At 39.4% G+C, this 144,179-nt stretch overlaps 2 protein-coding genes and 1 long non-coding RNA gene across 8 annotated transcripts in view; all 3 read right to left on the bottom strand.

Moving 5' to 3' along the window:
- Positions 1 to 39,988: 39,988 nt before the first annotated feature.
- On the bottom strand, positions 39,989 to 131,238 carry kif26ab (kinesin family member 26Ab). Of its 4 annotated transcripts, none has more exons than XM_028437758.1 (16): positions 131,104 to 131,238; positions 128,535 to 128,753; positions 88,302 to 88,772; positions 80,372 to 80,574; positions 58,062 to 58,245; positions 55,474 to 55,686; positions 53,185 to 53,278; positions 52,347 to 52,609; positions 51,352 to 51,535; positions 49,767 to 49,926; positions 49,338 to 49,500; positions 44,464 to 47,647; positions 43,752 to 43,945; positions 42,810 to 42,833; positions 41,940 to 42,090; positions 39,989 to 41,845 (listed from the first exon to the last, which is right to left on the bottom strand). In XM_028437758.1, exons 1-16 carry the CDS (start codon positions 131,236 to 131,238, stop codon positions 41,664 to 41,666), a joined length of 6,024 nt encoding a protein of 2,007 aa, XP_028293559.1. In that variant the 3' UTR covers positions 39,989 to 41,663. The 4 variants fall into 4 exon arrangements, with proteins under 4 accessions (XP_028293559.1, XP_028293560.1, XP_028293562.1 ...); XM_028437759.1 differs by lacking the exon at positions 131,104 to 131,238 and adding an exon at positions 128,973 to 129,194; XM_028437761.1 differs by lacking the exons at positions 80,372 to 80,574; positions 88,302 to 88,772; positions 128,535 to 128,753; positions 131,104 to 131,238 and adding an exon at positions 61,828 to 61,876.
- A 6,011-nt stretch (positions 131,239 to 137,249) lies between these two features.
- On the bottom strand, positions 137,250 to 137,917 carry LOC114456745 (uncharacterized). The gene is made up of 2 exons (XR_003672877.1): positions 137,879 to 137,917; positions 137,250 to 137,747 (listed from the first exon to the last, which is right to left on the bottom strand). It is a non-coding gene; the product is annotated as an uncharacterized LOC114456745 (long non-coding RNA).
- Positions 137,918 to 140,862: 2,945 nt separating this feature from the next.
- The window catches only part of aspg (asparaginase homolog (S. cerevisiae)), a 23,965-nt gene continuing 20,648 nt past the window's right edge, over positions 140,863 to 144,179 (bottom strand). For 2 of the 3 annotated variants that reach the window (XM_028437785.1, XM_028437784.1), the window contains 4 exons: positions 144,107 to 144,179; positions 143,446 to 143,511; positions 143,294 to 143,347; positions 140,863 to 142,207 (listed from right to left, as the gene is read on the bottom strand). The exon at positions 144,107 to 144,179 is cut by the window's right edge and continues 27 nt beyond it. In XM_028437785.1, the coding sequence (XP_028293586.1) occupies positions 142,166 to 142,207; positions 143,294 to 143,347; positions 143,446 to 143,511; positions 144,107 to 144,179 (235 nt within the window). In that variant the 3' untranslated portion in view covers positions 140,863 to 142,165. Of the gene's footprint in view, positions 142,302 to 143,293; positions 143,348 to 143,445; positions 143,512 to 144,106 lie in introns of all 3 variants that reach the window. The other variant, XM_028437786.1, reaches the window with a different exon arrangement.

Below are 144,179 nucleotides of genomic sequence, written 5' to 3'. Positions count from 1 at the left end.
CTGGACATTAAATAGTGACGTAACCATGTGACACAGCTCGTAGATCTTCTTGTTAACAGAAGAGCAGCAAGAGTTTAATTTTCCTCCAGAGAGCTGCTGAGCCTTAGCCACCAGCTTGTAAAGACCTAAAGACCTGCACGCTGCATCGCATGTGCAGTCAGATCTTTAATTAAATTAAACCTTGATTTCCCTCAGCTGAGAGCTGATTTCCTCCTGGTACTATTAGGCAGGTCCAAAGAACGTGATGGTGCGTTTGGTCACAAGCAAATGACCTTACCATTGAGCAAAGATCTCTGAGCACAGGAGTCTTTATTACTGTGATTTACATCAGGCCAGACATCCACAATGCAACCCAGGCCACAGTGATTATGCTTCATATGGTGATGGGGACTCTGCCTCATCTTTGTTTGATCTACATGGTTGACATCAGAATCAGATATACTTTATTTATCTCAGGGGGAAATTGCTTTTTTTTTATTTTATTTTTTATAGATGCATGGAAACGGAAGGAAACGAAAAGAGAATGTGCATAATTAAATAAAATACTATTAATTAAATAGGGATTAAATACAAGTGCACACCCCAAGGAAAAAAGTAATAGAATAATGCAAATGTACAAATATACAAATATAATACAGATGTTTTGGGGTATTTTTCGACTATCGGCCAGTTTGAAGTATTTACATAGATGTTAATTAAGATAGCCTAACCAAAAAAACACATGCACCATTGTAAAAACTTAAACATCTTTTAGGTAGGGATGTTCCATTTTGGTTTTTTGCTGATGTCCGATATGCCAATATTGTCCAACACAAAATTTCCTCCGAATTCTGATATTAGCCGACACCAATATCTATACATATGGACCTGCTCCCCATAACCTGATTTTAGGTCACGAGATTTATCTCGTCCCCATGGAAAAACAGGTTAAGCCAACTTTTAATGGATGTGTTCCACAAATAAAAATCATCTCTGCAAAAAAGGAATACTTGTTTAAGATTAATAATGTAATATGTTGTCACATATCGGTTTATCATCATCGGTTCAAAAATCTACACCTATGTCAACAAATATTACATTTGATAATATCGATAATATCGCCCATCTCTACTTCAAGTTGTTTGTGAAAAGCCTGATTCAGGGGTTAAAGAGTTCAGTCTCTGCTGTTTTCAAAACACACGGTCTGACCTTTAGAATGTTTTCTCAAGGATTCAGCAGTTCAAATGAATGTATTCTCAGTTTAAACTTTAGCAGTCCCACAGCTTGGATTGAATGCATAAAGTTTAATGCCAAGTTTTTATACTCAAACTTCTTTAACAGATTTCTTTACTTTTTCTTTCTTGCATTCATTCTGAGTAAACAGTGCATGGTTAGCTCCATTGCCCTACAGGTATGCAAACAAATAAGGAGAGCCTCTCTGCTGCGCCTCCCTGCAGACCTGCTGCAGAAGACGAGAGAGCGACGGGGGCCTTTCAATCAACTCCAATGTAGGAAGCTCCCATGTGTGACCAAAACCCCTTGAGACAATCTGAAACGAGTCAGGAAAAATAAGTGTTAGTCCCCTGTTTTCACCGGCACTCCTTCACAATCACTTTGCTTTCTGCTTTTGCTCCATGGCATCAGGTTGGCAACTGAAGCCTCTGTGTTATCTGCACACTGCAGCCTTGGCAGTGACAGCCAAAGCTTGGAAAAACCCAAGATTCTGTCTTAAAATACAACCTTGGACAGCAGCCTTATCAAATGCCAGTTTCTTTTCAAAAAGCTTAAAAACATGCAAAAAATAAAAATAAAAACCTTACACAGGCCACAGAAAAGCTACTCCTGAAGCTGTCCAAAAATGTGTAGTTTTTTCACCACGGCAGACGTCACTAACCTTCAACGTTGTCGGATTATTACGCCACTTAGTGGAAGTGCGTTTCATTGTCAAAACAAACCTTTCCCCAACTCCTTTAGGAAGTCTCCAAACACCTTTCCTTAACCCTGTGATGTCATCCAGAGGGTTAAAGAAAAGTGGATAGGAAAGGAGATAAGAGGGACTATTCGGACGCAGCCTTGTTTATGCTGCTATTAAGATTGTATTTTTTTTTTTTTGTGAGCGCTCAGTAACTCTTTGTTATTGGGTTTGGTATCCATCTCTAAAATTAGGCTTTCTTGAACAAATCACTGTAATGACTTTGCTCTTCCTTCCTTTTTGGTTTCTTTTGAGATTGGGATCAAAACAAAGGGGTTTCTAGCTCACTCAATTTCCTGACATCCATTGCTCAACTGAGAGAAAATTCCTCCTCCCTTTATCTTACAGGAATACGCTCTTTGTTCTGAACACGGCGCAAAGAATTTGACGGCATCAAAGAGACGCAGACTACTTCTCCTGTTGCAGCACTAATGAGGGACGACCATCCTGCACGTGTGTGATTACAGCGGCTTCATTAGAGAGTGAACTATGTGTGCGGAGCTCTGGAAGGGACGCCTTTGGGAGCTTCTCTACTGAACACAGCTCCGACTTAGTGAACATCAGCTCTGACAGTGAAAACTGAGTTAACACACTTTTCTGGTAACATTTGATCTGTAAAGAAATAAATAATGAGAGCATGCTTGGAAGATATAGCATGTGTTTGTTTGGATGTGTAGGATTCGCATAGCCCACAAAGGCTGACATAAAGTTTTATTCTCCTAAAAGTCTCCTCAGGGCAAAAAGAAGATCTGTGTATACGCTGTTTATGATGGGCTTCAAAACTCAAGAGCTTTTTCCTCAAAGAGGGAAAAGAAGCAGGGGAAGCTAAAGGGATTCCATTAACTGTACATGTCACAGAACATAAAGCCAACAAATCACCAGAAACCAACTGAGAGCAAGAAAGAAAGAAATAAGAACCACTTCCTCACCCAGAGACGCCAGTTAGAGTTTATTTCCTGCACTGCCATGCATCACAGTACCTAGCCTCTGTATTTACAACCTGGCCACCTCACACTGATATTATTATAGATTATTCTGTAAAATTGCTCTGTGTAATTTATCGGGGTTTATAGTTTGATTAATTGCTTGACCTTTTGGATCGCACGTTTGAGTGTCTGTAGAAGAGATGGAATGCGATTAAAAGCTGAAGGGATTCCTTTTGCATTTGAGAAATATCTCTAAATTTTATTAAAGTTGGGGGTGGGATTCCCTAAATAAAACCCACTGTGGCAATATTTAACCATTGAAGACGCTTCAGGCCGAAACCAGGAGTTACATTGGATCTTAAAGAGTAAGTACACCCCAAACTGACTTTTTTCTATATGTGTATTTGGGTATTGAGTAGTGCTGTTGATTGATCCTAGTCCCAGTCTTCAAATTTTATGAAAATGATTTTCATTTTGCGTATTTAGCTGTAAAATGTCCGCTATACAAGCCACTAAGGGTTGAACGCTGGCTATTACAACTGAATTTTGCTATTGCTTGAAAGGGAAGCTCTGGGAAACCCATGTGTCATCACTTTAACTGTTGGCCCAGCTTCTCCTATAAATGTGTGCGGGGATGGAGGGGAGGGGGCGGTTACTGAAAGTAGCTGGGCGTGTCTTACTGCAACAGCAATAGCCAATAATCAAGGCTATTTTTGAAATTCCCTCCTAGTGACAGCTCAGCAGAAGGCAGGGGTGTACTTGCCCTTTAAGGTACTTTGGTCGGCATCAGACTTCGTTTTCTTGGCAAAGAGCAGTGTGAAAGCAAACCAGACCAAATTAAAATGCAACAATGTTGGAGATTCACTGCCTGATCTGCACCAAGTGCACCAGACTATATATGTGAAAGCACCCTTGGAGAGCGCAAACCTCCGCCAAGCGCCAAATATCTAGGAGTGTGACGATATCTCGATACAGCGATATATCGCGATATTTTTTCGCACGATGGATTATCGATTTGCTTGCGCTTAAAAATTTTTTTTTTTCGGAACCTTTTCTGCTTTTTCACTAAAATGTTCAGGAAGGTCTTCACAGAAATTGTGTCACTGTTTGTTGAAGGAACCACTATATAGTTTACTGGAATATTGCACGATACTGGTGTCACTGGTAAGACAGAGCCTATTTTTTGTTCACACAAAGCACTATTGGAGATACTTATTCATTTACATTGATATGTTGAAACTTATTTACAGAAATGTTGCACTAAAATGGTGTCACTGTTCATATGACACTTTTTCAATTTATTGTCTTTCAGATATATAAAATAAAAATTTTATTTTTTCACTAAATCTTTTTTTTTTCTTGTTATGTCATAGATTATTGTAGATTGATTTCTGACTAATATATCGATAATCGCAGTATCGTCATATCCTGAGATCATCGTTATCGTGAGCTTTGTATCGCGTATCGTATCGTGAGGTACCCAGAGGTTCCCACCCCGACAAATATTTCTTTACCCAGATGATACATCACGCTTTTAAAGACTTGTAAGATATTTCTATCCTCATGGATAAAGATATAGTAGGTCCAAATGAATGTACACCCCCATTTTTCTAAAAATCATGATGAAAAGGTCAATCCAGAATCTTTCCAGGACAACTGACGAACCAACCTGAAATAACTGAGTCAAGTACAGTATGTCCGTTAAGTATGTTTGATGTCATCCTGCTAACAGACAAACAATAAATAAATACATACCGGTGAAAATTATACCTCTTTGGCGGAAGTGACTCCAACAATACAGTATCTTCTCTTTCTTTTGCTCTTCTAAATTATGGTCAATGATGGACGCTAAGCTCTTTGTCTAAAATGTATATTTTCCTGTTATTATCGTCAGAGATGTTTAGGGTTCTTGTTAAAAATATGCAATGTTTTATGATAACCCCTGGGGTTTGTTGGAGGATCCTGTTGCTTAGAAAGATAATTATCGCAATTATTCAGAGTCTTGTACCCAATGCTGCATCAGGCACAGACACAGTTTCCTCAGGGTCATTTATACCCACAAGTGGAAATAATAGAAATGTGGCTGTGAATAGTTTAATTAGTTCCTTTTAAAACACAATGAAGGATAAAGTCATAGTGCATTTTTATAACATATAGTGTTAATATCACACATTATATTCAGAATGAGCTTAACAAGTTATTGAGTAATTTAAATGTAGAAAGACTGAAATGTTTTTCATAATAATGAGGAAAAGCACTGTATTAATTCCAATATGCTCTCAGGCGGTTTCTAATTAAGCCGAATCCAGGGAAATCCAGGAATATTGCACAGCATGGAGACCAAACTGTACAGAAGATATAACAAAAAAAATATTGTTTTTGAAAAAAACAGCAGGAAAAACCTACTGTAAGGCATGATGCATGCATGTGCAATACCAATGCAGCATGATGGATCAGAGGCCAGTTTTGAAGCAGGCTTTCCAGTATTCCACCAAAGGCAACGCACTGGCCTGATATGATCTGGAATTCTCTTCATAATAAGTGTAGGCACAAGGGCACCGTCTCAAAGGACATCATCAATTATTCATCTGAAGACCTCATGAATTACCAATGAGATAATAGAACCATATATGTTTTACATCAAAAACAGAAACACTATTATAACCAATGTTTTTTTTTATCTGCTGGTATGATTAGACTTCTAAATAGGCAAGAGTGAAATGTATCAGAAGATTTTTTTTTAAAAAAAAGGCAAATAATGCAAGCCAAGCGAGAAATTGTGGTTCATTTTCCCATGAGACCCAGCCATCACTGTAACAACTTTTTCGATAGAAATGCATTTAAAATGGAAACGATGAAAGTGGATTATTTATTTTGAGCAATTTAATACAAAAAGAAAAAGCTTTAGTGGTATGTGTAGATATATTTTTCTAATGACATAATGTATAAACATAAATATTGTAGATAAATACACTGCTCACATGGGAGTGGGTTGAAGTAGCACTTATTATCTCCCACCCCCATTTTTCATTCAGTTTTCAAAACTTTTGTTCCTGACATTTTCAACTTTACATCCATCAATTATACATACATATATACATACACAAAGTTGATATATATTCATACTTCCACAAAATCTTTGATGACATTAAACAATAAACATGTCAGAGCTTATCGCTTTTCTTAAGCGCTATACTTTGAGTAAATAGCTTGTTTGTACATTGATTTCTTTATTTGAAATGTTTAAGTTAAAGGTGCAAAATGTGAGATTTGCAAGCATTTTCTGCTACCAGCGCACCGTTAATCTGTTTGATGGATGTTTGTTACCAGAGATTGTGTAGTTCAGTGACGGCTCTGCTGTAAATAAGCTTATACTCACCCAACCAGTGGAAAATAGGTACTACAGGTTGGCCGGGCCGGCAATATTTATTAATGTATATACTGTATATATAACTATGAGGTCTAAAAAAAAAAAAATCACATATGGCATGACAGCTAAGGACATGTTTCTTAACACTCAGATTTCTATTTTAGGTATTTAAGACATATTTAAAAGTTAACTTTTAAGTTAACATACATAAAAATCCACTTTGAATCCACAAGAAAATCAAACAATAAGAAATTAAGTTTCATTACTCACAATTTAAGGCTCACTCATATTTATTTGTTTGTTTGTGTCAGGGTTTGTTTGGTTGTGTTTGTGATTAGCCTTTTTTAACTCTTTGTATTTCCAGGAATTCCTGCTCAATGCCCATTTTCACAAAGCATCCTAAGGCTAAAAGTAGCTCTTAGTGATGTCACTCTTTGAAAAATTTTAGAATTCCTTGAATTTTAAGATTTTTCTTTGAATTTTTCCTTGTTAGGATAAAAGTAATTCACAAAGCATCTTAGGCCCTAAGAGAGCTCCTAAGGTGAAAAACTGTTACCCAGGGTTACCCAGGGTTTCCACTGGATACTGGATATATTGTTGCTGGGTTTGTTCTTTGTTTTCTTTGTTTTTTGTTTTGTGCACCAACGACCAAGACAAATTCCTTGTACTGTCCTAAAAACTGTACTTGGCCATTAAAACATTTCTGATTCGGATTCTGAGGAGCACTTTTAAGAAGCCTAAAAATGTTTTAAACAGACAGAAACAGAGAGAAAGTCAGAGAGGCAGTGATTTAATAAGACATTACCGGCTTATATTTATATTTATAATAATAATAATAATAATAATAATAATAATAATAATAACTATTATTATTATTATTATTATTATTATTATTATTATTATTATTATTATTGTGTTTTTGGTTTGGTTTTTTTTGCACCATCCACCAAGTCATATTCCTTGTATTGTTTTAAACTCTAATTGGCAATAAAACTATTCTGATTCTGACTTTTCGCAGCCTTGTGTTGCTGTGCGTTTTGTTTGCTCCCTTCTCTGCGTGCTGTAATCTCCTCCCTCGCTTAGTTTGCAGCAGGTATCAGTGCTTCACACTCGTATCTTTCACGCACACAGGGAACGACACATTGATTGTCAGGGCGATGAGCTCCCAGCTTTGCGTCTTCCCTTGTGCCGTGATACCAGAACCCAGTTTCCCTCTTAACACCCTTGTATTTCCCTTTTGAAAAGAGCTCCAGCAATCACAGTAATCACTGACAGCTGTGTCTGCGTCCACCGTTAATATCAAATACAAAAAGCCTTAAAATTACCAGCGTGGACAGTTAACAACAATAAGTAAATCAATATAATAATGTGCATGTGATGGAGGTTCAAACATTTTAAGCTGTGTACAAATTAATCAGAGTTAGATTAATTTCATGATACCACATTTCTTAATGCAGTGCAGGTATGATCATTAGGAGCACAGAGAGCTTTTATTTTTTTATTTTATTTTTTAACAACCAATCACAACTCAGGTGATGGGTTGTGAGTGATCAGCTGCCTCATGTTTTACACTCAGGTGTGGCTCGTTCCCAATCATGCCTCCCTCACTATTTAGCTGAGTGTTTGGACACAGATCATTGTTGACGTTACCCTCCGTACTGCAGTGTGTTTTGTCCCCTGCTCCCAGTTTTCCTTGTTCCTCCTCCTGTTTTTGGATGTAAGGGATTTGTTAGTTTTCTAAATAAACATGGAATGGTTTTATGAATGTTACGTTTGCCTGCTGTGTCCATTCTGTTTAGCGCTTGGGTTCTTCACCACCACACCCACTCAGAGCTACTTTTTACTTGTGTTTGAGTACAATTTCAATCAAGCAACAGTACTTCTACTTGAGTAAGATGTATCAGTACTCTTTATAGCTCTGATCCTGGAACAGTTTCAAAATGAGAAAAATTCCATATTTCTCATCATTGCTGTAATTTTAAAAATTTATATTTTGGTCCGTAAATGAGCAAACTATGAAATGTGACTCGGTTAATCTGGATTGGATCGGAATTGCGCATTTCATTGTGATTAAAAATAAAAAATAAAAAAGGGGGGAGTGCCTATATATATATATATATATATATATATATATATATATATTGTTATTTATGGGGATAGAAATTCACTGATGTAGAAAACTGCAAATATCTGCAATGAGGAAATTTGACACTTAGCAAAGGTTTGCGCTCAAAAGACGTGATGCTATAAGGAATTAAAAATAAAGGTAGATTATAGAATACATACAGACCCACCTGTTGCGAATGGAAACAGAATGTGTTGTGTAATGTTTGGCCACTTAATGAGTCGTTCTTATCTTCATATTCATCATCATTAAAGCACCCCACACAGGTGTCCATCTGTCTTTGTGCTTGTGAGGGCAGATGTCTCCCACCCTATAGACCCACCTCTCACCCTGTGAGCCTCCCACCTCTTTTAATTAAAACACTGTAGTGAAGCGTACAGTGAGTAGCACATCTCCTCGTGTCGAACCGTGCTTCGAGCTGTAAGCGAGGCAGAGCTGCTGCTGCTGCTGGAGTAGAAATGTGATAACAGTGGACATACAAGCACTTCACTCCAGGGTGGAGTGAGGACACAGATAAGGCTTGTGATACTGCTCTCCCTGCTGTTTGAAAAGAAACCATAGAACAGTTAGGAGTGTCACGTGTAATCTGTGGGTTTATATTCATTCAGGCGAGTTGCACAAATATTCTGACGATAACTGAGGTGAACATCGTAAAAGAATACATTATTTTCTGGTTTTGGATTGTTTTGTAAGAACTTTTACCAGCAAACTATTTTATGGTCAAACAAGTGTTCTAACAGGCCTGTTGGAGGATTTTAATCTGCATTAATCAGGTGTAAACATGCCAACAGTTGCAGATCATAAAGCCCTTTTTCTACTATTTATGTTTATTGAAACTATTTAGCTTACTAATCAATGACAAAACATATAGGGGAAAAAAAACAAAAAACTTCTTAATGAAGACAATTCAGTGTATAAAATATTACAGTTAAAATAATATTGAACAATTTTATGAATTAATGGGTTTGAAAGACATATCAAGCATGCATATTAAGCCGGCATGTTGACAGTTAAATAAATCTTTCCCCACACATATAAAATCTCTGTTTTCTTCCAGAATAGTCTTTTTATTAGTTTATTTATCTTAGCAGGGATTTAAAACTCCAGATTAGCCACAGGTGCAAGGAAAGGTGAAGTAGGCAGGTGACCGACTTATTGAGCAAATTGATTTATTTTTAGGTTAACAAATTGTTTTGCCATAATTGTATTTGACGTTATTGTCATTAATCAACAATACCATCAGTAAGAAATAACAATTCATTATTATAATATATTTTTTTAAAGCTATAGGGAGCCATTGCGTTAGAGTCAAAGAGCCACATGAGGCTCCAGAGGCGCAGGTTGCAGACCCCTGCTTTAGGTTAAACAGCTTGTGAGTGTAATACTAACTAAACTACATCGACTAAATTCAAAATTTGCATTAAGTCTGTCCGTATGCACAATCTGTTAATGTTAGGGTTTGTTTAAAGCCTAAAGTAAAGTATAGAACTTTTACACAAACATTTTCAGCAAATTATGACCTGGACAAACCAAATGGGGAGATGAAAATCACCTCCAGCAGATACATGTCTGAATCACTGCTTCCTACAGATTTTCATGTTGTCTTTATGCATAAACACTAGTATTTAACAAAGACTTTTAATGGAAATGAACTTGACACTTGAATCCTTTTGCAGAGAAGATGGGAAAGTGTTGCATGTTGTTGAGGAAATCTAAAATAGCTGTTTAACTCCTTGTTTCTATTTACAAGGATTAATGACATTTGTTTTCTGATGGATGCTGCATCCCCAATGTTGGTAAGCGTGAATCAACACATAAAATTATCTGTGTTTAAGAGTAAAACAACTTTTTTTTGTATCGGAACAAATGAATTCACATCTTGTGAGCGTCATTTGCTTGAAAGTCAATCCGCGAACAAATGAAATAATGTGATGATGCTTTAAATGCAAATACAATGACAACCACATGCAGAGTCGTGCTTGTTCGCCCTCAGGCTCTGTAACACTGCTTCATCAAGCATCATATCCTTGTTTAGGATGAATGAATGCCAGTAGATTTAAAGACAGCGACATACAAAAGAATTTTGATGAACAAGGATCCAAAACGACACAATTGGAAATGTTTTACTCATAGACGATGTGGTTTTACTTGCATTTACACCAATTATCAGATGAGATGTGTCATTCCTAAACGTCGCACTGAGTTGAAAAGGTGCGTAATGTGAGAATACGTTTGTATGAATTTGTTGAAATGCAAAAACCACCACTCATATAGCCTGTGTAGGTGTTACGCAGTAAAGGACAGGATGGTCGTGGATGGTTTTTCTCTAGGGAATGCAATTATGGAGCAATTTACACCCCCACATGTTTCTATGCTGCATTTACCTTTAGCAAAGTGCACTTGGGTTGAAATGAGGCATGTGGATGAGCTCTGTTTATGAAGACTATGAAAGCATGGCTGAATTGTCCTCCATATGCTCCATCATGCTCACGCTTTCCATTAAGATTGTTGTTAAATCAGGGAGAATCCATCTCTTGTGTTTCTATTTGATTTGGTCTTTCATTTAAAGCACACACAGTCACACATTGCAGCAAATTGGTGTTTTTCTTTTCCTACTGCAGAACTTCAGGAAGTGTCATGTCTTCCTTGAATGTTTCCATGATGTACTTGACTGGTTCAAAGCATATAGCTAATAGCTAACTCCTCTTCCATGGAATTGTACTGGATTTTTTATATATATTTTAACTAATGCAGCTTCTTATAAGTGACTGAAAGCGGAGGGTTGATCTCCTGAAGTGTTAATATGTCTACCACTATTTAACAAAGGCCTGATGAATATTCAGTTTTCCTGCCCAGGCAGGAAATCCCTCTCAGCCATTTTACAAAGTATAGCTTATAATTATGCCACCTCGAAAATGGAGATCCAGCACCAGGTCTCGTCTCTCGCCTCGAGCTTTTAATTAACAAAATTACTGCATAGTTCTTCTCTCTCCATTGATTAGTGCTATAGGGATTGATTATTCATATACACACACACACACACACACACACAGACACTGCAGCTGTGAACACTATGTCCAATGGATATTGAGAAACTAACGAAATGCTTTTGATGAAAAACAGCGAGTGTAATTAGGACGGTGTGTATTCTTTGGTTCTTATTACATTGCTGGACCACATTTGTAGAAACAAACAGCACACCTTGTAAATAACCACCTCTGCACAGTGCAATGAGAAAACATGACTGCTGTGAGGAGATGGTGAGGCTGTGTCCACAATGATGAAGATGGACGGCTTCAGTTGAGAAATGCAAGGTCAACCAAGAACCAAGAAATGTGGAAGAAATGTTGGCTTGAGCTTCTAGTGCAGAGGTATTGTGTTACTACTGTGTAAGAAACTAGAGTGGAGCACTGAACATACATAACATGTATTTGGCCTTGTACTACGAGTCTATACAGCAGTAATATAAGACAAAGCTGCAAACCTTTAACCAAGCTCAGCCTGAAGATGCGTTCAAAGTATCTGATGACAAAGAGATGGTTGTAGTTGTATGTTTAGCGTTTGTGGCTGGAAACTGAACATCATGTTGATATTCTAAAATCTACAGAAGGTGTATTGTCAGGGGTGGAGCAGCCATTTTAAAAGTGAGGGTGTTCAAAGGGTCGACTCCCAATTTAATTTAAGTTAATTATGATAAAGCTGTTATTAAGTCAGTGATTCTCAATATGTGGCTTTTTATGTTTTAATTTTCATTATTAATTTTCCAGAAAACCTTAAAATGGGGAAACTTTTTAATCCCTTTTTTTACATTTTTCTTCTGCCATTTGCCACTTCCTTTGCAAAATGTTTTTTTTCAGATTTTAGCTTTGTTTTGCAAATAAATATCCCTTTTTCCTCTTTTTTGTCCATTTTTGCAAGTTCTTTTATACACTTTTGTCCAATTTTTGTCAATTCTTTAACCATTTTTGCCATAAATAAGCTACATTTAGCCCAATAAATAACACAAGTTTCCTGTTTCCCTACATTTAGCCTCTTTTTGTTCTAGATTTTTGCCCTTTTTCACTATTGTTTGCCACATTTTGCTCGTTTAAGCTATACCTTTTGCAAGCATATACCACCTGTTTTGCCACTCTTGACTACCTTTTGCCCATTTTACTCACTTTTCACTCTTTTATTGCCATGTTTTTCACACATTTGGACTTTTTTTACCTTCTCAGTTACGGCGGCTTCGTCAAATGGCTGTCTGTGATTGGCTTGATCACCATTCAATCAATCTAACTGGACCAATAAGTTTTCAACAATGAATCTCTCTGTAAAAATTGAGGGGAACAAATTGTTTTTATGAAGGTGAGGGTGTCGCGTCCCCCGCGAGTGAGACCCACCTGCGTATCGTAGATGGTTTAGCAAATGGAACAAAATGATTCCTGATAAATAACTCTCATATTGTATCATCTGCACATCAAGAAAGATAATCTGACCATGGCAAGCCCCCATCTGGAATTCACAACCACTCAGTGCCCTACAATTTCAAAACGAGGAGATGTACTGTATAACAAAAGATATGCTTCACATTGCACATGTGCACAAGTCCTATTTGCATTCAATGGTTGTACTTCCGAGCTGGGCTCTACAATACCAGCATCTGCTGCTTCAAACTATAGATGTCTGCCCGGGGCCAGCTGCAGGGCTTGTGCTCTCAGAGTTACAGTAACCTCCAAAACCACACAACCATTTTATTTTTAACAATTCGAGGAAATATTGTCATTTTAGAATGATTTTTATATCATATTGCAGTCCTTGACCTTCCAAAACTCATTGCCCTTCCCTTTTCGCTTGTATCACAAGACAGATGTGCTGGTGATAATGTCCACATGCTTTCAGGCTATTATTTTAATTCAGAGGTGTAAATGTTGCAGCTGGATACATATGGCTCCTTGATGTGGTATTCAGAAAACTGTGATTAGCAGTCTCTCCATCATTCTGACATTTAGCAGCCTTGTGTCCTTATGATAGGATCTGAACCCACCCACCCAGTCCCTGACCCATTCTCATGAGGAGTCGGTAGAGCCTGCAGCTGCCACAGGCCGGCTGTCAGAACGCCACAGAAACATTTCTCTCCCTCTCCCACCCAAAGGGGTCCAGCTGACAAGTCCTGATCCTCAGAGCCAGGAAGCCGACTCCAGCACAGCAACAGGGCCTTCAGCTACTTCTGACATATTTCACAGCCCACTTCAACAGATGGAGTTTTACAGGTACCGTTTGTGCTGAATTATCCTGCCTGAGGATACAGCATCTGGTCCAACACAAATTGGATGACATACCTTTTATTTTCCTCACCTCACATCTCCAACCTTTATCCCTTTATTTCCTGTTTTTTTCCTCTTCTGTTATGTGCTATATTTTCTGGTCAAACATCCCTAAAAACATTTAATTCCAAATTCAACTTAAATCTGAATTAGATAGCTGGTTTATTCCGATTTTAATTCCAAATTAAATAATTCCCCTATCTTGTTAACATTTAATTCCGCTTTTAGTCATTTCCGGTCGTTTTGCGCATGCTGAACTGTCTTCTATGTTGTAGCCAAAAATAAAAGGTGTTTTGTGTGTTTTTTTCCCAATAGATAAGTCACGTTCGTCCCCTGTCCAGTCAGAGCCTTCCCTACCCCCAGACCTAAAGCAGAATTGAATAAGCCCGAATAAACCGGTTTTCCATTTAAACCTCAATTCGGAATTACAATTTCCATGTCAACACAAAGCAGAAGACTTTAATTCGGAATAATTTAATTCGGAATGATTCATTCTGAATTTAAAAAGCAGCCTGTATCCGTGGCCAGTGAAAGTGAATCGTTTGCAATACCATGTGCAGTCAGCTTTTGTTACTTAAACAAACTTACACATTTTCTTGTTGAGCCCAGCTGAATTACAGGCAATGACACAGTGTTAAATCTAATTTCCGCAGCAACTTGAGCCTCCTGGTCCACTCCGAGTCTCCATCACTCAAACAGCGCTCTATAACCTTGGACTCATATTTCACTGGCAGTGATTTAACGACTTGCAAAATCACATTGCGGTTGGTTGAGCCTGTGTTGGAGTGGATATCTTTACTCTTTGCTGTCCCTGAGTCCCGTTGCCCAGGTCATGTTATTTATCATGACTCGTGCCAGGACATATGAGCAACGCTCAATCGGCCATTTATCTCCTTGGTAAATAATATGTGCCAGCCTGGTTTGGGTCCCAGGAGCAAAGGTGAACTATGGGGATTCGAAAACTGTAGCATTTAAATTGCAGTCATCAATAAGTTCCTCTCAGGTTGAGCGACTGTGTGCGTAAAGGTCTGACAGGCTGTAAAAAGAAATTTACACATGCGAGACATTTAATGTGATTAAATAAGCGTGCTGCTTAATCCTGGTTGGATGTTTTAACGGAAAATGACAGAATTACTGTTGTGTGGAAGATAATGTAAATCTTTAGCTCAGCATCAGGGAGAGGCGGAGCTAGAGGCGGAGGTCATCTTTGGAGCATGATTTGCCACTTCATGATTATAAAGTCAGCACACGTCACATTAAAGAATGTAGGATGGGGCAAAGAAATTCATCAAGTGTTGTACACGTGCAGTAAAGTCTTTGTCTCCTGTAATTTAAAGATGGGAAATTTTTATTTTTTTTGTAACTTAGTTGCTGCTCCCCCAGGTCTCCCTTAAATAAGTAAGATAACTCCCAATAGAACCCACTTGGTTAAATAAAGGATATAAATACTGTACATAAAAATTGGTGAGCTGACAAACGGTAACAAAGGTTGTAAACCAAAGATAGCCTGAAGCTACATAGCACTAGATTAATAGGATAATATGGGCAAACCAGATCATTGTGAGTGTTGTCAAATTATTTAAACCAGCTCATTGCCAAATAACTATAAAAGAAACTTAAAATAAATTTCTATCAGCCCTTTGGTAACCAACTGGTATAAAAATCTTGCTTTGATGCTAAAGTAAAGTAAAGTTACTTTACATTTTGAACAGGATCAGGATCAATACTTCTCAAATTGAAAGATACATGTGTTCAATTTGTGTTAAATCTATTTCATGTTTGTTTTTTATTGCATAGTGATGATGCATTCCATCTTTTGATTTCACTGTTTTGACGTTGATTCTGTCATGAGTTTGAGACAGAAATAAAAAGAAAATATACTGATTTCAAAATTCAAAATATCTCAGTTCTTATTAGATTGATCTTTATCAAATTTGACTACGTTTTGTAGGGTTGGTTCCTCAAGTACCCCACCAAGTTTCATCCCGATCAAACCTAGATTACACATTTCATTGCAATTTTGCAACAAAAAAAACTGGGGATGCCCACATATGTGGACCTACTGTTTGTTATTAATGGGGATAGACGTTTATTTCAAGCCTTTACATGTGTGAATGACCATGGTACCATATTCAGGATCACTGATTCAGATAACTTCCATTGTCTGGTAGAGTATTTTTGGCGCTTGGTGGAAGTATGCAGGCTGAGTGCTCTTGTTTTAAAACTGCTATGTATTATAGTTCACCTGGGGGGTTAAATAAGAGGTTCTCCCTCCAAAAACATAGAGAGAAAAGGGATAAAATCAATATTTGAAGAGTTTCAGTCTGTGAATTTTAAGTAGTGGATGGGAGTAAAGGCGTGCATACAGTATTTCTCCATGCCTGAATTATTAACACTTTTACCATTTGCCTGACTATTGAAAAATATTGTAAGAAACGAGAGTGGATAACTGCAACATTAGCTGCTGGCAATAACGTCCATTTAAAGCCGCAAACGTGTATGTTATTCATAGAAACCTGCGACATAAAAATATAAATACATTTACACACCTCAGGGATGCAACATTATATTTAAGGCAATGATTCTGGCAGGCGCAAACGCATTTGTTTCACTGTGGACAACAGCCCTGTTTACTGTAAATGTCAGCTTTCCTCCTTACAGACGATATCCGAGGTAACGCGTCTCACAAACGCGCTCATCATAATTCTGTGCATGTCTCACCAGGATTTTTTACTACACACTGCGCGGTGCAGGCAATTAATTCAGTGAGAGTGAGGTGCAGCAGGCAGAACACACAAACATACACATGTTATATGATCACGGTTTGCATACGCTGATACACGTTTCCTAACGGCAGATACAAAATGAACATTTAGCAGACATGTTCTGCTGAGAGAAGCAGGAAACTGCATTTTTCTTGCTATAATGAAGCTTTTTATGAGGACAAGCATAAAGTGACTGTTAAAATGAAATATTTTTTAATCATTACCAAAGCACAAGATGACATAATTTGTTACATTGCTGTTGTTGTTTTTTTTTTAAGTTTGGGCCTGATGTACATTGAACGATGCAGGATGACAGAACATGTGAACACATTTCTGTTTCTGATTAGAAGTAATAAAGAATACCTCATCTTTCCTGGGGGTATAGGGCATCCAATGACAAAGAAAATCCCGATTTGCTCATTTATATCTTTGTCCCATCTTATGAATGAAGATATGATAGACAGCACGCGGAACGAGATTAACACTGATATGACAGCAAGACAATCATGGTGGACAAATGACCAGTAATTCAATAGCTGGTGCGGGACATGTCATGTCAGTCAGTGTATTGACTCTGACAGGCTGCACGAGGTGCGGGCAGACTTCTATTGACCCAGGGCATACAAGAGTGCTGATACATCATTGTGTAAATTAGGAGGAGTCTGGTCTCCTTCACCCCTGACCAACCGCTCACCAGATTGTGCTTAAAATAAAATAAAAAAGGAGAAAAATCTCCAGCCTGATTACAAAAATGTAACATTCCTAAATAGTGCCCTGACACTTCCTAAAAAATGTTTATTTGCACTTTTTTCTGCATGATGACATGTGTACTGACGTATGTTTTATTGCTTTTTAAACTGTTATGACCTTGTGTATGAAATGCACTATAATAAACTTCCCCTGCCTTGCTTATAGAGAATAAAGTGCATGAATCGACTTTTGAAATAGTCCAAAATATAAAAAATGGCCATCACTTCTAAGCTTTATTATATGACAGTGGCCAAATATACAGTATGTACCCCTTTTACCACAGTTAGCACAGCAGATGGATTTTTTTTTTTTTTTTTTTTTAATTGTAACACTTTAGTTGAAGTTTTAAACATGCCAGAAAATTACAGTGTCATTTTCTGGCATGTTTTGGGTTAGGTGGAGGGATCTCAGTGGGGTTAGGGTTTTTTCTCTCAATAAAACTCCCTGATTGGTTCTGGACCATTCAGTTATATGAAGAGCAAAAGGCAAGGCACAGGCCAGCGCATGTTAGGGTTAGGGTAACGAATGACACTTAATCACAGCGTTCATGAGACCTTATTCATGCTAATGACAGTGTCATGTCATAATAATGACAGCGTAATTTCAGCCTTATGTATAATACATCAAGTTAAAGGTAGGGTAGGGGATTTTCGAAAGCAAACATGGTTTTTAATGTAGCTTTCCGGTTGGCTCCGCCTTCATCCTCCTCCCCCCTCCCCTCTGTGCGCCGTCCTTCACTCACGTGCACGAGCAGGGCTGCTGCTGCGCATCTAAGCTCATCGCTTGTATTGTGTAGGAACTTTGTCTTCTCATGTCTCATTCAGCAATAAGCAAACACTAAACTTTCTCATTATATATGTTATAAAACGTAGCTAAAAACTCTGTTTTAAGTCATCAGTGATGCGCTTTGAGTGCGGGCTCGCACACGCGAGGTGTTGAGAACGATCAGGGAGGCAGGAAGACGTGATTGGTTTAAAAAAACGGTTTGTTTTTTTTCCATTGGTCGAAGTTATTACAGATTTACAGCTGCTACAGTTGACAGATTTCCTTCATTCCTTTTTCAGAGCACATAATTCCTGTCAGGACATGAAGAACATTTCAACCAAAAGCTTAAAAAGTGTAACTGGAGAAAATTGCCTACCCTAGCTTTAAGTACGGCACTCAGAGAAAGCGAACCTCCTCTTTCCTAGATATTGGCAGTTATCTGCGAGTGTCAAAAAGCCAGTGATCCGGATCATGGTACAATGATCATTCGTACTTTAAAGAATCGGGAGAAATTTGTATCCCCGTTATTTAATGATAAAGTAGGTCCAAATGTTTGAAAATCGCAATTAAATGCGCAGCTGTATCTGATCCAAATGAAACTTGGTGAGTAATTTAGGACTCAAACTGACATAACTGATCCAAATTTCATAAAGTTTGGTCAACTACATACCAAGATATTAATCTTTGAAATTTCAGCAATGATGAGCAAACTTTAATGGGATCTCCCATGGCGTAAGGTCTATTTTTGTCAAAGTCCATGAAGTGCTTTTGACCAAATCCTGCTAAAAGACAAAAAAACTAATACATAAATCAAATGTAGGTCAAAATATGACCTCCTTGGTGTAGGTAATAACAAAAGCACCCTTAATCCATCCACTTCCCACTCCTCTAACAGTCCAGATGCAAACATGGCCATCAGGTCCAGATGCCATTCATTAAATAATTAAGGTCTGTCTGGAATGAAGTTTGATTTAATTGATTTGGGCAAGCCTTGTGGGTAACAATTGATGGGCCCTGGTGTTTTGGATTTGCGTTCAAACCGTGGACGAAGCTCTGTGTCTGGAGGATTTATTGAACACATTACAGCAGGACGCAGAAACCAGGGTCTACCACCGAAATGACAAACAACACGACACAAGAAAATCTGCAGTTTGTGTTAAAGCAATTACCGTTAACAATGATGGACAGAGTCAACACTAGTGATTCATGCCCCTGTTCATCTGTCTTGATGTGGAGAAGACACACAGCCCCAGTCCTTTCATTAATTTTACTGTGTATAAACCCTTTGGCTAATTAAAGCCTGTTGGGTCCATTTGTCTCTAGTGATTCTGCATGAGAAGGAATCCTGCTTGTTGATGCCCATTCTGTTACGTGTGAATGTGCACATATTGAGACGAGGCAGTGGTTGGATGAAGCACAATCACTTTTATTCTTCTTGTTTTTTTCTTTGTTCAAAGGCAGAGAAGAGACTGCAAACTGGGGAAGGCGGGGCGTACCGGTTCCAGACTTGGGGGTACGTCAGAATGGGAGAAGGCAGGGGTAGGGCAACCATTGACTCTCAATTTAGTTTATCAAATTCATTTACTACCATGTAGAAGTTGTTATTAAGTCAGTGATACTCAATATGTGGCTCTCTGGCTTCATTTTATTTATCGTTCCTCAGAAAACCATAAAAGGGGAAACTTTTTAAATGCTTTTAACGTTTTTCTATGGCCATTTTGAAACTTCCTTTGTTCCATTTTTTCCCTTTTCCAAAAAAAAAATTAACACTTTTTTCAGTTTTAAGCCTCCCTTTGTCAATAAATGTCATCTGTACCTCATTTTTGTGCTTTCTTTAACCATTCTTTTGCCACTTTTCATCCAACTAAGCTACCTTTAGCCCAATAATTAACACTTATTTCCTTTTTATCTACATTTTGCCTCTTTTTGTTCCACATTTTTGCCCTTTTTCAATATTGTTTGCCACATTTTGCTGATTACATACCACCTGTTTCCTCTTTTTGGTCAATTTTTTTTGCTACTCGACTGTTTTTGCCCCATTTTTGCCACTTTTCACTGTTTTTTGCCACGTATTTGTCATTTTTATGCCACCCATTACTCAATTTTTGTCACTTTACTTACGCTTTACTCATTGCTGTTAACTCGTTGTTTACCTTCGTGGAACGGTGGCTTTGTCAAATGGCTGGCTGTGATTGGCTTGATCACTTTTCAATCAATCTAACTGGACCAATACGTTTTCAACAATGGATCCCTCTGTAAAAAGTGAATTTTAGTTTTTAAGGGTGAAGGTAAGCGCTAATGTCTTCTCTGTAAAACATGTCAGCAGCAGGTGTTGCAGCCTCGGGGTTGGACTGTTTTGCACTTTACTGTACTCAGTTTTATTTCAGAGTTTGTATCAAAAATAACTTAAACACAGTAAAAATGCAAACATGTGCACACACAAGCACGAGCGACTGAAACGGGCTGTGGAGATGCAGACAATATTGTTGAAAGAGAGGACACAGTGTAAGAGGAAAAAAAAAAAAACTGCTGCTGCTATAAATTGGCTGATGCTGCTTCGTCTTTGCCAGATTAAATCCACAGGGCGAGGAAGACCAGGAGGGAGGGGAGGGGGTACTGTGGGGGGCTGGGTTGTGTCCTCTCTTCAAAGGGCTTTTCTTTCCTCTCTCTCGCTCAGTTTCTGTTTGAGGAAGTGCCAACTCCAGAGTGGGCAATTCTTTTTATGACTGCATGTCAAGAAGTAAAGACTGCATCGCCTCAGCTGGAAATCTCACCTGACACAAATAATAAGGCTAAATTGCAGATTTTGTGGAATATTTTGTGCATCGAAAACAGACTTCGGAGATTTGATGAGTGTTAAACCTGTTGTCTGGGTTTTTTTTTTTTTTTTTTTTAAACAGCTAAAAATGACGATGACATGTAGGAACCCCATTCTCTCCTCGCCTCATTATCCAATTTTCATCCCTTTCGCTGTGTGCTGGCCTGTGCTCATTCCAGGCCCTACAGGCAGGATGTTTTAATTCGCTGTGCCTATATGGCCTCGGGCCATGAAGCCCACCTCTGCCCTGAGAGACAGGTCTGCTGACACTCCCCTTCTCTCCATTGTGAGTCTGTCACTTCAGCCTCTCAAACCCACGGCACAGCCCTGTCTCCTCCTCCTCCCTTGAGTGGGTGTGATTACATTAAGGAGTCAAATCATGTTCAACCTCCCTCTACACCAATCCCCACCCAGTTGCATGTCTTTCTGTTAGCTTTTTTTCTGTTATCCTGACCTCAGGCAATAAAAACGACCTGTGGCCAAGGGTCTCCACAGTATCTCCAGAAACAAGACTCTGTCCATGTTTGATACAGGAGGCAAACAGAAACAAATGTTCTTTTTCTGCACATTAGGGGCCTCAGAGGAGCTAAAAAATATCTGATGAAATCTCCATTAGACACATGTAATAAAATATCTGACAACAGCACTAAGAGAGTACAAACTACCTCCAAGCGCCAACTATCGTCTATGGCGAATTTTTGCTGTCATCTGGATCAGTGATCCTGATGATAATATCATGATCATTGACATTTTAAAGGCTTGTAAGAAATGTCTTTCCCAATTATTGTCCATACAATAGGTCCAAATGTATGGGCACCTCCATCTTTTGGCAACAAAACGCGCAATCTGGATCGGTTCAGGATGAAACTCAGTGGGGTAATTGAAGAACCAACCCATAAAATTAAGAATCGACATGTGAATTTTTGAATTTATGCCAAAGATGAGAGATTTTTGGATTTTTCAAACTGATCCAGGATCAGTACATTGGTCCAGATCCGCTCCAAATTACTGAAATCTTTCATGACATAACATTTTTCAAAATTCTTTGAGTACATGCCACTAAAAATATTACCAAGGAGGGAATATACTGTATATAGTTCCATCCATTCATCCATTTTCCAACCGTTTGCTCTTTTTCATGGTTGGGGGGGTCTGCTGGTACCTATATCTCCAGCTTTCCTTGGGCGCTATAGGCAGGGGTACACCATGGACAGGGCGCCAGTCCATCACAGGGCACCACACAGACTAACAACCACTCATACACCCATTCACTCCTATGGGAAATTTAAAGATTCCAATCAACCTCACAGTCATGTTTTTGGAATGTGGGAGGAAGCCGGAGTACCCGGAGAAAACTTTTGGGGAGAACATGCAAACTCCACACAGAAAGGACCAAAGTGTTCACCCCAGGGCTCAACCCAGGACCTTCTTGATGTGAGGCGAACATGTTAACCACAACACTAGCATGCAGCCATATATACAGTAGTGTGTGTGTTTCATTTGTTTCATATAAATATTTCATGTCGTCATTATTGGCCAGGTGTGAAAAAAAAAAACCTTTGTTGAAAGACAAATCAAAGACGGAGGAGGTCGTAGAATTTGCTCTTCACAGAAAATTGTCTCATTCAGCAATCGAGGGGTTAAAGTTCACCCTCCTAATCCAATCTGCCAGTATTCACTAAGCTTGATAATGGCATTAACGCCCCAACCTGCAGTTGTAATTACATCATTCAGTTAATATCAGTATTCAGCTACTGTTAATCTCATTCGCTATGAGGAGGGCGAGTACTGCTCTAAAATCTTCTTAATTGAGTTACAGCGTATCGTTTTCAGCTAATTTGTTGGGATTTCCACAGCTTTAAAAGGATGATTTGTTCAGTGTAATGTCCCAGAGGAAATCACAGCCCGATTAGACATTAAACTTGAGGGATAAATGAGTAATTGCATCCAAAAAACACAGGATTGTGATTTCACAGCAGTGTGGCAATGTAATACAATTATGTACAAATGAGTTTGTTATTCACATTGTGGTCAAAGGGACACCAATTACGAAATAAAACAAAGAGTTTTTTTAAAAAGATGATAAATACATCGAGGCAGTGATTTTTTTATTTTTTATTTTTAATTAGAAATCTGGAGAATATAATGTGCAGTAATGTATAAGGAGAAAAAGTTATTTAATATCTGCAAAAGTGTTTCAACTGGTTTTGCTTGTAAGATTTATCCCATGAAACAGACCGAGCTTTCAACAGCATATTCAATCATTTAGAGGATTTGTGAATTATTCTCTATATCAGCTCCATTGATGAGAGCGGAATCAACATCAAGCAACCACAACTCCTTCCATCTTCTCCTGCTGAGGCAAGAAAGAAAATTCAAGCATTTCTGCACAAAGTCCAGGTTTAACCTGTATTTTTTTATACATCCAAACTTCAGAAACATGTATACACCCTTTGCTTCCGCAGGGTGAAAACAATCCATTTTGCATGGGTTTGGTACAAAGGTATAAAGTGGCATATTTGTGAAGATGGATGGCATTTTGGCGCCCCAAGAATCGACTGCAGACCCCCTGTGAGGAGCCTCTTCTGAAGTTACTTTGAGGAAAGAGGAGATCCCTGCCTCATGAAAGCCACGCTTCTTCATTTTTATGTGAGGGTTTAAAGGGGAAAGACTCAGTCATCATCAAACGCAGCAACAAAGTCAGTCAAACTCAAAGTAACTGAGTTTTTCAGTTGTGGCTAGCCTCTTTTATTCATTCACAGATACATTGTTACGGGGAAATAGAAGACTGAATATAGATCAATCCATGATAGTTTGGAAAGTGGCTCAGTAGGAGAAATGAATGAATAGAAGTTTAAAAGCAAAAGCAGAAACTATAAACAGTTGAGTTTATTGGATAAAACTGAACAAATTCCATAGATTCATGTTACACTTGAACATTTTGTTTGGCTTTTGGTCGATTCATGTCTTATTTTCCTGTTTATGGATCATTTTGACTTTTACATTTAAAAACCTAATAAAAAAAACCATCAACTCAGTTTCTATGTAGGAGGGCTGATAGTAGGACAAAACAACATTAGCTTCCAGTATTAAAGCATGTCAAACTGAACAACAAAATCATCAGCAGCTTTGGTAAAATGGACTTGTTTGGACTTTAACATGTAAAATAAGCACTTATTGTATATATGTTGTGTGGCCTCGGCTGAAAGGATGATAAACGATGACTGGTTTGTCAAAGAACTGTCAAAGGGTCGTCACAACAAGATATTTTAATATTAGAAGGTCACAAGATGTATTGTAGAAGGTACATGAGATAACAATAACAGACACTTGTGGTTTGTTTATAATTTTTATATTATTGAGTTGAAAATGTAATACCTTTGGTAAATATGTAACACAGTTAAAGTAAAATAAAAGCATGGCTATTTTTCCAAAGGCGATTTTCTTTTAATTTACTTTTCTACATCCAAATAATGCACAAATTTGATTTAACAGCAGTGTGTCAATGTAATACAAATCACTTTTTTATTCACAATGTGGTCAAAAACACACCAAGACATCAAATATTGAAGAATTCTCATTACAATCATGAAGATAAAGCACACTAATGTAAAATTAAAATGTTTTTTTTTTAATTTTTTTTTTTATATTGTCTGTTTATAATACGGTCTGAAATAAAAACGTATCTATCTTAATTAACATCTGCATTAACTTTACTTGAAGTTTATCCGTAAGGCTAAAATATAGCTGTCATTATCTGTCATTAGCATGAATAAGGTGTCATGAAGGCTGTCATTAATTGTTGTTCGCTAAATTATGATACATTTGGAGCTATGTTGACAATTTTTGGGTTAGATGGAGGGAACTGTTGGGGGTAGGGTTAGGGTTAAGGTTAGATATTTGGGTTAAGGCTAGGGCTAGGGTTAAGGTTAAAGCTAAGGTTAGGGTTAAGGCAAAAGTTAGGGTTAAGGCTCGGGCTAGGGTTAGGGTTAGGGCGAGGGTTAAGGTTAAGGTTCAGGCTAGGGTTAGTCTTCGGTAGTGTCAGAGTTGGTTAGGGTTGGGTAGGGTTAGGGGTTAGGGTAACAAACTAACGCCTCATGACATTTTATTCATGCTAATGACAGGTGTCATGTCATAATAATGACAGCATAATGTCAGCCTTTTTGTATTTAACTTCAAGTAAAATGTTACCAAATATTGTTTTGTTGTCGCAGCCCATTAATAGTATCAGAGGCTCAGTATATCGTCCCAGCCCTAGCCCTCAGTAAACTCACTTGTTGAGTTCCATTTTGCTATTTGAACACATTTTCTTTCAAGTTGCAAATGCTATTACTTTCAGAAATAAACACCAACCAACTACTCAAACTTTACAAACTATTTCATTCTTTTCTATTCTAAACTTTGCATTACAATCCCTAAAATTCTCCAAGTTGATTTTTTTTCCCCGTGCTGGACTCAGACTTTCTGCTCCATCGTTGTTGCAGCTGTGCGTGAGTGCCTGTCAACATCTCAGCCAAGATGAAGTATCAGCGTGCAACTGTATGGAGCCTCGACACATGAGACGTCTGTTAACACGGCTATACACAACCGTGGAGTCCTATAAGGACCAATCAAACGTAAAATGAGAAGTCAACCAGGAATACTCTGTTTGTTTCTGTTCTCAAAACCTATTTGCCTTCTTGACGTCGTTGGCTTGATCTGGTGCTGCCTCCTCTATCAGAGCGTTTGGAGATTTTTTTGTTTTTTTTACAACAATATGATTTATTCGGGCTTGTGGCACATTAATGATGCCAAGGAGCCTTGCTTGTCATCCATATTCATGAACAACTGTGTTTGGGGAGCTGTGGAGTTGGAAGTGGGAGGAGGGACAGCCACATTTACGCCAAAAATTTCTCTCGAGCACAAAGTCTGGATGGTGGAGCTGGCGAGGTTTGGAGATCACATGCCTGTAGGCATGAATCCCCCTGTCCTCCCCAGACTATAGCCACATTCCCAGGGAGAAGATCAATGATTGCAAATGAACAAAGAAATTTCAGCCTAAGATCTAAAAATTCGAGCCCCACCTGTCAATAGTTTCTACTTTAAACAGGCACTTGACAACAGGCGCAGCTCATTATAGTTGAACAGTGATTAATATTCCAAATGGATACAAAACGGTTCTCAAAACAACGCAGCACTGGAGCCCTTTGATAATTATTTAGAGGGGCTCTGGCAAATATGCACCTAATTAGCATTTTCTCATCACTGAGCATTTCTAAAAGCTTTTTTTTCTTTTCTTTTTGGACCATTCTCCTCACTAAACGCTGATGAAATATTGTTTAGCATAAACTGCGTTGATTTGTTTTTAGTTGGATATAATATAGTACAGTTATTTCAAAGCTTTGAGTTGACAAAAATACTCGTGCACTGGAACTAATATCAGAATCAAAATCTTAAGTAGTTTTATTGCCAAGTAATTTTTAGACAATACAAGAACATTTATGAGGAGGTGGAAAGTGTGAAAAAAAAAAACCCCAAAACAAACCAGCGCTTGACAGTATCAATGCTCCGGGCGGGGCTTCCCTCTTGAAATACCGACTATGTAAGCTTGGAGAAACGGATCGTCTTTGGCCAGGTCATGTGACCTGGAGAATGCCTGGAGAATGTTTCACTTTACCGCAGTCACGTGACCACAGACTCATTGGGCTAAGGCTTTTGCTAGTATTTTTACGCCTGTTCGACTCCTGGTCATGGCCGAGGCAAGCAAAAAGTTTAAAACTGCTTCTGAGAAGGCTAAAAAGACTGAGCCGAGACCCGGCCTCCCTGACCCCGACTGCCTCGCCGACCCCTGGCAAAGGGGGCCGACGACAGCGGCGAGGAGAGCCGAGCGCCGGGCCTCTGGCGGCGGCGAGAGGAGGGCGGCAGCTGCTCTTCAAGCCCAGCCCCGTTTCCGCAACCCAGCCTGACCGACCCAGCCCTTAGAGCCAATCCTTATCCTTACATTGTGAACAATGACTGCCTGAACCATTCCGTCCACTTTTTGTAGGCTGTGCTTCTTCTCTTTGTTCTTTCTATCCTTTTTTTAGCATTTGAGTTCATGGCACCTGATTTTCTTGGTTCCTTGTCCAATGATCGCTGAGTTTTTGTGCTGCTGGAGGTTTCTCGGAGTAAAAAAGTCACATTAAAAAAATCAGATCAAGACTTGTTGCAGACGTGTAACACAATGCAAACGCATACAAAGAGGAAAGAAAATTAATACATAAAAATTTCACTTCATAGTATATACAAATAGAACCCCTTATGAATAAATGTATATGTAAATAGTTATCTATCTATCTATCTATCTATATACTAAGTGTGGAGTGAAAGAATAATCCCTTAATTCTGTAAAGTGACTTTGAGTGCCCAAAAAAGCACTATATAAAATTGATGTATGATGATTATTATTATTTTATATATTTTTAGTAGTATCATACCAAACAAAACTATGATCAACCAATATACGTACTTATATATACACATATAAATGCTTTATCTAGTATGTGTGCTCATTCTAAGTGCTAAGTGTAATCTAAATCCTTTTTGGTGTTTTCCTCTCATCCTAGCTAACTCAGGTTAAAATGAAAAATACGTCAGACGTTTTTCCACTAACACAAAGAGAAAGGTGATCACAGGCACATTTAAAATCAATTTGCCACTTTAATTGAAATATTTCTGGACAGAGGCTGAAATAAGTCCATTACACAGGGTTTAAAACCACCCTGTGTAATGCTACACAGTGTTTGACATCACAACCAGGCAGCTGTGTTTTTGTGTTTGTTGTGGTAAAATTATTAGCCTTGTTGTTTTTCATCCTTTATCTAGTCTTTCACCTGAACCTGGAGGGTTACAGTACTGCATATTACCATCTTCTCTCCTCAGCTTGGTAAACGTCTATAGTTGTGGTGCTGCTGACAAAACACCGCCGTTCATTTTTTACCATTAATCAATTAGAAAGTCAGCCAGATTTCACGTTCTATTAGCGATGATGTTTTAATCAATGAGCTGTGCCTTAATACAGCTATTATGAGGGCAGCTCTGCGTTATCTATACCTTTTCAGGTAACCAGTGGTAATTAAAGACGAAAAAGATTTATCTTTGGAGAGCAGCTTTTATTGTGAAAATTGAATTGAGTTTTGAGTCCCAGGTGAGGCCTAATTTGCTCCTGACCAAATCAATAAAAGCATTTCATTGTGGTTGCCATGGAACAACATATAGTAAAAACACAATGAGTCACACCGTGGGGAAATGGCACCAATGGAAACTCACAGCTGCTGTTTTTAACACGATCTTATTCATCTTTGAGGGGAAAAAAGACTGAAGCTTTGCAGGGACATTATATGTCGTTCTATTCTCAGAAGAGGGTTTTATTACCGCCGTAGCAGCTCAGCTAAGTCAAATTACTTTCATCAGCCATGCTGCAAAGGGAGGGAAAAAAAACACATATTTGGCCATAAAAGCAATTCTCAGCATATGACAGCTAACCAAACAGATTTATAAAATATTCTATGACACATATCATAAAACCAATCATAAAAAACACCTGCCCTGCTCCTCACATTTTTAATACTTTTCAGGATTCTGTTCTTTCATAAAAAAAAACTGTGCAGACTAACACAATCAGCTGTTTATTTCATTAGACTGTATCAGTGGCTCTCAAACCGTTTTTGGCTCAAGTACCCCCTCTCTTTAACTTTTGAATCCAAGTACCCCCTTATGTCCGAACATTTTGCTCAGAATTCTGTGACAAAAAAACAACTATAGAGCATAATGATGGAATGAATGAGTGATAACATTTTAAAGAATCTCATTTTGTAAATAAGTGGAATGAAACAGAATTGATTGCCTCCAGAATAAATTTAATTCTGTAGTTTTTATCATTTACAGTCATCTCCTTCCTGATGTGGGACCAAAACCGACTCTTGTATTTTCAGTTCATGTTCTCATCAAGATCATTTCTATCATCATTTTGTGTGTTTTAGTGTTAATTTGTTGGTTTTTGGTGTCAATTTGTGTTTTTTGTTGTTGTTTGTCTGTTCTTTTTATTATTCAGCATATTTTCCACTTATTTGGTGTGTTTTTGTTGTAGTTTTTGTGTGTTTTTGGTGTCACTTTGTGTATTTTGTTGTTTGTCTGTTCCTTTTATTATTCTGTATATTTTTCTCTTGTGCGTTTTTAGTGTCATTTTGTCTATTTTCTTGTTGTTTTTCTGTTCTTTTTATTATTCAGTGTATTTTCCACTTATTTTGTGTGTGTTTTTGTTGTGATTTTGTGAGTTGCTGGTAATATTTAATATGCTTATTGTTTTGAACTAAAAATCAACATAAAACCCCATATTTTGAATGCTTTCATATGTTAATTTTCATCTCTCTCTCTCTCTCTCTGGACTATACTGTACCTACTTTGTTGAATTTACATGTCATACTTTTTCTATAAGTTCAGCAATCATATTGAAAATCGTTTCACCTGTCGTTGTCATCCAACCCTGCAGCGTTGTTCTAGACGCTTATATTGAAAGATTCTGTCCTCACGATGTAATGCATGCATGTATGTATTTCTGACAAGTTAAGAAGGTCAACCTGTGATTTAAACTGGATGAAAGCATAACTTTCATCAGCTCAGACTGCACATGCATGGATGCTGTTGACATGCCATACTTCTCATGCTGCGGACAAGGATCTTCATGTTTAAGTGTCAGCACGAGGGGCAAAGAGAGGAAAACATATGCCCACTGTTAATGAGCTACATACATTCTTGTCTTGTCTTTTTCAACAGGCTTAGTCTGTGTGATTCTCAATACTACATTTTTATTCAATTAAATACTGATTTGTCTCGTTTTGTGTCAACTTCACAAGTGCTGTAGCTGTACGGGATTGTTCAAACTTGTATTGACTCATTTTTGAGGTGACAATATTATTCTTATCTAATATACATAATTATTTTCATCAAAATTGTTAACTAATTTATAAATTTACCTTATCAGTGTCATTCCTAAGGCACAGCTTCCCATTTATGGATTCAACAAATCAAAAACACATAAATACAAAAAAAAAGAGGCTTCAAGTGTCCTCAAGATCCTTGAATATAGGCTGTACACCTGTGGTCAACAGATAACTTTTACTTGTCTTACCTGGTACAATGTTAAAATAAATGTAACTTAAAATAAAAATCGATATCGAAATAATTTTGACAACAACTCGCCCTGATTGTTGGTTAACCACAATGCTTACTCCTTGTTCTTTCATTGAAGGCTAAGGCGGTGGTTACCATCGAATAGTAGGATAATAGTTTTTTGATTTTTTGTAACTCACTCCTGCAAGTTTTAGCTTTTTTCTACAGTTCTATTTGTATATCAGTAAACAAGGCAGAGGTGGGAGGTCCGGCCTGTGTGGAGCTCCCAGTTACAGATAAGCAGTCAGTGTACTGTCAGTGAAAACATGAAAAAAGGCTGAAGGAAGTAAATTTGTCTAGATATTGGAAATATAATTAAATAATATCAGATTATATATAACATAATAATGTAATAATAACAATATATAATTCAATCATAATTAAATATAATTGCCAGATGGGGCAACGCAACAGTCAGAGCGCAAACCGTTGCCCCCCACCGGCGCAGAGTGGGGTTTGGGTTCTGAGCGACAAACAGCAAACCAAGTCAGAGCCTGGCAGGGGGCGGTGCACGTGGCGTGTTCATCGAGAGCATCACTTGGTGAGGTAGGCCGACTGCCTGAGGGGTGCCAAGCGGCTCCACGAAGGGGGCCGAAGCCGTCTGCAGGGGGGAAAGGGTGAGACCCGGACCCCACCGAAGGGAGTGATGAAGATGGGGGGTTTACGCGGTAACGCAAACACTTCTGGTTATTTTTCGTTGGTGTTCGGTGGATTCTTATTCCGGTTGCCAGAGGTGAAAGTAATGGATTACATATACTCACGTTACTGTAATTGAGTTGCTTTTATGGGTACTTGTACTTTTTTGAGTCATTTTACTTGTTAATAAGTACATTTTAAATGAAGGGAAATAATTTTACATTTCTACACCCAACCATTACTGAGTAAAATATATATATATTTGTTTTAAAATGATCAACGGATATTGTGTAACTACAAAAAATTAAATGACGAGACAAAAATCAAATGCATCTCATCATAGCCGACCTATCAGAATAAATTAATACATGGCACCAAAACAGCGTTTTAGAGTTCATAAATTTAGCTCTGCTTTGAGCCTGAGAATGTTTCTATTTCAAATTTAATTCATTGGTGTTGTTTTATTTAAAAATTTGTACAGATGCCTTTGTGGAAAACGTATTAAGTTCCAATTAAAGGTTCTCTCTAGTTGCATGTTGTAGAAAGATACCTTTTTTACACAAACTGACACAAACACAAAAGTGTTTCGAGTCAAAGGTTTTCTGCTACTTGATGTTTCATCAGTGTTTTTAAGCCGATTTTCACAGCTTTGTTTGATGCACAAAGGTTTCTCAGAAAGTAATCAAAGCTCTGAAATATCAAAAAGTGTCTTTAAAAAAAATACAATCTCCATCTTTCTGGGAAGAAAGAAGAAGAAACTCTATGAACATCCAAGCCAATTCCACTTTTCAATAACCATAGCAAAAAAGATCAGATGTAAAATCTGGGACAATCGGAGAAAACAGAAAAAATTTTGTATTACAAAAATCTTGTAAAGCTGTCTCCGCCTCTGACTGACTGCTTTCACAACACCCTCCCATAGTGCCATAATGTGTGACCACTTAATGTTACTAAAAAAAGGTCAAAGAGAGGATGAAAGTTTCGATTTGTAAAAAATTTGAATAAAACTGACAACAAACATGTATCTATTGTACATTCATATACACATGTACTTGTTGGCAAGGACAATAGCAATGCCGTATTAACACCAGAGATTGTTGACACCAAAGTGTTTCTATATTAGAGGTTTGCGTCAGCAGAAAATTAAGAAGAAGAAAATCACTTCAATGTAATGCACATACATTGGAGCCCATAAATAACACCCATACCCCCAAGTTCCACTGGATGCGTAACTGCGTATCCGCTGCATCACAAGAATGAAGCTGATATGTTTCCATTCTAGTCAATGTATCGATTTCCGACTCACTTTTGCTGCTTTTGTCATGGTTTTTCCACTCCAGCACCCAGTCATCCTCTGGGGTGTGTGTGTGCCTATGAACTTTTCATTTGAATCTCAATAATCTCCACAAAAATAGAAGATCTAGAGGGCAGGACCGAGTTGATTTCCTTCTGCTCCTCTTAATAGGACACAACAAACTGCTCTATGGTGTTGTGGTTCTCTTGATAGAGACTACAACTTGTTACATCGCATGATTACACTTGAATCAGTACGTATCACGGAGCAGTTGCACATTCAGTGGAAATCAGGTGTTGGGACCTGATTCAGGATTTATTGCAGTTTTTATGTCCTTAAAATAACCTCTAGTCTTCTGTGTCCCTTTATGTAGATGAGAGAAATAAGAAGAGTATTCTTGAAGAGAATTGATTGATTTGACCAAGGATTTCATGAAAAATCTCCCAGAGGAAAACACAGTTCCTCTCTTCTCACAGAAAGCTTTGGGTTGACCCTAAGGTTCCCTTGCTGTGAGGAATACATCACCTTTTCTCCAGTAAGATGTTGCTTTGATAATACTTCATCAATGTCAAAATTACTGAGCAGTTAAGTCATTCAACATTAACCTGAGCAGTGCTTAATTTGTAAATGATCAGGTCCCGGAGCAAACGCTGGGTGTTGTTCCGACACTAAGACGGAGACAAAAATGTAACGGAATACATTTTTTAAAGCCGTGTTTGCTAACTAAATGGGCCAAAAATATCACTTGAACACAAACAACCAATCAGCTTTAAAGAAGCACGGACAATCAACCGTTACAGAGCATCACCCTCGTAGCGTGGGGGCGTGGCTTGACTTTCCTCTCTCTTCTTCACATTCGGGCATTGTCTACATTAAATTTTCTGTTTATAATGAAATTTCCAGTGCTTTCAACTCAAAAAAGACACATCTGTCCAAATATAAGTTTTCAAAATTTAATTAAACACCTAAAATTGAACAAGGGGTTGGAATTTATGTTTTTATTTTCTTCATTGTTTTTAATGAGATGCTGGATCCAATCAAATAAGTGCCAGTCAAAATCTGATGGAGGTGCTGGATCCTGTTCCGGCCCACATGAAGCTCTGACCTTGAGATACCTAATATCTCCACTCAAACGATCCCAAACTCATAAAAAATCCACACACGTGAAAAAAATTTAATGTCACAAATGATGGGAAAAAAATATTCACGTTTTTTAATAACTTGCGTAAATGATCGTTTACAACCTCAACTCTATGGTTACAACTTCTCCGATCTGCCGCCACAGATGCACAAACTACTTTTCTCGTGTGAATCTGCGCTGCTTGAGTTTTGCAACACATTTCGCGAGACGTCTGTAACAATGCTCGTAGAAGTGGCCCCTCCCCTCCCCGCTCCTCTGTGTGTGGGATTGACCAATCAGAAGCAAGGGTTTGGAGACAGAGCGCTGTGTCTTTTTGATATGACCGAAACAAAGTCCTTTTTCATACGGCAGGATGCTGAAAATTGCCTCCACAGATTGTTTGAAAAAGGTTGTTGAAGTCATTTATGAACAAAAATAGTGATTCTCCTTGTTAACGCTTGTAGGTTAACGCTATGTGGAGATGAGAATCGAGAGCTGACAGCTGATGCAGTGGCTAAGCGGTTAATGCATTTTACAAAATCTTTATTTTTATGAGACAGTTCACATACATGTTCATTGTTTTATTGCTTCGTCACATTATACAAAATGTAGATTTTGTTAGATACAGCTCACATCACATTTTACAAGCTCTCACATTTTGCAACATATCTACCTTCATGGATGAGTCTCTGTTGTTCCAGTGGACCACAGAATTGCCTGGTTGTCAGTTGCTGGTTGTTGCTTTGTACCATTTTGGTGGCCACTGAAACTTATGCGTAGACAAGGCTAAGGGTTGTGAAAATATGTCCTCTGTCAAACTAATTAAAATAAGTCTTTTATTACCTCTCCGCCCGTCTGTTAACAGAACACAGGCTCTTTGGTTTCTTTGTGAAATCACCAGCTATAAATCAGCAATCTTGTTTTCACAATCAAATTATTTTTGCTTCTTCTCTGCGAGTAATGATTTTTTTACGGTCAGTAATCTCTAGAGTGCAATTCTTAGATCTTAAAAGCTCTAAAAACTTTCACATAGAGAACAGCCGGCCATTAATCTGACCATAATGTACTGCAATCTCTTCGGCAACTAATGTAATCACACATTTTATACTGTTTATTTTGTTGCTCAGCTGTATAGTGCGGTTTGTGTTTTTTTTCTTCTCCTGAATAATGAATATTCATAGAACATTAACTCCCCACATCAGTATTCTGAAAGCATTGTGAAAGCGTGTTTCCAAACAGCATCTAATGTAAATCAGTGGGTATCAACAAGCAGTGTTTTTTCAAAGGGACTACAAGACTGCCAACATAACAAGGTCAGTGCATAAGGAGAAGAAGAAAGCTCTTATCATTCTCCAACAAGGTCAGTGCATATCACACTAAGCATTTAGGGAGAAACAATTGGCAGTATATGCATAACATGCAGTTTACACCAATAGTAAAAGGTATAAACCTTGTAAAAAAAAAAAAATAATAATACAAAAATGACCAAACGCACTTAGAGAGTGCAAACCTGCGCCAAATCTCCTCTTTACCAGACATTTGCAGTTATCTGGACCACTTATCCTGTTCGTTGTACCGTGATCATTTACACTTTAAAGGCTTTTAAGAAATGTCTATCTATTTTAATAATTATACAGTAGATAAGGCAAGGCAAGGCAAATGTATTTGTATAGTGCATTTTATACACAAGGCCACTCAATGTGCTTTACATGATCAAAAAGTGCAACAGAAAACATTCAACAAATGTGTGTGCGTGTATGTGTGCGTGTATGTGTGCGTGTCTCTTGTCATAGTGAACAGGTTTAGGCATTCTAATCGAGCATTTAAATAGGATAGTCGTATTTGTATAATGTATTCTTTGATTACGTCCGCTGTGTTTGTATTTTTCACAACACTGTGACTGTGTATTGTAATATATTGTTGTGTATGTTTAGCCTTTTATAATATGCTTCTACTCCCTGCACCATGGGACTACAGATGGAAATTAGCGTTTAGCTAAATCAGGTGTATTTACAACTTGGGCTGTACATTAATACAAGCTGTCTGCCTCAAACACAAACAAACACATACATAGAATAAATAAACAGCTTAAAAATCTATAAGAACATTAAAATCAGCAGCAAAAACATTTAAAATCAGCAGCAAAAACATTTAAAATCAGCAGCAAAAACATTTAAAATCAGCAGTAAAATCATTTAAAAGTGGGTCCAAATGTATGGGCACCTCCATTTTTTCGAAAAATGCAAAATCATGATCAAAGTGGGGTAATTTAAGAACCTACCCGACATAATTAAATTAATTGAAATTTCATAATGACCAGTCAATTACAAACTAAAATATGCATTATTGAATTTTTTTTTTTAATAATTCAGAATTAGCATTTTAATCCGGATCCCCTTCAAAATGTAATGGAATCTTCAATAGCATAAAGTTTATCTTTGGCTATAAATTGATCAAACACTGTATAATAATTTGAATAAATGAATAAATAAATGATGGTGAAAATATTCTAAAAATCCCCTTTTTACTTTCGGAATATTGACGGAGCGGAGTTTCATTTTGTGCACATCACCTAAACACTCATTATCATGCCAGCTCACAAGCTGCTTGAACCCATGACCCCTCACCCCGTTACTCATTACTGCTGGACCAGGATTCAGGGAATTCACTAATGGCTGCCCAACAAAAATGATTCACATTATATGGCAGTATATTGAATTATTAACCTAATGTCATCCACGGAAACATTTATTGACACTGTCTGCCCTGATGTTCACACAGTGCAAACCATCGACGCTTTCCTAAAAAAAAAAAAAACCCATAATGAGTTGAGTCTCGCAGGATGGATTGTTTTGGTATGATTTACAGCCCGTAGCATTATCTCGGCACTGTGCCGCGTTTTTCGATTCGGATGGCCACCCAGCCTCAAATAATTTACCGTACGCTGCTGCAACGATGAGCAGCGCTCACAGGACTATTCCTCTCTAAGATATAGTTCTGAAAGCGTCCTGTTCAAAACTCCTCACACATGCAATCTGTTTTCATGATAGAGACGTCAATAGTTACGACCCCTTTGAAGCATGAGCCCAGGCCACGTGTGGGGCTCGCATCTTGCACAGACCTCAGATAATTTAAGGGCATTTCTCCATTCCAGCTTGTTTTAATTACTGTGAGTAAGTGGCAGCATGTGGTCAAGTTTATGGCTCTTCTTCAAAGAGCTAGCGTGAATTAGGCAGACCAAGGTGTGCGACTGAGCGGCTGTAAATTCAAAGTGAAGTTACTACAAACACCAACAATGCAATCGGTGCGTGCAAGCTGCCTGAAGCAACGCAAAAAAAAAAAAAAAACACATCTGTCTTTAAAGATGTTTGTCTACATTGTCCTTGCAATGTATCACTTGTAACGCAAGGATTTTTTCTTGGAATTTCCAATAATTTAATATTTTTAGGAGCAATTAAAACAGACATAAGATAAAGAAGTAACAGATTAGACATGAAGGAATTTGTCTGAAATAAGAAGAACTCTGGATTTTGGTTTGTCATTAGCAGAAGTGAAACTAATAAATTATAACTACTCACGTTACTGTAATTGTGTTGCTTTTATGGGTACTTGTACTTTTTTGAGTGTATTTCTAAATCAGTAATTTTACTTACTTAATTGTACTTGAGTATTTTTTCAAAAAAGTAAAGTCATTCATTACATTTCTACACCCAACCGTTAATGAGGAAATTATTCTTTTTTGTTTTAAAATCATCAACGGAGATTGTGAAACTACCAAAAAAAAATGAAATGACCAGACAACAATCGAATGCATCACATCATAGCCGACCAATCAGATTAAAGTAATGCACGGCTCCGAATTTTTTATTTTTTTTTTTCAATTGAATTAATTGTTATTTTATTTTTATTTTTAAAAAGAATTATACATTTTGACAAACTTTTTTATTTCATACAAATGCTTTTGTAGAAAATAATTCCAATTGTGCAAGATTTGGTCTCTTGAGATCTTTACTGTATGCAAGGGAACCATGGCAAGATTTATTACCAAAAATAAACGTGGGGGGTGAAAGTAACTACTTTTACTAGTACTATTTAATTGAGTTACTTGTACTTGAGTATTTTATATACTTGTACTTGTGTACAATTCGACTCAAGTAACAGGACTTCTACTTGAGTAGAATATATCAGTACTCTTTACACCTCTGGTCATTAGGTCTAAAAGAGAAGCCAGAGGTCCATCATAAAGTCCGTGTCACTTTGGGGTTAAGAAGTTGTGACTCCTGACTCCTCAGTGAACTCGTTTTTATGTTCACACAAAATGGATTTCCCTCCACTAATGATGAGAGGCCTGAGGCAAGAAGGCAGACGTATACTGTGGGCTGACCATGCTCAACAGCCACCAGGCGTTTGCATCAGTCTCGGACTCGGCCACGTGTTTCCACTCAGACACAGACTTCCATATGCTACAAAGTGTCGAGTTGACAGGATACACAGGGATTTGTTTACTCTAAAGGATTTATCTGATTGTCAAAACTCCATATGCAGAAATATTAGCTTTCCTGATCTAAAAAAAAAAAGAAGTTAAATAAATAAATAAAAATAAATGGATAAAAACTAAAGCTAAACACTGAAACCCATTATGTATACAGCCAAGGTCACCCACAGGATCTGATTTTATACACAGTGACCAGCTGGTCGCGCCAACCAAACCAAATAAACCTCTCGTGCTTTTGATCAAAAAACCAAATTAACTCGGAGGAGGTGAGTTGTTATTGCACAGCGGGGATGGGTTTCTAACTGATCTCCTCCACACAACTACAGTGCATCACTCAGCAGGACTTCTTGTGTCTGACTGTGCAGAGAGCTGCGTTTGTACAGGAAGTAATTAATCACAACACACCCGATCCTTGATCTTATCTCAATCCCTGCATGTGTGATTCAACATGTTTTTCTTCAGATGAATCTGGTTACGTAGAGAGAAAAAAGTGGATAAACGCCATCACTTGGCTAGTTTTTATCCAATTCAGTCAACGTGGGATTAACCAATACTGTAACTGCAAATGAGTTGCACATAATAATTGGATTTAGACAACTGTTGGATATTCTGTCAAACTGGTCGAATTTGAAAGAAAAAAATCATGCTGTGTGATTTTATTTTATGCGAGCAAACATATTTTGTTTTAAATTCAATATTTTATTTGATTCAACTTTATTCATATAAGCACTAATTACAACAATAGTCATCTCGTGGCACCCTAATAATCTGGTAAATGTAGTTGTCCATATCAGATCTAAATTGATTTTATCTTAAGGTTTATTGGGGTCAACTTTCAAATTACATGGAGAAGTTTAACAATCAAGACAGCATTACTTTTCAAAAATTGTTTCTGAAAGTTCAAACTGTTCTAAAGATTATTTGAATACTGTACTATACTATATAAATGAATCCCAAACTCATACCTAAAAGAGAATGTAATGAATTTGCCTATTTTTCGGTAAGAATGATATTTGTACGTTAATAAATAAAACATTGCTTCTTCTTTTTACAGGTGCATCTTCGTACCAATTCTTCCAATAACCTTTGTCAACCACCATGTGTAGTTTTGCTCTGATTCCAATAATTTTCTAAATGTTGTCAGCGACATTCTTGCTATAGATCCAATGCAGACCAAGCTGTTCAAAGATGTTTTCAAGGTGTTAACTGGAATAAATGTTGCATTCTTCTCACCTGAACTTTAAAAAGCTTTAGTAATAATGTATATTTTATTTTGACGTTCTTGGTTTTCTAATGTTGTTTAATGAGTAGGATGACAATTTATTTGTTTCATATTTTTCATTTATGCTGTAAACAAACGGACATACGACCAAAATAGTTTATTTTTCCATTCATTCATTAATTCATTCAAACACAAGTTAGTTTAGGTCTGAGCTGATTTAAACTTTAACATAAATATTAGCTGAACGTTTTGAGCCGATACGATATCAGCACGAGTCATACATACTTTTAGTACTTGTTTTGTAGTGTGGAATGTTAGAAAATACTTGATCAAGTGATGTCACTCAGACAGAGAACAATAGTCAGCAACAGCAGAGTCCGGAACAGACTGCTTGTATTCAAATGCAGGCCGATATAATCCCTTTAACACCCTAGCATTATTACCTCCGCCAAGCGCGAAGCGAAGCGCAGAGCGGAAGGTTATGTTTTACCCTGCGTTTGTCTGCCTGTTTTTCTTAGCAAAATAACTTGAAAAGTTATGAATGGATTTGGATGAAATTTTCAGGAAATGTTGATAATGGGACAAGGAACAGGTGATATGAATTTTGGTGACGTTCTGGGTTACCAAAAATGAGAAAATACCACTCATGTAAATTACATATCGGGTGGATGTGAGCTGTGCCTGAGCCAGCTCCTTTAAGCACAGTGGCTTATGGGTAATGTAGTAGTTTTAGGGAAGGGCATTGTGTGTATGTCCCGCCCAGTACTCGTGCTGTACTCTTTAGGTGTTTGTGACAAATCTTAAAAAAGAATAAATGTGGCACCATTTAAATAAATGAGATTTAATAAATCGCTTTGGCAGAGGTCTGCGCTCATCGAGTGCTTTTCTCGTTAAATATATTTCACTTACAAGCTAGCATTAGTTTTTTGCCCAAAAACCTATAGCTGTGCAGCCCCTGCTGATAACGTACAAAAATATATGGATGGATCTTTGGATCTACAACATAAAGCAATAGGCAGAATTTCAGTTTAAAAATGAATAGTTATTTTTTTTAATTCATGGCTTGACTTGTTGTAGGTGTTTGGCCCTAAAGGATGTAAGAAACCCTGCCATTGAAAACCTTCTCTACCTGTAACCTCTCCAGTTTACACTGGACCATAACCACAACAAATAACTGATTTAAATATCACAAAATCATTAGTAAGAAGAAACGTTTTATTCACAGGTACTGTAAAAGTGAAACACAAGCTGCCCAAATATACATTTATACACAGGGTTTTGAAAATCCTATACAAAAACAAAGACAGTAGAAAATATGAGTTTTGTTATGAAATATGACCTCACATATAACATTTTCTTGAAAAAGATCTTGGTTTGGTAATAGCCATTTCATTTATGAGCCTAACCTCACCGTAATGACAACTAAAAATCACTGTAAAAAATTCAAATGGTAAAAGTGGAGTATAAATCATTTCAAAAAATCTCATGCAGCATCTTCAGAGAGGGCCTGAGAGAATATATTTTTGTAAAAGAATGGAAACATAATATCGCCAAAGTCATAGAAATTAAAACACCAATGCAAAACCAGTCTGTATTTTCAAAACAATCTTTTCTTTTTTCTTCTTTGTTCCCGATGTTTGATTCAGAACTTTATTCTGGCAGCAACTCGCTGACCTCAGGCTTGAGTTTACTGAACAATGTCACCATTACTCGTTCTCATTTACTTAATTCTTACCTGAGAGGTACAAATAAAAGAAGCTCTCATGGAAAACCTTGTTCAGATTTTTAATAACCAGCTAAAAAAAAAAAACAGGACTGTGTACATGTTGTTGCTATTTCACCTGTTTTGAGGTCAGTAAGTGTGCTGGAATGTGTTTAGCCCAGGCTTGGAAAAGCTCTGAAAGAGTAATGATGTCACAGAGTTTGTGTCTTACAGTACAATGAAACCCTACTGTCCAAGAGCATTTTAAGGGCTAGTTTACATCAGTACAACCATTCTTTCCACTGCTGTTGTTGACACACATGGCCATAGTCTCACAGACTGAGGCACCAGAAAAGAAAAGTGGCTAAATCAAGCATACACATTCGCTTTGTGTCACAATGGCCTTCTGATTGATATGTCTTGGTTCTTTTTCAAATTTTTCATTGAGGCCAGCTGACTATCACCCTCCACACAAACACACACACACACACACACCTCAACCACCCCCCCAAGTAAAAATCTGCTGCTTGGCCTTTGTGCATCCACTTCGACTCATTACGATCAAGGCAACTGAAGGGAAATGTCTTCACTCCACCCTGCAAACTTTCACAGGCCAGCTGACAGAGGATGAGTGACAACAGCAAATGTCTTTGATACGATACCATAGTCCAGCTTAAAGATCTAGAAAAGTACAGAACCCGGAGTGCTAACATAAGGCGCAAGAGGCTGAGCGGATATGGATCAAATGCTGACTGAGGTTTGAAACAAGAGAAAAAAAGGCCAGGTTTGGGAGCGCAATAAGATCAGCTTATTGCTTTTCTGTTTTCTTTATTTTCCCCCTTAAATGATATTTGCACACACCACGTATTCATTTAAATACACTATACAATGCAATATAAAATATTTGTCTTAAAAGCAGTATGTTCAGGGGTTGTGTGGGTATGCTGATGATACCTGCACCATATGAAAAATAATGACTCGCAACAAAAGACTAAAAAAGGCACTTCCAGGTGATATTCATTGACTCTTTAGTAACTTTTTTCTCCACAGCCTCCGCCGTGATGAGGCATTGGGGGCTCGATGGTCACGATTTCATGTGCATTCAGTCAAAGATCCACTCTTGTCTGAACCGTCTCTCTTCCTTTCAGCGACGTCCATAAACTCGCTGATACATTTCGTTTACCTCTCGTCTCACTTCCTCGATTTTCCAACAGCACTTTCGTTTGTCCTCAGACTTCGACTTCACGCAGTCCCTCCTGAGTGATGGGCGTTGACATGCTGATGTCGAAGCAGGTTACCATCATCACATGGGACTTGCATAGATTGACGCAGAACTCAAGCTCTTCTGTGGCCTCTGCCAAGGCTTCCAGGTACTCAGGAGACTCTTTATCCAAACTCTGGTCAACCTCAACTGTTAAAGAGAGAAAGCCAAAACTTCATGTAACAAAAACCAGCTTACACAAATTAGATTAAATAGTGTTTAAGGAAATAAAGCAGTCACTTACACTCTCCAATCCACTTGTTGGGATCCATCATTAATCGCGCTTTTGTGTCCTCTAACTCCTCCAACAACACTTGATGCTTTGCCTTCAGTTCTCTGACTTGCTGTTGCCTTCTTTCCAGCAGCTTCAGCTTACTGTTAAAATACAGCAGGCCCTAAAGGAAAACAAATAGTTACTCATTACAGTTAACATAAAAAGATCAAAAGTGTGTAAGGAACGGATGTAGAACTTAGTAAGAAAAGATTTGTTTTGCATTTTAAGAGTAACTAAATTCCAAATGTATTTGGTTATGAAGTAGTGTTGTTGATTGATCCTGGTCCAACTCTCAACATTTTAGTCAAACCATTTCAATTTGGTATATTTTGTTGTAAAATGTCAGAGTAACTGCCCTTTATAGGTTGAAACCTGGCTATTACAATTGATTTTTGCTATTGGCTGTGAACAAGATCATGTGATGTTTTGGAACATCTTGCGTCACAAACAAGTGCTGTTTGCCCCGCCCCTTTTATTAAAAACTAGCACCTGTGGGCTCTACAATCTGTGGTGAGTAGGTTGGACTGAGAGAAGAGTGAATAGAGAGGTACATTGAGTAATGAGTAGCTAGTCAACATAGCATAGATTGTTCGTTGGAGATTTTATAGCATAGACTGGGCTTGTCTTAACTGCTCCAGGATCCCCGCCCATAATCAAGGCATTTTTTGATATTCCTTCCTAGTGGCAGGTCAGTAGAAAGCTGGGGTTTAGTTACTCTTTAAATATTTTTATTTATTTGAAGAAACTTATTTATTGTTATCTTTTTTTTAAAAAGTCTTTAATTTGTGTTAAATGTATGAAGCTTTTATTAAAATATCAGCCACTGAAAACTAAGCTTACCTTGTCAACATCTTGGAATGGTTGCTGAGGAAAAGATTGGAGAAAAGAGCAAAACAAGTTAGTCATTCACACCAGACAGGATACAGTGCGATGAGCATTAAAATGTTTATGGGAACACTGTTGATTTATATTTTTCTGCTGTTCAAATTGAAATGGTAATTCACCCAGAGAGGCAAAGTCATGAAGAAGCAATTTATTTTCCTGTAGTTCAGACCGCGATGGCAGAGAGAAAAATTGAAGACCTTTTTTTCCTAATTGAAAGTAAATCGAAGTATCACCAAGAGATGGCTTAATATCGTCTCTAAAAAATTCCTAACTGGCTGCTGTGAACATGTGGGAGCAGTTAATGATGCACCAAAGAGGAGCTGGCCATAAAAAAGGATCAGAGCGCTCGCAGTGAACTGATTTGAAAAGCTGATGGTCGTCCAGTGACGTATACATTCCCTCAGCAATCTTTTTATCACCATCTCGCACCTTTTCGCACCATCACCGCCTCTGTCAGCGGTAAGATGAGAAGTCATCACTCATTCTTGGTCCAATTAACCCTCATCAGTAATTGCCTCCTGAAGTTTTGACATTCCCAAGGAGTCCTGCTAAAATACCAGACCTTGGGAACCCTTACACAGACATTTTAACTCCAGGATTTGCCACTGAGCCCGACAGAAGGTCAGACGTCTGGGACATATCATTCCCATCAGGTTCTTTAAAAAGACACTGTGAAGACGGCGGCTAAGAAATTACCACGACCTAAGTCAGCGAGGCACATCTCAAGACCGTACAGCCTCAACAATTTGCATTGCTAAATTGCTATCTCAGATGCCACATATTTGATATAACCCTTTTAAATTTAGCAAAGGGAATTAAAAACATCTCACCCAGACAACATTTTACCAATCTGGTTCAGCAAGAAGTAGGACAAGTCATAAGAGTCCCTCTGCTCACCTCAGCGGTTTCCTCTTGATGTCGCCTCTGGAGCCGCTCCACATCGTCAATCTCATACACCTTGATTTCAAAGGGTTCCTTCAATGGCCCAGACATGGGAGGCAGGTCTACCCACTGACCTGCTGTGCCCACCTTCTTCCCTAGGGACGAAGTGTCTGGCAGCGGTACTGGGATCAGCCGTCTTCTCTGGAAACCTACAAAACAATTGTAATTCTAAAACAGTTCCCAGCTTTCTGACACTTTGTATTTCTACAAGAATCCATGAGAAAATATGTATGAGTTGCACTCTGAGGCACGAAAAATTGTTGGGCATTACACAACATCTGAGTTGTGATTGCTGCATATTTATGAGGTCATCACATCACTGCTGTATAGATATGAATTCAAATTGGTTTATTGTGGAGGATTACAAAGAGCTTGATCAGATCACTGTTTATCTGATTTGATGATTACTGAGTGCAGCAGTTTGAATCATGTTCAGAGGAATGTGTGCATGAATACCATATGCTGCTGATTCAGGAGGAAAGAAAACAAATTTCAAAACGTATTATAGATGGAATTGTAAAGTTAAAGATAACGTCCTTAGGGAATGCACTATATTTTTGTGTTAGTACATTTCAATTACTTGTATGATTTATAGCAGACTACAGCAGGAAATTGCCTTCCTTTGCATTGCAACTTATAATACCCAAAGCCCCACTGACGTTCTCACCATTTGCCCTCTTCTTGGGATACTTGGCACTCCTCACTCTGCTCAAAGATGAAATGCTGCTCTCACTCATGGAGTCATGGGCAGAGGAAGCACTGCCTGTGGCTTCACTGTCACGGATCATGCTTTCATATCCGCTGCTACCACCGCTGTGGTAGAACAGAGCTGTGCGGCCCATTGCTGGAGGTAGCTCTCCGCTCAGCACGCTGCTGTTGTCACTGCCATGACCACTGCTGTAGCGCTGAGGACGCCTGGGAGCTGTGATTTTACTGTAGGGAGATGGGAGCATGGCAATGGGGGCCTTGTCTTCATTCACATTCACACCACTGTCATTCCCACTGTCTGAATCTCCTGAACCTCGAACATTTTTGCCTGATATGTTGCCTGTTGCCAGTTCGCTCACGCGACTGTTTGCCGCCCTCATGGCTTGCTTTGTGCCCATGATAGTCCCTCTTCCAGGCTTGCTGGTGACAGCAGTAGCAGCAGTCCGTGCGGCTGATGATCGTCCCGACGGAGGAAGATTGGCATTGGTGTTTCTTGTCACAGGTGAGGCCAAAGACTTTGTGGAGGAGCTCAGACCTTTAGAGCTGCTGGCTGACAAAGAACGAGCTTTACTACCACTGATTGCACCAAATACCCGTGCATTCGAAGAGCCCTTTGTCTGGCCAGGTTTGATAAGAGTTCCTCCACTTGGGGAAGATGGACAAGTAGCTATGGGAGAACTTGATGAATTTGGAATTCCTAATCGTGTAATAGACTTGTTGGATTTGCTACTGCTGCTTCCCAGACTTGCGCCACTGTTTTCCCTACTCAGTGCAGGTCTGGAAAAGTTTTCACACCTTTCAAGTGACATCTGACTTCCATAGTGATGACCGCTCTCTCCTCTAGGCCCTCTAGATTTGAGGCTAGAACTAACTTTTGTTGTGTTGAGGCCAGAAGTTTTAAAATTGGCATGGTCCATTCTGTGACAAACATCAACCTCATCCTCTGATACAGCTCCTCTTGCTCCCGAAGGTTTTCCTGCCTCACCATAGGCTGACTTTAAGGCACTTTGGGGCAACACGGTCCTGGTCTTATGATCGAGACTTGACTTTCTCACAGGGGGAGGAGGTGGGGGAGATGTGCAGCCAGGTTTCAAGAGATTACTGGCTTTCTGTGAATTAGCCTTGCTTTGTTTCCCTAGAGAGGAGAACTTAAGGCATGTGGTGGATGAGATGATATCATGACTTCCCTTGTAGTCCGTGGATGAATGGATGACGGGCACTGTTCCCAGAGTGGTAGCACCTCGCCTCAGCTGTGGCATTTTACTGGGTGGGTTTTTACTGACTGATTTCTCACAGCCATCAACCACCCTCTGGGACGAGGTAGAGCCCTGCGCCTTGGGTGGACGAGGTGCACTGTTGCAATGGTTGGATACTTTACTGGAGAGTATGCCGCTGGGAGGGTGTCTAAGAAATTTGCTGGTGCTGCTACTGGAGTCCGAAAACTGAGGTTCAGCGTGTTTGTCAACGCGTTGCCAAGGATCCACCTGCTTGATCTCCTGCCGTGGTGAATCTTTGCTGTTGTGGCTGCTGCTACTACTGTGAGAAATAGACGAGGTAGGTTTAATCTTCCTGGGAAGACTAGAGTGGACTGTGGAGGGGGCCATGTGGCTGCTCAGGGAGTGTGCTTTAGTTATTTTGGAGGTTAATCTTAAGGACCCTTTTGCTGACTCGGGTGATGGCGGACACTTTGTCAGTGAAAGTTTGCTTGAAGCAGCACTGTCACTGTCCAGTTCAGAAAAACCAAATCCACTGTCATTTAAGGAGCTCTTTGCATCTCGTGCAGAGGAAACACAGTGAAACATGTCCAGGGAGTCAAAGTAAAATGCAGACTGAGGTCCTGTGTTTTTGGCTTGGGGAAGAAAGACATCTGTAGACTGAGCTCCTTCACTTTCCAAGGTGCAAACACTAACCTCACTCAGCCAAGAGCTGATGGATGAACCTCTGCTGTCTATGCACTCCTGAAAGGGAGTGACCACTGCAATGTTCACCTCTGCTCCTCCCTCCCCTGATGTATAAGCATCAAATTCATCATTGATGCTGCTGATAATGCTGACAGGTCGGGAGCCAGAAGCCAGGGCCTGCAGAGAGCAGTCACTGTTGAAGCTAATAATACTAGATGGCCGAACTTTATCGACAATACCGCCTATAGACAGCTCCTCAACCACAGTAAAGACTAGCTCATCCTCTCCATTTAACTCCACTGGCTGTTGCAGAGTGACAGTAGCACGAAGAATGTCTCGATCTAGATGTTGTTCTCTAAAGGTAGAGCGCACCTGGCACACCTCCATTGGAGCTCTAAGCAAAGAATGTGTGCAAGGGTCCCTCCTCTTCACAGCCTGGTGGCTCATTCCCACCGGCGGCATTCTGGTGCTGGATTTTTCTTCATTGTTTTCAGTTTGTTTGTGTTGCATAGGGGCTGGGGCTGGCTTTGGCAAAGCTTTCTTGTTGAAGTACACCTTCTCCCTTACAACTGGTTCGGAGGGTGGAGTTGGAGAAGCTGTCTGTTTGTTTGTACTAACCTGGCTTTCTGTAGCCAAAATCTTTGCGCCATCAGCGCTGGTTCTGCATACATTTTGGACATCCTCTGTTGCTGGAATAAACTGCTTGTTGGAATAGTCTGCTATACATTTAGCAGCAGTACTGCAGGATGGTTGGTTGTGCGAAGTATTTGCTACAGTCTTTGGTGAAGAAGAGCCTTGGCTCTCCTTAGAATTGTCAGTCTTGGGGCTCGCCGGATTTCGTTTGCCTTCCCCAACAAAGGCAGTGGGTTCTTCACTGCCATCTATACACTCCAGCCTTTCTTGAAGCTCAGCAAATGTGTTGCATTTAAAAAAATGGTCTCTGTCAAAAGGGCCATCTTTTGTGGTCCTTTTCTTGTTTAGGGAAGGGATGATTGGAACAAATGCTGGTGGACCCTCATTATCACTGAGCTCTCTGTCTGAAATTGCAGTTCCTCCAGGTCCCACATAAATAACTGTGTCACAAGACTGTTCACTGCTGGAGGAGTAGTCTGGATCACTGAGCAAGGAGGGCATGTCAGGGTCCAGGGCTACCGTTCGAGGATGAAAAGGTCTCAGATGTGGTGGTCGGCGGATCCTGTCTTCTTCACAAGAACTTTCACCTCCAGATGAACTGGAAGCATACTGTAAAGCAGAATTGAAACAACAATGTATTAATTTTCTGTATGATTAATATAGATATCGGCGATAAAATACAATATCGGTTGACATTGGTGTCTGTTTTTCCACAAATTGTGAAAAACTGATGTTGTTGCATGTGAGATGTTAAGAATAAATATGGCACTTTTTCCATAACTAATAATTTTATTTGTGGAATATATCCAGTAGGGTCCACATTAAAAGTAGGCTTAACATGTTATTTCCATGGAGAGATGTGACCTAAAGTTAGGTTGAGGGAGGAGGTCTGTGTATATATCGGAAAAAATTAAACTATCGGAAATTTTGTATCGGACAATGCCAAAAAGCTAGTATCGAAAATCTCTATTTGATTTTTTTTTTTTTTTTTTAGGTCCCGACTCCTGTTACTGTAGTCTAAATTAATATGATGGGTTTGATTAAACATTTCACATATGTTTTTATCTATCTTTATCTTAAATACAACAGATCAAATTGGAGTTGTTTGCATTCATACAAATGTATGTGTTAACCCTTACCAAATTAGGTCAATATCAAGGCAAATATAAATCTGTGGGATGTTACAAGTCAATATAAAGATTAAAAGTGCACACCCATAGCTAACACAGAGATGCATGTCATTAATACAAATTGCACTGCATGTTTAGAATTATAATTATGACTTGGGCCAATACCAAATACATACAAACTGTCACTCTGCCTAATTAGCCATAGCATATATTCCTCTAATACAGAGGAATTCAATGCACTCATCCCCAGGCAGTGCTATTGATTACTTGATTATGTGTTGAGGAGCAGAGAGAAGAAAACTAGTTCTAAATTACTGCACTAATAATTCATTCACAGATGCATTGAAACACTCATTTGCCTAATAGCTCTAAATTACATGAGGAAAACAAATCAAACAGCCTAAATGGCTGCAGATGTACATTAGCATTAGCATGAAGTCAAAAGTTGCTAAATATGCATTCTTTATAAAATAAAATATTAACAATAAGAGCATATATTTAATGTGTACATACTGCTGAATACATCTGTAGATTTGTAAAATTACACGATCAAAGCTGTGATCATTCTAAATCAGTGTTTCTCAAATGGGGGTACGCAATGGCACTACAGGGGGTACTTGAGAGAGAGAGAGAAAGTGGAAAATTCACAAAGAAAGTGTGAGTCTTGGTGCCACGCCAGGCATGATATGATCTTTCCACTTATTAACAAAATGATATTCTTTAAACGTGTGTTATCACTCGTTCATTCCATCATTGTACTTTATAGTTGTTTTTCATTGTTTTCATAGCAAAATGTTGTAGTCGGAGAAAGGGGGTACTTGAATTCGGAAATAAGAGAAAGGGGGGACTTGAGCCCAAAAAGTTTGAGAACCACTGTTCTAAATGCATAACTGGGTGTCGCTTGCTAGTAATTTATCAAAGTTTTTCTGAAGTTTTGGGTATTTTGGGGTAAGGTCTCACTTTTTCGTGATTTGTGCAAGAGTTCATTGTCAACCAAGTTAGAGTAAGTTGGCCTTTTTTTAACAGGCGTGTTATAATCTTAGGAATAATCTTTTTAATTTGGAATTCATCGACAAATATTTCCCTTTAACTTGTTTGAAGTACTGATGGACCACAATGTGTGTGCGATCCTCTGGTTGAACCCCATCTACTGTAACAGAGCTGTGTACCTTAGATTTCTTTTTCCTCATGCGGTGGATGCGTGATGCCAACTGGATGGTGTTGAGTGATTCAGCGTAGTTGGATGATGAATCAGAGATGTGGGCAATCATTGTTGTTCTGCAGTTGATGTTGCCAAGGGATTCCCTCAACAACATTGTCAGCTTGCTATCCCTAAAGAGGGTATAAGGATTATTATTATTTTATTATTATTATGTCCCTGCAGTCGGGGAAGCACAGTTGAATTCCCAATGACATGTTATTAATCTTTTCACACACGTAGACAACTGTATTCTTGTGAATTTCTTTATAGAGTCTTGAATCTGACTCCACAAACTAAAAAAACACAACAAACTGACAACAGGATGACAACATTTGCAGCGACGCGCCTGAAATAAACAACATATTGTAGCTAAATAAAAGTGAGGGATCTGTGTTACCTATAAGGTACATGCTTTGCTCCATTTGCCAAAGCCATGATGACATTTCCTAGTGCGTTGAGGGAGAGACACAAGCCCCCTCCTCCGTCTCGGCTCTTACTCAGGACTTTTTCGCAGCTCCCCAAGTCGATTAGGTGAAGCCTGCTCCGTCCGCCCGACACTGCACCAACACAAGAATGAGAACCAGGTGAAAAGGAGCTCAGACACTCCCTCTTTCTTGTTAGTTCCTCCTGCAGAGAGCACTGATGACAGACGAGACAGCTTTGTTTGAGCTGCCTGGGTTATTTATGAGTACTATTGTCTCGCTGTGAATGTCTCCCCAAACTCAAGGTAACAAGGTTTTGTCTCGGTTAGATGCAAATCTAAAAGAAAAAATCCAACAACTGAGAACAAATCCCACCCAGAGGAATTGGCACTCAGAAGATTTGAGGACAAACGTAAGAACCCAGACTATTGTGGCCTTAGATTTAAATGAGAATCTACTGTATGTCGATGCAACTATTAATGATCTGGACTTTTATTAGTATCTGATCCATAAAATATGACAGTTTTGATTTTCAACTCTATATTCTCTTTCTGCATTTGTTAATTACAAGGCAGGTACCGTATATGTATTGCTGTGTTGATTTCAAACAATGATATGATTTAAACTACCTGATGAACCACATAGTGGAGAAGCTAAAGGAAACAATCATGAATGGATTTCACATTTAGAAAGACTTACTTGAAAGACTGTACGTATAAAGGCAAAGGTTGCTCTTTAATTGCCTTGCTTGAATGCACTTCCTACAGGTATATCAATAGTCATTTAACTTAAACAGAGAACATCAGAATTCACAATCATCTACTGTTTCCAGATGTGATTAGGTTTGTTGCAATTCTTAATTTTCCAGATGTCGGGCTGACATAATTATATATATATATATATATATATATATATATAGAGAGAGGCTCTTCAGAAATGCACTAGGGTACCCTGGTCCTAAATTCATTGTTCTAGACTCTGATTACCATTAAATTATTGCAACTCAGATTGGTAATAGATATATATATATATATATTTGTGCATTCCTGAGGAGCCTCTGTCCAACGTGTTTAAATGCCCCCTGCTTTATTACACCTGATTCTAAAAGGTAGCTTGTTCTCAAGCATTTTGTTGCAGCTCTGTACAGTTTGAGGTGAAATTCAACCAGAAAATTAAATTTTTTCCACAATAGTTGTGTCAAAAGCAGGAAAAAAACTTAAGAGTATAACTAATGGAAGCCAAATTGTTTTGGCTGTGATAACAGCTGGATCAGATAATCCTCAAAACTGTAGCTTTGGTGTTGCTTCATTGTGTGCAGTGCTCAAGATTTATCAAAGTGGTCCAAGGAAAAGAAAGCAGTAAAGCAGCCAAAAGGGGTTGTGGGTGGCAAACACTTTCTAGGTTCACATCGGACACGTCCAGGCTTGCCCTTGTAGTTAAATATAAGAGCTTCATGTTGCTCAGTTTGCTAAAGAGATTTGTGTCAGTTGTAGTTTAAAAGTGTTGGATTGACAGTCTATCACAGTTTGTTCTGTGTGGAGTTTGTGTAGCAACACTAACTTCCACCCTTGCCACTCTTCTCCATGCGATACTGGTAGATGTGCAGCGTGAACAGCATGTGGGAATTACGCCGCTCGTCCTCATCAACATTTGCTTTACTGGTGCTCCGAGCGGCGATCGCTGCGTCCAAGAAGAAGGCGGCTTTGTCTGCAGTCGGTGCACGAAGCTCACTCTGATTCTGGAGCTACAAGAAAAAGAAAACAGACAGAGGTTTAGTGGATCCAAAGCCGACCACATAGGGCTTGAAAAAGAGGAGAGTAGAAAAAGGTGGAGGGTAAGAGACGAGCAAAGAGGAGAAGGAAGCTTTTAATTGGACTCCGACACACATTTTTTGCCCATTAGATTGGGTCTCGGGGGCAATTAGGACAGCAGATATGCACTCAGAGGAAAGAGGATTAGGTGGGGTGATAGTGAAGCAGGAGGCCGTGGCAAAGCCCTCACTCTGGTTTGATGATGGTAGTGGTGGTATACAGGGAGGGATACAGGAGGAGTTTGAAGGCAGGGGGTATCATGAATGAAGCCTAGCAATAGATGCTGAGAGGGAGAGCAGGAAGAAGCTTCACAGACACTGAACAGCCTTTGAAGTCGGAGTCTATACATATTCCCCAAAAACAACATCTGACAGCTACACCTGTGGTTTTACCCTCCCCCAGCAGTACTGGTATTGTGCTGTGGAGGCATCAGTAATAGAAGCTGATTTGTGCAGACAGAACAGCAGTTTCAAAGTTAAGAATAAAGCCATAAATACCAACGATGGGTATTGTGTAAATTTAAAACCATGATTTCTCGAAGCAAGCAGTGTGAGCCAGACGTCAAAGTCATGAAAAATGAAGACACACAAATCCACAGTCAAAGTTTACACATCTTTGGGAATAAAGCAGCTGTTAATAAAAGAAAAAAAGATTGATACACATATCAATGCTTTCTATCCCAAGGTGAGAGACTGAAAGGATATGTGGACAAAGACAAACACTGAGAGATGAAATGCATCTAACCTGCGTGCCACAGATTGGATCCTCTCTCAGGTGGATTCCCGGGGACTGGCCCTCCTGCAGGCTTCCTGTCGACACCTCGGACAACAAGTCCTTGAGCTCCTCGTCTTTACCAAATATTTCCACAGCAGACACGCGGACCGAGAACCTGGTACTCGTCTTCTCTTTACGCTCATTGATGAGCTTGAAAAGCCAGGAGATCGCACATGGCACAATGCCAAGGTTCTGAGTCGAGCTGTCTTTGCCAATCATGGTATATGTCTTGCCTGGGGGAGTGTGAAAGGGAGAGGAGGTGAAAATGAAAATATTGGCTTGTGTCTAGAGATGTGCTTTATTCACTGTATATAGGAATCATTTCACAACTTTGTCAGCAGGATGAAAGAAAAGGGGCTGACAGTTGTTTTTGACAATCTATTGTCCCTTATAGTGGCTGATGAAAAATGTGAGTAGTAATGGGTATAAAAGGTTAAATTCAGTTAATGCCAAATGAAAGTCAAACACTAACCCAAAAGCCTTTTTCCAGAGGCAGTTACTTTGGAGAGAGTTACAGCTCGTGGAAACAGCAGCATGAGGACACAAAGCCCTAGAGCCTAAGAGCACCTGCCAGGCCAATTACTGGGATTTTAATTACAGAGTGAGCCCGGAATCCTGCATGCAGTACTTTGCCCCCTTGCTCTCACTCCCACACTCACTACCAGCCTCCATTTGCCCATTCCACGACTCAACCTGATGCACAGCTAAACTAATTGTGAACATTGACGGAGGCAAAACAAAAAGCAGTGAGAGTTTTCTTTACCGAACAAAGCCACTCGTCTAATCTCCGACTGGAGCATTAGCTTACCGAGCTTGACTTGACCGAAGCAGAAGATGCAGCCGTCTGCACCGTTCACCACCGACTGAATGACCTCGGCTACTGTCCCTGAGCAAACCTCAGCCTGTAGGGAACACACAGTGAAAAACCACTTTATTTGTCTGATTAGTGATTAGAGATATAATATAAACAAAAACACAATGTGAACAAACAATCCAATATGTCCTTTCATGAAATAAAAAAGCTCTCAATTAAAATTTCATTGTAGTATTACTTCAGAATTTTCACTCATTGGTGTGTGTGCATTTGTGTATATGGTAGAGCTGAAGATTTTTGCCCGAACCCAACAGAACCCAATGGGCAGGGTCAGGTTCGGGTTGGGCTTGGTTTTAATTTCTTTCATTTTATACGGGTCTGGGCCTGGCTCAGGAGTTGCACAGTAAATGAGTAATCAGGTGATGCGTTTCCCTTCTGGAAGGAGGTTCCGGTCCAACAGGACCAGAACCTCCAGATACAAAAACAGCTTCTTTCCTTCTGCAACCAGCCTCATGAACACACCCCTGGTTCCCATCTGACCCCCCCCCCCCCCCCCCCCCCCATCACCACCTTCATAATTAGACTTGTATATTATAAATATATTTATCCTTTATTTATATTTATCATTGTAAGACATTGTAATTGTAGGAGTTATTATATTTTTTCTTCTGCAACTTGCTCTATCCTAAAACAGTGTTGCAGCACTAATGACACGTATGTCATCTTATAGGATCAATGTCAAAGTCGCGTCAAGTGTCAAAAGCCAAAATGTTCCATATCGCGACAAATATTTATCGTACAAGTTTGATGCTTACATTTATGAAAAGCTCATCTCAAGTGGAGTATTTTATTTAACTGGATCAAAGCTGTACAACCCACCAGTCAAAAGATCAGTAGGGGTCAAAGTTCATGACATCACAAAAAAAAACCTATAACGGCCACAAATTGAGATACAATGCTCAGACTGGTACCATTGAACAACATTTCCTTTCAATGTGTGACCTTGACCTTTGCTCAAGGTCATATTTAAGGCCAAGGTCAGCCTTCTGTTTTTTACTGCATTATATAACTTGTTAACCAATCAGATACAGGTTGTCATTTTTGCCAATTTTCAATTGCCAAATACGTAGTTGCCTTGCGAATACAGGTCTTGCCTAGTTATTATTATTGTTTCTGGTTTGTTTTTTGCTCTTTTTCTGTTCCTCGCACCAACTACTAAGTTAAATTCCTTGTGTTGTTTTTAAACTGTATTTGACGAATAAAAACTGATTCTGATTCAATGGATGCTGAAGAGGTGAATCAAAAGCTGGGCTTTGGTGAATGAATAAATGAAGTAAAATATGTATAACGACTGATTGTTGACAAAAGACAAAAGAGATTTTAATATGGTCAAAGGTTCAGGTTCAGGCTTACAAAAAATCAGCTTCATTTGGGTTTAAACAACTTTGGGCCAAATTCTGCTGGACTCGGGCCTTGTCGGGTCTAACTTTTAAGGCCCGGTGACAGCTCTCGCATTTTGCACCCTGTCGTACGCCCCCCCTGGAACAAGGCTTCAGCACCCATGCCTCATTTCTATGCATCACACATCAAACAAGATCATAACTAGCAGAATAGCTTTCTGTTACAGTTAGCCACCAGCATAGCACAATGTGGTGGCTCAGCTCCAGCTCTGCACATTTCGGCTGCAGCTTTCAGATTGCTCCAAGTAGGTGGTATGATAGAAGATCTGAAGATTTGCTATGGTCCAACACTTCTGATGACAGTGTCTTCTGATCTTAAAGCTATTTAGAGTTTACTGCACCATATGGAAACACATATGGCACCTAAACAATCCTTGACCTCAGATTTGAATGACTTTCTGCCCTCAGTGTGACTGCCAGATAAAGACTATCATAGACGTCTTAACATAGAGAGAAAGTAAACCCCCTCCTGGGTTACACTACAGTAAACATGTATCTGACCTTTGCCTTTGATCTCAGTGGGTGTGCTGTTGTCTGCTGCAGAGGGTTAAGATTGGATATAGCTGTACAATGAAAGCAGGGATTGGATATAGCAGGAGTACATTCAAATCATTCCTGGGAAGGTTTAAGAGGCCAGCTGTTAGACCCTCACTGGTAAGGATGACCCATGACCCAAGACGGGCATTTTCCTCTAAGCCTTTTGCCACACCCTGCCAGCATTAAGATGTCCTTTTACCCTTGAGGGACTAACTTTATAAACAATAACCCTAAAGGCTTTCTCTCCCTCCCACAAATGTACCCACACACACAAACTGGGGCTTACTTGTGAGGCATCCTGGGTAAAAACCGCATCGAAAGCAAATATCTTGGGTACCGCTACAGTGGCAGATCGTCTGTGCCCTGAGCTTGAGTGTGGGCTTGATGCAGGATCGTAGAGCGTGAGCTGCTTCTTCCTGCTGTCCACTTTTAGAAATGACTGTGATTCTGAAGAATCTCCAGCCTCCAGAGATGGACAGATTCGCATCATCACTTTCACCTAAACCAAAGAAAAAGACAAACACAAACGATCAGTTCTGAGATTGAATCAAAAACTCTTTTCTTGTATCAGACTGTACAGGAAAGATAATTGGACAACATTTAGCATAGAAGTTGCAAGTGGAGAGTGTCCTTCAGTGTTTAGCATTAACGTCACGTCCACTAGGTAAGAGTTGATGGACATTGAAGGTTACCATGGAAACTCTCCAAGAGTCAACACATTGCCTAATGGTTTTAGTAAAAGGCCGCAAGGTGAGTACTGAAAGTCGTAGCTGAAAATGGTGGAAATTGATGTGTGAGAAGTAGCCTGCTGGGGGATTATCCCACTGGAGGTTGTTTTTCTGGACCGTGAATGGATCACCAGCATGGGAGCGCAGAACTATATGCCCCCCACCACCACATTTCTCCCTCCACCTACTCATTCTCCTTCTCCCTCTCTTTTCTTTTCATCTCATTCCCCTTCCCTCCCATATTGCCTGGAAATGTGGATCCATAATAAGAAGGTAGAATTTCCCCCAGCTGAACTCTAGGCATTGATATTGGTGAAGGCAGCCCCAAGCATAGTGGAAAATAGGGTGCACCAGACATGTTGCCCGTTGCCCATTTCTAATAGGAAATGTACTATAATCAGCACAATGTCACTTGTTGCACAGTGGACAATAACATGTTGGTTTCATTTTCTCCTGTCAGTGACCACATGGAGTGGTTTATATGGTTAGATACGCAAAGCATACTATGCACTTAAGGACAATCAGAGGACAGAAACAACTCGTAGGGAACTTTTATCAATCCATGGAAAACTTGTCACATGTTCATTACATAAAGTACCGTATGTTGTTTCTATTTACCACTGAAGCAAGTGCTGGGGAATTAATCCTGAAGTATTTCCAATAATGCTGTTTAAGTACTAATACTAACCAAAGTGGCTTTAAAATAAATAAACATTATGAACCAACTCCTCTTCCTTCGGAAAGAGAAACATTTTCCCCTTCCCTGGACTCTCCAGTACCTTTCCACTCGCACAAAGTCACATTCTTCTCCAACATTTAGTAAAATATTGGTACCGATCGAAAACCCAGCCCTCTGAAAAATTGTGACTACTTTTCTCTCTGTGAAATAGTTCATACTAAACTCCACAGACCAAAGTCCAAATTCTTTTTGTGCTCCACAAGGAGCTCTTATCTTGACTGACACGTGCATGTGTTAAGTAAATTACATTTGCAGTGGCATTTAAACTGGCCTTTTGCATTACTCTCTACCAGACAGATGCAACCAGGCGAGCTAATGTCTGAGTTTTATTTATGTTGGTAGAGATCAGACACCAGAGCCACGAGGGATTGGTTGAGGCATTTTAACACCTCTGACTCTGTGCTAATGGCCCCTGTTTCCCTGTTGACCAGATCCCAACAAAATCCATTAGTGTGGCTTGGCATTTCACCCAAAATACAACTCTGACAAATGAAATGAACTAAGGTCCCATATTGTTGCATTTAAATGAAGTTAACCAAATAAATCAAATAGCAGAAAGGCAGTAAGTTACTGAGAAACTTTTAACTGAGCACCCATGGGCAAAACATCGATGTGCACAATGGGAAAAATGCTTCCCAGAAGTTTTTGTTTGCAAAAAGAAGATAAATTAGTCCTGAAAGGCTTTGGGATATTTCATATAAATACTTCCTCTTTAGACCCAGTTTGGGTGAATAGTTCATGTCAGGTGGAGGCCTGAGTGATATGTTTGTAGCACAGGTTTTTGCTTTGAGTTCTTATGCAGATCAATGAGAGATTCACAAAATCTGGCAAATATTCAATTGTCTTGATACCTGGCAACAGACATGCACTTCCTTTCCAGGTGTATGAGTCTTTTTTTTTTATCTCCAGGGACTTCTTTATAAATACAGGATGCCAGTTAAAGAGACAATACCCAATAAAGCAAAGAGGAAGGGCAGTGTGTTTATGCAGCTTTGTTTAATGACTGACCTGCTATCATTGTACGCTGCACCTTAAGTAGAGTGAGAAATCTAGCTGATGTAATCATACATTAGTGAATTACAGTTTTTGGTTTCTTTCGGTTACAAAGGGAGCGAGGAATGCTGGCCACAACAAACTAAGTGGATTCATGGCATTCCAGCAGGCTTATCTGACTGCATCTGCATGTCGTGGACCAGACAGCACGCTGCCTGCAGACAAGTCTGTCGCCACAACGCATTCATCCCTTCAAATAGAGGTCTGTCTCTTTCAGCAAGCGCGTGGATCTGAAGGATGTGTTTGTAGCCGCCACTCAATGATGGCTTGTCAGAGCTGCTTTGTATTTCAGCTCCCTGGCATCTGTGTACAGTCCATCGTTTGCAGGAAGCTGCAGTGTGCTATTTTTCTCACCTTTCCCATCCCTGGGTTCTCTTTCACTTTGGACACAGCTCGAAGCAGGCATGGGGGCGCAGGGGGAGGGGAGACCTGCAGGATGCCACTGAAGTTGGTTGGGTAGATGGAGGGCTCCTGTGGGTGGAGCAGTGAGGGCTGGTGTTTCTTGCTTTTGGAGGACAGGTTCAGCTTCTGAGCAGCCCTGTAAGAGGAATAAAACCTTGTGAAAGTGCTGCTGCATTTAGAAAACCAATGGGTCTGAAAGCTTATGTTAAACTATCCCCTGCACCACATTATTTTACAATCAACAGTGCCTTTTCCAGGTTAATAATGGCACTTTTTAATTTATTTTTTAGCTTTTGCAAGAAGTAGCATCATCTCACAGCTATAGGCACATCAGGAGACTAGATTACAAGTCAAACCTCTCAGTCTGACAAGAACCAAACTCATTCTGTCAACGAATGAAGACACAGTAAACACATACATTTGTCTTGATCAGACACAAAAAATCCTAGCCTGTCATGTTGTGACAGGCTGTTTCAACACTACCCTCTGGGATACAGATGTGTCCAACCGTATGAGAAGTGACAGGCAGAAATTCAAGGAGATGTTCAGATTTTCACAAATCGCTGCGGCAAATCGGAACTATATGATACACATTTGGACTTTTGATTACCGAATACCACCCCCACATCGGCAGAAGGAGTATGAACCCATTCTTTCTTCTACCTGATACAATTTATAGAATTATTTGGGCTTTGTATCTTAGGGTCAGAGTAAAAAAAAGCTTGATTCTTTCAATCTAAACTCCATCATTTGAAAGAACAAGTACCGTAGTAGACGATCTCACTAGTCTTTGTGTTATCAAGACAAATGGACAAAGCGCTGGCAGACAAAAATTTTTTTGCGTGTGTCAAGAAATGGCATTCCACATATTCTTCATTAAAATGCATCCCACTAAGGTCAGTTGCAGCGGAGTACAACCCATGGGGATTTAAAATGCTCTTAGAGGACTGTTGTTCAGGTGTCGGAAAAAAAAAATAAAATAAAATAAAAGCCAGTCATGGGGAAGGTACGGGTGGCATAATGAATCAGAGACGAGAGTGAAGGAATAACAGAAGAAAAATCAGTGTGTGATTTTACTGACCATAAAAACTGGACAGAATGTGAAAGGAGGAGAAAGGAGGCTGATCCACATGTGTCCCTGTGAGCAGCCTGCACTCATTAGTTGTATTTTTTTGTGGGGGGGCTCCCCTGGACAAGACTGGGTGGGTTGCTGCCAAATCTCCCTCACTGTGTGTCCCCCCCCCCCCGATACCCTTTCTCTACAGTACACCCCCTGCAGTGACAGCCCAAGAGCACAATCAGGGAACACACTGCTGGATGATGGAATAATTATTGCATCCAAGAAGGCTACAGGAGAAGTCTCTCCCCAGGGAGCTCCCCATGTGTGATAGCACGCGAGACGGATCGTGTGACTGGGGAAAAAAATGAGATGGAATTGATGAATGTAAGACGGAGGGAAAGAAAATGGGAAACTACCCTGGAGTACACGTGGCTGAGTGTATGCAAGTGTGTGTGTGTGTGTGCGCATTTATAAGAGACATCCAAGCTACATTTGTTCATGATAAATCTCCTATGGTCCCTCACTCCCTCTCTTTCACCCCATTTTCTTTCTCCTCTTTCTATAAAAGACATAAATCAAATGACGCTGGTCATCCTAAGACATGGCAGAGGGAAAGATGTTAGCACACTGATTAGTAATTCCTGACCACTGAAGGTGGGGTCAGAGCCCAAAGCTGAGCTGGTATCCTTGACGCTGAATTCATACTGCACTACGACAACCAAGGCACATGGATTCTTCAATGAAAGTCGAGAAAAAAGATAATTTTTGGGGAGTGTTTTTCTATTAAAACAAAGCACAGAGGGAAATTCATTTCTCATGACTTGCTCTACCTAATCCAAGTACCGTATGTTCAATCTATGAAAAAAGAGAGAAGCCTAATGTTCTTTTGCTCACAACAGCTTGTCCACCTGTTCACTCTCAATCTCTATGCAAATGAAACTCTTCCTCTGTGCAGCTTTCTATCAACAGTGATAGAATCAGTATTTTTCATGCACAAAAACATCAACCAACCCTGAGTTTGTTGCATGAATAACTTATTTTGTGTCAGAAATGTGTTTACTTACAGCTCTTTCCAATCCATTATCTATCATGTGCTCATAGTCAAAAAACAGGTAACTGATAAGGTTCAAAGTCACGGTCCATGTCTGTGTTGTCACTGTTCTCCATTATTTGCACATGTGATGCGTCAGCAGCAGTCAGCGAGAGCGGAGCGAGGTGTGGTCGCTCACTACTCAGGGCACGGGGGTCCTCTTTGCTCTGTATGCAATCATTGAGGTTCCACTTGATTTCACAGACGTTTGTACGAGGCAAAGGGGCCCGGGGGACAAGGAGGGAGAGGTGGAGGAGGTGTGGGCATCATTGTAACTAAAAGGATCAGGTGGTGCAGGGTGGAGGTGTGCAGGCGAGGAGGAAAAGTCGTCTGGAAAAGCAGCGGGAACACCCTGGGAGGGGAACAGGTATTCCAGAACAATTGCAGAGAAGGTCAAGACGAACTCCTTGAAAACATCGTCAACTCTTTCTACATTTCTTCACCAGCAAAACTTCAGCTCAGAGGTAAAAAAGAACCCCTGAAAAAGCTGTGAGTTTTCTACTTCCATATCTGGTCCACATGGAGCTCACCCATTCAGTAAATCCTGTAAGTATCTGCTGGAGTGAGTGTCTGCTAAGTGTCTTCATGTGAATCCTGGTGGTCCAGTGCTTTCCAGAGTCTCACAAGCAGAAAAGCAGAGAGAGGGAAAAGCGATCCTAGCTGAGCTGGGAAATTTCCTTCGATAGATGAAAACCAGGAGAATTCCTACTCTTGTTCCGCCTCTCATTCCTCCTCCTTCTATCAGAAAAACCCTGGCAGCTGTCCTGCAGTGTCTCTCTCTTTCTGGCTCTCCCTCGCTCTCTCTCACACACAGCCACTCTCCCTTCTCTCTCCCTGCTTCTCTCCTCTCCAGCTCTCTTCTTTTTTTCTCCGCCCAGCCCCTTTTCCCCTTCCACTGCCAGACGAGGTGTCAACGCTCGATTGCCGGCTGCTTGCGGCGCAATTTGCAAGTACTCCCTTTTCTTTTTTTTTTTCTAACACACTCCCTTACAAACCCACAGACATACACACACACTGTCTCTTCACATTCATGCGCGCACACACTCACGCACATGCACACACACGTAAGCACCCCACCACACGTCACATGAATACTTAATGCATACAGGAGCCCTCTCTTCTTTTAGGGTCCCACACTTCAAACAGATTTGGTTATGATGCCTACAGTGCATGAATGCATGAGCTCCAGCGGGGTACATGGGTTTCTATACGTTTGTGGGCTATCGAGTGCACACCTCTGCATATTTCTGTCATTGTGGAAGGTTGTAATTAGCCCGTGGAATGAGGTGGCTATTAATCATAGAATTGAACGGACCGATAAAGAAGGATACACTTGAGAACAGAAAGATAGATTGCTTGAATATGTGATGTTCTGACTCAATTAAAAAGCAAGGAAAGATTCAAAAAGAGAAGGTGGGAACAGGCTTGGATAGCAGAGATGACATCTTAGGAAAGCAGATTCATGCTGGAGAGTGAGATAGAAAGAGATAGATTGCAGTCAGTCAAAAGTCAGTGGTCAAGGGTAAAAAAAGGGGAATGAAAGTGGGCGAGAGGTGGGGTGAGAGTACCCTGTATTCCCTGGGCTGCCAATTTACCAGTAAGCCCTCTCAGCCGACGAGCCAGTCTCTTTTGAAAGACTGCTGCTTTGGCTGCAGAGGACCCACTACAAGATATCGACAAACAGAGTGGGTGTGAGAGTTACCAGATGAAAGTACATTCAGCACAAAGCTCACCCAGCTTCTCCTTCCGACACACTGCCCCAGATATGAACCCTGCTGGATTAAATGTGAAGGCAAAAAAAACCCCACAGAAAAATAAAACATACACAGACTTCAGATCAGAGACCACTCTGCTGCATCCAAACAAGTTGATATAGCACGTAACCTTTAGCTGCTAGCCTTTCACAGCACGCTTACTTTCCCTGTTTTTGCAGGGAGTCCAAATAAATTTAGCTGAGGTGGTTTAATTTAAAGTGCAACAGCCTTATACTGAACTGCTCCACTGCTGAATCCCAGTTGAATTCGGAGGAGCAACACTGGAATGGTGTGAGACGAAACTAATGGTGACATTGGTCACCCTGACAGTGGAACCAGTAATTAGTCTAAGGCCAATCTCTGTGCTCCTCAATGTGCTTTCACCTCTTATACATCAAAATGACAAAAATATAGTGTGCAGTCACAGTTGGAAGTATCCGGATAGGCTCTCTGCTCCATCACTGTCTCCTTATGAACAGGCCTCCGGGACAGATAATGACTGCAGTATATATGAATGAGCCAAACCAAGACAGATGTAAAGTCAAGCACCGTTTGAGACAAAAGGTTACCCAGTGGCTTTGTTAGACTAAGGATATCTAGATTTCCACCTTTTACCTACATTCTACATCAAGGAGATACAAATCCTCCTTAAACTGACCGAACTCCGAATAAAAATGGCCATTCCGAATTAAACTTAAATCCTGGTTTATTCTGTTTTTAATTCAGAATGAAATAATTCAAACAAGCTTCATTAGGGACATTGCAACAGACCACAGAGCTTCACTAATGACGCGCAGGTCGTCTGAAAATTCTCCTTTCACTCAGCGTCTTGTCTAGTGGCGATAGCGCAGCCATTGCATTAACCGTTGGTTTTGATTGACCGACGTACGGTCGTCTGCCTCCCTTCTCCTCCTCACCGGACGAAAGTAAAACAGTATGTTATTGTCGAGCTCAAAAAATAAAAGTGAAAATAGTACTCACTGTGTGGTCTTCTATGTTGTAGCCAAAAAAAAACGGTTTGTTGTGTGTTTTTCCCGCTAGACGTCACGTTCGTCAAATAATTTCATCCGTAATAATTAATTCTGAATTAAAAAACATCATGTAACCGTGGCCAATGACTCGACACGACGGAACAGAGCTGCTTTCAAAGCTTCACTTTGGCCCTCTGTCAATAATCACCCCTGCCTTTTTTTTTGTTCATCAAGCTTTGTCAAATTAACAAGAAAAATTCATCTACCCAAGAGATTCATTAGCTGGCACAATTATTAGCTTGTTTGTGCAAATATAATTCTGTTCAGAGGAGAGCCGTACAGCTCTTGAGCAACCTCTTTTTCACTGGCTAATTACCCTGTTGGCTGCGTTTACCATTTCTGACATTTACTTTGTGTCAATCATCTCTTCCCTTCACAGACAAGATAAGGCAGCTTTGGTGATTCATGCAGAGATCAGATCACTGGACATCATATCGTACTTTTTTTTTGAAACCCCTACTAATACCAACTCCCCCATGGTGAGTCTATCACTGCTGCTGATTAGCAAGCCGACACAGCTCTTCGTGAATGGAAATAGAAACGCTGGGCTCCAGCCAACCTCAACACCATGCCGTGATAATGACTGTAGCACAGTGAGTCAGGCTCAATCTCTGCTGGAGAGAGAGAACATTTCTCCTGGGCTTGGTGAAGGTGTGGGATTTCCATGGATTGGACATACATTACATCACGTTGTGTATTGTATTTGCTGCTTTGTTTCGTACATATTGTCAAATCCTGAATGGCAAATCAGCCGAGGGTTATGAGTGATGGGGCTGTAGGGATACGGACGGTCTGTCAGGTGAGGTGCTGTGCTTTTGAGTCAAAGGGTAATCATTAGAAAACCTCCCCAGAGCTAAAATCAGTACACCCTGTCTTATTGATGGGCTGCCCTTGACACGATCAAACAGTCCTCTGCCCCAAAGGTGTGGGAGAAAAAAAACATAAATCCACGACCTGTCTGAGAAACAGACACTGTCAGTTGAAAGAAGAGCACCAAACTAACTAGCGCTTGGTTATGATGTTGCTGAATATCGAGAGTTTGGTTCACCCAAATCTGCAACTTTTCTGCAGGCTACATTTGATGTGGCCTGATCCAGCTGTCACTGGTTTTCATTGGTAATGAAGCAACCATGACATCAGCTTATGAGCTCACACACACACACACACTGCACAGACAAGTTGGAATGATGTCATACTTTACCAACGCGTTCTGGCAGTAAGATGGCCCACCCAGACAAGATTTACAAGAGAGGTCAGGATGTGGATCATCAAATACGGTATGACCGTGTCATAAAGACTCTCAGAGTTTAGTCGCTGTAGCTGTATTTCAGTCAGTCAGCAACAAATGCTTGCTCAGAGTATCAGAAGCTCCCAGATGTGTACATACATTGTATGAATGAATTAATTTGCATTAGTAAGTGACAATGTATGCACTTGTTTGGGACAGAACAACCTAAGCGGGGGTCACGCGTTAACCAATAGGGAAGTACATTTATGGAAGGAGGCTTCTGCTTCCTGAAGTCTCTCTGCAATTGATGCACTTCTGCTATAAACACTAATTTAGCTTTTCTCTCTTCCTTTCTCTTATCCTAAATCACTCACAAACAGCTGCCCAAGGCCACAGCACTACAAGAACTAATCTGGGAATGAGCCTCAATGATTGTTAATTGAAGCAAAAATTAAGAAATCTACGTCAGAGAAGAAGGTAATAAAAAAAAAGGATGTCGGCTTCCTATTATTCCATGTGTTAATCCTTAAATTCAAATCTTTTGACAGAATCAAACAAGTCAGATCTTTTTTGTAGTTTTCTTCCTCTCTTTCTTGTCAGCTAGAGGTACATTAAAATGGAGGGAAGAACTTCTAGATTTATCTGGCTGTCAGATGAAGCTTATCGGCCCAAACCTCTGCGGGTGCTACTCCTCTCCCTCCTGCTTGGGCTAGATAATAGAAACGTGAAATAGCAACTAGTTCCAAGCTTACAGGCAGTGACCAAACACTGTTCGCCAAGGATTTACAGACTATCTATAAATCTCCACTAAAAGATGAACTAATCAATCATAAACAAAGCCAGGCAGGAATCAATGTGGTTGGTTTTCAATTTTTTTAAAGCATAAATTTGCCAGACAAATGTCAGACATGTTAAACTGAGGCATTATGAAAAAGCATTTGGCTTCAAGGTGTTCAACAAGCTTTTTCTTTCTCTTTTACAGTATCTGGCCTTGACCGCTGGAAATCAAATGGAGCATTATTTGTGTGCTGCTGAGAGCCCAAGGCTGCACACACCTTCACTGCACCAATCCCCAGCCAATTAGGTTAGGCCAAACGCATTCATGTAACATCTGTTAGCACAATGCACTGTCACAGAAAGGACGAAATTACCTTCAAAAACCGATGTCGCCTTGTTCAACTGACTTGTCTTATTCAAACAATATCGCCGACTTGAAATATGCCTCTTCAAGAGTGGGAGAGAGAATCGAAGCTTTCTTTCAACAAAATCCAAAATTCTACCCACAGATTTGTAAAGCCCTTCTGTCATGGTCTCCTCAGAAGTCCTTTCAAAGAGTCTGAGGACTGAAGTTTAAAAACAATAGATCCTCTGGAGAACTGCTTGAATAGCAGAGGATGATTTGAAACATTGAAAAAAAGAGCTTGTGAGAGTTAAACAGTAAAGAAAAACTGCAGTGGTTGCATCTTTAAATATCCTACCTGGGATGAATAGTCAGAAAGAGAAAGATGCAGAAGAAACTGGAAAATGAGACAGTAGAGAACCAAGCAGTAGGTTGTAGAGCCCAATCCCCACGTCAAGCAGTGGGACTGGCACCGTGCCATAGAAATGTTGTTCACGAGGGAGAAATCATTGTCGTCTTGAGAAAGAAACAGGAAAATGAGCTTGGGTTTTAATCCAAATGATAGAAATCCCCCAGTCGGCCAAGATTTAATGACACAGTTGATGGGATATTAAAGAAAGCAGGTTTATTTGCACCAGCGCATCAGACAAAACTTCAATTTCAAGAAATGGATTATATCCGATGCAAGGTAATTCTGGCCAGATGAGTTGATTTTGTGAATGAAAATGATCTGTTGCAGTGATTTTAAAGGGATACCCCATTCTATTTACGAATGTTCCCACAAATTGTCTTCTAAACATTGGCAGTTAAAGATGATGGGCACCACCTCTGCCTTTATTTCATGACAAATGTTGCATTTTATTGCAATCCCAAGGTAAAAGCGGAGCAGCCTAAACCCCTCATCAACCCACAATGCTTTGCAAGCCATTAAAGATGTCGAACAACAGCATTTACAGGATATAATGCTTAACCTTTGAGATACTAAAAAGATTTTTTTAAACATTTGGGGCACTCTTTGTTGACAGAGTGGGGAATCCCTTTAAGAGGACTACCATCTGTGTCGTTGGCCAGGACATCAAGGAGAAGGTCTGGTGCCAAATGACCCTCTGTTCTCAATGACACTAACCTGGGCCTGAGTCAGTCTGATAAACACTTTTAGTCATGCACTGTTTTGGCATTTCTCATCATCTGTCTTACAGCCACTATTTTACCAATTTGGATATAATGCTAGACTCTTCTACCAAAGTTATCGACTTAAGGATGGGTTTGGGTGAGCAAAGAAAGAATGACTGTTGTGGTAAAACCTAAGAAGACTTTTTACCTCATCTGAAGGCTTCTTTATCTCCAATCTAGTGTAACCTTTATATGCTCACACTAAAAAAACAGCTTCACAAGCTTAAATCCAATCCAGACAGTTAGTTCTAGTCTATTGTTCACAACATGTCTCTGGATTACACCCTGCTAATGGCGCTTTGAGTATGTTTAGGAAAAGGAAACAAATACAGGAATTTTCCGGACCTTTTTATTTAAAGAAAAAAACAGACCTATTTAGAGAATCATAAATACCCCTTTTGAGAGTCAACAGGTCCTGAAAAGTGACATGTTAGCATTTGAAATGAAAATTGCAGAGTTAGAGGCTAGTAGAGAAGGATAAATATACATTTCTCCACTAGTCTTCATGATTACAGAAGATATTATATAAAGCAAAAGTGAAAGGGGTTGATAATACATTTATTTCACAGCTGATGGGTGACACATGATAATGAAGACATGTTTCTCCCCGTTCGTCATACCACAGTCCCCCCACCTCCAGCACTGCTGACAAAGATTAAAAGCCTGCTTTCATCTCTTGCCGTGAGTTTCCCGTCTGCTGCTCAGACGCCGCTGCAGGTAGTCTGCTACACTGCTTTCCCAGGCTGCTGAGAATCTGGAAATGCTCCATTCTCTTGGTACACATGCTGAACTCTGATTCACCCACCCATCCCACCCAGGTCTTCCCATAAAAACCCTCAGGCTGGCTGTTTCTGCAAAAGATTCACGACTATCCTTTGGCACTGGCCTAATGAGTGGCTTTTTATGTTGTAGAAATTAGCTCAGATTACAACTGGGACAAATCAAACATTAATAAACGATGCCTCTTTATTTAAATATTATGTTCCAGGGAAATGTTTAAAAGGACCAGATTGTTGACTAGCTTAGGACCACAATGAGTGTGGAAGAGACAAGCGGTGGGGAAGCGTTAGCATACTTCTGCTCCAATTCTCAGCTTCATTAATCACCTGCTGTAAGTGTAACACACCTCCAGATTATTTATTTGCACTTATCCACACAGAGGCTATCACAACTAACAGGCCTACAGAAGGCCACGAACGTTTGGGGAGTGATTCATCAGTGGGCTGTCTAGAGACAGGACAGAGGAGAGGAAAGTTCAAACGTGTATCTATATGTCATCTATACTTGACTCAATCGACAAGTAAAAAAAACAGAAAAAATCTTAAGATGGGTTTACTTAATTTGTTCAGGCATCAATACCGGTACCTATCAGGAAGAAGACCCCTACCCTACCAGTCAGGAGCTGTGTTTGAAATGACACACTAACGTACAATACATACATACAAACTCAATTAGTAAATACTGTCTACTATATACAAAGTGTGATTAATATGATGACCGTTCCCACTGAAGTATACTTCTAAGTTTCCCAAGATGCATTTCAAACCTACAATGACAAAAACTGGAAGCACACTGAGGCTAAATATCTCAGAATCAGAAATACTTTATTCATTGTTTATGACCCCTGAAAGCATTTTAAGCAAAAAAGTGACCAAGTTGAATAACATGTGGTCATTTGACCCATAAAACTTACGTTTACGCATTTCATTCCGAGATTTCGGAGATTCTATATGCTACTGACGGAACTTCAAGTTGACTTCAAAACAACAGTCCTATTTACTAAACTAATGGAAGACAAGAAGAGATGCTTTTGTTTTGAAAAGGGGATGTTTGATTTTTAGCTTGAAGCTGGTTCCCGGACGATCGTGGGGCGGTTGAGTATGGCTAGTGTGCCCACCGTGCATACTTAAAAAATGTCCTGATTTAGTATACATCCGGGTATTTCTCGCATACTCAATCTTTTGATACTATCTAATGTGATTGCATGACATACGTAGTAATTTTGACATAAAATTTAGTATGAGTAGTACGCTACCACAGTATGCCATTTCAAACACGGCCAGGGAGATGGGTTTAAATTAACACAGCAGAAAAAAACACGAGCATTTAAAACCATATTATTCAAATTAAGCAGTTTATCCCATATCACACGCTCATAAAGTCAACCGCTGAAACACACACAGGCTCAGTCACTGGGTACATAGAGTGAAAGATTTTTAGCACATCACAGCTGGTTCTCTCTTGCTGGGCCGTGAACCGATTACAGACTGTAATCCTTTCCATTCAAAAGGAAAGCTGGACCGGAAACAGAGACGGCGATAAACCTCTTCTTGCAGCTATTAATTTGATATGGCAGTTTTGTGCGTGGTCCAGCCTTGACTGTGACTCTTACAAAAGTGGACATGAAAAGGTGGGGCGCATTGTCACACATAATAGCTCTTAATCCAAAAGAATTTCCTCAGTGAGAAGCAAATTAGAGTACAAATTTGTTTCCTAATAACTGGGATGTCTGCTTGGCATTTCAATGTAGATATGTTGGTAATAATTATGCCTTTCTACAGTAAAACCAATGCTTAGCTTTCTACAACTGCAAAAACGAAATGGTGTCAAACACATGAAGAGGGTTTTATTAGTCTCATTAGTCCTGTGAATTCTTGGTAGAAGCTTTGCATTTTTTCATATCTGAACCGTTTCCACTCCCTAGAGTGAAAATACATTTGTATTCTAAATACAATTCACGAAAAGCTGTGGACTGGTTTTCTGTTTGGTCACAAGTGGGTTACAGACTAGTCCTAATAATTCATTAAAGATGTAAGTGGGCTTTTATAATGTGATGTTTGGCTTAGATGTACATGTTACAAAATTAAATGAAAAATAAGCGTTTGGTAGGTCATGTTTAGATTCCAGTAGATAGTGTCATTACTACCAAAGGGCTTTGCTATTGGCGCTGCAGCAGGTGAGGTAAACACAAAACCACCTGTTGCGACAATGACTTTATCTCAGGGGTAATTTGAGCTCTGCAGAAAGCAGAAATACTGACGCTTTTCTGAGTCGCTATATACTGTATGTAATTTTTTTTCCCAAAAATATAGTCGTAGTGTACCGGGAAATCAACTTAGTAATGAGTAACAACGTGGCTTTGCATTGAGAAGCCGCAAAGCATGAGAAGCCGCACCAGGAACTATTTTTGTTTCTCCAGATTTCAGAGCATAAAGCAGCTCATGGGAGCTTAAGTGGGCCATCGACTCACTGCCACCACATCACACAATAGGTCATCAAATTTCTCCACACATTCTCTGCTACAACCTATTCCAGCACACTCTCCCTCAGTGCCTCCCCGACAATGCAGAAGTGATGGCAGCTATAATGACAAAGATAATAGAGTGCATTTGCATGGTACCTTCCACTGAGGGACACTAAAGAGGTTTAGATGGCCTCCCTCAGCCCCAACAGGCGTGATGCATAATATTCATTCAACAGGCTGGGGGTGAGGGGATTTCACAGTCTTAAAAGATAAGTAAACACTAATGTACTGATCGCTGTGGCCAGTGGGCAGCTATCAGAGTCGTTATCCAGTTAAATGGAGAATGCACGACGTGGGTAGACATAGAAATCTGGAAATGGTTTTGATGGTGAGGACGTGACCCTTTCTGCCCACATTCAACTAATCGCAGACAATGTTGTCCATTTTTTAGTTTTAAAATCCCCGTCCTGGGTAACAAAAAGAGCCCTGTGTTAAGTGACAGCTCTACAGGGCAAAGGCTAGTGCTCCATATTTAACTCTTTCTCCATGTGTGAGAGGAATCAGTCGTCAATGGCAGTGTTCACTCTTTTCTCTGCAGGAGCTTAGCACACGTGGGGCCAGGGCGAGCGCACAGGCTTGAGTCAGCATTTTAGCTCTTTGTCACCAGACCCTCCCAGCCAGCCCCCTGTAGGCCATGTGAGTGGGACTGACTTCCTGACTCAGGGATTTATCTGAGGAATCTGGGGGGGGGGGGGAGGCATCAGGTTATCCCTGTCAAAGGCTGCAACATTGTGTCTCTATTCATTTTTTGTCATCACTTACAACGATTTGGGACTAACAACAATTCACTACTTAAGCTTCAAGATAAGCAATGCTATGATATAATGTGTAGGGAAAATCTAGGATACGGGGAATCAGGCACTGCATTATCTTTAGTAAAGATTTTGTGCTGTAAGGTACACACACAAATAAAAATTGGGCTGATTTTCACCCTTCCTGTAATATTCCGGGGGTTTTATAGCTGGAAGTTAAGACACGGACTCCACGTGGATTTAGCTCTCTGTTTAATCCCAACTATGCACACACTTCCTTAAACCATTTTACGTAACACAAACATAATCCCAACAGATTTACCTGTAACCAAAAGAAATCACTCACTGGAATGGTTTCTGCGAACGCCAGATGATTTTGTGATATATAAGATTATCCTGTCGTCTGAGGTGTGTACAGAATGAATCTGTCCGGATAATTGGCGGCTCCTGACCCATGATCCCCTGATTTGTGACGTGGAACGGAATGTAGCCAATCAAGAGCCAAGTTGACCGAGAAACACATAATGGTGCGTTTACGGCAACAAGTTAAAAATGGAAATCTCTGAGTTCAGCTGAAGCACGTCAAAATATCTAATTTTTTCTCCGAATTTACCGAGTCGGAAGGCGTTCCAAGTCACTTTTTCAAGTAGGAGGTCGGAAAATCCAGAGTTAGGTGTTGTTAGATAACAGATAAAAATATCTCTTCACATTTACAAAATCCTTATGTGTGTACCCTGCATTAGCAATGGAACCCCAATGTGAAGATCTCAATCCACCTCCACACAGCACAAAGTGTGAGCTGCTCAGGATGAACATGATGAAATGTCGTCAATGGGTACAGGAAGATTACTTTTGTATCTTTATATTAAAAGCAATATTGTGTTCTGCCTCACAATCACATGGGTTTAGGAGTGAGAATAAAGTATTTTTTAATATTAGCAGCTATATGAAAAGGTAGACGCACTAGTGTCTACAGTAGATCCCTTTGGCGTCATAGCCAGCTGTGACTTTCATAAACACCTCAGGTTTGGCAGTCCCTCACAGGCCTGGGATGGAGTCACACCTGGATGTGTCTGCGAGCTCAGGTGGTGTTGCCACTGAGCCATTAATCACATGATTGCACAGATTATTAAAGCAAATAAATAAATAAATAAATCCGGTCATGTTTTATCCAACAGCAAACAAAAGGAAAATACCTTGAAGTAGCTCCACCATTGTGGCTACCACCCACTCAATACCTCGATGAGCCATTTGCTGCCCTTGGCATGTGTTGAACAGATTTAACAGATTGATATTAATTCATTCCATTTCCATTCATCTCACTCTGGGGGCGGAGGTTATATTAACATTTGAGCTATCTGTGGCTGTTTCCTTAAAATGCATCCAGGATCTCCTCAGCCTGTTATCCACACTATACATTCTGCTCACACTTGTGCTTTGCTGAATGGAATCCATCTCACTGTTCCTTGACAACAAAACCATTAGCGTCCCTTACTCCAGGGAACAGACAGTCCAGCTCCGACCGCACAAAACTGCACATACCACTGAATGGAAACGAGAGAGTGACAAAAAAAGACAAATTACACCAAGGAGAGAGAGGAAAGTGAGACGCATCTAAAACAAGAAAACAAATGCAGCTCACGAAAAATTTCACTCAGACGCCAAAACATTCATTTGTTACACTTAAACCACACACACACACACACACACACAGAAAGAGAAGAGTTGTTAGTGCACAACATAACATGCTTGACTCCCATTGTGGTGAATCCAATATTCTTCTCCACAGGCGCCGAGCTCTTCCCTGATGCTCACAGACAGAGGCATCAGTGTGAACACACCACCAGCATGACAAAATGTAAAAGCACATTCATCCCAGGCAGTGGCTGCAGCGCTCTGTGTCTTTATCCCTTTGCTTCGTGGGCCAGAACCACTGTTCTCACCAGAGTTCTCCACTTCCATTTGTCCATGGGGAGATCCCTGCCGTCAATCTCACACAGCTTAGTCTGGGTTATAGATCACCTCAGAGTTTGGTCCTCTTTCTCTTTTCTTCGTGTATGATGATTTCATCAAAAATTACTGTGAGTAAAATTACTGAAATGCCAACCCATACACCCATTTTGGCTGTAAAGAGTAACTCTAGCTTTCAGAAACTGGTGGAACTCCTCAGATAGAGCAAATATTAGCAGAGTTGCGGTCATTTAAATTTCAAGGTCCCTGGGAAACCCGGACAATTTCATTAATTTGTAAAATACGCCTGGACAGCGCGGACAAAACGTGAAAAAAGGACATGTCCAGTTAAAACCGGTGTCATGTGCGCACCGGAAAATGAATTTTTGATAAAAAATAACAATTAAATTTTGTTTATTTTGTTTTCAAAATGAACGGACACATGTTTTATTTGTTTATTGGATTAGGTTAGGGTTATAATCTCTGACACCGGGCATATGGTCACCCTATGTGTAATGCATGTCCATGTGCAGCTCCTAAGCCCCACCCCTCTCAAAGCTAAAGATAAAGCTAGCCTGCAAGCCAGCACAAGGAAAGTTGTTGCTAACAGTCTTGAACATGGCAGGATAAACGCAGCAAAAACGCTTGGTAAACAAGCAAGGCAAATCAAATTCTCTTAAATGGGAACATTTTGGGTTTGATGATGAAGACCTAGAGCAAAGACACATCATGTGCCAGAAGGGTTTTGTTTTGTACATACTTGATTTTAGTGTTTGAAGGATTTTATTGATGTTTAAAGAATATATTTTACATTGTTTTGTACAAAAAATAACTTTTTGGATGACAAATAATCATTTGAATAATCCTCTGTGTTACATGTTGCCTTTACAAAACCGCAGGACGAAGCAACAATAGACGTAACATGTGCATTGCTTCCACTTTGTAATTTGCGGTACTCTTTATTGAAGAGGTGCTCATCTCTCCCTCTGACTAAATCCCAGTCCAGTAGACCAGTAAGGGTTATTATTTCAACTTCCTCAGTTGCCATCCTTCCTATTCAAAGACAAATCAGTCACATTTTATCCCCACAAGCTAATGACTTGTTTCTATGGTTACTCAGAGCAGTCTCAGGGATGAAGACTAGCACGAGCTTTGCTGACAAACAGGGTTTTTGTGTGTGTGTGTGTGTGTGTGTGTGTGTGTGTGTGTGTGTGTGTGTGTGTGTGTGTGTGTGTGTGTGTGTGTGTGTGTGTGTGTGTGTGTGTGTGTGTGTGTGTGTGTGTGTGTGTGTGTGTGTGTGTGTGCGTGCGTGCGCAGGAGGAGGACAGAGGCTAAACGGCTGTGTTGCCACAATTACAGGAGGATAGTTTGTGTGCGATCACAGTCATTACCGCGTCAAAACTCACCTGCGCAGCGGCAGCTGTGAGGCAGCGAGGGATGACCATAAAAACCACTTCCTCCTGACACTCCTCCTGGGCCACATTCCTGAAAACAGCTGTCTGCCCTCCCTCTAACCGGCCTGTGTGCCACCTTGAAAGTGCACTGACTGTTGTGGTGCCAAGGTCTTGTAGAGGCTTTTTATTCTTCCCTCGCCTGAGTTTTATAATGGCTAAATCATCCATCTCCTGGGTAGAATAAGTGGTGAGTTAGCAAACTGGACCTCCTTCCCTCATTTTAAAACAAATACAAACAGGAGAGTAATAATAGAGCCGTATGCTACTATGTAGAGATGATTCCACTGGTTTAAACCACTGACTGTAAAAAGAATGGATGGGACAAGCTCCCGGGTGGAGTGAAGCTTTTATTTTTAGAGCTCCCCTGCTGACTGGCTAGGTCGTAAACCCCGCCTTGGTCAAATTGTAAAGTTAAAATACTCGTCACATAATTTTTCTCCAAACCTAAACTCTGCTGTGATCATTAGTTATTGTTATATACCATACAGTGCTCATTTTTACGTGAAGCTTGTTTTAAATAAGTTATTTGAGGTTGAAAAATGGGATTTTACGTCATATATGACGATGATAGACAACCGCTGATCTTGGGTAGCTCTCTTTGTGAATAGTAGTTACGTCGTGAAGGAAAGCTGAGATGCCATTTAACTAGATATTTGAGTTGAAATGTATTGTGATTTTGTACTAAACTCTATAATCTGAATAAGCTGTTGGTGGAATTTCCAGCGAGAAAGATACTTATTTTCTTGGCGTAGCTCTGGGCTGCATAAGTCATCAGGGCAGTACGTTAATGGGCGGGGCGTGTTACCAGGGCTCCTCCCGCTGGACCCTACTACGTAGACTGGCTCCAAATAACGTCAAATTTGCAAGATGGAAGCGAAAACAAAAACCTAGTTGTGTGCAAATTGTGCAAGAAAAAGCTTTTGTAGCCTCCACGACCACCTAATGTTAAATATGTAGCGGCTAGCACGGACAGTGCTAACTGCAACATGCTGCGAGCGCGCCGTGTCTGACAAAATAACAAACTCACTGGATAAATATTATCTGAAGAGAAAAAGCAACAAGTTTGGTGTCAGAAAAGTGTTACTGTTTATGATGTGCTAACTTATAGCACTACATATAATGTTTTATTTCATTTGTATTTTCTATTTTTTGGAGATTAACAAAGGTACACAGCAATATGACACGGAGCCCTTAGGAATAGTCTGAAATACAGCGGAACGTACCTAAATGTCTTCGCCTACATCTGTTCAAGTCTATTAAAAACAACTTTGTGGCTTTATAAAGTCAATGTTTTGATCTGCCACAATAATGCGATTTAAATGAAAATACCTCAAGTTGAGGGCGTTTCTCTGCAATTTTTACGTGCGTTAAAAAAGACATTAATTACATTAATTACAGAGCATGATTAATTAATCGCACAATTTTTTTAATCTCTTGACAGCACTAGTTTTTTTGTTAAAAAACATGATTAAAGAAAAATACTTGGAAATTGTTTGGATTGATACGATAATCGTGTGGTGAAATATTGCGATATATCGCCAAATTAATTTTTTCTAACACCCTTACTCATTAGTGTGCAATAAAAGGAGCCCAGGACGTTTCAACCGACTATCTGCATCAGCAGGTGTTAATAGCACAGAAAAGATGGGCGGAATGAATTGGAAGCCCCCACCCTGACAATCCAGCCCCTGCTGTGGCCACTGCCTGGTTTTATCTCACAATGGAGCATCAATACCCTAATCATATGCTCCGTCACAAGACAATCAGTGCTTAATGTACAAGTCAGCTGAGCACATGGTCTGAAATTCATTAAAACCCATTCGCACTAACTCACTAACTTGCACACACACACTTTAATGATATGCACAGGCACACACCAACAGCATGTAGTCCCAGTTTGACCCCTGACTCATCGCAGCTGCTTTTCACTGTATGGTCACGCTGACCATCAATGACCCAGAGGTCACTGGGGTTGCAAACTGCTTCCTTCAGTTACCAGAAACAGGAAGCAGCCGGAAAAAAGATGCCTTTACGGGGATGATCAAAGACTTTTTCTTTTTTCTTCTGAATATGGAAGCATTACAAGACATTATTCATGTTGATAGATTTAAATGGGAATGTTCAGCCAAAGGCAAAAAAAAAAAAAAAAAAAACACAGATTTTGATAAGACTGGAGTTTCACATTTGTCTACACAGCCTAGCAGCGTTTGTGTTATAAATCACATGAATCCATTTTAACAAGTGAGTAATTTACTCTCTTGAATTAATAACTAGTCCTTTAGCATTAATAATTTCTTCTCGCTTTGTATTAAAGTGTCCCCATAAATTGCATTACCAATCCGTTATTCCCTGAAGCCAATTTCAGCAATGTAGTGAACTATTTAAATTCAACGTATGCACAACAGAATTAAAAGAAATGTCCAACGGCTCCAAACGCCAAGCAGAACATTTTAACCCTTTCAGTTCTGCTCAAACAAAAGTCAAACTGGTTTAGTTTTGTTGTAGGTACACATAACTATGTTACCCTAAAGCCTGTAATTGCCAAATATTGCAGTTTTTTGTCTGCTATGTTAGTAACTTTCTATCCACAAAGACTGAATAAACACTGCTCCATATCAATAGGTGGCAGTAAGGAGCACAATAACGCAGAAGAGTCACATGACAGAGAAACAATGCACAACTAATTAATAAAGTACAGTCTTTCAAACATAAACATATTTACAGTGTATTTATACGTGCTCAGGCTGTCACTCGATTAACAAAATAATCAAGCAATTTTCTATAATTAATTGCAATTAATTGCATTTTTCAACTTAACACTGAAGCTTGTTATAGATATTATTTATTTATGGAAAATCATGTAATTAAAGGTATTGAGGAGAAAGTTTTTTTTGGATTTTATTTACAAGTGGATCATCTAGACCAGCGATTCTCAACTGGTAGGTCAAAAATAAATGAATACTTAATGTCTCTCATGTTGGACTTGTCTCTTATTTTGAAAGAAACTTTTCTTTTGGCAGGCATGCATGTTGCACAGGAAAATACATAGATTATGTGTGTGTATTTTTGAAAAACTAAATTTGGTTGGTTGAATCCTAAAAAAAAAAAGTGGGTTGCATATTAATGACCGTGGGAAAATGTGGGTCCCCGGGAGAGACCAGTTGAGAACCTCTGATCTAGACTATTGGTCCTCCTAGTTGTCAATCATGTTTACGTAATGACGTCATACGTGCTCGTGCCTGGTGCGCACCCGGTCCTTTGAAAATGGCCACTTACCGGTGGCGAGTCTGACATAGTGGGAAAACTGGGCTCGTGCACGCTAGTGTGTTGCATTTGCAGGGGGCATTTCTTTTCTAAACTGGAAAATCGTCCACTATACCTTTAATATAGAATTAATACACAAAGTATATTTAAATTCAAAGACCATTTTAATAACTTTTTTTTCAGCTTTCAAGTATAGGCCCACCACTTTGAGAATAAATGTTTCAAGAAAATAAGTTTTAAACTTGTTACATGAACAAAGGTTCAATAAATATACTGTAATATCCGCTGACGCAAATAATGACAAAATGTCACTTACGGGTTTTAATGTTTGCCCTTTCCCCAATGAGCCATCAGGCAACTTTTTAAAGTGAAACTTTCTACGCCGTGCAGTATACTACTGCTCTATGTCTCTGGGTTTGGCTGCATGGCCTGCACGCTCGACCAAAGGTTAAGGGTCAGTCAACACCAGAAATAAACAAAAGTGCATTAATTGCATTCATGTTTTTTTAACTAATTAATCATTTTTAAATTAATGTGTTCATTTTGACAGTACTAATATATACACAAACTGGGTTTCTTTTTTCAGTCAACTTCCTTGAGTCCCTGAACAGAACAGGCAGGTACAGAAGATAGTGATTCATCAAAATAGGTAAAATGATTTTCCGCTCAGTAGACATCCTTAATGAAACCAATTAAGCACCTTTTTGAATAGACAAATGATTTTCTAACTTTCTGCTCATCTTGCCTTTTTTTTTTACTTCCACCGTCGAATGACTCGCAGTAGCTTGACTTTGACTAATTGCGTTCTAATTTGAATTTGCTCTCTGAGTGAAACAGTGTTGCTGAATGTCAGACAAGTGTCTGAGGAGCCTTCTCCCATCCATCTGGGTAAAACCACTGTTTGGTTATTCTGCAGCTACATCCCAGACACTCAGGATTCACGCATGCATCCCACTAATTGTATCTTTGGAGAACTAAAAGAGAATACTAATTAGATCCTAGTTTTCAATCAAGTCCTAAACACAAATTTAAAGTTTTTTTTTTTTAATGCAGAGTCACTGCAGCAAAAACACTCTGCACAGCTCTGTTAATTAATTTGTTTGCTTTTTTTTCCCACATCGAAGAACTTTACGCAGTAATCAGCAAGTTTGTTTGAGGAAGAGCTACATTACAATGATGAGAAAGATGACGATGATGATGATGATATTCATTTTCCAGCCAAGGAAGAGGGTGGGCCTCAAATCAGCACGGTTCATCTCCATTACCAGTTTGATTTACAGGATCTGTAGAATGCAACGCTGTTTGTTTCCGTGCCATCATCCTTGTGTTTCAACGAGCCAAGTCAAACATCAGGCCTTGGCAGAGGTTTGTGTTTTGATAAAAAAAACTGAAGATGTCACCCTCTTTACATCATCCTCGCTCCCCCAGGACATGCCAGAGGGGGGAAAAGCTCAACCTGCTGATTTCACATAAAGTTGAAAGGGTGAACCTGCTTTTAATGCAGCTGTTTCAGAGCCACGGTCCAAAGAAAACAAAAACCCATCAATTATTGTCAGGTAATAAAATTGACTGGCTGTTGTTGGGGCCTTTTGTGCTCTTGACATAAAGCAAAGCTTGCAAGAAGCTGCGTCTTTAGTAAATGTTCTCTTAGTCAACAAAAAACATCATGGACCAACAGATTGGCTCTGACTGTACTGGTGGACTGAAAAGCACCAGTACAAACTCAATGTGGCTTCCATTAAGAAAAGCTGAGCTCCCTCTGGGTTTCCTGTCACACTCCAAAAGCCCCTTCACTAATTTTCTCCATCTCCTACGGAGCAGAGCTTCAATGGAGCTATGCGAGGTTCTCATCCGGCTTCCCTTTTTAACAACATTCATTGCAGTGAAGCCTCCTTCAGAGAGTGGAAGCAGCAAATTTATGCAATCATCAGTCTTCCAGGAAATCCATCAGTGACAATACGGCACATTTTACCCACAATCCACCCTCTCCTGAAGAGGACTTTGCTTTTTTCGAGAAAGAAAAAGAGATGAAATGATAGGACGGCAAAATAATACAAAAATAAAAGCCCTTTAACCAATAGATGACATGCTTTCTTGAGGTTACAAATAAATCTTATCTAACACGACACTGCAGGACAATGAGTAGCTTTAAACAAATTTTTTCTGTTAAAACACTAAAAACTTCCCATTAAAATATGTATTTCCACTACTCATTGATAGGCACTTATGCATTTACCTCACAGTTTGTTTAGTTCTAAGGAAAGATTCCTTCAAGCTTTACAAGAGCAACATCTCCATGCAAAAGTTGACCCCACATTGAGCTTTAATTCCCCTTTAATTCAGAATAAAGGTTAAATTATCTTTAAACTGACCTTATAAACACTTAAATCTGAATGAAAATGGTCATTCCAAATTAAGTTGCTGGTTTATTCTGATTTCAGTTCCAAATGGAATGATTCCTTTATCTTGTAAACGTTTAAATCCGCTTTGAATACTTCTGGTCGTTCTGCGCATGCTCATTCTGTTGCGATGACGCGCTGGTGACGACATAATCCCAGACGGCCGCCCGAAGCAAGTGTTGGACTCGAGCCATGACTATTCATTTCATAAGAGTCTTAGGAGATATGGATTTAATGAAAAGAGTGGATGGACGGAAGCTGTACTTGTCGAAAAGTGAAAACAGTTATTATTATTTAGTCTTCTATGTTGTAACTGAAAAGAAAAGATTTGTTGTGTTTTTTATGATAGCCGTGAATATTTTGTCATGTCCAATCACAACCCTTCCCAACCCCCAGACCTAAAGTAGAATTAGATAAACGCCTGTTTTCCATGTAAACTTCAAGTCGAAATTACTATTTCCATGTAAACAGGAAGCAGAACACTTTAATTCTGAATAATTCTAGACAAGTCTGTGCATATTTCCTCTTCAATCTCTCAACCCACAGCAAAGGCTGACAGCATGCAGGTGTGTGTGTAAACACCCTTTGCATCCCAACCGCTCAATCTAATCTGCCAGTGTTTTGACAGAGTCAGCCAAGCTGTCATGTGACGGCACAGGTGGGGGGGATAGGGTGGTGCTTACCTAATGAAGAAGGAAGCTGCTGCGGATGAGGAAGAAGAGGGGGAGGTGTGTGCGCTGGTCACGGGTGGTGGGAGTCCCGCTCGGCTGGAGCTCCTGAGTCTGCAGGGTGTGAGGGTGCTGCTGCTGGGTGTGCGGGTCATGGTGGTGACAGGGGCCTCCAAACATGTCACATCCCGGTCCGCTTCCCCTATCAAACCGTGGGCCTGTTGACACACACAGAGGATAGATAAAACCTCAGCCTCAGCTCACAGGTTACCTACACCCCCACCCTCCGCTCGTCCTGCCTGCCCATCTCCTTTCCACACTTTTTTCCCCCCCCCCCCCTTCTTTCCTCTGCCACAGATGGACGGGCAGCTGCTGCAGCCCGCACCGGTTAGAGGGAGTCAGCAGTATCCACAGCAGAGCTCTCCCAACAGTGCAGCGAGGATGCTACTTCATTCATTGATTTTGGCAACATTCATGAGCATGCTCGGGCTGTATCCGTCTGTAATCAAGTGATAACCCACATTTAATTAGTAATTAAATCACGAGCGATTTACCTCACTTCGCTCTCGATTATGTCTTTGCCTCTGTGGCTAATTTGGCCCTTTACTCGTCAGGAATGACAAAGTGTCATCCCTCAGGTTGAGTCACAGAATCCCAGCATCAGATGGAACCAAACAATCAACAGTTAAGAGACGACTGAGGGTTTGTTCCCATGTTTAAATGTTTATAAGGCATTTAAATGAAGCTTATGTACAGTAGGCTCACCATTGTTGGTCGGCCACATGTTTCTCACCCTCGGAGCTCTAGGGGCTCATGCCGAAGCTATGATTTCATTGCTAAAGATATAAAACTATACTTAGTGTGGCATCTGTGGCTCTACATAGTTGTTACTGAAGCAAGGTAGGTATAAACAGTTACATGTGTTGTATAGTAGTGAGGTGGATTTAGAGTACAGTAAAGTTTCATCTTGATTTCAGGGATTCGTGTTACATTCTCCCCAATAAAGAAATAAAAAAATACAAGCGATGCACAATATTCAATGCTTATTCTGTATGATTCTCTTTTATCACAGCTGTAAACAAATCATTCTTAGTATGATGTGTATTTGTAAGATTTGACAGAGCAGCAAGAAAAACGCTGAGAAGGTTTAACGTGAGCAGAGAACACAATAAGGCAAAGAATCTAAAGTGAAAGCACCGCAGCAACACCGAGGATCAACTAAAGCCTGCAGTGCTCCAGTGATTTCTCCAAGTCTGACACAAGGACTGCACAGAGCTAATTATGCTGAGTAAAAGCCAGTTTGGAGACGGCACTTTGGTTGCTCTCTCATTGGAGCCGCCAAACACAAAAAAAGAAGCTTAATCTTACTTGATCCGTTTATCTTGCAGGATAACGATCAATACCCACTGACAAGAGCCAACTGTTTTTCAAGCACCAGATTAAAGATAGAATAAAAGTTTAAGTTTCTCTGAAAACATCTGAAGCCCAAGCCCATGATGATTGTATATATTGGGCCTCTGATTTTCCATGATCGCAGAAAACAGATGTTAATAACGGAATTCACGTTGTTTTTACAACATCGCGCATTTAGATGCAATTTTTTATCGGAAAATGGGCGATTTAATGTCCAGAAGGTGTGACAAACTGAAAAATATGTCAATTCTAGTGATTTGGCGATAATTCAAGGTTTCACAAATAATGTTTTGGGAGAATATCATGTGTTTTTCATGGGATTCTTCCTGTTACATAAGTGGATGAGAGTCTAGCAGTTTTGGAAAAGTGTGAGACACGGACGTGATATGGAAATGGGTAAACCCTGAAAAGGAATTTGGGAACTTTTGAAGTGAGAAACTGGAGGTTCTATGCAAACTTCACTTTTACCTGCTCACAAGACATCATTTTTGACCAAATATGTAACATAAACAAAGTACTTGCATAATTATCACATTTGGTAATTGCGCTAGAATAATGTTTGGCAACTAAAATAACATCCTATATAATCTTCTTTATAAAGTGTGTGGCCTCACACTATCTGCCATTTGTCCACAAATGCTGACAGCTGCACTATTTATACACCAACGTGACATGTGAAAGCTTTACATCAGGATGCCAGGACATGCTCATGATCCCACATTCACTTTGGAAGCTCTGCACACTACGACTGCTGATGTTAGCTTTGTTGTTGTTGCATCAACTCAGGGATTGCTGCATTATACTTGTCCAGAAAAGCTAGCTAAATGTGTCATGTTAAGCTAATGAACAAACCGAAAATGCGATGGTTTAAAGGCTCACAAGGTTGATATGGAGTGGAATGTGTTTGTGATTTAAAGTTGAGAAATTGGGCAGTGATGGAAATAAAAATGACAGCATTTTGAAATGAGCCATGTATTTAGTAAAGATCCTCACACAACCACACTATGCTGACGTCTAGATTAAATTGGAAACTAGGCACAAACCAAGAAAGTAGATCCATTCCACATGGGCACAAACAAAAAGTGTACAGTTATCAGAATCTGGTGCAGGTTTGAAAATCAAGTATCAGTGACTTCTAGGATCCCAACAGGCTGCTGGCCACAGGTGGAGCCTGGGCGCAGACGTGTTTTGATTCCGTAATTGATTTAATTCACATGTGGGAGTGCACGTATATACACATACACAATACCTAATGAATTGTTTTCCCCTTGGACTACATAAGCTACATAGCCAAGCTGTTCTTTACAGCCTTGGACCTGGCGTGGCCCTGAATCTGAGTAAAAAGTACAATCCATTCCCTGGTCAGATAATTAGGCCATGTCAGAGGAGCCATGTGTGCTTGGCTGTTTGCTCCAAAAGTCAGTAATGAGCTGGCCTTCCACCCTGTAACCCCCCGTCCTCTCTGATCTCTTAGCCTTGGTTTTCCACTGGAAAGAAAAGACAGAACTGGGAGGGAGGGGGAGCAGCAGCAGAGGGAGATTCCCCCCATAATGGAAAAAAAGTGGAGAATCAAAAGAGTGGTAAGGCTTTGGGAGAGTGCTTGCTATGAAGTTTGAAGTGAGCCACAGAGCCAGGCTTTCTATCAGAAGGCCATCTTTCCCTGGACGAGCAGAAGTCCCCTGTGACCTTTGATCCCTGCAGTCAACAGACGATTACTGCGGAGGTGAAATAGGCCTTGTGTTAATCTGGCTGTCGTGGTTGGCTGGCCTCTGTAACTAACAGAGACCAGCTGAGGTGAAAATCGACCTCCAACAACACTGGACACCTACCATGTGAGAAAATTACCAAAGACACCACGATATTCACCCCCGCATGGCAAACAAAGTCCACAGAGCTGAGTTAACACCATGAAATGAAGGACTGGTCCTTCTGTTTTCTTCTGGCATCACTTTCTCACTTATTTTGAAGTAGGTACAGAAGATAAATGAATAACAAGTCTCCCAAAACATCTGAAACAATGGGAAACCAGAGCGCAAACCTCCGACAAGCACCAAATCTCCTCTTTGCCAGATATTGCCAGTTATCTGCATCAGTGATACTATCCATCAGTGATGGTACTATGATCATTCACACTTTAAATGCTTGGAAGGAAAGCCTAAAAGTCCACATTATTTAGTGATACAGTTGGTCAAAATGTATGGGCAGGTTCCTTGATTAACTTCTTGAGTTTGATCTGGATCAAATCCAGATATTGCATTTGATCCAGATCAAACTCAAGAAGGTAATTGAGGAACCAACCTGACATAACAGTCAAATTTCTTGGAAAGCAGTCAATTACAAACCGATAAATGATTTTTTACATTTCACCAATGATGAGAGATAGGGATTTGTCCATTTTTTAAACTGATCCAGAACCAGTATGTTGATCTGGCTCGCAAAATGTAATGGAATCTTCCATGGCGTGAGTCTATCTTTGGTTAGATAGATAGATCTTATCTAACCAAAGATAGATAAAAGTCCAAATCTGTAGACGCAATCTTGCTAACAAATAAGCAAACAAATAAATAGACTAACTCTAGTAAACAATATAACCACCTTGGCAGAGATAATAAAACTATTTTTTGTCTTATTTAAAGAAATCTCTTCTAAACCAAACAGTCGTTTGTAAAGATGGAATTAGATAGTTTTGAATCAACAAGCAACCAAATTGTAATCCAGATGTTGCCCAGAATGTTTTCCACAATGGGAGAGTGAAGGTTCTCCTTAATGGGCTGTGTGTGGGAGTGCCTGCGGGCTCCGATGTTGACACACTCTGAAAAATTTCTGTCGCACAAACTTAAAGCCCATTTCGGCTTTTTTTTTGTTTGAAGAAACCAACATGTGTTTCCCACAAAGAAACCATGAGGGAATCATAAATTACAGAACGTGCCTGTTGGCTGTGTTTTAACTTCCACCTCTCTGAAGTCCATGTGGTTTCTGTCATTCAGACAGATCCGGTTTAAATGAAAGCTTGAGAAAATGCTACAATTTGTGCCGTGATTGTAACTTAACAATGTGAAGAGGCTTTGCTCTCTGACCAAGAAAGGCCCAGCCGCAGCTACAGAGGAACTCCTAGCAGCTATAAGGAGGTCCACTAATTGCTTTTAGACACAAAGATGGACAACATGAGTCAGCCTCCTCCATCTGTGCCAGACTGTTTGATTTGCCCTAGATCCCATACAAGCAGTTAAAAGCTTTTGATCGCAACCCATAAACCATCTCCACAGGCACTTGTACACATAAAAGCAAGGAGTAAAAATCTGTCTTACATTTTTTCAAGCTAAAAGAGTGAAATCCAAGGCCAAGACCTGCACCAAAGAAACCTTTACAGAACATGAATCTGATGAAACATCTTTGAAGCTCAAAGATCAGATCCCATCGTTATATTCGTTTTTGGTCTGTTCGCCAAGAGTTTCAAATGCAGAATGTCACACAAGTTTGTCAATAACGGAGAGAGAGCAGATGTGCCTGTCATTGAGGAGTGACAGCTTTTGTTCTCTCTTGGTTCACACTCTGAGGATCCTCAGCAACACAATTTACTGTAAAACTACTGACAAAAGATCTCCTGATTGGATAAATAATGCTTTTAAAGTATCAGCAGCCTTTCTTAGTAGCAGTGTAGCAAACAGACAATAACGGATACATGTCTTCCCATCTATCGCTGCCTTTAACTGTATCACAAACGTTTGCACATCTGAAAACTAAGGGAAATTAGATACAACCAGGGTTGGGGTCAATTATAATTATTAGAATAATGGTGTAAATATAATTGTAATTGTAATTTAAAAAATCAGTTGCCGTTGTAATCGTTGTAAATAAATTGTAATTCGCTTAGATAATTGACTTTATAATTGTAATTGCCATGAAAATTCTATATAAATTGTCAATTATAATTTAATGCAAAACTGGGGAACCATGCTACAGTTCTATGTACAGTTCTACACATATGTAATTATGTTTTGTATCAAGCCTTCCCACATTGTACCATTTAAAAAAAATTTTAAATCGAGGGATATACAGACACAAAAAAGGTCACATCAAAATATTAAAACTTATATTTTAGGGCGACCGTGGATCAGGTGGTAGTGAGTCGTCTTCTGATCGAGAGGTTGGGGGTTCGATCCCAGTATCTGACTATGTGTCGAAGTGTCCTTGGGCAAGACACTGAACCCTAAGTTGCTCCCAGTGGTCGACTAGAGCCTTGCATGGCAGTCCTGTCCCATTGGTGTGTGAATGTGAGAGTGTTTGGGTGAATGAGCTGATATGTAAAGCGCTTTGGGACTGCTTCAGTGTGGTGATAAAGCGCTATATAAATCAAGTCCATTTACCATTTTACCATATTTTCATTGATTAGAAAGCCTAACAAGGTAACCAACAGATAGGAAAGAAATTAGACAACAGATAATATTTGTTTTTAGTGTATTTTACAGCTGAATAAGGAACTGTTATCATTATAGATGCTAACAGAAAGCTAACACAAGAGAATGGTTCACTTTTATTAGGTTATTTATTTCAGGCTCAGTAATTGTGATAAATTGTAATTGAATTACAGTATAGTAATTGAGAGCGTAATTGTAATTGACTTTCTGGGGATAAGAAATAATTGTAATTTAATTGTAATGGAGGAAAATGCTGGTCACTGTAACTGTAACTGAATTGTAATCAAACATAGGTAATTGAAAATGTAATTGCAACTGAAAAATGTAATTGACCCCAACCCTGGATATAACTGTAATGCATCAGTAGATATTCATAACCTAAAAGGTAAATCAGTATCAGGAGTTAAGTCATAATCGTTCATCCATACTGCCAACACTGCATTTTAATGATTGAAAGCAGCTTTTATTACACTTTTGTTACACTTTTATTACACTTTTGTTACACTTTTATTACACTTTTATTACACTTTTATTACACCAGTTGCCCATCTGATCTAAAGTCAAAGGTACAGCAGCTCCCGTGACTTCAGGGCCAAAACTCTGGACCTTTCAAGGCCTTTCAGACATCAAACAAGACACGGACTAACAACACTGAGGAGGAGTTATAGTGCAGGTTGTGGGGTGGTCATTTCAAATGGCCTTGAGGAAAAGGGTCAGCAGATTAGTGTTGGGATGACCTCTGACCTATGATCACTCAGGCTCCTTGGCTACTGAGGAATGAGAGATCAGACTCACAAAATCCCTCCAGGGCTTCGTTGTTTGGCTTTTTTTCTAAATGTCTGAAATGTAACATCTGTATTGACGACATGTGATCTGATGAGCTCCACCATGTGGTGTCTGCTCACTAAAAAGCATAAGATTGATTAAGGACCACATGGTTTAAAATACATACCAGGGGTCACGAAAGTTCAAACTCTATGTATTACAGATTTTACAACCGCATGGAATGACAATACCAAGCACTGGCTATTGTCCTGCTAATGTTTTCCTAGGGCAGCAAAGTAAACAAACACACACTCAAGAGTTTGAAGCCAAAGCTCAGAACTTTGAGGAAACAACATTACCAGCTGTTTGAAAACTACTAAATTATGTAGAGTGAAAGTAGATCCAGCTGAATAATTTATTTACATGTCCAAAAATGTAATTTTAGCTAAACATTTTAAAAAGAACATTTTAACACTAACTAAAACATGTTTTAAACAGTTATTACTGCAAAACTAAAGGCCAAAGAGCCTTTAAATGTTCAGAAAAAAAAACCTTTACACATTAATTTCTGACCGTGGCTCAGTGATAGAGTGGGTCATCCAATAACCGAAGAGTTGGGAATTCGAATCCCGCTCTATCCAAGTCACTGTCGTTGTGTCCTTGAGCAAGGCACTTTACCCACATTGCCTCGTATGAATGGGTATGAATTGTGCATGAATGTTGGTGGCGGTCAGATGGGCCGTAAGTGCAAAATGGCAACCAAGCTTCTGTCAGTCTGCTCCAGGGCAACTGTGGCTACAATGTAGCTTACCACCACCGGTAGGATTGGTGTGAATGAATAATGGTTTCTGTGAAGCGCTTTGGGTCTCTTTTTTTTCTGAAACAATTAAAACCTAAATAAACAGTAACGGGCAGTTCAGCTAACCTCTTTATTCCCAATCATCAATTCATCATCTCTTTACTATCTATTCTATAAGAATGATCCCACAGTATCATTTTAGCTCCAAAGGACCTTTATTAAAAAAGCTAAATTATTTGTTAAGAAAAAGCAAATATTATTAATTACTAAAGCAAGATCTGCTGCTAATATTGATTACCTTTAGAAAAACATCAAACTCTTTGAATGAGGTATTTCCAACTGAATGATTAAAGGGTTTATTCGTGATTAGTTGGCAATTCAACTGTCATGGGTATTTTTTCCCCCCTCTACTCATTTCTTTAATATTTACCGAATTTTCAAAGTAATAACAATCAATAAACTGCTGCATGAGGTGACCCACAATTATATTTACAGTTGAGCCCACAAGAGGACAAAACATGTACGGTATGTAAAAAAAATGATGTCATACCAGCTTTGGTTGTTGGATGAAGTTATTAACTCTGGAGATGCTCCACATGCCTTCAAGGTACTGCTGTGCCTGGATTGTGACCGTGCTCATTGATCCGCTGAGCTGCCCTCCTGCTACTGTCACTTGAACACTTGTCTTAGACCCTGATGAAGCAGCGGGGTTCTGGGTCCAGCCCGGTACCCTGTGCCGCTCCCCCAGGGGCAGAACAGATCGGGTGGTGGGTTGAGTTTTCAGCAGCTGCTTGGCGTGGATGCCGGTGGATGACGTATTGAACCTTTGGGGTTGGGGTAGTAAGGATGTGGTGGGAAAAGTGGCCATGTCTGAGCTCAAAGTGAGAACGGGAGAGTGGAGAGTCTGCAGGGCTTCCTGTCTCAGTTGGTGGAGCGGCGTGGAGCACACCTGGCAGCATCCAGGCTCATTGTTTGCAGGTGTTTGAAGCTGCTCAAACAGGAAGGATGCATATGCAGGGTCCTACAGAGGAAACACACACATGAAAGGTGCTTTACCACAATGCACAAATAAACATGCATTTATACAGACAAGGTGACTTTATTTTTAATGATAGGTAAACATCAAAAACACAAATCAATCATCGCAGTCAATACACTTCCATTTATCGGCAAGGATCATTTTTTAGGATTGTTGACTCCACATCCCAGAATGCAATGCGTGAAAATATCAACAAACTGAAGTCACACCAGCTTTGGTTGTTGGATGAAGTTATTAACTCGTAGTACCGATGGCACTACAGGGGGTACTTGAGAAAGAGAGTGGAAAATTAACAAATAAAAGCTTTAAAAATATGTAGATTTATGTTTGTTTTTAGTTCAAATTGATAATCTTAATAATGATGAATGAAATTATTTTGATTAGAACATGAACTGAAAACACAAGGGTCAATCTTGGTCCCACACCAGGTGGGAGATGACGTTGGAAATAAATCTATTCAGAAGGCACTAAATAAAGTTTAATTCTACTTATTTACAAAATGTGATTCTTTCAAATGTGTGTTACCACTTGTTCATTCCATCATAATGCTCTGTCGTTGTTTTTTATTGGTACTCCCAGCAAAATGTTGTAATAGGAAAAAAGGGAGTACTTGGATTCAGAAATAAGAGAAAGTTTGAGAATCACTGAAGTAAACAATACAGGAAGACATTTAATTTTATTTAAGAAATGGAGAAACTAGTAGAAAATCTTATCATATTGAACAATAATATTACCAGGTTGTTTAGAAAGTCTCCTTTTGGAAAGTTAAAACACAAACAAATCATCTATTGGCTTAACTTAATGACTTATTGTAAAGCCTGTGCTTTAAGGTGCAGTTATGGCCTCCCTGGGGTGTCCACCTCAGCTTGGAAAGAATGACTTTTAAAAAAAACAACAAAAACTGAGGGGACTGCAAAGCCAAAAGCTTCACAATTTACATATGATGAAGTGTTTCACAACAAACTTCAAACTGTCTTATTCCAGCAGAAAGCAGACAGCACATAATGCTTTCAGGGATAATTTAAACATGTGAGAAGGGAGCATCAATTTCTGTCTGTATAAAGGAAAATATTCACACACACACACACACACGCACACACACGCATACAGGCTTGATAGTCTCCTAAGAACCATTAAGGGGGACTGCAGGCTTTTGCCCAGTGGAGTCGTGGCCTGAGACAGGAGCTCACAGCCTCTACATAAATGTTTACGAGACCTTTGCTCTGCAGAACCACGGAGGTGATCAGGAGGAGTGAAAGAGTGGGGGTAACAACAATCCGCTGCTCTAATGCAGTGCCACTTAATACAGCTAACCCAGTGGGCCCACAGACCAGCTGAGGGACTCTAAATCTCCTTCTCATAAAGGCAGCTCAATGCTCCGACTTACAGATTACCTTTCTCTACCAACACCTAAAGTATTATGATCACACAACCTTCCAGGACACTCATTCACTTTTTTTTACTCATTTTAATTCAGGAGAAAATTACAAAGTAGTTTGATCTTAAGTGGGCCGCAGATTTTAGGTGGATAAACTAGTCATTTCAACATTAATGTCCCCAAGTTTGCACTTTACACGACATATAAATGATATAAGGCCGAGACAATTTCCATGCAGTGAGTGACTGTGACAGTCCCTACAGGATTTTTCTCTTTTTCATTGATTTGGTGACCAGTTTTCATTGAATTTGGGGAAAATTTAGTTCTTTGAACAATTATTATATTGTGGAGTCTTATTGAATTTGTGTATTTAAAAGGGATGAGATATCCACAAATGAAATATTTGGTCATTTGCACCATAATTTATGTTTTTTCTATCTATTTCACTTTCTCCTGCGGCCTGGATTGGATGATCTAAAGGGCCAGATTTTGAACCAGGGCCTCCAGTTTGACACATATGCAATACATGATACACTAACATGTTATCAGATAAATCCATAGTGTAGACCTCAAAGATCAATAAATTAAAGATTATTTGCTCAAAAAAAGGTTGAAATTGCCGCTCAAAGTTTTGTGTTGACTTCTACTATAAACACGGTTCATTGAGATTGTCAGAAAGATTTTGCGTATTGCATTGTGGGATGTGGAGTACTATACAAACATGCTTAGAAGTGTTTTTGCTTCATTTTTACTGTAATTTCTTTTGTTTGAGCCCAAAAACTCGACATTCCAACACTTTTCTGGCGTTTTCATGGACAGAAAATTGTGGCAGATATATTTATCCTTAGGATTTACACAGAAAGAAGAGAATCTGACCCAATTTGAATGTCACGTGAGGTAAGGGAATATCAGGAAATACTGGGAACAAATGGGAACATAGGTGGTATCAAGCGAATGACTGTCCACCTTTTCTGGCAAAGAAACACAAGAAATCATTGTAAGAACTAAGTAACAAAAGACTTCTATGCATTTGTCTACGGGACTCTACATCCCACAATGCAATGTGCAAAACCTTCCTATCAATATCAATAAACCTAGTGTTCACAGTGGAGATAAAAAGAAATTTCAAGCAGCATTTTCAACCTTTTACATCTGAGCAAATCTACGGTATCAATGGGGCCTTCACTATGTCTTTATCTGATGATAAAAATGGTCTCCAGCAACTTTAACTCTGCAATATTGGTTCACAATCTACTTTAGTGGCTTTAGTCAAAGGCAGGCCAGATCAGGATGCAGGCATAATGAGGTGATATGATCAGGATGAAGAAAATCCTTAAAATCTCACTAGATTTGTAAACTCGTCCAGGCTGACAGCTGGATAACAGTTGATGATGTACAGTATGCTCTAAAAGTAAATGCTGATGTATAATCCAGTAAGGAATGTCTTTAGCTATAAGAGGCTTAGGATCAATATATGATAGGAGTATGATCTTTTTAAAAACATCTGACAAAGTATAACTCTCCACTCGGACAGGGTGTTTTTAATAGATAGGACATGATGGTTCTGCTCAGGCATCTGCACTTTCATAAAAAACAAAATTCATCCCCTCAGTCATGGTAGAGGGATTCGTTGTTGAAAATGTATTAGTCCAGTTAGATTGGCTGTGATTAGCTTGATCACCATTCAATCAGTTGACGAAGCTTGCGTTGCGAGAAGGTAAACAAAGAGTTCAAATTGATGAGTAAAGTGTAAGTAAACTTACAGAAAATAAGTAAAAGGTGGCAAAAACATGGCATGAAAAGAGTGAAAAGTGACTAAAATGGGCCAAAAGCAGTCATGAGTGGCCAAAAATGGGCAAATAAAGAGAAATCAGGTGGTTTGAAAAGGAAAAGGGTAGCTTAAATGAGCAAAATGTGGCAAACAGTAGTAAAAAAAAAGTGCAAAAATGTGTAGGGAAAAAAAGGAAACAAGTGGTATTTATTGGGCAAAAGGTAGCTTATTTGGATGAAAAGTGGCAAAAATGGTTAAAGAAAGGACAAAAATTTGATAAAAGTGTCAAAACGAACTTGCTAAAATGGACAAAAAAATAGGAAAAAGGGATATCTATTGGAAAAAAGTAAAAGTGTGAAAAAACAAAAAAGTGTCAATTGTTTTGGAAACAGTCCAAAAAAGGGAAAAGGAAGTTGCAAAATGGCCAAAGAAAAAGGTAAAAAGGGGTAAAAAAGTTTCCTCTTTTAAGGTTTTCTGGCGGAATAATAAATAAAATTAAAACAAAGATACACATCTTATCACTGACTTAATAACAGCTTTATCATGGATTTGGTAAATTAATTTCATAAACTTAATTGGGAATCAATGGTTGCCCTACCCTTAGATCACCCTCACTTTTAAAAATTGCACCCCTGGTTCTGCTACAATATAAACTACCACCTTGATTGTCATGGTTGGCCTTTATGTGTTTGCATCCCCAACAGGAAATTGATGGAAAGTCATAATCAGTCAACTCCACCCGCTCACGCTTCACCCTCCAATGGCTCCTTACCCACCTCAGGACACTGGTAAGATAGTAGAAATCAATTCAGCCTCTCGCTCTCTCTCCATGCATTGTTAGGTGTTGATTTAGGAGAGCTAATAAAATGACACACAAAGCTGAGACCATCTGCTATTCAGTTTCTGGAGGTTAGAGACCAGTCTTGTCCTGTAAAGCTGTCTGTAAGCTTTTATGCCCAGCTGAGAGTATGAAGGGTCACGGCCACGAGGAGTAAGACAATGACATTATGATGAGGATGATAATGACACTTGGGCACGTAGAGTGATAAATATAGATGTGATATGGGGTCAGTAAAAGCCAAGTCATTTAAAGTAGAAAGCAGCAAAAAGCTTCATGAGAAAATTCCTACAAACACACTATTATAGAAAAATACTAGAAAAATACATTAAATGTTGTTTATGTGAGCCAATCTTTGTGTACTGCACAAAGTGGAGAACTTGAAACGCATGATGCATGAGTGCGCCCAGCCCTAAAGCTGTATTGTTGCTTTTATTATCCATTTGATCTATTACTGACAGGTGCAAGTGGGTGTGAAGAGTAGCGCAGCTTCTGTGAAGTATGTAATTCGTGGCATCGACACAATTCAAATGTTCAAAGCATTCCCGTCAGCCGAGCTCCGACTTCTTGGTCATTGTACAAGTCTGAGTTAGTTTTCAACATGAGTTTCTAAACGAGGAGAGACTTAAACTGGCAAAGAACAAAGAACATGAGAGTTTAGCTGGAGACTGTTGTCTATTAGGATATTAAGATCTCTATTAAGCTCTTATAGACTCATTGTGGTACTGTGGTGGACTGTGTGTGGAGGGAACTCTTCATAGCCATTAAAGTCCAAAGTTTGTCTTTCTGTGACACGTTTGCTGTCTTAAGCTCAGACGTATCCATTTTTATATAAAGGGGTAAACATGTGCATGATGTTCTCCTTCGGTGATGAACACAATCAGTCAAAGTCACCCCAGTAGACTTTGTTCTCAGCTCATTTACCTCGACTCCTTAGTGTATCCTTTGTGTAACCATGCAAAGCAAAGCTGCGCTCTAACCATTCTTATTATACCACCGATGTAGCCAGATAGAGCTAGCAAGCTTAAATTGAGGTCACAGTGATTTGGAACGTACGTATAGGACCTCTCACAAGCCGAGACTATCTTAGGCATGCTGAGTTAAAAGTTAAATGTTCTAGGAAACAAAACCAATTCCAGAAAAGCTGAACATTTAATCCCTTGGGATAAAATATCCCTTTACATTTTACAGCAGGACTTAGGGTGCATTCACACCGGTGTAGTCCCAGATTCTGTCCGAATGGACATAGGACAGGTGATTATTTCATTACCTTGGTTTGGCTCAGTTTGTGTTCAGAGCACAACAGCTTATCCACTCCAAACAGCCTCTGGTTGCATGAGCTAACCACTTGATGGCGCTGTTACTGGAGTGGAGATTTCTCTCGGCAGAAAAAAGAAACCAAAAGAAGAGGCTAGTCAGTGCGCAGAAACTTCTGCCTTCTCCGTTTGTTCTTTCACAACATTCAACAATGGAGCAGAAACAAGTTGGCGTACTTCACTGGCTCTAATGACCCTCCACAATGCCGTGGACTCTACGTCATTGCCGATACTGCCCGTGTTTGATCCAGTCTGAGAGCGATTGTGTTCGGACTATCCAAACGAACAAATCCTACAGTGTTTTAAACGCTCTAGGATCCGTCCGTGTGAATGCACCCTTAAAGTCAAATTCTTCCAAATATAACGTGTACATGTTGGCGCTCCTTGCCATGTCATGCTGTTACTTGTACCTTTTTACCATCACTTATGACCCAGTTTAGACAACTGGGTTGTCTTTTCAGGAGACAAAGTTCTCCTGAAAAACATCACAGCCTTGAAGGTAAATTTCAGATTGCACTGAATCTTAAGTCTGTTGTTCTACCTGTATGGAAACAATTCTCAAAATGATTCAAGATAACACCATACTGCTTTTACATTTGTTCTCCCAACAGTACCGGTCGAGTTGAAAGATCTTCATTGATCCTAAGTGTGTCCTTTTGTCATTTCTTGTAAAGTTGGACCACACAACAGCAGAAGCCAGATCCAAAGCCCTTTAAACTTTCACCCTTCTCTGCTTCCCTGTGAGAATGAGACAGAGGCATCTCTGTTTACTTGGCCTGAGACTGTGTTGACCCTTTCCACACAAGTCTAACAAAGATTGGCCCCCAATAAACCACAGGAGCGTGGTTCAGGTCCCGGGTGTTTTCCCACAGGTAGCCTGGATCACTTTGGCAGCAGTGCCGCAGAAAAACGATCGCAGCTGCTGGCCTTGCCCCGGGTGAGCACGTTAACGTAGATTACATTACCAGGATAAAGCAACACATCCAATGGTGTAATCCCCCTCTTCCTCCTGCTCCTACTAAACTAACCCCAACATCTTCACGTCTCCAAACCAGCCGACAGTGCACAGGTATCCTGAAGGACAGGAAGGAGGAAAGCCGGGATTCTGATTAGGAATCAAGTGGAGCTTTTAGTGTCACAACAGAAATGGGATCCAGACCATTAAATTTAATCACTGCCTGGTCAGAAGCAGAGAAAACAATGATGCAGGATGTCACACGAGCGTGCTATTTCACTCTGTGTGAACACCTTTAGAGGAAACGCTAAACAGGACAGTTAAACAAATCACAACAAATAGAGATCTGCTGACATGACAATCATAAATAAACCTATAAAAAAAGTCTCTTTTCCCCAAAAAGTGCATTATCATCCTGCATTGTCCATCACTACCTGATTACAGAGAGATAAACATGAAGCACAAATCGAAAAATCGACAATGATGAATTCCTTTAATATCTGTGTGGACGAAATTCTGATTCACCCGGAGTTTTTTTTTTCCCATCCGTATAAAAAGGAGACATCTCCAAAGCATCACAAGCATTCCTAATGGGAAAGTTGGTCTTTTGTCAAAGGGAGCTTACATTTACACCCTCATCCAGTTACCCAAGCTTAAGCTTCTGTGGGAGACACGGCAGAAAAAATCAATTCGGTTCATTCTTCTCAGAGGCTCCACTTTGTCTCTGACTCCAGCAATTTTAATGATCTCACCCTGCGGACTACAAAACTTCCTCAAACTTTTTTATGAGAAAAACTAAAACAAAACATACAAATAAATAATATTTATGGCCAAAGTACCATTCATCTTCGCAAATTAGCAAAATAATCATTTAATTCCAGTTGTAAAACCAGCAGACAAGCTGCTAATGTTCCCTGTCCACAAACTACGGTGACATAAAATGTCCTCTGGTAAAGACGATGCAGATTACCTCATTTAAAGATGTAGTATGTGGAGCAGATTGTTGCTTCGGTCTTCTTTTAAAATGAACATCCAAACATCTGCTCTGAAGCTGTGAGAGACTGATGTTAATCTGTCTGATGTGCTCCTTTCCTCTCTTTAACTGTCACTGAACTGCTGACACTGAATGCAAATAGGCTCGGTGACACCCCCCCACCACCCCCCACCCCACCCGACACTTGATATCACCACCTGTCCACAGTATCACACTGAAGGCACCTATGAGCAGATATGATGTGTGGATTTAAAAGGGTTTAATGAAATCTGTCCTCCATTAAGTTAAGGTGATGTATTACAGTGAGTTGAGATTAAATACAGATAATTGTACAGTGAGGCTTCCCGTGCCATGTTATTAAAACATATGTCAGTGTCTATCATCAGTAAAAAGGCTTTAGATCTCGTTGATCCTTGGGTTAAACGCAGATCGACTCAGATGTAATCAGTCAAGATTCTTTGCTGGGCAACCGTGCAAACCATTGATGACCTCCTATAATGACGTGTCACTTCTCCATATGGTCGACCCATTTATCTATCAGCGCCTGTCTTTCTACAGCCTCAATGAGATTGCACGAGTTTTTAGAAAAGGTCTAATTAAGTGAAAGGTTCACGAAGCACGCCTTTACCTAAGAAGGGGAAATAGATGATGAAGGGTGTGTGTGTGTATGTGTGTGTGTGTTTTGCGGCTCCCTGTGTGGCTGTCTCTTTACTCCACGCCAATCCATCACTCCAGCTTTTCGCCACTTGGCCAGTTAATTACCTTTTCCTGTTCACTCACGCACATAAAGAAAACAAGGCCCTTTCAGATTGTTTGGACAGACTTCATTCTTCCTCTCCCCCCCCCCTTTTTTCCAACATCTCTCTCCGTCTCCTCTGTGGACGGAGGGATAACAGCCTCTACTGTCTCGGGTCAAGATCCATCATGCTTTCATTCATCGTCTTCGGTTGGGGTCGGAGTGGTTGAGATTGCAGAATGCGATGAAATAATGACTTGATGGGACACTTTGCAGTTATTGAAAATCGTTTTAACTTCAATACAAGACTGAACAAACACACAGGCAATTTGTGTATTAAGGTTCCACCAGGTTGATTGTGCTAGCTTAGATTGAGCTATTAAGCTAGCAGAGACACACTTCTCTGTAGAAGATGATATGAATGGTAAAATATCTTCCTCTCTGCTCCCTGTATTTTGTGATTCTCTTCTTTTAAGTCTTTTAATAGCAGGGATCTTTAAAAAAAAACACACACACACATTGAGTTGCCTCTATACCTCATATACCACATTGCAAGTGTTATCACAGCGCGGGCCACGACTATGTGATTGTCTGATGCGAGGGCCACGTCATCAACATTCATGTCAGCATTTAGAGTAACGACCAATCTGAGTATCAAATACAGTGTTTTTGTCATAATTTTGTGAAATTCAAGTCATTTTTTTGTGTTTTTGTACAATTTTTTGGTGTCTTTCTGTCATTTTCTGTGTTTTAGACGTCAACTTTCTGCATATACTTTGTTGGCCGCACAACACAGGCAGAGGGCCACATGTGTCCAGTGGCCCATGTCTGCTATATACTATGGCACACTGTATTTGAGGTCATTTTTAGCAAAGATTGAGCAGTGGTTTGGCACCTTTCCCCCCCAACCCTTGGATCTCCTGTGGAAACCATTCAAACATAATGAAAAATTCAACAAGCAAGCTGGGATGCCAGAAGCCAGGTGTTACTGTAAACTGCAGGTGAAAGCAAGGACAGAAGCGGAAGGGGGGGGGGTAAAGGTGAGGGGATAGAGGGTGAGGGAGGGTTAGGAACCGTCTGGTGCTTTCAGGGAGCAGAAATTCAAAAATAGCTAGCCTGTTGTTCATGATGCCATTAAATAAAGAATATGTATTTTTAAGCTAACGTAGAATTTGGAGGGGATTTCTTTCCCATATATTAGTAGGTTTTACATTTCAAAATTCTGTTATATAATATACCTGTGTGACTTTACTGTCTTTTTCCCTATTTTAGATGAATTCACTGGCAATTTAGCATCTGAAAATGATATCAAACATGCAAAAAAACAGAGTCAACTACTATTATTACACTATATTTTAATGCTTCAGATGACTTATGGAAGCTGGGAGGGTTACGTTGAAGTCACAAAAGATTACATCGCGATAAATTTGATATTTTACACTCAGCCACCCATTTTACAGAAAATAATACCATGAAAATGTGTGATATGGTCCTAAAACATGTAAGAGAGGGTTTAACTTTAGTCTGTCATTTCACTTTTACCAAAATACCTCCAACCGGTGAATCACGCAAAAGCTTTTTACGAATCCTGAAATATTTATCTGTTTGCTGGACTTGCTAGACATTCAGTCACCCATTTTTCAGAGAAATATAGGGTGAAAATGCATGATATTGTCCCAAAACATGCATGTGAGGTATTTCCGTGTCATATTTGGGCCTGATTTCAAATAAATAAAAATAAACTGTTGACATCACTTTGAATGAATTCCGCGTTTTCCGTGATCGCAGAAAAGCCCCTACATTAGTTGAGCAGCAGGCGGAGTGACAGAAAGCAGCATTTCCAACTGAACCAAAGCCTGTTGAAAGATGTTTTTTTGTCCAAGTGTGCGTTTGGAGAGCTCCCATCAGCGAACAGATGATCCTGATACAATAGTTCTGCCCTACAGTCTTAACCACTTGTATTACAAACCCCCCTTTCAGCCACTATGCAGTGATGACAGCCACCTGCTTCTCCTCTGTCAGGCTCATCTCACTGCTGTTTGTTCAGTGAGGAGGGGACCTCCAGCTCTCCCAGCTCCCTGCAGTTTATTTAGGAAGTAAACATACTGTGCTGCTAAAAGCTTATGGCATCTAATCCCCACCATGAGACTCTTTTTGGCTGCTTTGTGGGTAAAGTGTGAAAGCGTGCAAAGATGCACGTGAGTTAATTATCAAAAGGGAGTTACTCAAGCTCACACAAAAGTAATTGCGCACGAAAACTCATCTAAACATCAACGGCGTAATTAAGATGATTCATTTTACATCAACATTTAAAGGAGTTTTTAATGCAGCATATGCTGCAACACGTGCACATGCAGGGTCCAAACGCATCTCAGTTTGCACATGGACTTTATGTTTTATATGCAGAGGAAATGCAATGACAAGCACAACCTCCTCATCATGGACATAAATTAGTAAAAATGTGATGACGGGGGTCGGGTGGGGGTGTTAAACATCCATCAGGAATCATTCTGTCCTCCTACCCCAGGGCCTGGACAGCAATTAAGCTAGCAAACTGCCACGTGGATGAATATCTAATGTTATTCTGCAGCAGAGGGTCTGTGAGTTTCCTCCCACTCTATCTTTGTGCATGATTATTTTCAGAAGTGAAATAATGGATTACAAGTACTCACGTTACTGTAACTGAGTTGGTTTAATGGGTACTACCACTACTACATTTTTGGGTATATTTCTAAATCAGTAAATGTACTGAAAGCTGCTATCCGTATTTTCTGAGAGAACGTCTCGATGTCCCGCACTCAACAGCTCTACTTCCTCCCCTGCCTCTGCCAATCCACCAGAAGCCACGCCTCTACGTTTGTGCACGCGCATTGCAAAACATAACAAAGTCGCATAACTACAAAAACTACACATTTAATGTTAGAGTGCCATAACTTTTGATTAAAACATTTTTATTACCTGTCCATGAGAAATGTCGCCAAATCCTGGTCCGTTCGGAATCCTTTTAAAAGCAGCAAGTCCCTCCCCCTTTGAAAAGCAGCTCCGAGATCAATTCTGTTGCGGTCACAAAGACGTTTATCCACAAGCTTTGTAGCCGTACTTTTCTTTTTTAGTAGAAACTTTATACCTTCATGGAATGGGGAACTGGAGTTACGGAGCGCTTCTCCATGACGATATGCTGAGTGATACCTGTTTGCTGTTGTGACGGCGCACGCGCATTCACTTTGATTGACAGTGGCCCGCTCCAGGAAGTCGAAGCCTATTGGCTGGGCAAAGCTCGGCACTTTCTTGCATTTGTGTAGGGTTCTATGGACGAAGGAGGTACTTATATACATTCATGTATATGAATGACCACCGGCAGTAGACCATAGTAAAAAACTAGTTAAGTATTTTTTTTGATACATAAACATGGATTTCTCAGAAACTCCGAACATCAGCTGTAAGTTATGGTGACCAGACGTCCCAATTTACCCGGGACAGTCCCAGTTTTCAGAGTTACGTCCTGTGTCCCGATTGATTTCCCCCAAATCATTTGTCCTGGTTTTTCACAAGCTCAGTCCCATTTATTAAGAAATGAATGTCTGTTATCGCTGACAGACCCTGAAAGCAGCAGCGCATTTCGCTTCAAAACATGATCTCTGTGAACTGTGAGCTGTCTATTACAACAGTTGCCATAGTAGCACTTGCCAATGAACCGACCAATTCAAAAGCTCAAAAGTCTTCCACGCATTTGCAACTGATCAATGGCACTGACAATATTACCCGTTCTCACGTGCTTTCTCCTTCAACATGCCTGTCAGTGCCTGATCCTTTCACAGGCCTGATTCTTTGTCATCTGTGAATGTAAACCAACCATACGACGTTTGTTAAATATTTTAACAGTACACATGTAAATATGTGACTGTTTTGTGGTGTTTTTAGTTGTTCATTTAAAAAAAGACGACGTTTGTTAAATATTTTGTTAGCACACAGGTAAATATGTGACTGTTTTGTGTTTTTTTTTAATTGTTGATTAAAAAGACAAAACCACCGCAAGACGATATATACACAATACACAGCATTGACAATCAAAAACCCAACAGAAAATAAAATAAAAACCAAAATAAATCGGAATTCACTCAAAACATAAATTTCTGATTCTTTTTAAATAGCAGGGTTTCAACCTTCTAAATAGTACACAAACTGCCTTAAAATAGGCTGACTGGATGTAGACGCGTTTGGCGCATGCGTTGAAAGGATCAGGCATGAGACATTGCCAAAAAGAAAAACAATTATTGATTATTAACTATTTTATGTTAACCTAAAATGTTGCTTTTTTTTTTTTCCATTTTTCCATATTGGTTCCAATAATACATTTCATCCAGAAGGAAGAAATAAGAAATGTAATACATGTGACCTTTTATAAATTACAAATAAAAGCATGTGTAAATAGTTTCTTTTGAAAATCTGTTGTCGTCTTTGTTTAAATGACTGTCCTGGTTTTGTGTTTTTAAAATCTGGTCATCCTAACTTAAGTATGTTTTAAAAGAAGTAATATATATATATATATATATATATATATATATATATATATATATATATATATATATATATATATATATATATGGGTTTTATTTGTGATCCTTGACTTCTCTTTCTTTGAAGCCATTGAATTTGGCACGTGCATGGAAGTGCGAGCGAGGTGCAAACAATCAAGCCAATCAGACAGAACCATGTGTGGCCCAGAGGGAGGGGGGTTTTAGGAGTAGAAAGTTTAAATTAAAAGGGTACAGCGTCAATAATTCATGTATTTGTAAAACCTATTGATCAATAAACAAAGATCTATTTTTGCTAAAAAATTTTGTTGAATTTGTAAATATTTATTGTGGGTGTTGAAATGGGCTAAAAGTGGAACTCACCCACTCGTGGACTAATGGGTTTGTTGTCTATTTAGCAGCTGTAAATGTGAGTTTGTCCTGATTTTTTGTACCTGTTGCTTGTGGAGGGGATACAATGTTTATCCTGTGTGGAACAAAAAACATGTGGCGCTATGACATTGGGTGGCTCAATCAATTTTCTAGATTTTACACTCGGGCACCTCAGCTGCTCCCTTTATGAGAACCGCCTATATCAGTGATTCTCAATGGGTGGGTCGGCACCCAAAAGTGAGTCATGGACCTGTACTGGGTGGGTCGCAAACAGCTGGTCACAAAGAAATACATACTTAATGTATCTCATGTTGGACTCGTCTTTTATTTTAAAATGATCTTTTCTTTTGATAGGCATGCTGTGAAATGCATGTTGCACAGGAATATAGATTTTTAAAAAAGAGTAAATATATGTAATATGCTAATTTTGAAAACCTATATTTGGTTGGTTGAATTCTAAAAAAAAGTGGGTCGCGATTTAATGGCCGTGGCAAAACGTGGGTCCCAGGGTGAGACCAGTTGAGAACCCCGATCTAAATCTTACATGCACCCAACTGTTACTGAGTAAATTATTATTTTTTGTGATTTTATTTCCGTTTCATGGTCTGTTTATGAGGACACAATGAACATAATCCATATTGTTTTGATCATTTCTGATCAACGCCCAGCCACTTCCTTGGGTTCATGTTGGGGTTTCTACCTATTGTGGTGTTACGCACATTTGGCATGGCACTGTTTTAGAGTTCATTAATGTAGCTACACTTAGAGCTTGAGAGTGATTATCTATTTTGAATTGAATGTATTTATTTTACAAAAAAAAAGAATTGTACATTTTAACAAACTTATTATTTTTATACAGATGCCTTTGTGGAAAATAAATTGAGTTCCAATTGTGCAAGATTTGTTCCTTCCTTGTTTATACATGAGATGTTTACTGTATGCAAGGGAACCGTGGCAAGACTTATTACCAAAAATATATGAAAGTAACTTTTACTTTGAGTACTATTTTCATGCGCTACTTTTTGCTTGTATTTGAGTATTTTATGTATGACGTACTATTGTACTAGAGTACAATTTCAACCAAATACCAGTACTTGGGATATACAGTAATATAGATGTTCTGACACTTTTTTCAGACTTTAGCTACCTTTTGCCAATAAATAGCCCATTTTTTTCTATTTTGTAAGTTTTTTTTTGACACTTTTATCCAACTTTCTTAATTATTTGGGCCACTTTTTATCCAAAAAAGCTAGAATACCAATAAATACCACTTCTTTCCTTTTTCCCCCTTCATTTTGCCTCTTTTTGTTCCACATTTTGCCTTTTTAAGCTACTCTTTTCCATTACATACCACCTATTTCCTCTTTATTTTACCATTTCTGGCCACTCTTGTCCGCTTTTGGCCCATTTTAGTCACTTTACACTCTTTTCTTGCCATGTTTTTGCCACTTCTGAAATATTTTTGGCCACCTGTTATGTCCGCCTCCACTCGCTCTTCAAAAACAAACCCACTCGGGTCAACCACCCACCAGGACGATGGCCGGTATTCCAGATGACCAATCCACCGTTGGTAGCAGCTATAAAAGCTCAGGCTGAACGTGAATGTGATGGTATTCCAGGTACTAACGGTGCTTACGTCGTACAAGGTGAGGCTGTGCTGAGCATCCGTGTCCTGTCCACCGCTAGCGTTCCCAGCGTTATCTCTGAGTGACGTTCAGCGTGTCTCACAAAGCAGCTGCTGCGTGTCAGCGTAACAATAGAGCTGCAGAGCTGTGGTGCAACAGCCACAGCACAGAGAAGGAAATACTAATTTATCATGAAAGCTGTCATTACCATGCCAATGATTTCCCTCGTGAACACAATTAACACTAATAATAGAAACTTTGCAATGGAACAGCTACTGTACGAGTTTTTGAACACCAACACCACAGAATATGTGGGACTGCTGACACACACTCAGATAAGCACTAACCACAAACTGTTTTACCCTTTTCATTTCTCGCTAATTGAGACGTCTAGACATATTCAGTTGAATCTCACGCCGATAAGGAAGTATATGCTCAACTATCTCGGAAGAGAATAGCGCACACTAATCCACTTAGAGAGGGATTTTCATTCACTATCCCAGAAAAATGCTTAGCTTATCAAAAAAAAATGCACATTTTGCTACTTTGTTTTTTAGGAACAATTGTTTTCGAGGAATCGTCTTCGTGTGCCCTGCAACACGAAGCTACTCAACCAATTACCCTCGTATTCATTTGTGTATCCACAATATTACAAATGTACACGTGTAGAAAATAGTTGTTCAAATTTAAATTTTTTTTATTTTTATTCAGAATCACGCAACACAGAAAGTACTTTATATGAGGTTCAGCATTTTTCATCCAGTATGTACAAAAATGCAATACAATAATTGGGAGCAGAAAAATTGAACAAGTAACTATATAAATAGGGAAATGAACCAAAATAAGCAACAACAAAAAACTAAACAAATCAAAACAGTAAGATAGAGGGAAGGATGCGTACAAGTAGTTTAGATAAGGAAATAGTTTTTGTTCTTATTATTGGCTTTTTTTTTTTTTTTAAACACAGCAGTAATGATCCCCAAAATACTTAAATGTCATCATTCATTATATTTACTTTTTAACATTATGCAAAACAGTTTTAATTAGTGGCAGGCTCCCGATATATAGCCTTTGCATTGCGACCTATGAATGTGAATGCTCTCCATTAATGGAGAGGCTGATTATCCCAGACTAAAAATTAATATTCATATTCATGAATATCCTAGAACAGAAAAAACACCTTCTTACAATTTTTTTTTTTTTAAAAAAAAAAAAAAAAAAAAAAGCAGAGCTGAACACTTTCTCACCTTTTCTTCACATGAAAATTTAAAATAAGTAACATTGGAAAGCAGCTCCTATTAGGGCCAATGAAGACATTATTGCCAACGCTCTATATCAGTGGTTCTCAAACTGTTATGGCTCTCGTACCCCTTTCTCTAACTATTGAATCCAAGTACCCCCTTTGTCCAAATAATACATTTTGCTCATAATTCTGTGAAAAATTAACTATAGAGCGTAATGATGGATGAACGAGTGATAACAGACATTTTAAAGAATCTCATTTTGTAAATAAGTGGAATAAAACAGTATGTAGTGCTTCCTGAATACATTTATTCCTATTGTTTTTATCATTTATGGTCATTTCCGGCATGGCGTGGAACCAAGACTGACCCTAGTATTGATGTTTCTGTTCTTTTTAGTATTCAGTATATATTTTTCTCTTATTGTATGTTTTTGTTGTCGTTTTTGTATGTTGTCAGTATTATTTAAATTATTTGCTGTGTTTTTGGTGTAATTTTTGTAACGTTTCTTATGTTTTGTATGTTACTATATTATTTTGTGTATTTTGGAGTGATCTTGTGTATTTTTTCTCATATGTTGTCATTTTGTGTGTTGCTGGTAATAGTAAGTATTTTTCTCTCGTAGTCTCTTTTTTGGTGTCATTTTGTGTATTTTGGTTATTTTCTGAGTTGCTGGGAATATTTAGTATGATTATCATTTGTTAACTAAAAATAAACATTATAAAACCCCATATTTTTAATGCTTTCATTTCTCTATCTCTCAAGTACCCCCTGTAGTGCCATTGCGTACCCCTAGGGGTACAAGTACCTCCATTTAAGAAACATGGCTCTACTTCATGAAAAAAAAAAATCGTCTAATCCTTGTGTCTGTGAAAGTGCTGTTGAATCCCAATTCCTTATTTAAAATGATGGCTATTTTTGGGACTTGGTAAAACATTTTAAAACAAAGCAACTTAATAAGGAACCATGAGAAACAAACACAGGTTCATGATCACATGCTCTGTCTAAAGTGAGAAGATAGAACTTGTAATCAGATCCGTCCTTTGTGGCCCAAGGGTATGACAGCACTTATCTTAAAGTGTCAATCTGTCTGTGAAAGCTCAGTGTGACACTCTCAGGCTGCTTTAAAGACTGGAAAACACAGTTAAGTGCAGTTTGTCAAAGTGTAGAACAGAATGACCACACAAGACGTACGTTGTCCAGTCTACAGATACAGAGTAATGGGGTTTTAAATATTTTTATGACTTGAAGTTAGAAAATAGTCAAAGACGTCTTTAGGTTTACATCATTAATGTTTATCTATGTTTGAATCTATTTATTTTATGATGCACAATAAAAAAAAAAGCAGTTACTGAATCAGACAGGATTATGTGTTTTTTCCATGCACACACACAGGCATTTAGGACTGGACTGGCCATCTGGCATACCGGGCATCATCCCGGTGAGCCGTTGACCCAAAGTGGGCTGGTCCGGTTTGCTACTTTTTCTTTTTTTGACGAGCGAGTGGAGGCAGACATGCTAACGGTTGGCCAAAAATGATCCAAAAGTGGCAAAAACTTTGCAAGAAGAGAGTGTAAAGTGACTAAAATGGGACAAAAGCAGTCAAAAGTGCCCAAAAATGGCCAAATAAAAAGGAAGCAGGTGGTAAAGAATGGCAAAGAGTAGCTTAAAAGGGCAAAATGTGGCAAACAATAGTGAAAAAGGGCAAAAACGTGGAACACAAAGAAGCAAATGTCGAGTAAAAAGAAAACAAGTGGTATTTATTGGGCAAAAGGCAAAAAAATGTAAGAAATGACAAAAAATTTATAAAAGTGTCAAAATGAACTTGCAAAAATGGACAAAAAATAGGAAAAAAACGATATTTATTGGGAAAAGGAGCTGAAATCTGATATTTTTAGGTTTTAAAAGGTTTTCTGGGGGAATAATTAAAATGAAGACATAAAGAGCCACATGTTGAGAATAATTGACTTAATAACGGCTCCTACTTGGTATCAGCTGATAATATAGTGGGCTGGTCTGGACACAAAATGCGAGGGCTGAATTTTAGACCCAGTTAACCCCCGTACGCACCGCGCACACACGCGCACACACACACACACACACACACACACACTCCAATGTAAATAGGGTCTTGGGATGCAGAAGCATGCTCAAGCTACGCTCAGGGTTTGATTGTGCATGGAAGGGGTCAAAGGGTAACTAATTGTGTAACTCATGGAGGTCAGCATCATCGTGGCCTTCTGCCAAAGCAGTGAAACACCACCTGAAGGAAGACTAATGACCTCTGACCTTCTGGCTGATGACATCAGCTTCGGTCAACCAGCACGCGCCACATCTTAATCCCGGTCATGGAGGCTGAAGCAGAACGCCACTGCTGATCTGGACGCTACGTGCTGGAGGAGTTATCACTGATGTTTACTGAGCCAGGCCCAAACTAAAGGAAAGAAAAATGTCTCTGCTTCTAAAACGCTTCCACGCTTCTATTATTTCTTGCCAATAAAGAAGAAGAAGAAGAAAAACGTTCTGAAATACTTTCTGTACGTGCTTTATCCTTTCAGTATCAGGTCCATCACAGTGGCCAAACACAGACAGGCAATAACATTTACACACGTACACTTTCTCCTGCGACCATTTAGAGATCCAATTCTACAATTCTATGATTTCATTTAGCAAACGCTTTTATCCAAAGCAACGTACAACGAGCAGTAAGGATTAAGGGACCAATTGGCGAAACATTCAAGATTAGTAACTGTTGAAGGCAACCATAGAGCCCAGTGAACACATGCAAAGCCAATACAAGGGTCTTACTTTAAAGCAAAAAAGCTAACAATACAATACTGTAATGAAAACAACTGCCTCATTGCTTTAAAGCAGACATGGGCAACTGGCAGTCCTAGGTATGATTTTGTGCAGCCCTTAAAGTAAGAATGGAGTGGTGGCCTAGTGGTTAAGGAAGCGGGCTTGTAATCGGAGGGTCGCCAGTTTGAATCTCAACCGGGCCATCACTGTGGGAGGTTGAGCAAGTCCCTTAACCCCAATCCAACTGCTCCCTGGGTGCCTGCAGTTGGCAGCCCACTGCTACCCCTCAGGGTAAAATGCAGAGAAGAATTTCACCACGGTGATGAAGAAAGTATACATTAATATTATTATAAATAGACAAAGAAATGTCTTCAAAAAAGAAAAAATTACAAAAAATGTACAAAGACAACCAAAAAATACCTACATTTATTCCCAAAAAAGCCATGTGACAACTACAAATACACAAAAAAGCAAAGCTATACAAACTTTGCATCAAAAAACACAAAATGACAACAAAAATACACAAACACACAAACCCTTTGTTCTTTCCTGTACTAATGCTCAGATCAGGAGTATTGATAATGTGGCCCTCAAATCAGTCAATCACATTTTTGTGGCCCCCACTGTGATAAAAGTTGCCCATTTTTGCTTTAAAGCTTCACTTTGTAGGTAAGGAACAAGAAAGCATGTTTTACATAGTTAAGATGATCCATTCGGAAGTTGAAGCCAAAATAACATCGTCCACAATCCCTTTAAAGTCTGGTTAGTGTCATAAACTGTCCCAATAGCCCTGCATCTCAGCTCCTAGAAAATCTCAAACTGTCTTAGTTTTTTTGCTGATTATTAATGAATTAATGTTCAAGGCCATCGCTCCATGCCTTCTTATTTTAATCTTTTCCCTCTCACATCTTAAGCATTGATCCTGTTCCTTTAACACAAGGATAGCGGAGTCCCGTGTCTGAAATGTGCTCACAGTTGTTCCCCATAAATAGGCAATTTGCAGCTCTACTGCTTCTCCGCGTGTGTCATTCCATTGTAGAAGAAGAATTAACAAACATGCGTGATGGATGGATGAAATCACTTTGCAGCTCCAGCCCGACGGAAAAGGGCATTGTGATGGAGGTCTGGGGATCATCCAAAGAAAAGGAGTGTTGGGCTTTTATGATTAACAAACTGTCAAAGAGGATTTCCTTTCCTAAACAGAATCTGAAGGTGGCAGCTAAAGCCAGATAGGACGCCTCCCTCTCTCCTCCTCTGTTTTGCAGACAAAAATGACCCAGACTTGTGTCAACAGCTGGAAAAAAGCATCCTTTTAAAAGTGATAAAAATAACACCATGAAGTACTATCCCACTGTGGGTTACGCCCAGAACGGGCCTGTTTTTCCTGGCCGGGAGGGTCACTCTCAGAACTGGACCTCCAGCCAACAACACACATCAAGGCAGCACTTTCCAAGCCTCCATTTTGGCCTTTCTCTTTTCCTGTTTTGACAGGAAACGAGAGACGATAACAAAGTCACACAAACAAGCAGAGGCTGCCTGCAACCTTCTGCTGTGCTGTCTATGTGCAGCGAGTGATGGTCTCGTGTCCAAACAGACAAAAACATAAATCACAAGTTAAAAATAATTAACGAGAGAAACAGGCAGAAGAAAAAATGCTTATTTGCTCGACATAAAACATAACATTCAAGTTACCTCAATAGTTTCTCAACAATACTCACAAAACAAATATATATATATACATATATTCACATACATATACAACATTTAACGTAATAAGTTGATTAATTACTAAATTATGAGATAATATCTCAGGTGACCGTGACAAAAGCTTGTGCACGCACACGTTCACAGTTGAAACAACTCTTGCAACTCTCCCCACGAGAATCTAAAAGTGAGCTTTATGAGACTAATGTGTATTTGTCCATGACAATGCAGTGAAAAAATGTGAATTGTGTTTTTTATACACGCTATAATCAGTCACATCATTTGCAAGGAAGACCTTAGACCTCTTAGATAGTATCTCATAATTATGACTTAGTATCTAAGCCTGGGCAATCTATCAAGATTGAAGATATATTGAGTTTTCTATTTTGGCAATGTAGAAAATAACAATATCACCTATATATATATATATATATATATATATATATATATATATATATACACATATATTTATAGCTTATTTTGCTTTAAAACATGGAGTTGTTGTTTTCTCTACGTCTCAGAACAGCATTAAAAGCAAAGTTAGGTGGATTCGTGTGTTCAAACCCAGACCTTCCCCTAAACATCCATACTACAGCACTCACTCACATGTGCTGTCTCTTATAGGAGAAAAAGCCGAAAGTGTCACATTTTGTGTAACTGTTTGTTAATAAATATGCCTGTGTGGCATTTTGTGGTCAGACTTTGAGTTAGAAATATCAAGATTTATATCATATATCGTCATTTTCAGAAAACATTGAGATATGAGTTTTGGTCGATATTGCCCAGTTCTATTAGTATCTCATAGTTATAACTTAGTATCTCATAATTATGACTTTACTTATAGCTTTGGGGTTTTTTACTGGTGGGAATGGGCTTCCATACACACATGACACAACTGTTATCAAAATAAGCCTGAATAACTTTTCCATAGCACGGCGCAGGCTCCAGTGTGTGACGCATTGAGGCCCCCTGCAGCGTGGCAGCACAGCATCACACAAAGAAACGCAATAAAAACAGACCACCAAAGTCACGGACACAAGACAAGATGAAAGCTGCGCTGGTCGCCGCGGGGAACCAAGCATACATCGGGTGGGTGAGCCAAAGAGCAAAGTCAAGGCAGAGGCAGAGGGAGAGGTTGAGCCGTAAGTGGCAGCGGCGTCAGAAGGGCAGCTTTGAAAGCCGAAAGGAGGTGTGGATGGCTCTTGTCCGTGACTCTTTTTGGAATGTGAGTCTTTTATGTTGTCAGGAAGCACACCGTGGTGAGACACAACAAGTGGAGTGACGGGGCCATTAGGGAAGGCTTTGTTGACGATAGGAAAAGCTCAAAGGGATGGGCCACTTTGATTGCCCTTTCTGATCCACCACCCCCCCACAAGCCTTTGTTTATGAGCTAATTAAGCATTGTTCAGCTACTGCAGAAGCTGAGAACATCCCTACAGCACCGAGATGACTTTGAATGGCTACTGTAGGGCTTTTACTGCACCCGCCATAACTTCACAACAGCACTAATCACTTTCCCAACTCTGTGCGAACAAAACAAGCAATATCCTCAGATCGTCCATGAGTGTGTGTGTGTGTGAGCGTCAATACTTTTGTATTAAAAAGTGGGGAAAAATGCATAAAAGAGACTCTAGCACAAACAGGGGGTTTAACAGGTCAAATTCAGTTCAAATGTGGTCTCCCGTGACCGTGTCTGAGGGAGTTCAAGTGTGCCCTGCTTTCCACCTACGCTCGATGCAGCAGCACAATCAGCTGCCCTTTTCACAAAGAGATAGAGACATAAATGCTCAGCGTGGGACGAAGGAAGGATGAGGGGTCAGTGGATGGACACAGAGTGGAGGAGGGGGGCAATGTCTCCAATCATGGATGTGGTAATGACCGTGTAACGGTGCTCAATAAAAAGGGGGTCGAGGGTTCCTCACATGGCACATTGACCAAAAAAGTGTGTATTCTGATTGTACACAGATGAGAAGGTGAAACCAAGAGGAAAGTTATTGAAAGCAGTACTTAATGGTTTAAATGTGACACTTCATGAAAGTCTTGCGTCAGGAAACCATAGTTTCTATAGCTAGAAACTCAGCTCTTTCTTACACAGGCGACCCCGTGAGTTTGGACTTTTATGACCTCAGATGCTCCTCCTGACCGTCACATGGAGGGTGTGGGGGGTGGTGGGGTGAAAGCAGGACAGACCAAAAGGTCAAACTATTGCAGACACCATCCACTGGAGCGGCCAACAGTAAAGACGCCAATACAGGTGTGCACCAAGTATCTGAGCCTGTACGTGCCGCACGGACTTGTTCAGAAGCATTCCTGTAATGTTTTGGTTTGGTGAATGATTTTAAAGAGGTAAACAACTGGTTCAATCATTTCAGTTGATTTAAAAGTGTCTTAAAAGAGCCAAAAAAGGTAGAACCATAACGAACAGCATGTGGCGTTTCTATATGTAAAACAAACAATTCAAACAGACAACGAAGTAGCAACATAATGATATTTCATCTCTATGCTGGGTTTTCCTGACTCAGCTAGCTACAAGAGTTGGGTCTGACCCGTCTACCATTATATTTTAAGTTATTTAAAACAATTCTCGTTAGTTGAAGACATTTGTCAAGGTTTGAGATTTCTTGCATCTTGTGCTTTGAACGAGTTGCACACACATTGTTCTTGTCTGTCAAATGTATTTAAAAAAAAAAAAATTAAAATTAAAGAGATAATTCTCTTTGTCATGGTTTTCAAAATAGATTTTTATGTTCTTGGTCTTGACTTGATCTTGACTCCCAAAAGTCTTAGTCCCGTCTTGGTCCTGGTGCATTCAGGAATATGGTGGATAAATTAAGAATAGCTCTATATTAGACTTACTTAAGTTGAGACATAAAAGTTGCTGCTGATCTGAGCAGCCGAGGACATAAACCAGCAAGTAGTGCTGCTCGGTTTGGCGATTAATTCACGTTTCAAATGGCATCACAGTTTAGTCGTTCTTGTAATATCCCAGGGTTTTTTTATGAGGCTGGAAAGAGAGGACACGGACTCCACGTGGATTCAGCTCTTACATTTAACGGTGCAATCCGCGACTTTCAGAAGGGGTGGGGTCTGTGAGCAACAGCTGTCAGACAGCCCATCAAACACAATCCTGGCTCTGATTGGTTCTTTTTGCTCGGTTGCGGTGCACTCTGGCAATCTGCCAAAGTCAGCAGGCGCAGCAGGCAGAGACTCAATGAGCCTGTTTTTTTCAAACAAATTACTAGTTTGATGTAAAACTGTCCGTACATAGTGACAACTTTAGCAAATATGACAAAATCACTTTTATAAGAGTTACAGACTGCACCTTTAATTCGAGCATAATACAACTGCGCACACACACTTTTGCAAATCGCGTAAGGTATGCACTTTACGGTAACATAAATAATGCTAACAGATTTACCTCTAACCATAAGAAATAATAATGATTCACTGGGATGATTTCTGCATGTTGACATAATGTAATAATATAACAATATATTAGAGTTCTTGGCATTCTTGTGTGGCCGAACAGTTTCCAGCGTCAACGTTTGCGTACTCGGTTACAGCAGCTTGCATAGACTCTAAAACTAACAGTACCATTCTTTGCAAAACTTTTATCAAGTAGGCACGACGTAGTGATTGAAAGCAAATTTAAATGAAAGTGAAATGGTGAAGCCATACAACCGCATCAGAAGGAGAGGCTGCTGTCCACATCATAAAATGGAAAATGTAGCAAAGAAACAACGCTACGGATTAATCGGTTTACACGAGCGCACTCACGAGTCTATAAAACCCACCTTAGAAGAATGTTCATGCCCTCAGCATGGGAGTCAGGCACTCTGGCAGTGTCTAACAGTGAGTTTGAAGAACAGAAAGGAGGATTTTTATTGACAATACTGAGCTGATAGTGAGCTGCCAGTCCATAGGTTGGAGAGGGAGAGTGGGACTCGTAAACAGAGAGGGGTTTAAGTTAAAGTGCCCCACACAACCGGAGCAGATAAAACAGGCGAGGGCTTTTCAGCAAAGAGAGTGACATCATAAAACAGCGATTGTAACAAGAGGGGAAGCATAAAGGACGGCTCTATTAATGGGAGTCAGTTCACAGGAGATCAGCAGATGAAGGTTTATTCACAAACATCTGTAAATATCTGTTGATCTAAGCATTCAAGAAATGTAATTTTCAGTTTTTTGTTTTTTTTTACACTTTAGTTGTGAAGTCCTAAATGATGATTTAAGAAAAAAAAATCACAATACATCTTTCTGTTTGGCAACACATTGTACTGTTGCTTCATCTGTATTTGAAATACTCACAGAATACGCCAATGCTGGAGAGAGAGAGAGAAAAAACATTTTCTCTGACAGTAAAGCACAGCGACTGTATCTTGATTGACTTTCTCTGGTGAAAATCCATTATAAAAAATCCATACAGCTGCAATTGACCTTTTCGGCGCTACGCATATTGAGAAATTCAGCGAAACAATTTCCCATGGAAATAAAAGCAACTTTGCTGGCATTTGGTAGAAAGGAGGGCAGTGCCATTTCTTTTAAAATGTCAGCAGGCCATTAGCTGAAACAAGGCATTTAATAATGACAGAAGAACACAAAATACTTTAGATCCTAAATCTAATGTAAATAGATGATACTTTTTATATTTTTTGGGAGAAATACAGGTATATTGTTGATCTCCTGTGGCTTTATGCCTTTTAGATTTTCACACAGGGTATGTGGCCCCTTTGATTGTTTGTAAACATTGTGACGTATTTTGCTGGGCGGGGCTTAGCCTGGAGGCAAAACCACAATTGTCTTTGTTTTTTCTGAGCACGAGTGTCCGCTGGAATCCTTTAATTACGTTCCACTAACGTTATTCCTCCTATTCTGGCACCCAAACACACAAGGAGACAACATTCTAAAGCTGTAACATTACTGGCCTCCACAGTCTTTAGCCAGCGGCGTTTCCTGTTTGCCTCCAGCCACGTCACTCGTGACGTGGGCCATTAAGGGGTCTATTGGGGGGGAAAAAAACACAACAGTGCCAGATTAAAAGTTAAAGAGTGCTTGTGCTCTTATTATATTCAGCAAAAAAGCTCATCACTGAAAAGCAGTGGTCGGTCATGTTCTCCATTACCCAGACCTCCACCATGCCTGAGCTTTGGATTGAGTGTAAAACACTGACTGCAATAATGCAATCATAAATTGGTAGCAGTTAAGATCAGAAAGATGGATGGCTTCTGTGCCAAAGTGGAAAGGATGGAGGGACTTTGAACGTGCTTCATCTCTTTCTCTTTCCTCCCGGTGCTTACACGCACATTCACACATCATCAATACGCACAGATCCTGGCTCACGGAGCTGGACGCTCAAGCATGAAATGAACATGAGCAGCGTGAACTTTGACTGGCATTTTCACACCGCGCCAGGATTTATGAAGCAGTATATACGTATCCGAATGAGCTCCTGACGATAAAGAATAGCCCAAAGCATCGCCCAGGAGTCCGGCAAAGATGAGTTAACGCAAGCGATCTACCAATCACAACACAAGCCATCACAATCCATCTACTATTACACAAACACAAATAGAGTCGCCGTGAAATGCATGCACATGTCACCCAGACGCAAATAGAGAAATATGACGTGAAAGCACGCGAGTGCACTTACGCAGCAGCTGCAAAAGCAAAAGTATGACTTTTACTAGTGATGGTTGCTGAGAGGCTTTCTGGAAATGGGAGTAAATCAACAACAACCCCCACATCATCATTAGTGCCATCTTAGAAATAAAGTTTCACCATTTTTTTCCTTCATTTTTCATTTATTTATCACATCTTGACCTAATCGACAAATAACACAATAAAATTTGGATCTTCTATTTAATCAAATCTACATGTTACTGGATTGTGTGTGGAGTCCAGAAAAAGCAACAGCATGGGGCAGAGATGCATTTTCTTTTTTTTGTTATGAAGCTCATTTTTGATGAATATTCTTAAAATAAAGTAATTTTAATGTCATTTTTTAATGGTTTAAGCTTTTCACAGGACGTTCATTAATTTCTCTACAAAACAAGTAGGGTTGCCCAACTTTTTCACTTCAAATACAATACCGATATTGCAGCCATGAGTGTTAGCCAAAAACAATATCGATACGATACGATATCAGCACGAATAATAAATACTTTTAACTTATTTTTTACTGAGGAATGTTAGAAAAAATCAAGTAATATTACTTAAATAGAGAACAATAGTAGCATGGAGGTATAAGAAAAACTGACTAATTTATTAATAAACAATGGGTTTCATAAAGCATTAAACATCAGAATATTTCATAAGTGAATAAAATGAATTAAAAAAATTATTACAAGACCCTGAAAATAACCTAAATAAATCCAATAAAAAACAATATATATTAAAGGCTATTTTTCACCCATCTCCATTTATTCTAAGAACCTCAACAACATAGTATTTGAGGTTTATTTTCCCAAACTCACCTGTTTTCCAGAGTTTTAGCCCTCTAAAAATGTCACTTTCTGAGCAGTTCTAAAAACGGGCCATTTTCGGGCCTTCATGCATATTCATAAGTGGGCGTGTCTGTAGACGCAGACTACATGCCTCGCTCTTGCGAGGGAGATCAGTGATCACCAAAGCAATTTCCTTTTTTTGCCATCCACACACTGTTATTGTTTTCAGCTAAAAAACTACACATTTCAGTAAAACACTCCTGGACCAGAGAATACGAGCAGGAGAGAGGCGCGCGTAACTGCACCCGCGTAAAAAAGTGCTTAAGTCCAGACCGGAGAATAGGGCCCTACAGGAATAGTGCATTTAAGGTGATAATCATTTCTTTTGTGCAACTGCTGCATTGCATTGTGTCACAAACATGTCCGCTCAAGTCAAAGGTGATATGAGGCGATGTAACGGATACCAAAAATGGAACAGCTCAGCACATTGAAAAATTGCTTGCGTGGGCGTGGTTTGTAGGGGCCGTTGCTTGTACTGTACAAGGTTAAAAGCTCAAAAAAGTTGATGATGATATAGGACTTAAAATGCTAAATTCTGGATCCACTGCAAGTTCCCGTTCTGAATCTTCACGTATTTTCAAAACAAAAGCATTAAAGGCCTGAAAAAACAGCGTGTCCCAAAACTAAACAAGTGCAATAACTAATACGAATCACGTGTCATCACTTTATCACTGTTTTTATACTGTTTTATTGTGTGTTTTTGTGCTTTTATATTTAAAGCATAAAGTCAAGCCTTGTGTGGAAAATTTCTTTCTGTATGCACCTACGGTGTGGGTGTGTGTGTGTGTGTGTGTATGAATGACAATAAGCTATATCTATCTATCCCAAAGAAATATTTAACTTTTTGGAACAAAATGCACCATAAAAACCAGTTTCTCCAGATAAAAACTAACTTGTAGGCCTAACGTCAACACTATATTTATTTATTACCAAGCTCTGCTATGCTATGCTAAAAACCAACCACCCCTCATCTCAGATGTCCAGCTCAATCTCTGAGTAAATATTGCCAAAGGGGCCAAATACTGTCAACCCCTTGAGCTGCCAGGTGAGAAGTAGATGCTCCATTAACATCTGCCAAAGAGGAAGGAAAACAGGGCAATGTCAAGTCCAACTCAAGCACGGCATTCATCTGATCCGCTGCTTTCTGGGAGCGAGGGAGACACGCCCAGGCAGCCGGGAGTTTGCTGTCTACAGATCCATCTTGGCAAGGATACACAGCGCTGGCATTCTCTTTCAGCATGTTGCTATAAGCCAGGCGATTTGTCTCCTAGCACAAGGCCTGCTGTCGATTGAATGCGCTTTATGGAGCCAGCCGGAGATTACCTCCAACTCAGAGCTCTGTGTACAATGTTGAAAATATATCTCAGCGACTATGTTTTCTCAATACTCTTAATCAGACTCAATAATGGGCTGCCGTCGGCCTGGATTGTCTCACTTCAACATGACATATGGAGTGAGACATTGGGAACACCGTGACGCAAACACATACACACACACGCGGGGCTTGCCCCTGAATTAACAAGTCAAACTGATTAATTCCTCACTAGCTACGCTTCTTGTTGTATTTGTGTTCTCTGCTCATTGACATTTGGGCTTTTGTGGCTCCTTCTAATGCTCTGCATGGTCAGAGCTGTGCTGTAACACATCGACCTGTCACTGCGGATCCATTGTTTCGTTTCAGTCCAAGTCATTGTGAAACTGGATCCTTCGCCAAACACCAGCAAAAACATTCACTGGTGTGTTATGAATCATAAATCAGTCCTCAGGAACAGGAGGAATGACAAACATTGGAAGAGGGCAGCTTCTCTACACAGAGCTTTACATTGAAATAAGACATTTTAAAATGTGAAATAGAATATAAGTTTGGGAAATGTCTTTCTCAGAGGGACTAATCTAAACACTAAATCCAAACACAACTTGGTGATCAATCACATAACTAGATATTTATACAAGTTGATTATTCAGGTCCACTCAAATAAACATTATACATATTACTGGCAAGTGTTTTGTTTATTTTTTCAAACAAATGTGCACCTTTACTGCAACATTTGATGTAGGTTGTCAACAGTTTATGATAAAGCGTAGCATTCACAAACATGACCTTAACGTAATCAAGAAGGTAAAAGTATTGAGGACATGAAATGAGGTAAATGGTGAAATTAGCCTTCTTTTTCCTGAAGAAGGAGCTACATTTTATTTTTTACTTTAATAACCTGATTTGAAAGCCTGGTAACTATCCAGACAAGCGCATAAAACTTACAGTCAATATTTCCAAAGTTTTGACAAAGTATAGTTGCAATGTTTCCATTGAAGGTTGTTTTTAGCAGGAGCCTCGTAGCTCCAGTGAAATCTCATGGACTCTCAGAACCTGGGGCTGTCACTTTAACCCATTAAAAAAACAATAACGCTGTGTAAATGCTTTTTTTTTTTTTATTCACACTCCAAATGGAACCTTTCTCATTTCAAGAGTGCCAGGAAAATACCCATAATACTTACAGTGGTCATGTGACCGGGTACGTTACATCCTGTGACATGTAATATTGTAAAAAAGTGTTTCCACTGTGCTTTTGCGATAATGTCAACATCAAAATGTCTGAAAAACCTCCTCGTTAAAACAAAAATGAAACTTTTTAGAAATATTTGAGTGCGTTTTTGAAAGTCAGGTGTTCACATTACCAGTTTTTATTGCGTTATTTAGATTTTATGCATTTCCAAGCGTAATGGAAATGCAGCTAAAGACTCCCAACAGCTTCGAAGCAGTTCAGTGAATTGGATACCAAAGGGATTAACCTTTGTTGTGTCTCGGTAACTTGTTGCTTTCTTACAGCTGTTTGTTCAGCCACACCTTTCTACAAAGCGTCTTAGCTTTGGTTATGATTGTTCAACATAATGAGCCAAAAACCAAACTAACACGCCTAAAGTCCTTGAAACCATAACAAGAACTGGAGGCAGCTCAGATGTGCTGAAAAGCTTGGCTCACCTTGGCGTGTAACTGTGACAACATCGCAGAGGCTGCACATCCACTGCCGTAGAGCCTGATAACTAAACAAAGACACGATCAGGTGAATGTGTGCGTGTGCACGTGTGCAGTAGTGGGAATGTGTTGGTGAGCTTCCATCGGCTCCTGAATTCTTTTTGCCTGTTGAGGATCAGCAGTCACGCGTGCAGCATCGACAAAAGGAATGGCAGCTATTCCAGGTGGACACACACACACACACACACACACACACACACACACACACGCCTCTTCCTCCCACTGATTCCATGGCTCTCCTCCTGGAGAAAGGTGATGAGCATTGACTCATTCTCCATCCACACATACCAGCCTGTTAGCTATGAACCCATTTCCTGCTCTCGGCCTCATAGCAATTTACACAAGCTATTGCAATAAGTAGTGGACTGGCCGGTAGGAATTTAAAGAAAGAATTTTAAATTAAAGATGTAAAATGAAACCGCAGCGGCAGACACAGTAAGGAGGCGCCCTCCTTTTGAAGCTGCCTCAAAGTCAGGAAATCATATTTGTGCCGAGCAAGAATGCTTTGAATGCCACATCATCCTGAAAACAGGGAGATACAACAACCAGGGTTAGATTTGTTCTGTCCATATTTTTGACATACTGGTGAAGATTAAAGATCACCTGAAGAGCAGCTATGTTTAAAATATAAACTGAAAATACGAGGAAATAGTGTGTCTAAAGTGTCTAACTGTTGATTATGGCACAGGTACAAATGTTCACTAGCCTGATACACTTCTGTCATGATTTGTGAATTGTATTTCCATCTTGATGTCAGTGAAGTTTAATCAGGGGTGGTGGTTAAATTATAGTTAATCAATAAGGTCTTCTAATATTTTTCTTTAAATAATCTACAGCAGGGCTGTCAAACGTGTTTTTAGGACCAAATACGGAGCAGTTTGTCTCAAGACGGTCATAGGTTTTAGGCAAGAAAATGAGTAATTTCCACATTATTGTGGCCCAGTTTGCACATCCACATATAACTGGCATATAACTGATATGTAAAGTATGGAAGACACCGACAATATCCATGAAATAAGTGACAGATCTCAGTCCCTGCAGAATCTTCACTTCAAATTTTCTTTGATTATGTGACGAATTTTTATTCAATTCAGGGAAATGTTGTGAAATAGTTTAGATTTTGAAAAAGTTTTTCAACAGGTTGAGATAAAAAAAAATAATAATAATTCTAGCAAGTTCATTTTGTCTTTTTGAATATGTTATTGTATATTTTCTTTTATTCAGACAACTTTTTCATTTTCCTTTGATCTCCTGAACATCGGCCCTGTCACTCGATGGTCTTCTCCAGAGACCATCTGGCGATAGGGGGCGTTTACCACGGCCAGAAAGAACTGTGAAGGACACATCAAAGCAATCAGTACTGGTAGATGTCACTGAGGAAGACTGACAGTCGGCAGTCTAAACATGTCAGGAGATCAAAGTAAATTTCCTGAAAAAAGGTGTCTGAATAAAAGAAAACCTGAACATATTATTCAAAATTATTATTTAACAAAAACATGGGAGAACTGAAAAATTGTGGAGTTTCATTAAATTAATAAAGGAACTGATAATTAGTTGATAATTTACCCATTTTTACTTTCTCCTATAGGCCGACAGGGATGCTTTTTGTGCCCAAGGTACACCAAAGCACAAGTAAAAATCTGAAGGCACACCTATTGCACAAAACAGCTTTTATAACATGTTATCACTCATATCATGTACAATATCTGTAAATGTGCATAATCATTTATTAACGCCAAATAAAATGTGACAAAACAACTATGTTACTCATGAAATATTTATTATGAAATATGAAATATTTAAAAAAAAAAATAGGTAAAGAGTTTGCCTCTGTATTACAAAATGAGTGCATACAAAGTAGTAAATAAAAAAAATAAGTATTTTTGTGTAGTTGTATAGTGCAATAAATTATGTAATCCCACGGCACACCCGGACTCGTCTCATGGCACACCAGTGTGCCACAACACACCGTTTGGGAACCACTGCTCTAAAGGGTTGGATTTGGCCCTCGGGCCTTAACTTTGACTCATGTGATCTACAGTAATGGTGTAACCACCGTACTGACAGTTTAATAAGGGTGCCTCCCCCTTCCTTTGCAGTTAATCTAGAATAAACCATCCAACCACCCATTTTCTACACCCACCTGAACCAGTTCATGGTCACAAGGAGCTGGAATCAATCCCAACTTACTCACAGACAGAGATCCTCTAACCATGTCTACCAGTGCATTTTTGCATGTTCATTCAAACAAACTTTTAATTTTTTACTATTGATAAATAAAAATGACCACATTATTAGCTTTTTTTCACACAATTGAACTTATTTTAAGTAATTACATCAGATTCCCACAAAGAAAGTCTGTAAAAAGAAATCAATAGAGCTGTGGGGGCTAATGTAACATGGCAGGGAACAACTGCAGGCTAGCAGGGTGCATATACAGTATATAAATACACTGCAGTATGGTAGCTGTATGACTGATGTCTGTGCTCTCTGCACCACTTGACACCACATTATTACTCCACAGTTTAATACAGCCACATGCCATAAAGCAGAAGTCACACCGCATGCGTGCAGGAAGGAAGAGAATGTGTCGCTCATCCCACTGTCTCCTCTATTCTCCTCTGATCTTATTTTCAGGATCTTTGCAGTGCACGCACTGGTGGACAAGCATACACACACACACACACACGTACACATACACACAGATAACAGGAGCCCTTGGGGCTCAGGTGTTCAGATGGGAGTAGAACTAAATGGCCATGCTCTGTTTTAACTCCACTTCAGCTTAAGTTTCACATCACAACCGGAGGGTTTTTTCCCTTTCCTTTTGTCCAATAATCAGCCTCCTGCAGAGAAGCTAGTGGCGTACATCTGTCTCAGCCCTGGTTGGATCCCTTGAAACGTCACCTAAAGGCAGCGAGAAGAGACTGGCCACGTTTACATGGGAGCTTTAATTCCTCTTTAAGGCAGAATAAAAGTAAATTCCTCTTTAACCTGACCTTGTAAACACATCATTCCTAATGCTAATTTAAATTCCGAATTAAAGTTAATTCTACCAAACACTTACATTTATCCCAATGTTTCAGCGAAAAAAAAAAACATTTAAAGATGTTATTTGAAGTGTCAAGTGCAGCAGTATGTAACTCTACTACACCTGTATTGTGAGCTCGAAGCCTGGCAAGTAATCCAGATTTTATACGGAGCTCATTGGTTACTAGTGCTCCTGTTACAACAGGCCTGAGAGCCCCACTGACCCCACTGGTGACCACTGGGTTACAGGTTGTCCACCAAAGCAGAGCTATCGGACTTTAATGAACTCATGTGAGACACAGGCTGACCTGTCACTAAAGGTGTGAGAAAAAAAACAGTTTTAGCAATATATCACAATATTTCACTGCAAGATTATCGTAGCTATCCAAAAAATGTCTGAATCTATTTTTTTAAAATGATTTTTTTATGATTTTTTTTTTTTTTTTTTGATGTGGCTAACATATGCACAGCATGTAAACTCTCGATCACTAGGTGTCAGTGAACCACATCAGATCTTGTTAAACTACCTCACTCCTCAATGCATTTTAGCTTGAAGTTGATTGCACTTTATTTTAATAAAACATACTGGGCACATTTATAGATGTATGTGGTTAGTTTTTTTTTAAGAATTTAAGAACTTCAAGAAATCAGAAGCTTTTGTAGTAACAAAAGTTTAACTTTTTTGAAAAATGTCATTTCAGTTTGATTTTTTTTTTAATTCAAAATACCACTTGTTTTTGTATATTTGTACTTGAATTACAGTTAGTTACTATTTACTGTACTTGTTCTCACAAGTTTAAAAAAAAAAATCATTTGTTTTTCACACTATATTGTACATATTGTGAAATTTGCAATTATTGATATCGCAATATTTATTGTATCGTGACAAACAAATGGCGTATCGTTAGATTCATGGCAATGCACACGCTTGCCTGTAAACACAATTTTTTGGTTAATTTCTAGACTTAAAAAAAAAGAATGGGAAAAATGAGTTGAAGAAACTTAAATAAAGGTCCTGTATAGAGGTGTAAATCACCTTGTTTCATTCCGATATGATTCAGAACGGTTCACTATTTGCCGATGTCACAAAGCCTGTCATGATTTAGAGGCCTGCGATCGATATCAGACAATAATCTGGGTTTTTTTTTCACATTAAAGAATAAAAACACAATATTGATACATTTTGAGAATTTTATTGGCTGACTGTTTCAGACATTTACATGAAAAACATTCTTTGAAAAACATTTTTTCTCACCAAATAATGTTTGGTGTTTTAACTAAAAAAATAAAAGCGAAAGGCAAAATGGCGACATATATATATATATCGATGTTTATGCTTTAGATCGATTTGACTAAGCCATTGCTTAAACAAGCGATTAATCAGTCTCGATGGATTAATCTTTACACCCCTAGTCATGTATTACATATAGACAAATCACAGTTCCAAAATACAAAGCCAAAAAAAAAAACCTGCTCGCAATGCACACCCCTACCTGTTACCGCTAACTTTTTGTTCCCTTCTGGACTTCAAACAAAAGAATGGGAAGAATAAGTTGAAGAAACTAAAATAAAGGTCATGTATTACAAATGCACAAGTCACAGTTCCGAAAAAAGACGAAGCAAAGCCAAGAAAAAAACTCTGCTTTATAAGAAAGTGCATTCAAAACACGTTATTCCACTGACTGTGCTGCACTTTGAAAGAATTCAGGGTCAGACAAGTGAACAAAGCAGGAATAAAAATCAGACATGAATCCCAATGAATCATTTGAGGCAATTACTGTTGCCATATTTTATCATTTCAACATGAAAAAATGTGTCAAAAAGCCCCGTGATACAAATTAACTTGTGCAATGACTTCTGTGCTCACGCTCACATATGGCCCATCAGTAATAGGTTGGACACTGTCTGTGCGTGCATCAGCAGGGGATGAAATGATGATTTGCGTGATGTTCGTGTGCTCCACGTTCACATGACTCGACTTCATTTCGCAGCTCATTATAATTGGACCGTTACAGTGACCTGCTCGCTGGTCAGCGTCTCCGTTTCTGTGGGGCAAAGGTCGCCTCTAAACCTCCAGCAGCGCAGCATAATCTAAATATTCAACCTATCACCCGCCCGCAGGACATTCCCAGTTAATCAGTCCATGCACTAAAAGAGCTCACAAGGCACAGTTCTGCTTAAAAGTTCATGAATTTTCAAGTATAGTACTCTTGGCTGCTGTTCCTCTTTTTTGACAGATACTAATATTACGATCATTTGTGCAAACGAAAACATGCACTTACCACTTATCCATCTTTTGTATTTGCTCCTGACATGCCCAATGTGTCAGGCCCTCAGGCAAGAAATAATCACCTTTACAGGTCAGAACTGGTTACCAACAAGCCTAACCATCTAATGCTTTACTCACACTTAACTATTCTTAAAGGTCCAGTATTATGCTGTTTTTCTCCCATCTCCAGTTGTTATAAGAACCCCAACAACATAGTATTGGAGGTTCATTTTCCCAAAATCGCCTGTTTTCTGGAGTTTAAGTCCTCTATAAAGTCACTTTCAGAGCGCTCCTAAAAACAGGCTGTTTTCTGGGCCTTCATGCATATGCATGAGTAGGCGTAAATCATTTATGTTTATCACAGCAGCAGCAGTAAATCTTTAACACAGGAATAGTCCATTTAAGACGATAGTCATTTGTTTTGTCCAATCGCTGCATCGCATTGGGTTACAAACACAACAGATCATCCTATGAAGGCGATACAAGGTGGTATAACGGCTACTAAAAATGGAACTGACTGTCACCGCTCACGCTGCGCCGCAGGGATGTAAACTATTGTACTATTAGTTAAGTGAACTGTTTCAAACAGTCACATGAGCTTCTACGTCGCTTTCTTCTCATCCTTACCTCGTCTGACCACAGAAATAATCCATTTAAGATGATAGTCCATTGTTTTGTCCAATCGCTGCATCGCATTGGATTACAAACACGACAGATCATCCCATGAAGGCGATACAAGGTGGTATAACGGCTACTAAAAATGGAACTGTTGTGAGCGCTCTTCGGTTTATACTGGATGTAAAGTTATTAACTGTAATATCAACCTGCCTCCGCTATGTTTGTTTTGGCTGTGAGGTAGTTTGAGAGGGAGGAGCTCACATTTTCCGCGTTGTACCATCACAATGTGTGAAAAATCCAACTCACCCGTTTGGAGCTGAATTTTTTTCCAAAATGTGGAATAGCAAGAGAGGGTGGAAATAGAACTTGTTCAACTTTGGCCCTATATCACTATAGCAAAACCATTATAAAGTGAATTTTTCATAATACTGCCCCTTTTATGATCAACATGAGATAAATCAAAATTACATTCCATTTGTTTGGCGTGACCAGCCCATAAACACTGTTTAGAGTCGAAGGTTCGTACAAAACACTGAACGCATTCATGAGCTAAAGCTCACTATTTGTGCCGATGGTTAGCATAGCCTCTAATTGCAGTTGGAAGCTAATTAAGTTGAGACTTAAGCGATCATCGTCCTATACCTACAGTTATGGAATCCCAACTGTCTGCCTCTCACTAGTAAAATTACTTATCATTGTAGGTTTCAATTATGTAAATTAGAAGAAGTGAATTCCTTTGGATTGGTCCAATTTGATTGTTTTCCCCCTTTGTTTTGACTTGTCCTTTACAAAGGACAAATGGTTTTTTTTTTTTCAACACAAAAACATAAAATGTGGCTCAAGGACACAATTCCAGCAAAGTTAATTATGTAAAATCATTAAGATCCCATTTAAATGCTATGATGGGAAAAAAAAAAATGCTCCTTCTTGTGTACAAGAAGGCAGAAAAGGAAGATGACTGTAGTCTCTCAAATTCATCTCATGTGAATATTGTGAAATAATTCACCCAGATTGAATTTTGAAAAATTTAAATACCCCTTTGTTCTTGAACAATATCGTAGAGGTTTTTATGCTGATGTTGCGATTTGTGCACAAAACCCATGCTGGAGTGTTGCTATTGTCTACTTCTGCTGCAGCACTTCCGCACACAAAACAGTGCTAAACCACCAAAGAAAAGGAAAATACCTTCGCTTCCTCAAATCCTAGACGACACATACTGTGAGAGTGTTCAATGCATGCAACACTCCCCGGTCTGAAAGCACATTCATTGCATCCGAAGACTCTTCCATGAATTTTAAATGTGCTCACTCACTACTACTGTATTGAAACAATGAGTTACTGGTGCGGTAGGGGAGAAGGGGGGGGACGTCTAGGGACCAAGCCAACTTCCTTCCAAAAGGCGGATGGCGAGGGTGGAGAAAAGCATTGTGGAGTAAACATCCAAGTTTTTTTGTTTTTTTTTTCCCATGAAAAAACCAGACACAACAGAGGTCACACACTTGCTTGTAGTTGGATCGCGACCACCTGAATGATCCCAGTGACCTACTTCCCTCCGTGAAGGAAGTCATTTGGAAGCGACCATCCATAACCACAGCTACCCCAGGGAGGCCCTACAGGTGAGCAGCTCCAGATCGCAAAAAAACAATGGGTTGATTATCCTTCAGAACGAGTAACCTATACCTTAGTAGCCATCACCGTTAGCCACCCCAGTATAAGGGGGCAATTTGGCCATCAACATCTGAAAAATGGGAAGGGGGAAAAAAACGTCTCGTCTTCATCTCATTTTACCACATGGAGCACCTGGTGAGGACCATAAAGTGCTGCTGGAAGGTCCCTCGGTAACAAAGAAAGGTCAGCTCACATGGTGGATAATAGCAATTAGGGGCAGCCTTAATGTGTTTGCAGGGTGGACTTCCACGTTACCTGAATATAGATCTGATACGCTCAGAACCTCCTACTGGGATCAGACCACACATACAGAAAAAACTGAAACCAGGTGCTTTAATAACGGCCCTTAGTACCTTCTCCACCCAGGGGTGGACTGGCCATCTGGCCAGGTGGGCCGTCAACCCAAAGTGGGCTGATCCGATACCTGTTTTTCTTTTTGCTTTTTTTTTAACGAGTGAGTGGAGGTAGACATGGTAACAAGTGGCTAAAAATGGTCCAAAAGTAGCAAAAACATGGCAAGAAAAAAGTGAAAATTGACTAAAATGAGTCAAGCGTTGCCAAAAAAAATGGCAAATAAAGAGGAACCGGATGGTATGTAATGACAAAGGTAGCTTAAATAAGCGAAATGTGGCAAACAATGGTGAAAAAGAGCAAAAATGTGAAACAAAAAGAGGCAAAATGTAGAGGAAAAAAGACACAAGTGGTATTTATTGGGCAAAAGTTGGCTTATTTGGATGAAAAGTGGCCAAAGAAAGGACAAAAATTGGATAAGTTTCAAAAAGTGTGAAAAAAGGGATATTTATTGGCAAAAGGAAGCTAAATTCTGAAAAAAAGGCAAAAATGGAAGTTGCAAAATGGCCAAAGGAAATAGGTAAAAAGGGGTTCAAACATTTCCCCCTTTAAAGGTTTTCTGGGGGAATAACAATTAAAATTAAGACATAAGGAGCCACATGTTGAGCATCACTGACTTAATAACAGCTTCTACATTGTGTCCTCTGATAACGTAGTGGACTGGTCTGAACACAAAATGCCTGGGCTGAATTTTGGTCCCAGTCCACCACTGTCTCCACCTGAACAGCAGGTGCCCTGAGATTTGGGGCAAACCTAGAGTTGTAATCCAATCCCTCCCTCTAAAAAGGGACAACAAAGCAGAACCGACCTGGGGCCAAACCCTGCCTTCCACAACAACAGTGGTTCCAGGGCCTATATTTAAAGGTGGTGGGAACTGTGGGACCAGCCGCACAGGAACACTATCAATGCTCGGAGAAGGTCGACTGGGATTTAACTTCCTGCTGCAGTCTCCAACGTGAGGAGCCCGTCCCCCCCCCCATAACAACGCCCCACAGTGAAATAAAAAGATAAGCATTGTTTGGCCAAACAATGAGCCACTTTCAATCTCTCAAAAGCTTCAATTTTCACATTCAAGGCCATGCATTTGAGGTCAAGTATGGTGATAAACAACTTTACAAGAGCATGGTGACAGATTCTCTCAGTGGGAACCATCACGAGGATCAAATTTCATTTTGAGTGTGAAGAGCAGTGGCAGGTGGGCAACAAACACAGACAAGGGTCTAAATGTGTTTAAGCTTATCAAGTGTTTACAATATCAGGAGTATTAATAGACATTAGGGCTGGACGATATAGACGAATACTCATTATCACGATATAAATCTTGATAATTTTTATCAAAATGAAGTCTAACCAGAAAGACAATTCAGGGTTAAATTTGTTGATGCAAAATGCTACACAGGCTCATTTTATTAACAAACAGTTGCACAATAACGTGCCGCTTTTGCCATTTTTCTCTTATAAGAGACAGCATGTGTGAGTGAGTTCTGTAGTGTGGCTTGTTTAGCACTTAGAAATCCATCTTTTCGTGCTGTTCTGAGAAGTAGCAAAAGCAGCGACTCATAAAACAATAAAATAAGTATTTTAATGCAAAATTTGCTATAAAAATAGGCGATATTGTAAATTTCTATATCGCCAAAATAGAAAAGTCGATATATTGTGATATATTGCCCAGGTCTAGTCAGAAACCCTTATTAAATTGCATTGTAATGCATATTCGCGTACTCAGAAATCCATCTAACTGTGTTTTTCAGGCTTTTCTGAGGAGTCGTGAAAGCAGCGACTCCTAAAACAAGTATTTTAAACCAAAATAAGCTATTAAAAAAGAAATATATATATAACGCGATATAGGCCGTATTGCAATTTTCTGTTTCTCCAAAATTGAAAACTCTTGAATCTTGATATATCGCCCAGCTTCAATAGGCATATTCACAATTTTCATTGTAGGAAAAATAATTCTTTAATAAAGAAATAGTAAATAAAGGGGAACAAAAGTGACAATGGTCCTACCTTTAATGAACTTTGGTCAGCCAGAGCCATGGCCTGCCTTTTCAGCTCGGACACTTTGTTCTGGCACTGCTGGCACAAACCTGCTTTCTCCTCCGGCTCTGGGATGGACACTGACCCGGCGCCCTCGGGTGGAGGCCGGCTGCTGCATCGCGCCTCATCCGCTGACAGAAGCCTTTTCCTGGGGGTCGCCGGGGACTCTCCGCTCGGACATCCCTCCACCTTCAGCACAAGCATAAACTTTGATCAATTTTTTTTTTTTTTTTTGATCATTCACTTTCCAGCATAGGGTGAAAAGTGGCTGTTTGCTGGTACCTTGGCAACCCCAACACCTGCGTAACTATACGCACGCAAAGGATCACGCTTTTAAAGATGTATGAAACACTAAAACCGTCACCATAGGGTCACACACGCCGTTTCCTGTAGAGATTGAACACTTACAGTGAACATGCAGCTGTTTGGATCCCCTCCATCAGAAGATGAACGCTCCCCAAAGACACTCATTCTCCAGGATCAAGGTGACACCGTTGGCACAACTGAACGGACCTCCTGACGCACAGCCATGCATGGGCTGCAGATCGGACTCAATAGAACCGATCACATGTCACATATCTGCACATTCCATGTTTAGGAAAGGCAGAGACCGATCGTGTCTCCAAAAGTTTAGAAGTTCTGGAGGAGTTTTTGGTTCCGCAGGGCGCGCAGCAGCGCGCAGGAGGCGGTGACACATGCAGAGGGAGGGTCAAAGAAACTCAGCTGCCTCATGCACGGTGATCCAATGAGGCTCCAGTCCTGCTATTATCGCTTTACATTAAACCTGGTAAACGAGGGTTCAAAATGCGCCAAAGACAGATTTTATCCAAAGGAAAACTGTCATCTGCCAAATATATTTATTTAAGTTTCTTTTTGTACTTTCTGGTCTATCATAATGGAATATGTTGTCTGTGCCTTCATTAGAGCAGAGGTTCTCAACGTTGGGGTCAGGATCACATTTGTTGTCGCGAGACACTAGGAGGGGGTCTCCAGATGCCTTCAAGAAACTAAGAATATTTTTTGAAAAATTAAAAAATTTAAAAAAAAAGACAATTTGAGCCCATTTTCCCCCCACACTTTTACCACCTAAAGTTGCATAAGTTGACCCATTATTATCACTTTTAACCTCTTTTCACCTTATTTCGTGCTTATTCTTGCCAATTTAACCACATTCACGATTTGCCATGCCCATTATTTGCCAATTTAAAATCCCATTTCACCACTTTTCCACCATTTTTGGTCACTTTTAGCTCATTTTTTTATGATTAAAACAAGGATTTACATCTTTAAGATGACTATATACTATGGCCCAATTAATAATACACTTCCTGGATAACAGTGGATATTATTCAGATAAATAAATAAATGTGGTGATCACAGATTCATAGAACAATGGACCATCATTTTTAAATAACTTAAATAAACCTGATTGTTGTTCAATGTTCATGTCTGTGTTCAACCACCTTCAGGTACAATGGGGGGTCCCCGCTCTCCGGAACCTGTATTTTGGGGATCGTTGGCTGAAAAGGTTGAAAACCACTGCATTAGAGAATGTGTTTTTATTCCTTGTTTTAATATTTCTTGGATGTAACTATACATACTTTGTATAAGTATATTTGATATAGCCTATATATCTTTCTAATAAAGTTAACTGTTTTTTATGTAATAGGGGTTTTTTCCATAAAACCAAAATAAAATAGAATCTTATTTAATTTCCCACAGTCAAAAATGACCACATGTCTATATGTGTTTCTTTATTATTTGGGTTTGGGTTAAAACAACCTAAGCCTCCTGTTGCCTCCCTATTCATGCGTAGCAGCAGCTCCTGTTGCAGTGACTGGTGTTGTTGGTGTTCCTCTGGCGCCATCCTCCGTCACACACGCAGAAGAGCAGCACTTAACGCGCAGATAGACGCACTGTGAGGTTTAATATTTCATTCGTAAAACTTTAAATATTTCATATGGATGATGTAAGGCACTGTGGCCACATGTACGTCTGGTTCCAACCGTCTGACACAGTTTTTTTAATTTTTTTTTTATTCTGCTGTCCTCAAACGACGTGGCCTATTTGGTGCATATCACCAAAAAAAATAAATAAATAAATAAATAAATAAAGAATAGTGACACCTAAACAGGATAAACTGTAAAGTGGGGCCAAAATTGTAAATATATGCCTTAAAAAGTGTGGATAATGTTATAGATTTGGGGGGAAACACAGTTTTAAAATAAAATAGTGGAAAACTAAATTCTAAATGTATTTATTTTTATGATTCTTTATTTGATGAAAACATGTGTATAGGGATATGTGATACAATCAAGATGAATATAAAATTATTTAAAAGTATTCAGGAATTTGTGACCTAAATCAATCAAAATTATTTTTTTATTTAATTTGTGTGTTTTTTACGAAGTTAATTCTTTTTAACTTACTCTAAAAGGTTTAATAAAGTGGATGATAGATGATGGATAAAAAGTGCAGCTGTGCGCCTGACCTGTGGGCATCTATACGCATGGTGATCATCTCCACAGAGAAAGCTCACCTTTGTCTTTCTCTTCAGCAGGTGACTTGTAAACCCAAATATAATGTCAGAGTCCACAAAGATCGTCCCCAGGTCGATGACGCTGGGGTTAAGCTTCGCAGCCTCGGAAGAGCCCGATGGGTTTGGAGACGCCATCCAGAACGCACGAGGAGGAGTGTCGTAGGAAATAATCCACTTCCTGTAAAAACTATCGCATTCGTACATCCATCTAAACCATGTGTCCGGTGGCCCCTGAACACATCCACAAAGTGTTTTAATCCAAACATTCAGCGGTTCGCGGTTTGCGCGCTCACGTGTGCGTAAAACACCACCTCTCAGGTTTCCAGGAAGAGCAGAAAAAAACCCCAATATGATCCAAACAGAATGTTCCACATCCAGAGGAAATGTGGTTTTTACGCCACCCTGATGCAGCTCAGGAGGGATGTTTGCAGCTGCTGGTCCAGGAGAGAAGGAGCACCGTGCGCGTCTGCTGTGCTCCCATCAACTGCCTCTCCTCCTCTCACTCATCCATCCTCTCTCTCTCTCTCCCTCCCTCTCTCTCCTCTCTCTCCCAGTCCTTATGATGACCTGCTCTCCCATCAGATCTGCTGCTGCATGGTCCTCCCCTCACGAAGACATATAACACAATTACATTCCCTGACCTAACACTCCCTATAGTATAAAAATCCTATCATTTGAATCCAGAATTCACAGTATGTCTGTTCCACACAGTGATGACCTCATCAGTTTTTACTCCAACATGGATTTGAACTAAAAACTACAGGATACGATGATGTCACAGGTCACAGATCATATGGTTTTAGAACCGCTCATCTTGTTCCTGATGGAGATGATGGCGATAATGGGTTGTTTTATCATCAAATCAATAAAAACTGTATTTTAGGTAAATCTGCACTTAACAATAATGTTAAATTCAATCCATTACGAACAGAACTGAAGACCATTTCTGACTTTAAAACGTTCCTCTTCAGGCTTAAGTCGTGGCTGAAAGAAAGAACCAAAATTGTATCCATTTGTAAAGCTGTGTGTGCACGAGAGAATGTTTTATCATCTTTGTATTGTGGATGGGTACATTTTATTGTTATGACTGTATTTCACTTTAGTGTAAAAAGGCTCAACAGGGGTTGTAAAAGAGCATTAGCTACACACTCTATATCAGAGGTGGGCAACTTCTATCACAACGGGGGCCACAATAATGTATTTGTTTGATCGAAGGGCCACTTTATCAACCTTCCTGTCAGAATTCAGAATAATGACCAATCTGAGCGTTAACACAGGAAAGAACAAAGAGTTTTTATAGGAATTTTGTGTGTTTCTGTCATTCTGTGTATGTTTGTTGTTGTCTTGCTTGTTACGAGGCATTTTGTGCATTTCTGTTGTCCTTTTGTGCATTTTTCATCTAAAATATATGCTTTTTGTAGTCATAGTGTGCATTTCGGTTGTCATCTTGCATTTTTGGAGTGATTTTTGTGTATTTCCGTTGTTGTTTTGCTTGTTTGTTTGGACTGTGAGTTTGCGGAGTCATTTTTGTGTTTTTCTTGTCGTTCGGTGTAGTTTTGTTGTAATTTTTTATTATTTAGTCATTTTGTGTATATCTTTGTTGTTGTTTTGTGTTATTCTGAGTCATTTTGTGTTATTCTGAGTCATTTTGTGTATTACTGTTGTCGTTTTGCTCACTTTTGCAGTAGTTTCGTGTGCTTTTGGAGTATCCTACACAATGTTGTAAGTCTTTGTATTTTTTAACGTATCCTTGCTTTTGTTTTGTGTATTTTTCTGTCATTTTGTACATTTACTTTGTGGGCCCGCATAAAATTAGACCAAGGGCCGCATGTGGCCCCCGGGCCGCCAGTTGCCCATGTCTGCTCTATATGCATCACATCAGCTGCAAACTTATTTTGTATCTATGTCAAATTGCATTGTCCCTGTCAAACAAATTAATAAATAAATGTTACGAGTGTTTCGACGGATTGGAACAAATGTCACTATTGCTGCCAAAGAAACCACTTGATGTCTAAAGTTAAAAAAAAAGCCATAATTGATCTTCAATATTCAATGATCGCCTTATTCCTCATGTTTACTCCAGCTGTCATTATCTCACAGACTGAGAGTCTAATGGTTACCTTGTGGTCATAAACGTGAGAAGTAATGGGATGAAATCTATCATTTGAGGTGCAAACAAATGAAATGTGGGAATACATAAAAGCAAATAGAAGAAAAAAATGTAATAAAGCGCAATAAAACTCATGTCTCATAGGCTGCTAACAGGTGCTTTCCCAACAATAGAGTGGTTTTTACACAGATCTGTTCCGATAGCTTCAGGCTAATGAATATAATTGAGTATGCGGTTACTGCCTTATGGACAACCAAGGTGCCGACGGTCCACATCAGACAGGCATAGTTGGCATGAGCCACCATAGTTCCATCCTATTGAGGCTAATATCAAGGTTTAGGGGTTAGAATACACAACAACGATGATGATAATGATACAACCATTTAGTCAAGCTTTAAGGTTGTGGTTTTACTTCCATGATACACTTCTAACACACAATAAGCACAAATGTGAGTGCATGTGTCAGCGTGTTATTCATGTGGTGGTGGTGGTGTGAGTTCACAGTGTGCTCTGCTTTGGTGTCTGGATGGACGATAGATATGCTGCTCACCTTGATCTGGATATTAACGTAGGATACGTTATTTAGATGTTGATTAAATGTCAATTTCATAACTTTCCTCAGAGGCAGATGAAAAGTGTTTAACTACATTACCCACAATGCAACTGACTATCATACAGTATCTCCTTTCATGTGCGTTTTAATGGGTTTCAACAGTTTTAATTGTAAAACATGGCATGAACTTTAATGAACTTATAATAAACCATCATGAAAACAATCCGTAGTGTGTTATCATCGTATCTTTAGCTTTTCCTACAAAAAATGTTTCAATAAAACCTGTAAACGACATTTTTCCCTGTATAGTAAAAGAAAATATTGATGAACTAATGTTTTGAGATTTGTTTCAGAAGAATGCCAACCATTTCTAAAAAAGCCTAATAATAACAAGTTGAGAATTATTTTGTATTTTATACCTCAAAACATTAAGGTTGTTTTATGCTAATTTATGTCAAAATACAAAGGTTTAAACTTTATATTGTATTGGCAGCTAGATAATTATATTAAAATGAATTCTTTATTTTCCTGAACAAAACTTGCAATCTTTGGATAAACATGACTCCGTCTTTACTTTACCACACACACACACACACACACACACACACACACACACACGCACACACACACACACACACACACACACACACAGTGTAATAATAATTGCAATCCATATTGAATATGATTTAGCACGTCCGTCACCCTGCTCCTGCTGGGTGGAGGAGGTCTAGGTGGTGTAGTCACCCCTCCCTGCTCCCCACCCCCTCCATGACTGTTGATGAAATTCTGAGGATGGGCTCCCTAGGGACCCAGTGCTGCTACATCTGCTGCCCTTACGCACGTACAGAGAAATCGCTTAGGGCATCTCATTAAAGCCTTTCCCATGTCTTATATCCCCAGCCTGTGAGACCTTTGCAGCTTCTCCTCAGCTTTGTGAGAAACGTTCAGCAAATATTGATGGTTCTTGGTGCAAGGAGGAGATCAAAAGGAGAAATGGAGATCGGGGGCCATTGAGAAAGAGGAGGAGTAAATGCTGCATAGTGCTGTCATGAATGATTTATGCAATATAAAGTTCTGTCTATTGCTTGAGAACGGGTTTCAGGATTTTCTTGCGCGTCTTCAATTAAAATTTGTCCAGACAATAGGAGATCCATTAGGAAACCTGTGTGGTTAGAATTTAATTAGACACTCTTGGTGGAGTTTGAGTTTAGATTAAGGTGAAAAAGTGGTTCAATCAATGCTGTGAGGAAGAAAAGTTAAAGGTAAAAGGAAGGCATGGGTTATTTTATTATATTTATTTATTTATCTTTTTTGTAGAGTTCTGTTTTTTCCTTGTCTACCTCTGCTTAAATACTGTCTAGACTGATGTGTTGTTGGTTGTAATTCTTTTCAATCTGACTCTGGGACATGCACAAGAATTCCATTGTACCTGTTCTTTCTAACTTGTATATATTGCAATAAACTCTGTTGTATTGTATTCTAGCCTATTCTATTCTCTTTTATTGTATGATATTCTGATGAACTGTTATTTACTGATTTTCTTTTGCACGGATAAAAAAAAAACAATTTAATTGCTTCAATTGGCAACACCTGAATTAGTTAATATCTTGGAAAATAAGTGAATATGTTAAATTAACTCAACTGATTTAATTGACATGGACTTAATAATTTAATTGTTCTCATAGCAATGGTTTGCGTAAGTCCGACTTAAAATGAAAGCATGTCAACTTAAAGTTTTCAGTTTTTCCAACTTGAAAATAATTGTACAAATCAAAAGTGAAATACCGCTCCTTTCAAACCTGATACTGTCAACTGTATCAGTTAGGGTAACACGCCTTGCTCAAGGGCCCCTCGCAATGATCCACCATGGGGTTCGAGCCAGCAACTCCAGTTTCAAGTCTGCTTCTGTATACATTGGGCCTGATACTATGGTTAAATGAAAATCACTTTTTGTTGTAGCCTTAACATGAAATTTTAGTTTGCTTACTAACTGAAAATACAGTTGGCAGAAAGTATAAAACTCAACATGTAATCTGATTTTTAATTTTTTTCGAGACATTTTTCGAGAAAATCTAAAGAAGGCGGATCACGAGAAACCTAATATATGCAGGTTCACGCAAATGAGAAGAGCAGGTTGTTGACGGCCTTCACTAAAGAAATCTGAGTGAAACTCACTTAAAAAGATTCTGTGTGTGGTGGTGGTTAGCAAAGCTCGCGCGTGAAAGATGGAACTGTCTTGAAACGTGTGTGTTGTGTAAACTCTTCATCCGTTGGAGTGAAAATGGGAGAGGCTGTGGTTGTTTTTCCTCGTGTGTTAAACTAATGAATGTTTAGTAATGAACTATTACTGTAAACCCGAACGTTCAAAGTAAGCAAAGCTAAAGCTGATTTCCGGAGTTTCTGAGAGGGCGTCTTGATGTCCCGCCCTGAACAGCTCCACTTCCTCCCACTGCCTCTGCAACCTACCAGAAGCCATGCCTCTACTTTTCTGCACATGCGTCGCAGAATATAACAAGGTTGCATTAATATAGGTCTATGGGTCAGGAGAGCCAAAATCATATTTACATGTTTGCTGTTGTGACGCGTGGCCTTGTTTCTGTGCACAGTTTCACATTCACTTTGATTGACAGTCTTAAAAACAGGAAGTCGAAGCCAATTGGCTGGGCACACTCTGGGATCGTTTTCATTTGTATAAGAGTCTATATAGGACGAAGGAGGGACTTACAGTATATACATTAATGCATATGAATGACCACCGGCAGTAGACCATATATAGTAAAAGACTAGTTAGGTATTTTTTCACATTTCAGAAAAATCATATCATAAACATAGATTTCTCAGAAACTCTGGATATTAGCTTTAAAAAGATTAAATGGTTTGTTTTCAAATAGAAAAAGTTCTTCTAACTTAACTATGTCAAGTTGGTGTAACATGTTCTTCCTTTTTGAGTTACTTTAACTAATATTTTTTGAGTAAATTGAATTATATTTGTTTATAAGTAAATATAACAAAAACACAAGTTAATTAAAATGACATGTTAAGATTGATAAAGTCCTGTTATTGTTTAGGGATTATTTCAAAATAAACTTCATTCATATAGCACTTTAATTTAACTGTAGAAGTAGCCAGTCACCGAACCTTTTAAGTCCTGGAGAATTTTGACTTTTAAGTTAATAAACTTTAAAAAAAAAAAAATTGAGGCAATCGATCGCCTGAATTCTTTTGAGTTCTGGTAACTTATTCAGGTTCACAGTGTGTGTGGTGTAGGCGCTGGCATCCCAACGTAAACAGGATAAGCAAGTATAGAAAAAAAAAATAGACATGGATGGATGGATGCGGTTTGACTGACACCATTCTTTGTTTTTCGATGGTTTACGGAGGGTTCATCTGTAGATACCAGGCAGAGATGATATATTTACAATAAAAATGCATGTCACAATGTCTTGGTTCACCTTTCTGAACAGATTAATCAAAGACAAAACATTGATATGTGGACTTGTTTAATCAGTAGCTGTGGAAAAAATATCAACAGTACAGCAGAAAACCCTGCAGCTGCAGAGCTGGTAGAATTAGCATGTCTAGAGGCGGAATAAAATTACTGAACCCTGATTGTTTTTACAGCGCCCCACAGCTCCTGCATTGCAGATGTGATTGCAACATGTGGGGACACAGTGAGAGATAGACAGTCTGAGACACACTGAGGAGTAAAAGGGGATGGGGGGGGGGGGGGAGAAATCTCAGCGATGCTCCAAAATGGTTCCAAGTCCAGTCTTCTCTGACGATCCTTTTGGTTCGACAACCAATCCGAAGGCTTTATCCTGCGTCTCCCAAAAGCTGGCGGCACAGGTCTGACTGGTCAAGTGGTCCTAAACATTTCACAATTTTGTCGAAGAACTGTTGAACTGTTGAGAACCACTTAATCAGAGAGACTACAAACGTCTTCAGAGCAATGTGCGTCCTTTCACAAACACGGTGATTCCACTGGCGAAAGAGAAACAGTAGCTACAGTTACAATCTGATGGTTAAAGGACAATTCAACACGCAACGAAAGCAGCCGGAGTCACAAAAATAAAGCCACAATGCAGCCAAAGCACTGTGTAAAAAGATCTTACCTGGATAAGGCAGCTTCAATCCTCAGAGTAGGACTTCTTGGTCAGAGTGAAGACTGACAAGAGCGTGGCTCTTTATATACGGTTGTGGGGCTTGGTTCATACAAGCCTTTCATTCAGGCAAGAATGAAGGCCATGCAGGTTGAACTGGATAGACTGGGTTCCTTAAGCACCATGGCACTGCCTCCCTCAAAACAAAGATGGCAAATACCGGTCCGTGCTGTCACATGAAGATCTGGAATTTACATTAACTTCTTGTTGTAAGCATGAGCCATGTTGAAACTTAGTAAATTGTTCAAAGTAAAAGTACATTTAGACATGATTCATGTTTGACAACTATCTCTCAGCTATAAAAGTGGAGTTATTTACAGAGATTTAAGGATCATTTCAACAGGGAATACAAACATTAATTGGAATGACCTCCAAGAATCAATAAACGTGCACTACTTTATGCAGAAAACCACATAAAGTGGAAGAAGCTGGTCTAAAATCTCTTTTTATTTCATACATTTATCCAAAAAGTAGCCAGAAAGTAATGCCAGTTTCTAGCGGTATTACACGAGAAAAGTTACAGATCGCATTCGCCAAATGTGTTCCCAAAGAATGTCCCGGTTTGATGACACACGCATACAGATGTTAATACAGACACACAGATTGGATTACGCACAGACAACTTTGTATACAAATCCTAATTCTACACACACGGATTGAAACGAGCGCACACACAGATCAAGGTACAGACGCACAGATTGAAACACACACACACAGATCAAGGTACAGACACACAGATTGAAACACACACACACAGATCAAGGTACAGACACACAGATTGAAACACACACACACAGATCAAAGTACAGACGCACAGATTGAAACACACACACAGATTGAAACACACACACACAGATCAAGGTACAGACGCACAGATTGAAACACACACACACAGATCAAGGTACAGACACACAGATTGAAACACACACACACAGATCAAAGTACAGACGCACAGATTGAAACACACACACAGATTGAAACACACACACACAGATCAAGGTACAGACACACAGATTGAAACACACACACAGATTGAAACACACACACACAGATCAAGGTACAGACACACAGATTGAAACACACACACACAGATCAAGGTACAGACACACAGATTGAAGCGTGCACACACAGATCAAGGTACAGACACACAGATTGAAACACACACACACAGATCAAGGTACAGACACAGATTGAAACACACACACAGATCAAGGTACAGACACACAGATTGAAACACACACACACAGATCAAGGTACAGACACACAGATTGAAACGTGCACACACAGATCAAGGTACAGACACACAGATCGAAACGTGCACACACAGATCAAGGTACAGACACAGATTGAAACACACACACAGATCAAGGTACAGACACACAGATTGAAACACACACACACAGATCAAGGTACAGACACAGATTGAAACACACACACAGATCAAGGTACAGACACACAGATTGAAACGTGCACACACAGATCAAGGTACAGTCACACAGATTGAAACGTGCACACACAGATCAAGGTACAGACACACAGATTGAAACGTGCACACACAGATCAAGGTACAGACACAGATTGAAACACACACACAGATCAAGGTACAGTCACACAGATTGAAAGGTGCACACACAGATCAAGGTACAGACACAGATTGAAACACACACACATTCAAGGTACAGACACACAGATTGAAACGTGCACACACAGATGAAGGTACAGACACACAGACTGAAACGTGCACACACAGATCAAGGTACAGACACACAGATTGGATTACGCACAGACAACTTTGTTAACAAATCCTAATTCTACACACACGGATCAATGTACAGACACATGGATTGTACTGCACACACAAATAGTTTTGTTACAATAATGGCCCCATAATTGAGTTGCTATTATGGGCACTTTTTCGAGAATATTTCTGAATAAGTAATTTAACTTGTATTTTAAAAGAAAAAGAAACTTTAAAGAAATAAAGTAATTTGTGAATTTCTACACCCAACCGTTTCTGAGTAAATTGTTTTGTTTTAAAATGATCAACAGACATTGTGAAACTACAAAAAATGAAATGTCCAGACAACAATCAAATGCATCACATCATAGCTGACCAATCAGATTAAATGTAATGCACGGGCACCAAAACAGCATTAAATGGAGGTTAATTTCTCAGTTTTAGAGTTAATTAATGGAGCTTTACAAGAGCCTGAGCAATTTTTTTTTTTTTTTATTATTGAAATAATTTATGTTATTTATTATTATTATTTTTATTATTATTACATTTTGTACAGATGCCTTGTTGGAAAAAAAAAAGTAATTTCCAAATGTGTAAGATTTGGTCTCTTCCTTTTCAGGTTTATACATGATATGTTTACTGTATGCAAGGGAACCGTGGCAAGATTTACTACCAAAAATAAATGTGGGGGTGAAAGTAACTAGTAACTTTTACTTTGAGAACTATTTAATTGAGCTTCTTTTTACTTGAACTTGAGTATTTTATGTATGACTTACTCTTTGCACTTCTGTTAAAAGCCTTTTTAAAGTAGTTTGGACCAAAATGGCATGAATAGCAGTGCAAGCAACTTACAAATGTACAAAGAAATAATAAATAACATAACAAAAGATCCAAGGAGACACTTTTAAACTCAATGTTTTTATTTGTGCTTTTTCTTTACTGAAGAATCATACATTCATCTTCACCATAAAAGTGTTTTGGATAACAGCAGTGAGACAATAGCACAATTCACTTCAAGTAATTAAAATATATACCCGTTCACATGCGACTAACGACTCCTGCACAATGATTACAATAAAGTGAAAAGAATTTGAAATATTGCTCGTGAAATGCAAATCAAAACAAATGAGAACAGCAATTGTTTGAGAAAAACATTTCAATACAGGATAATAAAGAAACATCATCTTTAAACGTGAAACAAAAGTCTGGCCTCCATTTTTTTTTTTTTTTTTCCATTTCAAAAGCGATAACTATGTGACACATCCGGCTCAACAGTTCACTGAAACAGGCTGGATGGGTCCCAAAGGTAACGAGAAGTTTTTGTAATACCTGTTGGAGAAGAAAGTAATGAGACAAACTGCATTTTGGGTGTGTTTGACCTAAGTAGGCACAGGAAATATCAAATCAAAACAAGAACTCTGACCCTAAAGATGACCATGTAACAGAAGATAGTGTTTGTAAATGTCTTTCCGTTCGTTTGAATACTGTTGACCATGTTCACTATACGTAAAAATGCATCGCACGGTGCAGTGAGAGAATCTCTATTACGAGACTGTTCAAGATTTTTGGACTGTGGGAAAAATGGAAATAAATCACATTACCTACACTATTTTGGAGGAAAATGCAAACGCTGCTTAAAAATATGTTTTTTATTTGATTTAAGTGGCAGCAGTGCACTTTTAAACCCCCATGTCAGGTAGTGAGCACAGTCTCAGCAGAATAAATGAACAGAATAAAAATAAACAGCAAATGCATAAACCTCTGCCTGGCCCAAAGGTGATTTTACACATCCTATATAAATGCCATCACGCCGTGGCATTTAATCTTGATAAATGCGTTTTTTTTGTATATTATATATATATATATATATATATATATATATATATATATATATGTGATTATGATGCTTGAATGGATGGATTAAAAAAACTATCAAAATATTGCCTGAAAATATGATTTGTGAATGTACCCTGCACTTCCACATATTGTAATTTATTTCAATAGAAAGATAAAACATCACATTATAACTTTATGAAGTAATTTTACAGAAAATCTTCCTTCAAAAGTGAAAATTCACATTTAACCGCCCTGAGTGGGTTTAACATTGAAGAGATCCAATGCACGCACGTTGGGATGAAACTAGTGTTTGGTTGAAACATTGTGAATGGGTAACAGCTTTCATGAAATGGCGTAATATTCAGCAATCAGACACAACTTTGAGAACATTGACACCGTTGTGGGGTTAAAAACAGAAAAAAAGGCAACATCTTTATCAAATAGACTGCTACATTCAATATCAAGTGAACTCTTTCCTCCTGTAGTGAATACATCAGAAGAAACAGGCGGATATTGGTGGTTTGATCCAACAGTGGAGCAAACAAACGTACAGCTGTTTCTGACATGAAGGTGTCCGAACAAACGGTCCAGTGTTATTTGTTGTGCGTCACATCAGAAGAGAAGTGAGGAAGATGGTGATTGCTGGCGTCTGAAGCTCCGTCCCATCATTTTCTTGTCGGCGTTGCCGTGAACTCGATCGCTCTGTCCTGCCACGGTGACCAATTACGACAGCGTTAATACGGAGCAGTAAGGGAGGGGAGGGGGGGGGACTCACAGGTGGGTCAGCACCGTGGACTATCACTGTTCACACACATGCAAAACCACACAGACACAAACGTGTGTCAGAACAAAGGACACATGTAGGATTCACAGGCATTTAGAAACTCCAATCAAATTCTATTATAAAGCTGCTTTTTTATTTGATAAAATCAGTGTCTGCCTCATAAAGAAAGAAATAAGGTGGAGGTTGCTGCTTGAAAGTTTGTTTCATCTCCTACCTAAACACTGTGTTAGTCAACATTTTTGTGTATTGCATTGTGGGATGTGGAGTCCTGTAAACAGATGCAAAGAAGTGTTTTTTTACTTCGTTCTTACTGAAATTTATTGTTTGTTTTTGGGGTTTTTTGCCAGACAAGGAGGACAGTGATTTGTTTCACACCATTTTTGTTCTAGTTTGAAGTAAAAACACTTCTATGCACCCATCGACTCTGCATCCCACAATGCAATGTGCGAAAATGCCAACAAATGGGAGTTTCAAGCAGCAATTACGACCTTTTTCTTTTTGAAGTAAATAATGTTCAATTCATTGATCTATGAGATAAACACGATGATTTGATCTAATAAAAACTTATAAGGGGTAGCAGCTTTAATAATCAATGATCAGTTATTTTTATATGCAGGACTGATCAGTTGATTGATTTGTCTGTGAAGTGTCCTGTTTAACACTAAGTTACTTAAAGCTTTGAAAAGCTGGAATTGTTCGATCTGGTCTTACTAAGGATTACTAAACTGTAATTTTCTCATTACTGAAAACCTTTGTTTTCCTGTTTGTGTTAAAAGTAAAAACACTGAGAAACTTGCACATACTGTAAACGCATTGATTAGAGCTCTCCAAGGCTGAAAAGTTTTAAAATTCAATGTTTATTCTAAGAATTTTGTCGCTGTTGGGGCACACTTGAGGAAAAGCAAATATGAAAAGAGGACACAGGGTGTGATGTTTATGAAAGGGGGAGGGGCTGATTTCATGCTTTGTGCGTGCAAACAATCACAAACATTCATTTCTTCTCATGTACCTCCTCATCATCATATTCATCATAGTCATTAAATTCACCAAATTCTCTCTGAAACTGAATGAGACATGTAATTAATGTGGAGAATTTCAGACTTTGGAATTAACACAAAAAACAAATCAAATCTGTTTGGCAGAAAAGTATTAAAAGTTCACCTTGATTTTATTGCTCATAAGCTGGCGTATGAACGCCACCGCTTCACCTTTGCCTACAGCGTTGGCCTGAAAAATAAGAGGCTCGACTTGGTAAATTGATCAAAGAAATCTCATTAGTATCTTTAAACCACATGTGTCAAACTCAAGGCTCGGGGGCCAAATCTGGCCCCTTTAGACCATCCAATTCGGTCCGTAGGAGAAAGTTAAAAGGACAAAAAAATTGTCTAAATGACCAAATAGTTCAGTAATGATGTTGCAAATTCAATGAAACTCCACAATATTTGGAGGATCGCAACTTTTCTCATGCTTTTATCACATGACTGCAGTCCTTTTAAATCTCAAATTGTTCAAAGAACTCAATTTTCCTGAAAATATTTCACATAATTTCCCCAAATTACATAAAAATTGGTCACAAAATCAATGAATTTTAAAAGTCAAAGTCCTGCAGAGATTGATAACTGTCACTTATTGCCTAGATATTGTCGGTGCCTTACATACTTTATGTATCATTTATACATTGAGTAAAGTACAAACTTGGGGACATTAATGTTGAAATTGCTTGTTTTCCTGCCTTAAATATGTGGCTCTCTTAAGACCAAACTATTTCGTTTTTGGCCCCTGAACTAAAATGAGTATGACACCCATTTTGCTCTAAACCAACCACTTCAAGGGCCGTCTGTCCATCATATCCTGGTTTATTCAGATCTGCTCCAGCGAGGGTCCAGATTTCCAAG

Source organism: Gouania willdenowi, chromosome 22 (assembly GCF_900634775.1).
Source record: "Gouania willdenowi chromosome 22, fGouWil2.1, whole genome shotgun sequence".
Lineage (NCBI taxonomy): Eukaryota > Metazoa > Chordata > Actinopteri > Blenniiformes > Gobiesocidae > Gouania > Gouania willdenowi.
Note: the sequence above shows the minus strand (reverse complement) of the source record. Positions and strands in the feature narration are given on the sequence as shown.

Bases quoted from the DNA above. Each gene is read 5' to 3' on its own strand.
- kif26ab (XM_028437758.1), bottom strand. From the start codon at position 131,238: ATGGCGTCTCCAAACCCATCGGGCTCTTCCGAGGCTGCGAAGCTTAAC. The intron at 53,279-55,473 runs GTAAGCCCCAGT...TGTTCCCTACAG, and splicing joins TTACCCAGGATGCCTCACAA to GCTGAGGTTTGCTCAGGGAC. The intron at 51,536-52,346 runs GTTAGATGCATT...TTTTTCTTGTAG, and splicing joins ATCCAATCTGTGGCACGCAG to CTCCAGAATCAGAGTGAGCT.